The sequence below is a fragment of the Micromys minutus genome (genome assembly GCF_963924665.1).
Source record: "Micromys minutus genome assembly, chromosome: 28".
NCBI classification, from domain to species: domain Eukaryota; kingdom Metazoa; phylum Chordata; class Mammalia; order Rodentia; family Muridae; genus Micromys; species Micromys minutus.
This window is the reverse complement of record NC_137963.1, coordinates 8,241,520-8,385,698: the sequence shown is the minus strand read 5'-3', so window position 1 is coordinate 8,385,698 and position 144,179 is coordinate 8,241,520. Positions and strand designations below refer to the sequence as shown.

General features: G+C 42.3%; 1 protein-coding gene across 7 annotated transcripts; it reads right to left on the bottom strand.

Annotated features, from left to right (window-relative positions):
* Positions 1-57,653: 57,653 nt before the first annotated feature.
* LOC308438750 (transducin-like enhancer protein 1) lies at positions 57,654-143,275 on the bottom strand. Of its 7 annotated transcripts, none has more exons than XM_080940213.1 (20): positions 142,390-143,275; positions 141,692-141,792; positions 140,282-140,345; positions 140,137-140,181; positions 113,001-113,063; positions 111,491-111,595; positions 98,722-98,926; positions 97,992-98,008; positions 86,530-86,640; positions 83,324-83,377; positions 82,672-82,824; positions 81,221-81,365; positions 80,071-80,267; positions 78,629-78,705; positions 65,396-65,645; positions 64,137-64,384; positions 61,936-62,083; positions 59,804-59,954; positions 58,339-58,415; positions 57,654-58,237 (listed from the first exon to the last, which is right to left on the bottom strand). In XM_080940213.1, exons 1-20 carry the CDS (start codon positions 142,411-142,413, stop codon positions 58,130-58,132), a joined length of 2,343 nt encoding a protein of 780 aa, XP_080796339.1. In that variant the 5' UTR covers positions 142,414-143,275; the 3' UTR covers positions 57,654-58,129. The 7 variants fall into 7 exon arrangements, with proteins under 7 accessions (XP_080796339.1, XP_080796345.1, XP_080796340.1 ...); XM_080940219.1 differs by having other exon boundaries at positions 80,071-80,264; XM_080940214.1 differs by having other exon boundaries at positions 111,521-111,595.
* Positions 143,276-144,179: the final 904 nt, after the last annotated feature.

The window sequence follows — 144,179 nt, the reverse complement described above, 5'->3', positions numbered from 1 at the left end:
CAAATATAATAATAAAAAAAAAAAACAAAGAGAAGCCTGATTTTGGTCTCATGATCTGTGAGAAACCAATGTCCACTGCTGAAGCCACACATTCTGTGATAGTCACAAGTTTCGAAACTAAATAAATAGTATTCAGTCTCAGGGAAGAAAGCAGAGTCTTGGTTGAGCTATGTAATTTTTGAAAGTTCCTGTTTGACATTGGTCAAAACCAATTACATAACCAAACTATATGAATTGAAAATCAGGATAAATTCTTCTTACAGAAAACCTTTGCAAGACACATGGAAAATAGGATTGCAATTAAATATCCCCTCAACACAGATAAGCAAAATGTTAAGACAGCAATGTTATACAGTGGTCTCTTATTGTATAGAGACGATCAAGAGATAATGAGATCAACGTTACCGCATCTCTCAGATCTATGGATTGAGTGAGTTCAAGTCAGCAGACATCATTTGGAAATAGCTACAGTTAAAAAGAAGTATGTCATCCAAAGGCTCAACTGGTTGGAAACCTGAGGTTTTTCATGTTGACAAATGATGCTGGCTGTCCGTCCTGTCTCAAATGTCTCTGTATGTTCTCTATGTGTAGCTTGGGCTTCTCAATGCCCATCAGATAGATAACAACTTTAAAAACTGACCAGATGCAAAAGGAAGAACTCTACACTCCATCTCTAAGCAAGAGGAGTGCCAACAAATGTGTGGCATCTAAGTTTATCAGTGACACATTCTCCTTCCACTATGTCTCATCTGCCAGGAGCTAGACATTTGGCTCTATTCAGCTTAAAGGGAATCTGGGAGAAGAAAAGTGTGGTAAAGCAATAAATATATCCCACAGGAACAATGAGATTTTGCCAGAAGAGGTAATTGGATATTAGCATAAAGAGCTTGCAGTTTAAAACATGCATATTTTATATTGTCTAGTTTATGACCTAATTTAATTCATATTTTATTTATTTTTATTCATCTGATATGTGTTTATGATTTGTGTGTTTGTGCATATGTGATGGTTTACCTACACATAAGGACCAAAGATCAACATTGTGTATTGAAGCATCCTAAGATCAGTTTGTTGCCCACTTCCCCTAAAAAAAAAAAAAAAAAAAAAAAAAAAAAAAAAAAAAAAAAAAAGACTTTCTATCCACAGAGTAGTTTAGCTTTGGAGTTTCACTGTAGATTGATACATGATTGGACAGTGGAGAGGTAGGTCATAAAAAGGTAGGAAAACAGAAGAAAATAGAAGAGATTGTGAGAGGAAACAAGATGGAAGCCGACATGGATGTTTCTCTGAGCACATCTCTAGATTGAGAAAGTTGTTATGATTATTTCTAAGGGTTTCTATGGGTCATTTTATCTTATCTGGGTCAGCATCTTATATCTTTGTCAACTGGTTGTAAGCTTATTGAGTAGAGGGATTATGGATTGAAAATTTAATATATAAACCTTTTGGATAAGTTAATGGTTATAGAGTCATGTTTCTACCAGGCAGTGGAGGAAAGGGAGTAAAAACAACAGGCAGGGGTGGGAAAGGGAGTAAAAACAACAGGCAGGGGTGGTAGATTGAACCACACCTGAGTTCTTAGAGACAGACAGCATGGAACAGCTAAGTTAGAGATACCCCGCAGTGCCATGTGGCCCCACGGGTGCTGGCCCCAGTACAGGATAAAAGGTTTCTACTTTATAATATTTACTGTAACATTTTACTGTGACTTACTTGTAGACAAATAGCTGCCAAAGGTAGCATACCTTCAGGGAGGATTTACAGAAGGTTCTTGACAAATGGAAAACCATTTTTAGGCTTCTATTTATTTACCCAGTAACAATTTTTTCTGTTTACCTGGCGAGAGTCCTTCTATTTAGGACATTGTCTTCAGCAATGCCATTTTGGGGGACCACTTTGGACCTAACAGTGCCATGTCACTGGATAGTAGCCTTGTGATAAAAGGGTTCTCAAATTAGGTAATTAGCATATCAATACTATCTTGGGGTTAGTTAAAGAGTTAGTCAAAACATACCTAGACTTGGTTCATATCTGAGAAGCCTTGTTTGCTCTGCCATTAATTCATCAGAGTTTGCCTCTAGGACTTATCTATTATCAGAGCTGCCTAATGGCCCCTATATTACAGGTATTATATGAGTCTAAGTCATACAAGATGTTTTCATTTACTCTCCTAACAGGTTTATTTTTCAAGCACTGCCTACCTTATTGTTTGAGATGGGTTTTTCCTGAACCTTTAGCTCACCATTTGTGCTAAAGACATCGGCTTCAACGTGTGCTTGGACAGCAAGCTCCAAGAAGCCTGTTTCTACTTCTCTAATGCTAGGATTAAAGGTGAATACCTCTTTTCCTTTTACTACATGGGTGCTAGGGAATGGCCACAAGTACTCAAGAGTACTACCAATTCAGCCATTTTTTTTTCTCTCCATTTTATTTAAACCAGGGTAATGAATAAACATCTTTCAGCTGTGTAGTCCTGAAAGGCTTATAAAAATTAAGAATAATCCTTTTAACTTTCTTATAACTCTTCTTTAAATATTTCCAACAAAATTTTAATAGAACTCTACATTCTTAGGAAAGACTTCCTATGCTACCTACTCTCAAGGTACACAGGACACAAAATTAGGAAAACTCAAAGGACCCTTTCATTTCTGCCGAAGTCCTTCCAGTCCACTGGACACATCACCATTCAGTTACATATTATGCTGCTGACAAAGTAGAAACTATTACCATAACCTATCGGAATGGGTTGCCATGAAACATGCACATTAAATTACATTCCTACAATTCCACTCCAGGCAAAACAAAATGCAAAATCCTTAAGATTGTCCAGGTGCAGGAGTTCCTCCCATACTTCAGAAATAATCCTATCAAACAAGGGCTGGTTTTACTCTCATTCCCAACATCCAGCAAGGCTTGATGATAATCTTGTTCCCTCTCCTTCTTTATTGACAAGACATTGTATCTCCCTACTTGAAAGTCATGTAGAAATGTGCACCCTAGATTAAATTGGCAGATTAACCTGCTGTTGGATCACTGCCTTCTATTTCTTAAATATCCACTTAGTAGTCCTGACCAATATTCACCAAGTGTATCAAGCCTCCCATTGACTTCCCCTATCATTTTTCTGTCCATTTACCTTCGTTACCCCATTTGCCTCTGTGCTCTAGAGAGCAAACATTTCTTTACTACTTGCAGTCCGTCACACTGGCACCTTACAAATTAAGAATTTTATACATATTTCAAAGGTGCTGCCAGCAAACCCATCCTTCTGGCCCAGACTTCTCTATTGTACTATAAACACACTGGACAAATTATCCTCATATGCAATCCTCCAACAACTCTTGACCTCTCACTGTTATATGACAGATATTTCTTGGGGAGATGCAACATACATGTGGACTCACCCCAGAAAGGGAACCCACAGCAGACCAAACTTACAACTGTACCAATTTCCGATTTGGTGAACCGGTGACTGTCATTGGGGCTACATACAGGAATGTGGCTGAGAGGTTACTTACAAGAGAAGAAATAATTGAAAAATAGCTGTAGCACCCTAGGCATCATGGTTGACAGTTCACAAAATTTGGGAACCTGGAGCACACTGCAGGCAGCACCAAAGTTGGAAGTGTATAATTTTCAGGCAGCTCAGCCGACTTGAGTCTCTTCCAAATATCTCAGCTAGAATTTTAGGCAATTTGCCAGGTCTCTACTTCTTCCTGGTTGCTAGGCTTGTCTGAGACTGTCTGTCAGCCAACTTTACTGCTTATATATTCTTGCTAAGAGAGAAACTCAACGAATCTGGTCAGTTTCATGGACTTCCTGAAGCTAGTTTGTGCTAATTCATGTCTTAACAGAGCTTCCCTATAGGTTCAGTATTTCACCTTCCCCTAGATTCTAGGGACTAAAACATTCCACTGTTTCCCTTCCCTCTAAACATCTTATCCTAAAATATCTAGTTGCTTCATTTTTCATTTATGTATTAAGTCTTAACAAGTTTTAACCTTGGAGAACAACAGCCATCTATAGCAATCTGGCAGTGGGGGGTGATACAGTTGTTTGTTTAGACTTGGTTTGGGTTAATAAAATAAAATGAAACCAAAAGCTTAATGATCTCAAAAATACATCTCAGAACGTTAAGAATCATGAATATTACAAAAATCTATATAAACAGCAAGACAGAAAAAGACTAAATAAACCAAGGCAGCTTTCAGGGGAGAATTCTTTTTTTTTTTTTTTTTTACTTAATTATTTCCAACTTGCTGAGAGGGACACTTCAAGCAACAACACTCCAAATATGGCCAGGAATAGTCATCTTCACCTTTTTACTACGGCGCAAACCTAGAGACCCATAAGTCAGAGGTTTGAAACTGTAGAACAGCATTTTCCTTCTAAAATGGTGAAATCAACTTTTGTAGTTTTTCTTTCCCGGTTTATGCAAATAAGAAGGGAGGTAGGAGTGATCTAATGCTTTTGCAAACCTATTAGAACTCCCCTGGAGAAGAACATAAGTAAATTATAAAGACACAGATTTAAAGCAATCATCATTAGTAAGAATTTCATTATGGAACTAATTGATACTGCATTCTTGGGCATTTATCTAAAGCAATTTTTGTCTTCTTGCTATTTTTGCCATTCAAACAAAAGAATAATGCTCTCCTAGCTGATGAGAAAAATGATTGCACCTGTCAAGATTGATCTCCGCCTCTGCAGTATGATTTTGTTAGAGTATTTATTTCTACTCTTTCTGGGTTTTTTTCTTTTTTTGTGGGGGGTGGAGAAAGAAAGCAGATGTCTATCTCTCCTCCTGAGCTTTCTTTTTACTGATACTCGGAGCAACAACCTTTCAAAATTAGGTACCAATCAGTGCCAATTCCTATGGTAACAATTGTAATAACATTAATGTGATGAACTAATGAGATATTAATGTGGTTGTAATAGACATTTCCATAGGCATTCCATTGTAACTCAATAGGTTAATGATGGGCTTTAATCTGCACTTGGCAAGAATAACACATGTTGAGTAGGAAAGGAAGAATTTTGATGTCTTTCAGCCATCAGGTGCAATGTGTTTTTGCAAAAAAAAAAGATGCCTTTTTTTTTTTTTTAAGTAACCACAGGAGTGAACATTTGAGAAAAATAAAGCTCTCATATCATCGCCTTTATCCCTTATGACCTCAAGACATTTGGTCCAATTCAGACTTGGAGAATGGATATTAACAAATATATATATATATATATATATATATATATATATATATATATATATATATATATATATTCAACCTACTCACCCATTTATTTGACCTTTAGCCTATCAACACCTAGCAAATGATAATGATGATTGAGAGGACTATCGCTCAGTAACTCAACAGCAAGTGTCAATTTCTTCAATGGAGCGATGACACACACACGTACCTGGCGTCACAAATGTTCACACATATAAATGTCCAGAGAGGCACACAAATCACATGTACCTGTACAAGTACACAGGGCAGGCATACATGCTGAAGAATTTCCATTGCTTGAAAGAACTGATGAGAAAGAAATGAAAAGTTTGCTGGTGGTCGAAAAAAAAAAAAATGTCAAAAGTAGGACTAAGAAGCTGAGCTATCTGGACCCTGTCAATTGGAAACAAAGGGTGCCTGCACTGAACCTGTTTTGAGCTCTGTTGAAAGAAAGGAGAGAAAAGCGGGCCTTTGTGTGATCATTCAATCCAGTCAGCAGTGGTACGTGGCAACTTGGAGGCTTCCTACTAATATTCCAGGCTAATATTTGAAAGGCATTGCATCTCAAGGACAATTTATAGGTAATTCCTCTTCTCTCTGAATAAGCGAGAGGGTAAAAATGGAGGTAACCATTACCTAATGATAAAACAGAAAATACTAATGTCATTTAATATTGAACATTATTCAGAAAAAGATTTTTTTTAAATGAAAGGAAAGGTGTAATGGCAATCTTTAGTTGGCACATAAATGCTGAAGATATGAAGTGTCATTTGTTTGTTTTTTTTTAACCGAGGCTGTTTAATTAGTTATCATTATTTCAAAATATCAGCAACAGTGGGCATTGCTGCTATTTCTTCTTGTATCAACTCCTCTGAGAGAGACCCTTCCTGGGAAATCTCTTTATGCTTTTAGTTCAGAGCATAATTTTGGCAGAAGTACTTTCTTAGTATGATTGAATACCACGTCTGCCTGGAGAGCACTTTCCAAATCATATATAATTTTCCTTCTCTGAATCTGTTCTCACACAGACTGTATAATCTACAATCCTTCCCTGAAGTTGCTTTTAAAAAAAAATAATGAAATAAAGTTTGTTAACTCAGTAGTTATTCCAACCCCCTTCAGTGTTTAGGCATTGGGAATTCAGAGAGAAAAGTCAATGTTGCAAACCAAAAGGAGCTCAACTGTGGAGTGGGAAAGGGGGATTCTGGGAGAAATCACTACAGCTTATAGAAGAATTATGGGAACATAAGAAGAAGATGATCAGGTGTGATGGTGCATGCTTTTAATGCCAGGATATGGGAGGCAGAAAAAGGCATATCTCAGTGAGAACAAGGCAACCCAGTCTATATATATTGAGTTTCAGAACAGCAGAAACTACATAGTAAAGAGATGGTGTGTCAGAAAACAAACAACAACCAAAGAAGAGAAAGAAGGAGGAAGAAGAGGGGGGGAGGGGAAAGAGAGGGAAGAAGAGGTAGAGGAAGGGGAGAAGTGAGATATACCCAAGTGTCCTTGGTGGGCCAAGAAAGGTTCTTTCTCCATGGTTTACAGGTGGTAACTTTCTTGCTGTGACCTCCCATAGTCATTTTCATAGTGAAGCACCGCTGCTTTTTCATCCTTCCTCTTTTAAACAACACTAATAATGGATCGGGATATCATCATGCGTGCATGGAGAAGTCTACAGAAACCAGAAGGTGGTGCCAGGTCCCCTGGATCTGGAGTGACAAGCATTTGTGAGCCATCCAACAAAGGTGCTGGGAACTAAAGTCTGATCCTTAGAAAGAACAACAACCACTTTTAATCACTGAACCATCTCATTGGTGCCTGTTAATAAGAAATATCTTTAAGGTCTTATTTTTCGAGTAAAAAAAAATCATATTTGCAGTTAACACCATCAACATGTAAACTTGGATGGGTTACAGTTCCAACCCTAACATCTACCTTGAATTATCGTAAAAATTCACAGAGCTCTTACATTTCATGAATGTAATAATTCTGTCCTACAATGTGCACAGGCAAGGATCTATAGAATAGGAAAACCAAGGCATATATATTGTCAAGAGGATAAATAGGTAGGAAGAAAAAGAAAGATTCATTTGTATGTTGTTTTCTGTCCCTGTCTGCTATTAGCCATTCTATATGTATCAGAGATAAGTAAACAATAATCTATTCTTATCCTATTTTTAAAAAATCAACAAAAGAGACAGGTCACTGTAATCTACTTTACTTGTTTCAGCACCTTGGGGTCCCTGGGTTATTAGGCTCAAAGTCTGGAGGCACACTAGCTTTCAAGCACTTGCCTAGCATGTTCAAACCCTAAGTTCAGTTCCTAACACTGGAGAAAAAAAAAGTGAATGATCAAAGTGAACCCAAAGTTTGGCTAACATTACATTAGTCAAAGAAAAGCTGTGGTTTCTAAGTCTATCCAACAGTAGAGCCCACAGATCCATTTTTACTTCTAGCTCCCAATAGACCCATTGAAGCATTAAAAAAAGAAATAAAAAGCACCCACTACCTTCTGAACTTCTGCTGGTATTTTCGTAGGTTTCATATGACTTCTATAACTCAGAATGTGCACAGGCACCATTACTCCATGAATCATCATAGTGAAGTTATCTCCACAGGACAGGAACTGGTCTTGGCAACTGTGAAGATTAATACTAATGATCAACATGAGATGTCCAGAATCACCTAGCAGATAATCCTCCAGTTCTGCTTGTGGGAGATTATCTTGAGTGGGTTAATCTAGGTGAAGACCCACTCTAGCTGTGAGTGTCCCCGTTTCATGGACTGGGGTCACAGATGGAACAAAGAGGAGGAGAAAACAAACTACGTAAACAAGATCATCACTTTCTGCCTCCTGAAGGCAGACTTGGTGTGGCCAGCTGCTTCAAGCTCCAGATGCTGAGCCTTCCCCACCTTGATGGATGATACCCACAAGTTGTGAGCCAAATAAAACCCTTTTTCTCTTAAATCACTTTTATTGAGGTATTTTACCACAGCAAAAGGAAACTAATATGGTATCTGTACTGTGACTCACAAATAAAATAATCAGGCATATTTTGAATGGAAGAAGAGTACTAGCCAGTATTCCTAGCCAAAAAAACAAACAAAAAAAAAAAAACAAAAAACAAAAAAAAACAATAGATGGTTTTAGGTGGTTTTCAAACTAAGTTCCTATTCTTCATTCTGAAGTATAAGCAAAGGATTTTGGCCACTGAAGAGGAGAAATGTTAGAGCTAGGTAGGAGTGAAGTGACTGGAGCATTGAGGTAGAATCTCCCAGTAATTAGCTCTTATATCTGAGCTGGCAATGTCCCTGCCTTTCTAGTGAATACTAGGAATAATACAACATTCTAGCTATTGATAGGATCCTTGGGGAGTCAGCAAGACAAGACGTATTAAACAGAGATAACTACAAAGCTAAAATCTAACACTGACAGTAACTTCAAATTTATCATTTTTAATGTATGTGTGAGTTCAAGTCTGTGCATGCCTCAATGTGGTCCACACAGAGGCCAGCACACGGTTTCAGGTCACAAGGAGCTGGAAGAATAAAGAACTGTGAGCCTACCTCCTCTTCCTCTCTATCCCTAATATGTGTGCTGGGAACCAAACTTAGGTCCTCTTGGAAGAGCAGAAAACACTCTTAAACATTCGAGCCGTCATTCTAGCCCACAAAAATGACTTGTAAAAATAACGTATTATTGACTGATCCAAGCATGATTCTGTGTTATTTTAAAAGAGTGAGGGTTCTGTTTTTAAATGAAGAAACATGTCATTTTTAAATATATGGGAATTAAATTATCTAAAAATTCTTCTACTTCCTATGAAAATGCATTCATAGTAACCAGTAAATATAGTCTCCTCTGTTTAACTACGGGCCTCGGCTGGATATCAATTGGATGTGACTTGTCCATAATAACCACCATCTTTCTTTCCTCATCTCTCCATCTGAGTAAATCTGTCCTGCTTTACATTCTATGCCTAGTGCTCTAAGAATACTAGTCATTGAATTCATATTGTTGAGCAGTGTCTGAAGAGTAGTCAATACATTTCACTGAAAACCATTCTTCTTCAAGTCCTCACAAAAATTCCTCCCCCCATTTTATTTAGACATCTTCATCATACTTTTGAAATACTATGTCAGTTTTTTTTTTTTACTTTTCTAATTTAATTTATTAGGATTAGAAAATAAATCCACATATGTTATCTCCATAATCTTTAAGGAAGTAGATGCTAAACAAATCCTGCTTGGTTTTGGGGGGAAAGTTCAGGGAAAACATTCATAATGTGCCTTTTTTTCCCAAAATGTGACATTAGTTGTGTTACTGAGTGAACCATTCCTTAAAGACTTATTGACTAAATAAACGTTTACTGTCTTTGAGGAGTAGTGTGTTAAATCAATGTATCTCTATATGAAAGTAGGGAAGTTACAAGATATTGACCCTTAGCATTTATATTTCAGACTCTCACCGCTTGCTCTACATCCTGTAACTATTCTAATGAAGTGGAATAATGTTAGAGGCACCTCTAGGGAAGACGAGAAGGGCATAATTTAAGGTTTTCCAGCTTGAAAAGTCTGGGGGAAGCACTCACAAAATAAAACAAGTCAGCACTCTTAATCTACCAAGTGACATGAACTGAATCACCTTTCTGCCTGTGTGAACACTGCCCTCTTTTTCCTGGCTTGGTGCTAGGTAAGGCAGAGATATGATTTTATGATGGATTCACAAACAAAATGGTCAATGGTTCAGCGCGAACCAAACATGAGCAGACACATTTTTGAACCCAACTGTCACGCTGCTTACACAATCTGTTGATCCACTGAACAAATATATGTCGAAAGATTAAGCAGGAGTTGACTGTCATTCAGGAAGATAAATGCACAGCAGACTCATTTTCCGCCTGACTTAATGCTTAAGGATTTGTATTAGAGGAAGGTTGGGAAGGGGGATGTCTGGGGAGTGGGAGGGGAATTCCAGTCACCCAGATCTTTACAAAGAGATTATCTTTCGAAAGACCGCACACAGCGGCCTTTACCAGCCGTCCTTCACTCTCCGGGCTGGAGTTCTTTCCTGTACTCCTTTATTGTAGGAAGAAAAAAAAGACATCCAAGGACATAAAAGAGGGCTACTGGAGAAGGTGCCTCCCTATTCTGGCCTTGTTGATGGAACAATAGGAGAGAGAATGTTCAGTTTGTGTTTTCGACCGGGGGAAAAATTGTACCAGAAAGGTACATTGTTATCTAACTCTCAGAAAAGGGCTGTGAGCCACTAAGCTATAGGAAAAAAAGTGAGCTCCTAAGGCTGGAACAAAGTGTTCCTTCTGGTTCCCACTGGTAGGCGAAGGCTGTTGCGGTGGGGGGAGGGGGGAGGCCAACTTAGGCTCTTCATTACTTGTTGATCCTACTCTGAGAGTCTGAGCTTCACTAGAGAGATTTGTTCCAAGAGAAAATAAATGACAGAGGGAAGAAAGAGGCAAAGAAAGGAGAAAACAAGAGAGAGGGACGGCGGAGGAAGAAAGAAACAAGGAGAGAGAAAAATAGAGCACGAGAGAAACAAAAGCTACTTTATGAAGTAGGCGCTTGTTCCTTGATGTTCTGCCCGTAGCATAGTTGGCAATACAATGAGGAATCACACAGCTTCCCTGTTCAGCAATCTGTGAACAGTTTCTAGACACATATAACTCAGGTCTGGTTGGGAACACATTAAGAAAAAACCCAAAATTCTGCAGATAGAAGGAAAAAAGAAAAGAAAGAAGGGTGGGGGTGGGATAGAGATAGAGCCAAGAGACAGTGTGTGCCCAGCAGTGCCCAGGGAAGCAATTCATCATTTTTCCAGTGTTTACTGAGGAACGGAGATCACAGGTGCTCCCAGAAGATGTAGCTCTTGCCTATATAAAGCCCATGGCCTAAGATAATGTGCACATGTGCAGAATGTGTCTACACCTCCAGAAAAGATGTGTTTCCCCTTAGGTTGAAGAATAAGTCAGATCTTCCAAATTGGGAAGCATTTTGGGCAGGAGCTCCATTGAGGCATTGCCGTGAGGATAGGAAGGGAGCTGAAAGTGGGAAGTTTCATATACACAGGAGAAACACGAAAGCCAGGAAGAAACAGTGTCTGGAGTGAGCTATAAACATCTTGTTATGCCAAGCAAAGCAATGGATTTAGAAATGAATTATTTCTTCACACTATTTTTATCTAGTCAGATAAGCCTGTCTTTTGTCTTTATTTATGTCTAGTGCAAGCTAAAGAATTATTAAAAATATAAATTGTCGCATCTAGTTGTATAATTAAGGCTCTTCCTGAGTGCTATATGTTAGCTTTGAATTTAATTTCTTTTCATAAAATCTCTTACATATGACTCACATTCAGTAGGTGAGGGCTGAATAAGATAGCTGCATTCGTTTGTCTGTTTGTGGCAGAATCTTGCTGTGTAGACTGCTTCCAAACTCACAATCCTCATGCCACGCCCTCTCCAGTGCTAGAAACTTAGTTATGAGACCTAATACCCGGCGAGCTCACTGTTTCTCTAGTGTTGGTCTATTTTATTGGAAAAACTTGGCTGTGCTATTAAAGGACACCATGCATCAATAAGATCAGACCACTCTTTAACATAATATAGCTATCTTCCCCTTGAGGCCGCAGTCAGTGTTTATGTTTTATAATCACTTATCTTCCAAGTCAAACTGGCTATCAAACAGTGAAGAGGTTAGCACGTTTTAACTCTTGTAACTGAGAATCAGAAGCCTAACATATTCCCTCGGTTCACCTTAACCGAATATCACTGACTCTGAATCGTTTCATCTCGGGCTTCTGGTTTTTCTTCTTCTTGGATGGCTAGAATTTAGTAAGTCATAATGTGAACTCTGAACAGAAAAGACAAAATGGTTCACGATCTGAAGAATGGCTGACCTTCTGGATGAGGTACTACAGGGTTTGGAGCTAAGCTTTCCGTTGCCTTTTGGTTTTCCTCCCACCCATTCACAGTATGTTAAGCAGCACTTCCTTATTTTAGAAGCACGTTACTTCTCTGAGAGTTGACTGGGTCATTGTTAAAAGCTTATCTATCCCAATGAATAACCTTATCTATCCTTGTATACAGTGGTAACTAGAAAGCATTGGAGTAGATTCTCACTTTCCCTTGGATGCAGAGGAAACAAGAAAGCATGTTGCTTACTCACCATGTTGAAGCCCCTGGGCTCCTGGTAGGAAGTGCTGTCCTAAAATAGTGCGGAGTCCTGTCCTGGCTGGTTTTGTGTGTCAACTTGACACAAACTGGAGTTATCACCGAGAAAGGGGCCTCCCTTGAGGAAATGCCTCCATGAGATTCAGCTGTAAGGCATTTTCTCAACTAGTGATCAAAGGTAGGAGGGCTCCTGGTGGGTGGTGCCAGCCCTGGGCTGATAGTCTTGGGTTCTATAAGAAAGCAGGCTGAGCAAGCCAGAAGAAGCAAACAAACCAGAAAGTGACATCCCTCCATGGCCTCTGCATCAGCTCCTGCTTCCTCACCTGCTTGACCCAGTCCTGATTTGCTTTGGTGATGAGCAGCAATGTGGAAGTGTAAGCTGAATAAACCTTTCCTCCTCAACTTGCTTCTTGGTCACACTGTTTATGTAGGACTAGAAACCCTGACTAAGAAAAGTACCCAAAGGGCTGCCAGCAAACCATAACCTGAGAGTCCTTTCATCTACCATTAGAACAGAGTTGATCTGTGTCTGTCCTGGGATGGAGGAGAGATTGCATGTAAGAGGTTGCAATCCTTTATCAGGAGGGAATTCTGCCTTGGATGCTTCTCAATAATAGCCCAGCAAACCATGAGTTTGTCATGGGACAAGTGGAACGGTTAAGGATTATGCCACAAATTTTGATTAAGAGTAAGAACTGAGCTCTGCTTTCACCCCTTGAAGCCAGGTGAAAGTATTCCAGACTAGCAGAACTAACGGTTGTCAAAAAAAAAAAAAAAAAAAAAAAAATGTTTCAAGAGAAGCTGGAAACTATTTTTCCAAAATTAAAAGTGCAGTTAGAAAATCTGTCCAAATACAATGGTCTGCTGGATTTGAAATATTGCTCTGGAGAAGAACCTGAGTCGGCAGACCATGAGAAGACGGGCAAAGACTGTGTTTATTATGTCTTGAGATGATTCCATGGGCCACTGCCGACTTCTGTGTAGACTGTGCTGACCCTTCACACTCCACAGCCGTTTATTCAGCTGTGATCTACAGGGAAGATCTCAGGAGCAAGCCATCAAGTCACTGGTCCTGCTCGAGCCACTGAAAACACAAAGAGGCTTTGGGTACCCAGAATGCCAGTCTTGATCTATTATCTCCCCTGTTTTTGTACAAATAACAGGTGGTGTGTATTGGGGATACAGAGGAAAGCGGAATCTTAATTGGGTGGGTTTTAACAAAGTGACGATTTCTGCTTTTTGTTTCTGCTAATTGGAAAATGCATCTGTAGAAATAATTCTATTCCTATGCCATAATTTCCCTCATCCCAATTAGAATGCATTCAAATACTGACCTGCAGTAAAATTCATTTTGTACCCGACTATGCTGATTCTGTGCAAAGAGTTTGAGGTCCAAGCTGTAAGTAAAGGGACCATTCACAGTTCTTTCATCCTTTGAGCTTGGTTTCTACTTTCCGAGTTAATGAAGGTTTGCACTTGAGTTTGGACTTTCATCATGAGTTTATTCATTTATTGGAAACTAGAATAGCTAACTGCCTTGTATGGTAACACGTGGCTTCAATCCCACTGTTTGGAGAACATGGTAGAAAAAACAAGTTTCTAATGGCTTCAGAGTGGGACAGAATTGTAAACAATAGGAAGGAGGAGGAGAAGAAGGTGGAGGGTTGGAAGAGGATCCCCATTTCTCCTGGATGCAAAGGCTGAATTATACTGCACAAGAAAAGCACTGCCACCCCACCCCCTTTTTTTTCTGGGACTAAAAACAACCTCATACACAAATGTAAGCAATTATTATATAATCTTTGTCTCTGAGACAAAAGCCCAATTCCAGGGTTTGGCACCTTCAGCTTCTTCTTCTAAATGTCAGGGTTTTTTTTGGTTTTTTTTCTCTTGCAATGTCTCTTCAAGAGTAACTTCTACGCCCAGTGAGAGTGGGTAAAAAGGAAGTAAGAAAAAAAAGGCATACTCAGAGAAGGGAGAAAACAAAGAAAGATGGGAAACCCATAGCTTTGGGCAACAGGATCTGAAGGACAGAAGGATGGGAGAGAACTGAGGCTAGCAAATACAAAGTAACTGAGACACGGTTCCAAACAGAACCTCCTAGTCTCCTGGTAGAGCAATCCCTCTGGACATACATAGGATGCTGAATAAATAGTTTAAAGGTTATTTGAAGGCACAGCTTGCTTGGCATGAATGTATAAGGATATACTGGAGGGCAGAGATAAAAAGTATAAATGCAAAAAGACTAGCAAGCTGCAAAGAAGGCAGCTAAGGAAGTCAAGAGGTCGACACTTTGTTGGACTGTACCCCTAAAAACAAGAACAAGTCAGATCAGACAGCCTTGTTTTCAGATAAAGCTGGAGCCCTGAGATAGTAAAGGGAAGCAGGTACAGGGGTAGGGGACGTACTTGGCATGTATAACTCTGTTGCCTTTGGTACTGAATTTGGGTGAATCGGAAAACAGTTCTTGAATCTTGGGGAAATTCTAATAGGAAGCCTTGTTCTGTGCTTTAGTGTCAGAATTCCCTCCATCTGTATAGCGCCTTAAAAAAAAAAAGTTTTCTTAAGTGGCACAGCCCTAGTCATTAAACCATATGACAGAAATGCAAGAGAAAAAAGTGAGAAAGGCAAAACGAATCACCTCCCAGAACTCTACATACACACATCTGTGTGGGCATGAAACCTTTAGTAGATGGGAAGGCCCAGCCATGAGGAATGGGGGGTGGGGGACAGTGTTTCTTTATTTCTCATCTTAGAATTCTATTCATGTAAAAGATTTTAAAGAATAAACGTTGCAGGTATGTTGTGGTAAATATTGAAAAGTGGCTTAACCTTCTACCCTGCGCTTTTCAGGCTCCTGAGGGACCATCAGGCACTACGGAAATCTCTAACAGGTCGCTCTCTGCCTCTTCTAGGAATTAAGGCGCCGTTCACTCCACCACCCCTACTGCTTTTGTCCTGGGTGGATACGACCTCCCTGGCGTGTTCCTTTCCTCCGCTGCCTGGTACAATCATGGCTCACATCCATTCGCTTATCATGTAGGTTTATAGGTTAAAGTCTCAATCCACAAACCCTCTACACAATAAGCTTACAACCAATGGACAAAAATATAAACTGCCCATCTACATGAAATAAATAGACCCACAGAAACCCTTAGAAATAATAACAAACTTATCAAGCTAGAGACGCACGAAGAGAAACAAACACATCAGCTTCTTGGTTCTCTTCTGCCTTTCTCCGCCTCCAGCCTCCTCTTCTGCCTTCCTAGACGTTTCCCCACCTACCTCCCTACTGTCCAATCATATATTGCTTTCACATAAACCTACACAGGGAGGAGGAGGAGGAGCAGCCCTATCTGCTTCTGTAAACATGTGCTGGTTCCTAAAGAGAGAAATAAGGTAAAACGTGTCCCGTGGACATTTGTCTAGTGAACAAAGGATGAGATATTTTATATTTGGGATACCTTTGTTTTGTTTCTTCTCAATATTTCATTCAAGCGGTATTTCAAAAGTATTGAAAATTGGGACTTGGTTTCTAATCTAGTAACAAAATGAAGGGGTTGGCAAGATAGCTCAATGAGTAAATAAGGTTGCTGCCAAGCCTGCAAACACAGCCTCTGTCCCCAAGATGCACATGATAGAAGGAGAGAACTGACCCTTCCAAGTTGTCCTGTGACCTCCACAGAGATACAAAATAAATAAATAACAAAATATTTAAAAAAAATAAAAAAGAAAATGAAGACAAAAATGGCAAGGCATCCTATAAACTGCAATTACACAGGAAGCTTTACCCATCACTGTGAGAAACTAGAAGTCTCCTGAGACAGACAAGCGGAGGGGAATGGGAGTGGCCCTGATGATCCCTTTCTGACCTTTCATGTGACCACTGAATGCCCAAAGTTCCTGAAAAGCCAGGAATGGCAAAGCCATTCAGAAGAACTAGAAAAGCAAAACAGGAACCAAGTAGGTATTTGCTTTTTCATTTTATTTTTTTTGTACGAATATTGTGGTTGTTTTTTTACATTTCTGAATAATGTATAAAGAAATGTACTCTTTAATTTTTAAAGTGGCTTAAAAGGACCATGTCCTATAATAAGAACGTATTTTGAATATATAGTCCATGCTTAGACTGTTCATGCTGGAAAGAGATTGCATATTTCTCCTTATGGAATTAGCTTTACATTATTTTTACAAACCACAACATCAAATCAGAATTTCAAAACGAGGACAAACCCACTTTCCCAGAACTAATGGTGGTTCATGGTTCATGTGGTACATTCAGTGGTCTAAAAAAAAAAAAAACAAAAAACAAAAAAAAAACTTAAAGATACACTGTTGTGCAGCTAAAAAAATGACCAAAATCTGCCAAACTGGCTGGTGTGTAGGTAATCACAGCACTCTGTGGGGTGAAGACAGAGAGCCGAGTGTGAGGCTAACCTGAGTTGTATAGGAGACCCTGTCCAAAACAGTACCTGTTGAGATTGGTTCTCATGAATAAGATAAAAGAGAACTAAATTTTGGCCTAATTTGAGCATAGGTGCAAAGAGGGAACTTCGTGGATATCTAGGACTCTCTGGTGCTCTACATACACCATGCCCCAAAGCTGTAGGAAGAACAGAACCACCCAATGATTCAGCCTTTTTAACCTCAAATCCCAGACTTCAGATCATACTTTATCCCGAGGATAGACAAAAATAAGTCTACTATAATCTCATGTCAACGGGGGGGGGCGGGGGGGAGCAGACATGCAAAAAACAAACAAACAAACAAACAAACAAAAACCAAAAACCCTCTGATAGAAACTGGTAGCTGTGGAAACTCTGGTGCATACATTTGGTTATCAAAGTTGTAAGCCTTGGTGCACTGGTTAAAGGCTGCAGATGGCCTTTCTCTCCTCTCTACTTCTTAGAACACCTGGATTCGTGAGAATGAGGGATCAACATGTTGAATTTATTTAGTCTGCTTAAGTTTTGAAAAGACCTGGATTACAGAAAGTATTTTAAACATTCAGTTAAGTTGTGACTTAATGGTCTGTTTTCTTTGTTTAATTTTCAGGCAGTGTGACACAGATTCATACAAAAAGGCATAATCAAGGAGTTTCACTTCTTTCCTGTAGGAAAAAAAAGAAGTCTCCCATCCTACACCCTCTTCCCTCTGCCTCTCTTCCCCAGTCTCGATGTAATAGGATATCCTTATTCTTTTCTTTTTTCTCTTACAACTTTATTTTTAAAAAAGAGGAATACATGTACAGATTTTTAAAGGCATTTTGGCATAACACTATATGAATATAATTTTGTCAATACTTAATTCTTTTAGAGGTTTGATAGCATGGATATCCTTATTCTAAACAGAAAGAAAAGACACATAACTACGAGACAACAAGGAGGCCAACATGGGGAAAGCAGAGCTTTCCTACAAACTCCTGATAAAGTCTTTCTCCTATATTGCTCACTGGAAGTGAAAGAAATGTGTGTAGAAAGGTTGGCAGTCTTACCAGGAGCCTATCTGGGATCTCAAAACAAACAGGAAAAGAAAAAAAAATCAAGATTCTGATAGAAGGACAAGAAGGAAATACACAAGCAGTTAATGCCATCATTGTAAAGTAATTAAGTCCCTTAGAGAAAAGTATGTCATATCTGCCTAAAAATACTGACACAGCATGTGGTCATTCAAAAATTGTTTCTCAAGCTCCTGGTATGTGTCAGGTGCTATTTTGAGTCCTTGGGATCCACCCAGGTTAAAAAAAAAAAAAAATCTTGTCCACTCAGATCTTCCATTCCAGCAGAAGAAACCAGACAGTGAAGTGGAATCACAATAAATAAATATGTTCTGCATTAATTCAGAGGAGCGAAGTCCTACAGAAAAACAGTAGAAGTGTTGCTGGGTAAGGAGAATCTGGAGAAGCAGAGAGAAGTGGGCTAAAATTATACCACCAAGAATGAACAGCTACCTGCTCCTCTTTGTTCCTTGGGCCATCTCATTCTGAGGAGTATAAGAGCTTCTGTCCTGGGAAGTGAGCTTATGGTTCCCTCAATTCCCAGGTTGGAGGTACAAAGTCCACTGCTGTTATTTACACAGGAAATGTCAATGACTGTTGGGGGCAGGAGAAGAGGCCAGACACTGCTTCTGGCTGGGGAACTGTTTGCAATTTACTTAACAGTTTAATTCCATAAGGAAGAACAAAAGTTCAGAGGGGGGCGGGGGAAGCACAATCGACAAATAGAAAATATTCTTCTGATCTTGTCCCTTTTGAGTATCAGAAGCCTGGGTTTTCTGGGGGAATGTGGCTTTACAATCAGCATTGGGTTATTGCATTAATCTTTCCCTGCTTTAAGTTATAAAAATAAGAATTATACACAAGGGCGCGCGCATGCACGCGCGCGCGCGCACACACACACACACACACACACACACACACACACACCTTAGTTTTATTTAAAGTGTAAATGTGTATCGGCTTAATTACACCAGCAGCACTAGTGATATTCTCCTTAGTAGGGGTTAGAAGTCCATCTCTGTTCTCTGTCAGCTTCTTACACAGGATCATAAACCTGCAAATTACACGTACAGTTGGAAAACCAGAAAAGGGTATATCCAGCTCTGTTGTTTATTATCCAGTGAATGTGGCCTGTCTGTACACAGCAGTACTCCATCGAAATGCTCAATGCTTTATACTAAGCTGAAAAGCCTGACCTGGAGTAATGCTCGCTGGTAACAATGATACCCTATATTAGATGGTGAAGATGGAGTTACATGGAGCCTAAACAAACAGTCCTAGCATCAAAGAGCAGGAGTGACCTTACCACGATGGCATTTGCACACATAGATGGCAAACATGCCCGGTCCTGTTTCTGCCCCCAAAGGAAACCAAGCAGAGTGCTTCTCAGGAGGGAACCCAAAAGCCGAAGCTCACAAGTGTTTTAGGAGGTGGACTTAGAAAAGCCTCTGAGTATCCTTATTCCCACATGTGGCAAGTCCAGATGTGGTAAGGCTTGAAGCTTTCAGTAAATGGAAGACTTAATGACTATGTCTAAAATAAAAAGCATCGCAGTGCATTTAAAAACTCAATGGAAAAAATTATTGCCAGTCAGAGAACATTCAAAGATGCTGAACTGTAATTATCTGGTAAACTTCTATATTTCCCTTCCATCTTTTATCTCTATCTTTGATGAACCTCTTCTCAGTAACAATAGTTGGTTTGGTCTGTATCAATCATTTCAAATGAGCTTATGAAAGCCTGGAGGGCAAAACTGAAACACTAAGATGGTATCTCACTTCCTGTGATCTCACTTCCTGTGATCTCACTTCCTGTGATCTCACTTCCTGTGATCTCAAGGGCAGAGGCTCAGTAGTCTCAGAGCACATGCCACACAGGAAAGGTTGCCCAAGTGATAGAGGATGATTTCAGCAGGCAAAAAGCCAAAGTGCAGAACAGGTCATGGATAGTTTAAGATGAGCTGGGACGAGAGGCAATGTAGAGGCTGCCGCTACTGTCTGGACTCAGAAACCCCCTCTACCTCTGCTCCCCTTCTCCACACTGAGGACCTATAAGTACGTCGCCATCTTGGAAGAGACAGAGGCTTTCTTTGAAGTTGCTCTTACCCATAATTGAGCCTGCTACAATGAGATATAACCAATGCAGGAATCTATATGTATACAGAAATGTGTAACTACACAGAATGCTGAGATGTTAGCTCGAAGAAAGAGCAGTGGTGCTCTATGTGCTGTTCAGGACTCTGGAAGATACGCGGAGCCTGCTGTCAACTGGCTTTATTGATTTTCTCATACCTGTCCTTTCCCTTATCTGGTTCGCTTAGCTGACACACACCTAGCCATAACCCCTTATAACTTTCTTCAGTCTTCCAATTTACCCAAGTATTCATTTAAACACTTAACATTTGTTTTCTTCATAAAATAATGAACTACAAAGGAAATGTAATAAAAATAATAGCAAGTACTTTGTAATGGAGAAGCAAATTGTCAGAGTCTCCAGCGAATGACCTAAGGAAAGCTGGAAGAGAGTTGTCAGAAAAGCAACACTCTAAGCAGCTATGGGGAAGCTCCACCCAGAGTAGCAGCAGAAGGAAAACTGCTCTCTCGTGGACACTGTGCTGGCAACCAGGGCCTAGGCAAGATTTTCGTTTTTATTTTTACTTCAGTTACAGGATGATTTTAAATTACTTCATTGTTAAGATTAAGCATCCTCATTGACAATCCAGAAGCAATCTGGGCTGACAGTTAAGCAATTCCTTAATTTTCAGTGTCAAAAGAGAAAACACATGTTCACAAGCTATAGGCAAATTACTATCCTTTTCAAAATATCCATCAAGTGACTACCAATCATTTTCTTTTAGACAGAATCTCACTGTAGAGATCTGGTTGGCCTGGAACTTGCTATGGAGAACAGGCCACTCTTAACCTGGCCTAGATCTACCTGCCTCTGTTTTCTACCCTTATACTTAGCAAGGTATCATTGCTGCTACGGTGGCTCAGCAATATAGGCCTAACAATGAAAAATGTACTCGGGAAATTCAAACCAAATATCATGGGATTTAAATGCTGAAAATCGACACAAAGAATTTTCTGAGTCTGTAGGTGTGGTGGTTTGAATGAGAATGACTCTTGCATATTTGAATGCTTGGTCCCAAGTTAATGCAACCATTCAGAAAGGATTAAGAGGTGTGGCCTAAATGGACTGGGTGTGGTATTATTGAAGAAGGTGTGGTATTTGGATTAGGTTTTGAGGTTTCAAAGCAGACCCAGTCTCTCTATCTCCTTTTCTCTATCTCTCTGTCTGTCTCTGTCAGTCTGTGTTCGTCTGTCTGTCTGTCTGTCTGTCTCTCTCTCTCTCTCTCCCCATCTTTTTGACAACATGTGAACTCTCAGCTACTACTCCAGCGCCATGCCTGCCTGCCTGCCACCAGGTTGCCTGCTATGATGATCATGGACTCATGCTCTGAAACTGTAAGCAAGCCCCCAATTAAATGCTTCCTTCTATAGGTTGCCTTGGTCATGGTGTTTTACTATGGCAATAGAACATTAACTAAGACAGTGGAAAAGAAACTTTGAGACAGATCTGTATACCATTCAGTGAGCTTATCACAGTGGGAGGTATCTGTATTCTTAGAAGCCTTTCCATAGCAAGGCATCTTAAGCAATTTTTACTCTGAATGAATTTCACTAGGTATTGTTCATCCACACACTTTTCTTATCTATTTTCAGATTCCAAACTGGCCACCCTGAGCCAAGTAAAGGATACCAAAGAAAAAATTAAAGTGATTAAGCAATTTGTTTAAAACTTTGGCAGTTTTATAAGAACTAGGTAGCAATTTTGTAGAAACCTTGTGTCCCTGCCCTAATATTTACTAGCAACTCTGTCTCTAGTTCTTTGTCTTGATGGCTCTGTGTCCTGCTCTGTTGATGGAGGTAATACTCCAAAAGAAATAGTTGTAGTATTTTGGCATTTATCGCTTCCCTGAATCTGGAGATAGTTGTTCTGCTTGGAATTCAGAGTATACACATCCTTTAGCTCTGGTTCATTTATCTGTCTCATTAAGCTATTCCCCCAAATACCCATTGAGTTAAATCATCATTAAAAGATCATGACCAAAGTTGTGGCTAATTGAATAGGGTAGAAGTCACGGGTCCTGTTCTTAGGGATTCTGGTCTAATAGAAGAGACATAAGTGTTATTAAAACTATCCAAGGCAGACTATACAGCATCTGCGGTGGTGCCCAAATAAGCCAACAGTTAGCTTGTCTCTGGGTACTTTTCTAACCTCTGATCCTCCATGATCCTCATTTTCTTTGTCTATAAAATGCAGGTATACTCATCTCATAAGACTAAAGAAAGGATTAAAGAAGATACAGATTATGCAAATTGCCTAACATAAGGTTTTCTATAAATATGTCTCCCTGGAAGCAAACATAGTTTCATTTTTTTTAAACATCTACTTCTGTTCTATTGCTTAATAAATCTGATGAAAGTGGAATGATAACTAAAATGGTAAATGTGACTTTTTAAAAAATCAGATACGGAAGACTTTCTCAGCAAAGATCTGGCTTTACTCAAGTCTCAAAGGACATCTTCCACATGCTATAGAAAAACGAAGACTGTTTAACACAGGAACCCCATCAATAACAAGAGGTCAAAAGATGGGTCAAAATTAACTGAGACAAAAGAGGAAAAATGTCTGGTTTATGAAATGTATGAGACCAGGGCCAAATTTAGTATTAGGACAGCGGCACCATGAGACCCTAGGAGTGATCTTTCTATCTGAGCATCTACAGTTCTGCCTGGCTACTGCTTTTTTTTTTTTTTTTAACACTATTTTTATTTCTATGCAAGCTTTCCCCATTACAGGAGAAATTGTTACTGCAGCTCCTATGAGCCCTGGTCTGTAATCTACATGGAGACTCTTGGATTTGGAATATCCTGAAGACCTCATCATGGAGATAGCTGGAGGGTTGTTGTGCAAAGGTGAAAGCAGCCAGATGGGTGCAGATCACAGGAGCTGATGTTGAGAAATAGGTAGACCACTGAACAAAGTCCAGGGCATAAGAAGTGTAAAGCCAGTGTGGTATGGCCCAGAGCAATTTCAGGAATGATTACTTAGCACGGCTGTCCTGATGCTAGAGGGGACATGGGTGAGTATTTGTTGCTGCTCTCAAATAAGGAAGAAATGCTCTTAAAAGTGTCAAGAACTGTCATTTGCTCACGGAAGGCTATGGTCTCTTTTAGCTTGTAAGGCCGAAGACCTTTGAAAGACTGCACACTAGAACTGTATTTAGGGGGGAAAGTGGTGTTCATACATTTGGTGAAAACGAAAATATCTTCAAACCAGCTCAGCACTGGCTCTGAAGCTGTGGGGATGAGGGTGCTGGTTCCACAGAAAGCAGATTAAAGGTGCGGGTGGCAGGAGGTACCCTGCTTGGACACAGTCTTTGTTTATATTTTAAGCTAGTGCTTAAATCTAGTGCTTTGTATTTCTTTGCAGATCTCTTTGTTTTATTTTACTGCATCCTTGTAAAATGAATCACGTTACAGTGTGTACTTGAAGACTCTACTATTCAGAGGCATTTGTAAATTCTCAAGGTGCTCTAGTTTTCTCCAGTGGTAAAACTTTGTCATCTCTACAAAACAAAAACAGCATGCACTAGAATCATCCTACTCCTGGGCCCCTGGCAATCACAGTTCTGTTTGGGACCTGAAGGGTTTACCTATTCTGGAGACTTCCACCAAGAGTTTCTCACCACGACATTTTGTGTCTGGCTTCTTTAGGCAGAGCAAGTTTTACAGTCACCTGAGTCTCTTTTACATCTCATTCTCTCTAACCATTTAAAAGATCTGATATTTCTACCAACAAAGACACAGGAGGCAAAAACTGAGGTAAAAACCTGCTAGTGTTAGATCCTCAAAGCAAGAACCCCACGCTCAGTCCTAGGAAAGGCGAAACCCCAAATCACTCACAAGAAGCGGTCTTGATGCAAACTGCAAGAGGATTTTTGTTCCAAGTGTGCTGGGACCCACAGTCGCACACCACGCAGGGGTAGAGGAGTGCGGACCCCGAGTGCAGTATGGGGACAGCTTTTATAGGGTTCACAAGGCCCGTGAATCCCAAACCATTCATGGCAAAGCCCGCGAGTCACAAACCAATCATTTTAAATTATCTAAGCCTGCGCTTTCTAGGCCAATCATTGTAAACCATCTAAGCCCGGGGACCAATCATGTTAAACTATCTAAGCCCGCGCTCCATGGACCAATCAGTTCCCGAGTCTCGGAGGTCTGTGTTTGCTTGGTCTCCTGGGTGGGGGTGACAATGGCACTCAGAATAAGTCTCTAGGGCAGGGGGTTCCATATTCTCTTTCCTGAAGATAGGCAAATAAACACTGACCTAATGTAGTTTTACGTGCATCTTGAGATAGACCCTGTGTCACTCAATGCGTACTCACTACAAATGACTGTGTCTCTATGTGCCACATTATAAAAATGCCCCGGGTGTTTTCAGTAGCCACAGTAGTGTGATTAGTAAACAGATGCTTGCATGTTGGGTCTATATCGGCTGCAAAAAACCTTTGCCTGGGGGTGAGGGATGGGCAGCAAGTAGAATCTTTTTTTCAAGTACTGCAAGTCAGCACACAAAAAAGGCACTTTCGTGTAGTGTGGTAACACAGGATTATATTCTCAGTGCTCTTAAAGCTGATGCAGGAGAATTATGGTTTGCGGTCTGCCTACCTAGGCTACATGTGAGACTCTGTTACTACAAAGGAAAAAAAAGAGAGAGGAAGAGAAGGGGGAGGGGAAAGATTTCCATTGTGATTTAGGGTTAACAGTTCAGCCTTCAGTTGTACTGCCTGGTTCTTAATTTAACCCAAAATTTTAGACATGGAATGGTGCTTACAGAATATCATTGCTTTAAATGTAGCAAAAGGTGATAAAAACCATTTAAGAAATCACCACAGATCACAAAGATAAAGTACGAAAGCCTGTTTAAAAAAAAAAAATCAGGAGTTGTTGAGCAAAATTCCACACTCTGAAAGGACAACGTGTCTAGTATTTTTCTCTCCAGAAGCAAATGTAAGAAAACACTGGAAAAGCCGACAGAACTCAACAATGTTTGAAGCTATGCAAACACTAAATGGGGTGATATTGCGCTTCTCAAGAGAAGAAAAGCCAAATGTAGAAGCAATGTGAATCCTAGGTCCTACGCAATGGAAATGAATGGACCCCGCTCTATGTAACATATGTTGAGTGGCCGCCAACTTCTCCTTCTTTCCATGGCTTATACCTTACTGCTTTATAAAAATGACGATCCTCATCTGCCAGCTCCTGTCAGATGAGTTTCCAAGGGCACTGAAAGGAAATAATGCAATAGCTGAGACAAGTCAGGCCAGTGTTGCACAAATGGCACCAAAGGTATGGCAGCAATGGCATGGTGACCGAACCAGGCAGCAGCAGCTAAGCCAGGGTTCTGCTTGTGCGCCAAAAATGTCTTTGAAATGGGAGCTCAGATCTGGCTCAGAAGTACAAGCCTGCAAATACCCTGTCAGGGTGTTTATTTATTTATTTGTTTATTTCGTGTAACATGCCTTGGTTAGCTTTTTATTGCTCTGAACAGACACCGTGACCGCGGCACTTTTCTAAATGAAGGCATTTAATTGGGGCTGGCTTACAACTCAAGAGGTTTAGTCTATTATTATCTTAGTAGGAAGGATGGCAGGCTGCAGGCAGACATGGTCCTAGAGGAGCTAAGAGTTCTACATCTTGATCCACAGAAAGCAAAAAGAGACCATGTTTCACACTGGGCTTTTCTTAAGAACCTGAGACTTCAAAGCCTGCCTCAAGAGTGTGATACTCTTCCTCCAACAAGGCCACACCTACTCCAACAAGGCCACACCTCCTAAGAAGTGCTACCCCAGATAGGCCAAGCATTTAAACACAGGAATCTATGGGGGCTATACCTATTCAAACCACCACAGAACATAAAGGTAATGATACATAAATACAAACAATACATAACCCCGAGGAACAGTGAGTTATCTTAATGTCTGAACAACCCTGGATAAAGAAAACAGTTCAGAGGTAAAAAGAAATAAATGGAATTGTAAAACAAAAGTCAGAATAGTGGGGAGAAACAAAACAACCTGGATGGTACACAGGAAGGCAGAAAGAGAAAGAACAGGCTCAAATATGCTGGGCTCTATTCTTAAGTCACATCACTGAGACACTGACTTGCTGGACTTGTGCCTCAGAGACTCCTGAACGTTTCCTTGTTGTAATTTACTTCTTACTTTTTAACCCAGGGAAAAGGGTTCTTGCTAAAGAAAACTGGCTGGATTGTTGTCTTCCTGCAGTAGTAATCCAGAGCAAGAACTGTCCTCACTTCAAGCAAACACCCCAAAAACCCAGAACAAATGACATCAACTTCTAACTAGTACTTAAGGTCTCCAAAGCCGACAGCAATGAGTCTCACTAGGATAATCACTCGCACCCTCCTTCAGCCCCATGTAATGCGGGCTTTATTTAGCAAATAGCAAAGTCGTTTCCCAGAAAGTCAAAGGGCAGTTTCTGCTGTATTAATAGCTGCTCTGGGAGGGTCAGTGTTGTGCTAGCCTACATTTTTTCCAGGGCCTGGAGATGCAATTTCCTACAATCTGTAGGCAATTTCCTACCAATTTTCTTGGGGAGCTAATAGGCTGTGACAGGAGATGGAGCTAGCAAGCAGCAGGTAGCTTCAGAAAAGACAAATTGCATCGCTGCCACCTAACTGGGCAATCTAGATCGACAGAGTTTATGGCTTTGTAGTGTTATTGGGCCCCATGCTAACAGCAAATCATTCATGCTGCTAGCAGAATGTCATAGTCCCTTCTCTTCCTTCTGAAGTTGTTATTGCCACATAGCCCCTAGCAGCACTCTCCTGAGAAACCACAGAAAAAAGAGGACTGTGTGTGTGTGTGTGTGTGTGTGTGTGTGTGTGTGTGTATGAGAGAGAGAGAGAGAGAGAGAGAGAGAGAGAGAGAGAGAGAGAGAGAGAAAGCCTGTGTGTGACTTAAATATTTCCTAAATTGCTCACAGGAAATCATTAGGGTTTCATAATTTCTCTTTACAGTGGTGGGCCAAGCTGGTAGTCTTTAAATGGTGCAATAGAAAGATTAAAATGATTTTTACAAAAGAGGAGGAGAGGGGGGGAAAGGAGGCGCTGCAAAGGTACAGGAATTTGGAAGCAGATAGAGCATCAACTATGCACAGTAATAGGTCCAGCACTTCTGTACTACTAAATGTGCTCAAGCACATTTTAGAAAACAGTATCGACATTAGCCAAACATCTTTACCAACCTTGCCTTGATGTTACCAGAGAAAAACTAATAACTCAGTATAACAATGGAAATGTTTTCATAGAATTAAACAGAAACAGATATCACCCCCAACCCTTGCCCTGCTGACTCAGAACATGCTGGGTACTGAACTTGAGGCCTCCTTTATGCTAAGCATTTACTCTAACACTGAGCCACGTCTGGAGCCTAAATCAGTATTTCTTGTAAAATCAATAAATGTATGTCCTAAAACATTTACAAGGGATTTAGGGAGAGGATTTACTAAAGAAAAAACTAGCTCAGATAGAGTTAAACAGAGCAGGTAATGGCCAGGTGAAGGTAGTCATATGACTCCCAACACTCGGAAGACTGACGCAGACAAATCACAAGTCCAAGGTATAGCAAGATCCTGCCTTTAAAAGAGGGAAACAAAAACCAAACCAACAAAAACAAATCAACACTTCCGACCTGAGATTTAGCTAGGTTAGCTTTCCTTACCCAGCTCTAGTCTACATGACAAGACGAACAGCAGCAGCATGCAGATAGCCCCTGAGCACTCTGATTATATGCTGCTGAAAGTATGTATAGAGAAGAACTGAGCACTGGAACTAGGGTCATTTCCCACTCTTGTCCTAAGACAAAGGCTGAAATGAGCCCACGAGTTAAAGGAGCTATTAAGGAAGGTTAGGAACTCTTGTACGTTTCACCCCCAAAACATATTTATCTCAAACACAAATCTTAAAAAATTCTGGAAAAAGGTCAGGACAGCCAGGGTTACATAACAGCTAAACCACATGTCCTACTGCCCCCAAACCCCCATAAAGAAAAGAAAAAGAGAAGAAATTCAGGGAAAATAACAATCACCTTTTAGTGATTAGGCAGGTCTGAAGACATACACAACTCACTGAACACTGAGGAGTCTAGCTACTGCTAACCCAGAGTCCTCACCCCTACTGACTGGTGTTCATGGTAGAAGAAGTTACTCTGCACACACTACCAGAGGAGAAAGGTAAACAACAATCCAGTTACAGAGCTTGCACTCTACAACAGTGAGCTGCATGCTGGTGCAATCGTGGCCCAACGTTTGAGACCAATCAACCAATATCTAATTGGATTTAAGGCCCATTTCCCTGAGATGGAGCCCATATGTGACACTGCTCAAGTTGCAAATAACCTGAGACTAGATATGCCAAGGGCCTAGGGGAAAACCAAATATTATTGTTCTGCAAAGAGAACATAGCAATAAAATGACTCCTACTAATATTCGACTACGCCCATAAGAGCAGTGCTCTGTTCATCAGAGAAATTCCCTCCTGTACCAGATAAGAACTATCCCAGTCTCATAGCTAGGTTCAGCATATCAAGTATGACAATGGCAAAAGAGGAAGTCACTTCCAAGAAAGAAAGAAGCTCAGAATGACAATTTTCAAAACTTGAGTCTGGTAGTTTGATTGCAATGGAACTGCTGTCTTTTGTTCTGAAGAGTTAAGGGAGACTCAGGAACATGTCAGGAGTCCTGGAAAGGCTGTCTCTAACCCCAGCTCTTGGCACCTGCCAACCATGGGATCCCCCACCCCGTAACTCCCGATGATGGCCCATTTTGGTAGTCATAAGTTTTTCATGTCCCTTATCTGAAAGTGTGCAGAGATGGACTGCTATAATCTACCTTTCATAGTGACTGAATAAGTAACAGAGTCCCTAAACCAAAAATATCAAAACAGCCACCTTCAATATCTCCGAGGGATTAATCCTAGGCCCTCAACTCGATGGCTGGTCAAACTCATCATTTAAAATCTATAATATTTGCATGACACTTGGTATATCTCTTTCTATTAATCACAGATCATCTCTCTCTTATTTGGGATTTTTCTGTTTTTGTTTTATTTTGAGGATCTCACTATGCTTTCTTCACTGGCCTAGAAATGTATATGTAGACCAGCATTATGGTTGATTTTGATGTCAATGAACAATAGTGAAAAATCAACTAAATAGAGAGCCTCTCCAGAAGAATTGTTCTCATTGCTTTTACTGATGTAAGAAATGTGTCCCTCAACTAATGGTAGTATTCCAGATAAAGAGACCATGGCAGAAGAAAGATTATTTGTCTCTTGATCTCTAGGCCTTTGCTCTTGCCACTGGGATCATCTACTTTGTTGCTGCTGCTGATTCCTTTGAAGATATCAGAACCAGCACCTCCAAGCTTCTCGTCCCAGGCTAAGGACCAGTGAACCTCCTGGGTTTTCAATACTGATACTATTAGGATTGTCAGCCTTATAAACTGATCAACCACTGGGTGATCAGCTTGTCCAGTATTAGACACCATGGAATGATACTGACTGCTGAGGCATCAGCCTCCTCCAGCTAAAACCTACTGGGCTCTCAGCATCTTAGTTTGAGACAGTTTTAATGGAAGCTGACTTAATAAATTACACACACACACACACACACACACACACACACACACACACTGTGTGTGCACTCATTGTATTGGCTCTATTCCTCTAAAGAACCCTAACAGATACAACTAACCTGGTTTTGATCCAATTTGCTCTCTGGCCTCCCCTCATTGATGGAATTAAAGGCATGTATGACCACATCTGGTTCCAGCTTACTTGTAATAACTAATATAGCACAAATACTATATGTCATTATATTTCTTAGAAGAAGTCTTATGTACTCAATGTAGATATATGTGTGTTTTCACATACTACTTTCTCCAGATGAATGGGAGATGAGATTCTACAGAGAGTTGATCATACTCTTTGATATAAATCCCCACTTCTCGTTGACTCTCAGGGAATTTTAAACTGAATTGGTCTTTAGAAAGGCTCTCACATCTCCCTGGTCCATTTTTCCATAGATGAAATAGATTAACTCTTCTGCAGGTTAAAATACCCTGGGATATGGGATAAAGGGAGCAGGATATACACCATCTGTCCACCCACAGCGTATCTCCACTGACAGCAACAACACACCATAGAAAGTGCATGGGATGGGTCCTCAACTCTAGGCCTACTCTAAATCTTACAAGCTATAGAAATCCGGTCCCCGGTGCTGAGATTATAAGAGCAGGTCACCACACTCACCTAGTGTCATTTCTTGTATGGTGCAGTCACATCTCTGCCCATAAACAGCAGAAAATTGAATCCTGAAATTAAAATAAAAGAGAATACTACTCAAAGGGGCACCTGTATGGGGAACTATTGGCCCTCGCCATAGCCTTTGCTTGCTCTTCTGAGAGCAGATGTTTAGGGGGTCAACTAAATTCACTAAATTTTAGAGATAAAGGACACACCAATGATTTGCCTAAGGTCAGATTTGGGGCATTTCATACATTGCATAACCTTGGAATGTAAAGGGTATGCATACATTTTTGTGATTTAATGAACCTAGATATGGAGAACTTGGCTTGTCTATAAGTACCCAAACATTAGGCTTCCACCTGCACAAACTGTCCCTCCGTAGCAAATCGCATCCGTTACTTGAAGTCCCAAGCAAGACTTACGGATGAACTAGTTAAAAGTCACTAGCAACACAAAAATATCGACACATTTAATTTATGGTTAGCCTTTAATTACAGATGTGCATATATATGAATTGTAGAATCTCGATATTTAGAAAAAAAAAAGATATTGAATAAAATTAGTAAGGTTTGCTCTTTTTCAAGCTGTAAATACAAAAAATAAAATAAAATTTAAAGTATTAACACTGTTCAGAGGGGAAGAAACTTAATTTATGTTCTGTATCAGCCCTGAGGAAGTTTTCAGTGCCCACAGTAATGGAAACTATATAGAATATTGGAAAGCTCACACACTGAGATCCTTCTACATTCACTCCTCAGCCTATACCACTTGTCATCTTAATAACTAACCTCATTAGCACAATGTTTCCATGTTTGGCCTCTCAGAATAAGACAGGAGGAAATGATAACATCCAGCCACAGTTGACACCCAGGAAAGGAAAGAAATAGTAACCTTCACAGATTGTACAACTCTCTTTAATGGCAGCCAGTGTTTCTCAATCAGGAACAGTGATAAAATCATAAACTCTGTTGCTTCTTTGTTTTCAAAATTGAGTCTGACAAATGAAAAATAACTTTCAGTGCTTTTCGTGGTCTGGCCAAGGACTAAGCCAAAAAATGTTTTGTTTTTTTTTTTTTCTAAACAGGAAATGTTCCTATGAACAGATAAGCCCATAATCACAAGTTCACTTCTTTGAATTATATCTTACATACAATCCCAGTTTCTAATGAGCCATTGCTTATCCAGAAATACAACATGTATTTTAATGGGTTAGGTGACCTTAAGGGAATCAATGCATCTTAAATAAATGCCTCAGGAGATTCTGGCTTATTGCATAAAAGATAATTCTTTCCTGAAAAAAGAAGTGAAGCTTTGTTTGAAATTAAGATTTGAAGATCATAAAAAAAATTGATTGGACTAAGATGTTCTGTGTAATGTATGATCCATTGGAGGCATGTTAGCATTTGCAGGCTAGTTCCAGTGTCAGATGAAGGGCTGAACTACAGAAGCTTTGTTTATAATTCACACTACTTCAGAGCTTGTTAAAAGATGTTACGTGACAATGACTTAATGTATGAGGCAGGAGAGAAGATATCTTGACAAAACTGCAAACTGAGTTCTGCATTTATTATAAATGCTGCCAGAGCTGTGGAACAGTGTGAGACAGACAGACCAGATCTCAAACAAATTAGAACTATAACAAGGTGCACTACAAATTCAATTCCAGTCTCCATTCGGCAGGGTTAGCATCATTTTGTGATCTTGGTAGCCTGTAAGCCCACTGATCCTAGCAGAAACTTAGAAACGATGTGTCTGTATCCTTTGGTGTGTGATATAACCATTTATGCGCAAGTGCCCTTGGAACCCAAAGCCTTGAGACCCCCTGGGGTTGGAACTACAGGCACTTGTGACACATCTGATGCAGGTGCTGGGAACTGATCTCAGGTCCTCTTCAATAGCATAAAAGCAACTTCGCTCTCCTGCTCTGCTCACAGGATTGCCACAGCACAGGGTTTGGTTTCTTAATCTCAAAACTATGTTAATTCTCTTGTACTCGTTCCTGGATGCGCTTGGACACCAGAAGCAAATATCGGGGAGAGCCCATACCTTTGTAAGAAACCAGAATTCTGAGAGTATTCGAAATCCCGTTAACACCAGTGTCGCTGAGGTATGGCAGGGGCCATCTCAGTCACTTTAACTTTTCTTGAAGCACAACCTTGACCTTTACCTTTCAGCAGAGTTGAAAGCTGCTCGTGAGACTCCATAGTAGTGAAACACACCCCTTTCCATGCCTAGGTAATCTTAATCGTGTTCCCTATTAGTGCCCGATAGTGTCTCTTCGCTGTCTCAATAAAACTCCCACCTACTTAGGAGGGAAGGAATGGGTGTATAGCAATTTACACTAGGAAGGGAGTGGCAAATCCTCAGCCTGACTTTCTCCAGCCCATCTCTGCCGAGCCACTCGAGTAAGCTTTAGACACCAAATCTGACCAGGTCTGGCTTTGAAGGACACACCCTCACTCCAGCTCCATCACTGCGTTGGTCTTCCCATGGCCCCTGCCAGTACTTACACCACACATTTCAAGTATCACGGTTGTTATAAATCAGGGGCTCTGACAGCCTGCCTTTTAGAGACTCAGTGCCAGCAGCTTAGGTCATCGCCCACCATCAAGTGAGGTACATTTCCATTGTTACCACAAGTTGTGTATTTTCCAATGCCACATGCACACACCCTTTAAAAGTCCCTCTTGACATCATTTCCCTCTTTCTCTGTCTCTGTCTTCATCTGCTGTCTCTATATCTCTCCCACTGTCTCTGCCTTTCACATGTCCCCACTCTGAGTCAGCCTTTCATTCCTTGTACCCAATTAACCTCTTGCATTCCATCCTTTTCATGGTGTGATCTCTTAGGGGCACACCTTGGACAGACCCTCCCAGGTACCTTTCACCCCCAAACCTAATAACAGTCCTAGCTCCTACTACAATACTCAGACTAAAAGACTGACAGACATGCTTTAAGAGATGATTTACGGCTCTCTGCCAGAGTTCCGGAGTACCAAAGCCATTAGATCCCCGCCCCCATTCCAGCGCCTGCCTGGTGGACTGTGACATGTACAGGATCAATGCAAATGAGTCCTTGCTTATCAACATCTAGATCTGGGATAGCCCCAAAACCTCTTGGCTCTGGGAAAAACATTGGGAAGTTCTTCATAAGAGAAGCCAGTGAGTAGATGTTACAATATACACATTGCATTTCAGTTTGCTGTGCTGCCTGCAGCTTTTAAACTTAGCATGCCTCTCTCCACAAGGAAAGGGATGGCTCTACTTACCTTTGTTCAAAGGCCAGGATTGCTTGCTAAACTGCTGTTGAATGAAGAGGGAAATAGCTTTTAAAAGGAGCTAATTGCTCCCAGAATAGAGTGTGCTTGTTCGTCTGAGTAGATGACTTCAGTTGATAAAAAACGTGAAAGCCCTCAAAACCAAAAAAAAGAAAAGTAAGAAAATCTTGGGACCAGGAGGATTAAAGAATGAGGCTTTTTTTTTTTTTCCTGTGTCCTGGTATAGCAAAACAGGTTTATCAACCTCTGTCTGCACAAATACTCAAGATCAAATTTCTTGGACTGAGCATTGAAGCAGCTGATGCTACCAGATCTCTCTCAGAATCACCAAAGAAGCAGCTCCCTCACCTCAAGTTCACTTCGGAATTCCCAGCTGTTGTCCATTGCCATCAAAATTCTTGTTCCACAGTTGCGTCCCGCTTAGCAGCGTTAACGTCACCCAAGGCTAGCCTACCTTTGTGTTTCCCCGCTTTCAGAAAGTACCCAGACTTCCTGCTTCCCTCCTTTCTGCAGCTCCTCACCACTGCTACATTCGCAGTGACTCAGAAGCAAGAGCTGCCCAAACACTGGGGGAGAAATGCCATACTGGTGAGGACCTGAATGAGAGCGACTGGACGGCTTCCAGGGACAATTCATGAGGAAGACTCAGTCTGCAGCAAATTTCAATGAGGAAATATGAAATCAATGAAATCCAAGGAGGCTGACCACAGAATGGCTCACAGACACCACCTCAGAGCTCAGATATTTATAGCAAACCTTGCTTTTCCTCAGCTTGCTGAAGAAACACCTATCTTTCACTTCAGAAAGACTTTTTGTTTTAATTAGATATTTTATGTATTTACATTTCAAATGTTATCCCCTTTCTGGAATCCCCTTTCTCCCACTCCCCCCCCTTTCTCTGAGGATGCTCCCCTCCCACCCACTCCCACCTCACGGCCCTGGCATTCCCCTACATTGGGGAAAGAAACCTTCACAGGACCAAGGGCTTCTCCTCCTGTTGATGCCAGACAATGCCATCCTCAGCTACATATGCAGCTGGAGCCATGGGTCCCTCCATGTGTACTCTTTGGTTTGTGGTTTAGTCCCTGGGAGCTCTGGGCAGAGGGTCTGTTTAGTTGATACTAGTGTTCTTTCTACAGGGTTGCAAAGTCTCAGGCCATACCGCTCTGAATGCGCCCAATCTCTTCTGATCTCAGAAAGAAAGGCTTCTTAAGATCTCACAAGCTGCCCAACACACCCTGATTTCATAGATAGCAGTTGGAATTTATGAGTGTATATAAGATTCCAGGAGAAAGTGATGCCTCTGTAGGACAATGAGTGACCAGCATATAAAGCAGAGCTTCTCAGTGTGTCCCTTGATACTGACTTCAGTAGAAAACTGACTTGATTCAGAAACTCTGAGATGGCCCCTCTATAGAAATGCCCACAAGTTTCCCTGCTGGTTTTGTTGTACCCAGAGTCCTCCTTGGTTGGTCCTGAGCACCCCTCCTGCTGCTAGTTGTTATGACGGAGAATTCCTGTCCTCTTCAAGTTCACTTCCTTGTACAAGACAGACTTAGACTTATGTCTGGGCTTATCATGTGGAGAAAGAGAGAAAACAAAATCAGTAACCCACACATATTAATACACTCCAGTCTCCTTGAATGTTGAACATTCTGATTGGCTGATGATGAGGCAGTGAAGGACCCTAATCCAGTCCATACCTACACTGTGCAAATACCTATTTTAGCACCAGAGTCCTTAATTAGCATATGGCCAACAGATATGTTTCTCAGTGGAGAATAAATGCATTGAGATGTATGGCTTATTAAAACAATTGGTATGCCACAATATCCACAGAAACAGTAACAAGCACACAAGTAATTCTTCAGTTCAGTACCTTCAGAACAGCATATCAGTTACAGGCTTGATCCACTAGAGCATCTGATTTGTGCACACAAAATGCAGTTCATAATATCCAAGAGGACAGTAAATGTCGCTGCACCAAAACCGAGGGGAAAAGTTTTATGGTAATAGTATTTTTTGAGAAAGATTAAACAAACAAACCAGCTTGTGTATTTGAAAGGCTCTGAGACCAGCACCCATTTTTGCACATGTGAGTTACTTGTTGTTTCATGAAACCCCAAAACCCCATACCTCAAACCCCAAAACTTCAAACAATGTTTTACTAATTTTTATATTTTTGATGGTTGGTAATCTAAGTTCCTGAAAGCACAGATGTTTGTTGATGATTGTAGGATGGCTTGTCTATCTACATCACACTTGGCTCCTGGGACTGGCTGTCTGTGGGGACACTTCTGTAATGGTAAACACTTACTTAAGGAGAGTAGTTGAGGCTTTCCAATATAATAATGATGTCATATTTCCAAGGAGGTAACAGTGGCTTCTGAAAGACCTATTTACCATTACTCAGATACTTGCCCTTGGAGAAAGCAAGCTGAAGCCAACCCTGACTCAAGGGTACAGACACACGGCGATCAATACCATTGCCGATGTATGTCTACAGAAAACAATTGGTGGGTACCATTACTATAATGATTAATTCCTTCATTTGGTCATATCAAGACATAAAAGAAGGCAAAGAGCTCCTAACTATGTGTCATTTAAGGAAAGAATTCAATGAATGGCACTGAATGTAATAGTGACTATAAATCTCATTTTTGAGAGTCTGGTCTTGAGAACGCTGAAATTTTCTCAGAAAAATCTTCTCATTATCGTTACTGAAAATGCCCGTTAAACTCATAATTTGGCTGAAGTACAAGGTGTTCTTCATAGAAATCACCAGCATTTTTTATTGCTCATGCTTGCATCACTGAAATTATCTTCAACCTTTGTCTAGCCCATTGCCAAAGGATTGCATATTCATACAGAATTACTTGAATTTGGGATAAATGAATTCAGAAATTTGTCTTACTTCTGCATTATGTGTAACATGACAATTACACATCGCAATTTATTATTCTGAACTCTTCTGAACTCCTGGTCACTGTCCTTGTTATTCCTCCTCTTGGGAACTGGGCTTTATATGTAGCCTGTTGACAATGGAGAAGCAACGGTTGTATCACGGGCCTTATTTTATTTTAAATTATATCCTTTCTCTGTTTTTGTTCCATGTTATACTGGATCATCTTTCAACTCTATTCTTCAAAAAATTATTACAATCTTCTTAATGTAATACTCAATGTGTTACCTTATTTAATAACTAGCAGCATATGTCATAAATGGCAAACTCAGGGATAGGATAGGGCCATAGATGGAAATTTTAAAAGAATCACCAAAAACTCCATTATCAAGAGCATTACCATTTTGAAGCAATAATTCGCTTCAAAATTATTTTGACTGTGGAATGATGTTTACCTAGGAGATCTTGTTGGCCAAGAGCTGCTATCACTCTACACAGAAAGAGACAGTTGTATTGCATGTTGATTGACCAGTGCTATGGTTTGAAGTAACACTATACTCTCCATGGACTTATATGTTTGAATAATTAATTCCCAGCTGGTGGTGATGTTTAGAAAGTAGAATATATCTGGGGGAAGCAGACTGGGAATGGTCACATGTCTTGTCCAGATGAAGAATCCCAGCTGCTTATTCCAATCGTCATGGAAGTCCTTGCTGCCATACCATGTCTATGATCAACTGTGACCCTTCCAACTATGAGCCAAAGTAAATGCTGACTTTTGTCAGGGATTTGGTCACAGAAACAAGAAACTGGTTCATCCAGGAAGCAATAAGAATACAACTACAGAAATATACCTTCCATAGACTTCACTATGCATTTGTATTGCAGCAAAGCTGAACCATGGTCATGTCAACTATGGACAGATCAAGACCACATATGCCCTTTTCCTATCCCTTACCTGGTTGAAAGCCATTTACTGTCATCTAGCATATAGATTCTGTTTACTGAGGCTTGTCTACATCTCATAGTCTAACATTTTAAATGTCTTTCAGGGAACAAGTCTTTCAATGAAGGTCTTCATAGAGAAGCCTTCCAGTTTATGATGGACAAAACCCAGTTTGCTTTGCCCCTCCAGGGAGGAAATGGGATATGGATTTTCTATGAAATTCTACTGGCGATTTAATAAAAGTGGCAGACAGCATCTTTTCCATATGCATGTCCCTGTGGTTTATTACTTAAAGTTCAATTTGGTAATGACTTTTTTGATTCATTCCAATAGCTTTTCTGCTTGTTTTTTCTTTCCTGTTCAAATTAACTTTAGTTTAATTTTTAAAAGGCCTACCTTTATTTATTTATTTATTTATTTATTTATTTATTTATTCATTCTTTTCCTCAAGTTTCTCATCACTGAAATGTTTAACAGAATGACTTAAAATATATTAAAAAGTGTTAAAACAGAGTTTTAAAAAACAAATCAAAACAGCAATTAACCATAAGGGCTAAATGTAAGGTATTTTGTGAGAGCTATAAGTGTACAACCTATAATCCCAGTAACTGGGAAGTTGAGTGACGATTACCATGAATTTTAGGCAATTCCAGTCTGGGTCATGTGAGGCCCCATCTAAAACCAAATGAACTTAGGAAAGCAGAGAATGTAGATGATGTGAGAGAATGGGATGAGATGCCTCATGACAGCACAAAGACAGTGAGGGCTGAAGACACTAAGTCCTCTCATCTTTGTGTAGAGCACAATTTCCAGGACCACAAACAAAACCCAAAAATAATACATAACAACAAAATGGTGGTTTCTACTTATTATGTACAGTCAGTGTTTCCTGGTAGTCATTCTATCTCCAAGGGAATAAGCTGATGATGTGGCCAATCCAGGACATATATTTAAAAACATGCCACTACCCTAATATTTACATCCTATGGTGAAGATGGTAGAGGAAACTGATATTTTCCCAACCAGATTTACGTTGCAGAGTACTAGGTTGCCATTGTGTGGCTAAGTATGAGTATATAAATGAGGAAGGCAAATAAGACAATGGGATCTGCATATTGTCAGAGGAGATTTGGGGAAGAAAGGCAAACCACTTGGACCATGTTCTGAAACAAAAAATTTTTCGATAATACTTTAGAAAGATAGACATCTTGGCTGGGTGTATTTCATTTTATTCATTCTTCAAATAGCAGGGCCTTTCCAGCCAAATGATATGTCATATGATTGTAGAAACTGGAATTTTCAGATATTGACAAGAATGACAGCTACCTAAAGAGATGTGGATTTGGTGTTGGTTTTTGCCTAACCACAGTATTTCTCACCCTGTTTCCATGGAAACTAATTTTAGATGGGTGATGATAATAGAATTAGGGGTTTTATTTCATTATTTCAGATGAAATCTTGGACTTCTCCTTCTTCTTGGCACCCATCTTAAACTGTTCTCCCTAGCAAAAGAATTGGTAATGCTGACCTTTATGCTAGGAGTTGAGAACAAGATCTCATAATTTGTTGGTCCATAAGACAAAAACTGTAGATTTCTTATAATTCAAATGGACATAAGGAAGAACAGGAGTTATCTTCCCATTTCAAAAATTCAGATCACCAGTGATCTTCCTACTTCAAATAACAGAATTATGAAATAAAATTCCTCACAGGTGCCACTTGGGTTTTAGCTAATTCCAGATGTAGTCAAACTAAGAATATCCTTCATAAGTTCACATCTTCCACATCTTGTCCACGTGACACACAATCATATCTCCTTCTGCCATGCTTAATTTCGAAAAAAACAAAAACAATTAACCAGGTTATAAAAATGTCTAACCATAATATAACTATCCCACACAATCACAAACACATTATATATTTACACAGGTCGTCATTATTGTGCCTAACACGATATAACTATCCTTTGTATAACAAACCCTTAGAATTTGAATTGGTGACAATGCCTTGTGAGAGACATTCTTTTATTATGTCAATCATCAAGATAATAACCAGTGATAGTCTCTTAAATTTTGTTATGTTACATATTAAATGATTAAAAAGTTGAGCAAGAACACACAAATATCTTTACAAACATACTCTTAACAAAACTACAAAAAAGCTCATGCCTATTATAACCCCATTTCTGTAACCTGTCCCATCAGTCGGTGGAAAAAAGTCTCTCTGTTCTCTTTGAAGATGACTATGCTGGTTGCAAAACACTTTGTAGGCAGGACTAACTGTAGGGCAAAGGTTTGGTGAATGGGTTGATGTCCCAATCCCTCCACTTGAGTCTGGTTACAGAAGATCAGTTCAGGTTCAGTGTCCCCCATTACTAGGAGTCTTTTCTAGGGTTACTCTAATAAATTCCATGGAAATTCCAATGTACTGGGTTTCTACATTGGCCCACAAAAGTCTGCCCTACAAATTCAGCCATTTCTTCCACTGTTTTCTCCCCACTCCCACAATCCCATCTGTCCCCAGTTTACCTGTAAACTATTCTATTTACCCTTCCCAGGAAAATCCGATTTCCTCATTAATATCTCCTTGTTATTTAGCTTCTCTATGTCAGTGAGTTATAGCAAGATTTTCTTACACATTAAAGCTAATATCCTGATATAAGTGTGTATATACCATGTGTGTCTTTTTTGGGTCAGGGTTACCTCATGCAGGATAATCATTTGCCTGCAAATTTCATGTAGTCATTGTTTTGAACAGTGGAGTTATAATCAATCTTGTAGTTACCACATTTTCCTTATCCATTCTTCAGTTCAGGGACATGTAGATTGTTTCCAGGTTCTGGTTATTATAAATGAAGCTGTTATTAACATACTTGTGTTATGATGAAGTATCCTTTGGGTATATACCCAGGAGAGGTAAAGCTGGGTCCTGAGGCATATCAATTCCCAGTTTTCTGAGAAACCACCATATTGATATCCAAAGTGGCTGTACAAGTTTATATTACCACCAGCAGTAGAGAAATGCTCCCTTGCTTCACATCCTTGCCAGCAAGACCAGTCCCTTAAGTTTTTGGACTCAGCCATTCTGACAGTTTTAAGATGGAACCTCAGAGTCATTATCAGTTGCCTTTCTCTGATGAATAAGGATGTCTAACATTTCTTTTAAGTGTTTCTAGACCATGTGAGATTTCACTGTTGAGAATTATGGTTGGATATGGGCACCATTTTTAAATTGTATTATTTGGTTTATTAATATGAAGTTTCCTGAGTTCTCTATATATTTTAGATATTTGCTCTCTGATAGATGTGGAGTTGGTAAAAATTATTTTTCATTCTGTGGGCTGATGTTTTGTCCGTTTGAATATATCTTTTTTTCTTACAGCAGCTTTTCAGTTTCACAAGGTACCAATTATGATTGTTTGATCTTCATGCTTGAGCTACTGTTCTTCAGGATAGAAAGTTGTCTCCTGTGTTCAGGACTTTTCATATATTCTCCTCTGATTCACTGTATCTGTATTTATGTTGAGGTCTTTGATCCATTGGACTTGACTTTGTGCAGTTTTAAATATGAATCTATTTGCATTCTTCTACAAGATGATATCTAGTTAGACCAGCACCAATGGTTGAAGATGCTTTCTTTTTTCCCCTTGTATATTTCTTGCTTCTTTATTAAGAAATCAGGTGTCCATACATGTGCAGATTTATGTGCTGAATTTATGTCTGCATTTTTAATGTTTCCATCAATCAATCAGTTTTCCAGTGCCATGTGGTTTTTATTGCTACAGTTCCGTAGTACATCTTGAAATCAGGGATGCTGATACCTCTGAAAGTTCTTTGACTACATAGGGTTATTCTAGCTATCCATGTTTTTTTTTTTTTTTTTTTTTTTTTTTTTGCTTGTTCATATGATATTGAGTATTGTTCTTTCAGGTCTGTAGCAATTATGAGAATTTTGATGGCATTGAATCTACACATTGCTTTTAGTAGGATGAACATTTTTTCTATGTTAATCCTACTCATCAATGAGCATGGAAATTCTTCCAGTCTTCAGATAAATTCCATACTTTCTTTTCTTCAAAGACCCAAAGTTTTTATCAAACAAGTCTTCCACTTGTTTAGAGTTACACTAAGATATTTTACATTATTTGTGATTCCTGTGAAGGATTATTATTCTCATTTCTTTATCAGTCTGTCATTTGTATATAAGAGGGCTAGTGATTTTCTTTTAGTTAATCTTGTATCCAGCCACATTGCTGAAAGTATTCATTAGCTGTAAAAGTTTCCTGGCATAATTTTCGAGGTCACTTATGTATCATTTTATGTGCTAATAGCAATACATTGACTTCTTCTTAATTTGTATCCCCTTGATCTCCTTTAGTTGTCTTACCTTTAGTTGCCCTAGCTCTACTATGTTGAATAGATATGGAAAGGATTGCCTTGTCTTGTTCCTGATTTTATTGAAATTGCTTTGAGTTTCTCTTCATTTAACTTGATGATGGCTGTAGGCTTGCTTTAATTTGCCTTTATTATGAAGGAATGTCCTTTGTATACCTCATCTCTCCAAGACTTTTATCATGAAGGGATGTTGCATTTTGTCAAAGAGGTCTTCACAAGTTAATTATATGATCATGTAGTTATTTTCTTTCAATTTGTTTATATGGTGGAATACATTGACAGATTTTTCTATGTTGAACTATCCCTGCATCTCTGGGATGAAGCGTACTTGATTACCGCGGAGAAATTTTATGACATGTTCTTGGATTTGGTTTGTAAATATTTTATTTTTGCACTAATGTTTATTAGTGAAATGGGACTGTATATCTTTTTTCTTGTTGACCCTTGTGTGATTTGGGTATCAGGGTTACTGTGGTCTCATAAATGAAGTTGGAAATATTTCTATTTTGTGCAATAATTTGAGGAGTTTTAGGATTAGCTCTTCTATGAAACTTCGGTAGAATGCTGTACTAAAACCATCTTGTCCTTGGCTTCTTTTGGTTGGGAGAGTTTCAATGACTTGTACTTCCTTCTGAGTTATAGCTCTGTTTAAATTGTGTATCCAATCTTGATTTAACTTTGGTAAGTGATTTCTATCAAGAAACTTGTCTACTTTAGATTCTCCAATTTTGTGGAGTACTGATTTTTGAAGTACAACTTAATAATAGTATAGATTTCCTTGGCATCTGCTGATATGTTTCACACATTTATTTAGATATTCTCTGTCCTCTACTTAGTTTCGATAAAGGTTTGTCGATCTTGTTGATTTTCTCCAATGACCAACTTTGTGTTTCATTAATTCTTTGTATTGTTCTCTGTTTCGGTTTTTGATTGTACCTCTCGTTTTGGTTTTCTTCTTCTATCTAGTCCTTTTAGATGTGTTTGTGTCTTTTGGTATGAGGCTTTTAGGTGTGATGTTAAAGTTACTAGTAAGAGATCTCACTAATTCCTTTATGAGGGCAGTTAGTGCTATAAATGTTGCTCTTAGCACAGCTTTCATTGTGTCCTGTAGGTTTGGGTATGTTGTGCCTTCATTTTTATTGATTTTGAGAAGTTTCATTGATTTTGTTATACATACTTATTATATCATATTTGAGCCGAGATTCTTCTACTCTTATTATCCTTAGGTTTGATCTTTTGGTAGTGTTCCATATTTCTTGAATATCATGTGTTAGAAACTTTTTTTTTTGACCATGACATCAATTTCTTCTATTTTTCTACCTTTGAAATTCTCTTCCATTTGCTGTATTGTGTTGGAGATGCTTATGTCCATAGCTACTGTTCACTTATCTAGTTGTTTCACTCCCAGAAATCCCCTGGTTTCTGCTTTATTGCTTATATTTCCATTTTCAGGTCTTTAATGGTTCTCTTCATCTGGTTAGCTTCCACTGCCCCTTGGCTTTCTTACTATTTTTAAGGATTTTATTGATTTCCTCCAAGTTTTTGTTTGTCCTGTCCTCAATTTTTTTAAGGGACTCCCCCCAATCCTGAATTCATTTCGTCAAGTTGTTGTTAAGTCATGTTCTTGTACTTCAGCTATATTGGAATACCCAGGTCTTGCTGGGATAGCTGGGCTCCATTGGTATCTAGCTGTGGTTGTTTCCTTACACTGGCATTTAGGCATCTGGGTTTGGGATTATCAGCACTAAGGTGCTGATCTGAGTTTGTCTTTGTCGGGTGGGTGTTTTGTCTCTTAGTTTGCTTCCTCTTTGGTCTTCTGATCCAGTAGGTTGTCTCTGTCCAAGTTGGGGGCCAGTCTTCTGGCAGCTATCTTGGTCTTTGGCGTAGCAAGTATCTCTGCCCAGTTAGAAGATGGGTATGGCTCATGGACCACTTAACTGTGTTTCTGTAGGCCATGTGGTCTCTTGTTCAGCATTGATTCTTAGCCTGCCTTTTTTTCTGGCTTGCTTGGCCTGGACCTGCTCTTTGAACTGTTGTGGCCTCCACCAGGACAGCTGTTCTGCTGACTGGTGTGGCCCGCATCTGGACAGCAGAAGTCAGCTGAAGTTGGGGGTAAGAGCACTGCAGTGGGACAGAAGGGATGGGCACTGGAATAGGATTTGGGAATGGAATCTAGGATCTAGGACGTGGGGGGAGTTCGCAGGCAGATAGGTCACTCACCTGTTATGACTGCACCTGTCCTTGGTACATGGAACCTCTCTTAAATCAGCCTATGGCTCCAGGTTTGTGTGAGCAGTATCCCATAGACAGGTTTCCCTGACCTTTTCCAATATAACCTGTCTTATCACCAGTATGAAGAAGCAATCCAATTTTTCCTTGGTAATCTAGATCAATCACTTTTAACACTGTAATTCCTTTGTTGGCTTAATAGCATCAGAAGACCAAAGTGGACAGGGGGATGTCTGAGCTCCAGATTCAGTGGAATGTTTGCTGTGGCTCCAGGCACAAGGACTCCCAGCTCTGGAACAAAAACTTCTAGGCCAGCAAATTGCAAAGAACCAACATTTTCTTAGCGGGCAACTAGGAGAAATAGTGAGTAAAATGATTTCATTTTCAAATCCTTGGTTCCAGGACACATGGATTCTGGCTATGGAAAAAAAATCGCACCAAATAATAGAGGCTGGTTCAACCTAGCCCCAGCCATCCAAGCTTCCAGCTAATTGGCACTGTAACTGTACACAGTATCCAAAGGGCCAGCTGTTTCAGCATGGTGGGGAACATGTGAAGACCAGTGAATTCCATGATCACAGGCCCACTGTTGCACATCTATGGCTGTGAAGTGAGTTTCTCAGTCAGAAGTTGTACTGTGTGGAGGAATACCTGATAGTCCATAAGGCATTAGGTAAGCCCACAGATGGTGGTTTTGATAGAAGCATTACATTCAGGAAAGTTACATCCATAGCCAGAATAAGTATCTGATCCAGTAAAGACAAAATGTTAACTTTTTCATGAAGGAAGAGGTCCAATGTAGTCAACCTATAACTGGGTCACTGGCTGGTCACTCTGGGTATTGATGTGATATCTGGAACTCAGTGTTGATCTCTGTTGTGGGCAAATCTGGCATTAACCAGCAACTATTGCCAGGTTAGTTTGGTGTTTGGTAGCATATGCTGTTTACCCATGAAGAACACCATCTGCCACGCTGGCCACTTTGTTTATGGATCCATTGGGCCAATTCAAAGATGATTATGAAAAGAGGCTGTCCATAGCATGGGTCTTCTTATGAACTTGTCTCCTGAACTCTTCCTCAGCTGACGTCACCTTTTGATGAGCCTTTACATAGGACAAAGGTATATTAACACCCTTCATTCATCTCAAATGATCTATCCAGACACTTCTTAACCAGATGTCTTTCTCACAATTTATCCATTCATGCTCTTTCCAAGTCTCTGACCATCCAGCCAATCCATTGGCTACAGACATGGCTCAATCAACAATCCCACACCTGGCCTTTTTTCCTTCCAAACAAAATAGCCATGTATATTTCCTGAAGTTCTACCCATTGTGAAGATTTCTTTTTGCAAGTCTTTCAGGGTTGTCTCAGAGATTTGCAATTCTTCAGCTGTCCATTTCTGAGTGGTGCCTGCATAATGTAAAGAACAATCAGTAACTAGGCCTAGTCTTCCCTTCTTCAGTCAATCAATCATAGGACACACACCATGAAGCTATTGTTGGCCAAGTAATAAAAGTAAAAATCATAGGCATTTGGGTAACTTCATGTAACTTGCTTGTGCCTTCATTACCTGTTCAGGTCCAATCACGTACATACCTCTTCCACAGATAATGGATTGCTGTTGTACACATGCTACTTTTGGTGGGTTAGGTACCATCTATACCATCTAGCTTCTGATAAGATGATCAAGGGTTCATGGTAACTTTGTGACCAACTGTCAAATGTTCAGTTTTGAGTGAGGTCCAACAGTAAGCCAAGAGCTTCCTCTCCAAGGGAGAATAGCTATTAGCAGATAGAGCCTTGCTCTAAAATCGTAAGGTCTCTTCTGTGATTCCCCTATAGGGGCCTGCCAAAATCTCCAAACAATATCTACCTCTGTCACTGACACCCCAAGCACCACTGGATCTGCTGGTTCAAGTGAGTAGAGTGCACAACAGTCTAGATTTGTTGAAGAACCTTCTGTTCCAGGACCCACTCAAAGCTATGAGTTTTCCAAGTCAACTGATATATGGGCTGGGGAAACATATCCAAGTGAGGAATATGCTGTCTCTAGAATCTAGCCTCATTGTATAAACATGCTTTTTCTTGGTGGTGGGAGGGGTCAGGGGCTATAACTTCTCCTTTACCTTAGAAGGAATCTCTCTGTACATTCCTGGATTCTTAAAAAGTTCACTGAGATGGCCCTTGAATCTTGGTTGAGTTTATTTCCCAACTTCTGATGAAAATGTGTTGCCATCTAGTTGAAAGATGTCACTACCCACTGCCCATTTGATCAAATCGGCAGGATAAAATCAATATAGTGAAGCAACGTGAGATTTTGTGAAAGACACAGAGGATCAAGATCCCTTTGAACTAAGTCGTGATACCAGGCTGGGGAGTTAATACATCCTTTGAGGCACAACTGTTGGCATAGTGCTGCCCTTGCTTGCTTCTGATAGTCCTTATAGACAGGTAACAAGAAATGGGCATTTGCGACATCAACAGCTGCATGCTCTGCTCCAAGAGGTGTTAATTTGCTAATATAGAACGCTACAACTGGTACAGCAGTTGTGATTTGCCACTTTCATTCTCCACATTCAGTCTTCTGCACTGGCCAGATAGGAAAGTTAAAGATGTGCGAACCACCTCTTGTGCATCTTCCAAGTCCTTGATGGTGGCAATAATTACTCCAGGACAATGATGCTGGTCTTGATTAATTGCTTTTCTTGGCAGAAGCAGCTCTGAATACTTCCATTTAGCCTTTCCAACTATAATAACCCTCATCTTATAAGTCATAGAACTATTATGAGGAGTTTCCAAATATGTGACTATATCTACCCTAATTTTACATTCTGGAACTGGGAAAATAACTACTGGATGACTTGAGGGACCCAGAGGGCGTTGTGTGAGTTAGACTTTGGACCAAGCTCCATGGATCACCCACCTTGCCTAATCTCCTACTTTAATTGTAGGGCCAATGTTTCTTGGAGGTTTCATGGAATCGGTACAATTCAGAACCAGTATATAATAGACCCTGGAAAGTTTGATTGTTTTCTCTCTCCCAGTGTAGTTGTTACCTTTCTAAAAGGCCATAGGTCCCTCTGGGGAAGGACTGAAGAAAAGCTACAGCCTCTGGACAGGAACTTAAAAAATAGCAGGAATGTAGAGGCAGGAGCTGACACAGGCCATGGAGATATACTTCTCCCACATCAATCTGCAGGTAAAAAGCTCGACATGTTTGCCTTCAGCAGAATCTTACAGAAGAATTTTCTCAATTGGAGTTCCCTCCCCTCAGATGACTCTATTCATAGTCAATCTGACATAAAATTAGCTAGCACAAAGTATATGTACCCACCTCAATGATCCAGATTAGAAGGGGGTCTTCCCAGCCTGGTGTGGTAGCACAGACCTTTGACCCTGGCACTCAGAGGGCAGAGGCAGGTGAGTCTTTGAGCCAGAGGCCAGTATGGTATACAGGGTGAGTTCTAGAGGCATCCAGAATTACAGAGAAACCTTGGCTTGAAAAGCAAAAATAAACACTACCATCCCTCAAAACTCAAACAAAAAGAAGTAGGCCTTCCCACCTTAAATGATTTAATTAAGAAAAAGAGTCCCTCACATGTGCACCCAGATGCTTGGCTTTTAGTTCATTCCAGATGTAATCAAGTTGACACTAAAGAATAGGCATCTCAGGTTTTCAAAAAATACAACTGATTCATGGTAAATACCGAACTAGATAGTAAGGCCTGACACAGACCTTAGAAACTGTGACCTGGTGACAACTATCTCAATGTCTTACGCTCAGGCCACCATGGTTCTGACCAACCTGCTCACACACTTTTTTTTTTCTTTGTAAATTCGTCATGTCCACCGCTGTTATATGGCAAAAAGAGGAAAACTGCAAACAAGTCCCACTAGGTCACATTCTCCCATGAGTCAGTGCCTTCACACGACAGACTTGTTTTTTTTCCATAGGACTACACTTGTTTTTAAAAGTAAAAGGTTTTCATGCACACTGCATTAAACAGAGAATATAGTAGCATAAAAATGGCTGTCTGATATATATGGGGATTGAGGGTTCCTCTGAGCTAAACCACTAAGAATGGCCTCACTTCACCTCCAGAGGTGGGGTTACGTATCAAACTTTCAGTACTGCAGAGCACTGCACTTTGGAACCAGTAGAACAGTGTAAGTTGAAGAGCAAGCTCTGAAAACCACAAAAGGAATCTGCTCCCATGTGGGAAAACTCTAGGCAGTTAGCCACTTACCCACACACTCAAAGAATAAGAGCTTTGTCTTTCTCATTAATGGTCTTTTACACCGAGTAACACATGGATCATTTCACAGACTTCCAAAACTTCCTCTGAGTACACAGGCTCTGGCATTGTCCTTGCCTGAGTGCTTACAGTTCCTATATACCAAAAGATGATTTGTTTTCTTCCTTCAATTCTTCCATTCTTTGGGAAGGTGTTGCTCTTAAAGTGCTTGGTAAAAGACCTAAATGAGACACTTGTTTTCATCAGAGGGAGATGAATTTACCTAACGTTTCACTGACAGAAAGACAACCATCAAAATCAAATGTGGCTGCATGAAGACAGTTCCCTTTGCTCATGTAATCCTAGCACCCAGAAAGCTGGTGCACAGGGCTGTTGTGCCCAAAGAAGTCTGGCTCAAAGATGAAGGGGAAACAGTTTGAAGGTAAAAGGTGGGGTGAGGAGGAAGGGGTAAAAGCACTGAGAATATATTTATGCTCTATGATCGAATATTCTAAATCTTTAAACAGCTCAACGGAGAGAGGGTAGAGAAGGAAAAAAAATAAAAGGAGACAAAGGAAAAAAAAAAAAAAAAACCAGGTCCTTCATGAAGATGTTTGGTACAGCATTATTATTGGCTATATAAAGTATATCACTTTGGTAATTTAACAATGGTCTTTCATCTGCTTGAGTTAGGAATGAATATGTCAACGATCAAGACACAGAAGGAATAAGAACCCGAAGTCACCAATGAGCGGAATATAGAACGCTTACATTTATATGTACATAAAGATAAACTCAAGGGAAACACAACACAAAGTAGAAATACTAGGACGGTGGATTTTGGCTCCTGTTTAATGCTTGTAGTCCGCCATTTCCTTTAGTGACATTACAGGGGCTCTGGTTTGGGAACAGGCTGCTGAACATTTTCGTTTTCCAAACGGTTTTGGATGTTGTATGCACCTAATCACATTAGTTTCATAGCACACAGTAAAGCTGAATCATTGTGCTGGACAAATTTTACTTTTTAAATTGAGTCTATCAGGTAGGTACTTTGCTAAAGTAATAAAAAGGACACTCATACATTCAGTTACCCCACTGAGGTAATCAAGGGATCATTAATACACTTAATTTTCACAAATTACTGTTTCTTAATAATACTTAGAATACAAGTCTAACGCAAAATAAGCAGGAGAGGACAGGCAGGGAAAAGACATAAAGACCAACTAACTGACTCTAAAAGTAGTTCTGTAGGAACTAAGCCAAACAATGAGTTGACTACTTATGAATTCTTTAAAAGAATTAATGTGAAAAAATAAAAATAATTACTGTCAACTGGATATTTCTAAGTGCAAACATAAAAGAACATACAGGTAGTATCCCAGGATGGTACTGAGTGCTGTTAAAAACTCGAAGCAAACCTCCATTAAGTGCCTGATTAGGGAGTATATTAATCTGAACTTGAGAGCTTCACAAGACCACCAGTCACCCTCTTCTGCCAACAGTTCAGAGCAAAGAGTCCTGGAAAGAACATTCTTGGACCCTCTACCAAGGTAACCAGCCAGACTGCAAGAAGGGCCTGGGACAGTACAGGAGCTGACCTCAACTTAGATGACCCAACCAAAAAAAAATGGTTCTAGGACCTATCCCCACAACTCCACATGGAGGCGAAGGGAACCTAAATGGGAAGTTGCATTGCTTATGCTTCTACCCCTGAAGCAAAAGGCTGCAAACCCACAGAGGTGCAAACCCTAAGTCCAGACTAACAGGCACAGCCTAGGAGAAAGGCAGTGTGGTAAAGAAGTCTGCAATGGGGATGCTCAGCATCCTGTGCTCCGGAGGTAAGGTGCAGCCCAGGAGGTTGTGTGAGGTGATACTCAATGATGACCAGATTAAGGCAAACCCACAGGTGGGCTCTCTGCAACCAGCACCGACTGAGAAAACCATGACTGTTTTAGTCTACTGTTCATCTGGATTTATATATCTTTAAATTCTAAATTTTACTTTATATATAGAAAAACACATCATACTCATTAAAATTAACTTTTTTGGTTCTTTTCTTGTTTTAATAGCCACAATTTTGTATTTTAAATGTTCGACTGATACATTGTTATTTGTGTCTTAGAAAAAATTCCCTGTCCATCCTTGTTTCCAAACCTAACACAAAGTATTGCCTTGGCTTTCATTCTTCTAATTTACATTTTCCTCACTCATAATTTATCCCTACTCAACCCATACTCCACTCTGCATAAGAGTATTTCATTTTCCCCAACTCTAATATTCCAGTCTACAAAGTTTACAGGAGACACAGGTAAAGTGTGTAGCACATGCCATGGTAGTTAATACTATTGTAAAGCCATCATGAGTGTGGTCTTATCCACATCAAGGCAGCCAACCAAGAATCATCAAATAAAATAAACGTAAGTGTGGCTCAAAGGACACAGTGAGGCTTTATTGGGTCCACACCCTTTCTGAGTCCTGACATTAAAAGGCACAAATCACTGCATAGGTTTGGAAATAGAACCTTACTTCCACATTAGATAAGACTGTGTCTTCCAAATCAGACTCAGCAAGTCCAGGCCATGCTGGTGCACACCTTTAGTCCCAGCACTCAGGAGGCAGAGGCAGCTAGATTTCTGTGAGTTCCAGGCCAGTCCAGTCTACAGCAAGTTCCAGGCCAGCCAAAGTTATACAGAGAAACCCTGTCTCAAAGAAAACAAAAAACCCCAAATACCCAACAATAACCATCAAGAAAATTCAACAAAGAAAGCTTAGAATCAAATCATACCATCTAAACTTAGGTGGTAGGTCTACAAAATATTGCATCCAACAGGTACAGAGTACAGTCTCACCAGTGACACATTATTGTATCTGACAGGTACAGAGTACAGTCTCACCAGTGACACATTATTGCATCCAACAGGTACAGAGTACAGTCTCACCAGTGACACATTATTGCATCCAACAGATACGGATAGTCTCACCAGTGACACATGACAGGCTTCTGTAAAGTTGAGCACACAGCAGAACACAAAGCAAGCCAAACAAAAGGATGCAAGGCAGAGGAAAAGCAAAGCAAACATTCCTGCACCAGTCAGACTGTGTACAATCAAGCTAGAAATCAACAATGATAACCCCAGAAAACATACCTGGAGACCGAATCACACACTTTTAAAAGAAATACTGAATGTTACAGCAAATGCATAAAGTATCTTCAGTAAATCCATAGTAGACTGTTTCCCAAACCTAAAGTACTCAGCTAGGTACAAAAAAATGGCCTCCAGAATATCAAATAGACAAGTGTACAGAGGAAAGTAATTCATGTTTTATGGCTAAAATAGTGAGAACACTGACTAAGGAACACTGAAAGCTCTCTGAGAGATAAAGGCACTTAAATTAGAAATACTAAAATCAGAAGAGCCTGCAAAGATGTAGTCCATGTTCTGAACGATCCCATCTCTCCAAGATTTATTAGACTTACGAAAACTATCCATTAAATACAGGGGGACGGAGGCCTCGGTGCTCACAGATACGCATTAGGGGAAACTCGGAACAAGAAGCACATAAGTTTGTTCCTTCAGAGAAGGAATGCAAAGCCTATTTTCCACAGAGATTGCGCTCTCTAGCCTGGTGACCTTTGTGCAATGTGTGTAGCTCACAGGAGTTTCCATCAATCTACAAAACCATCCTTTATGGAAAGTATCATAAGTATTTTATAAAGTGTTTTGATGTAGTCACACATAATCTGTATCAAAGATCCAGGTGTGCTTTGTTGTACATGTTAATTATCATAAGAATAATTTCTCAGTAGCCTATGAAACTTTCTCCAAAATCAACTACAAAGTATGATTGTTATGATATAAAAAAAGGTCTATATATAGCAAACTTTGAATTACACTCTATTTCCTATCTTACCACAACGAAATAAAGCTAGTTATCACATAAACCACAGACAGTTCACAAGCTTGTGGACAATAAGTAAAACCCCATTGAGTGTTAATTTGATGAAGAAAAATATTCTGACTTTAAACAGTTCTTAAAATTACTGAATGGATACACAACATCCCAAAATCTATTGGACACAATAAAGACAGTCCTAAGGAAAAGTCCATAGCACTAACTGCTTACAAAAGGAAGGAAGGAAGGAAGGAAGGAAGGAAGGAAGGGAGGGAGGAAGGAGGGAGGGAGGAAGGAAATAAGGAAGGAAGGAAGGAAGGAGGGAGTGGAGAAGGAAGAAAGGAAAGAACCTCAAATCAGTCCTGATACACACAGTCCATCGATAGAGCAATAAACAACACAGAAAAAGAAGTGGATGGGAAGAGACAACCAAAATCAGCCCTGGACAACAAAACAAACACAACAAAGAATCGATTTAATAGTGTTGGTTCTTTGAAAAGAATGACAAACCTTTAGCCAAATCAATAAAAGGGATCCAAATTAATAAAAAGGAATCATTATATCAGATAAGTTATATAACAAGGAAATTTAGAAAAATCATGAAAATATTTTAAAAATATATCTATATCCAACAAATTGGAAAATCTGAAAGACATAGATAAGTTTTAGGTACATGTCACACATCAAAGCCAAATCAAGATGAAATAAATAATTTAAATAGTGCTAAGACATCCAATGAGGAAGATGCAGTGATTACAATCCTCCAACTCAAAACAGCACAGCACCAGATGGACAGAATCGGCAGGATTCATACAAATACTCCTCAAACCTTCCAACTTTCCTTGTAGCCCTCCACTAACCAGAGGTAGAGAAGAAAAGGAAGAATTATGGGGAGGGAATAGACCTGTTTAGAAACGGTTCTTTGGGACAAATCCTATCTGCTTTGTCAGGAGATCAGCAGTTCAGTTCACTTGCAAGTACTTCATGAATATACCAGCAGTCCAGTTAGTTCAATAGAGTCAGGATAGCAAACTCGAGCCAGCAGCAGTTGCATAACTTAGCAGAGACAGCCAGGCCTCAGCCTAAGGAACCAAGTCAACAGGAGGAACCAAGACCCACAGCAATGTCAGGATGAGTTCTTGGCTCTGCCTCTCTCATTGAAGATATAAAGATGAGTTGCCCAGTTAGCTCTACTATTTAGCAAGCCAAGCCCAGCCAAGCCTAGCCTGTCTTGCAGTCCCTTGAGTCCTATTTATACTCCCTTCCAATATGATGTGTCCACCAAGGGTCTTGCCTCACCACCCGTCTTGCTTGAGCATGTGAGTCAGGACTTAGCAAAACTTCATGTGAGTTTGTATCAGCTGATACCACTCTACCAAGCATAGCACACCACCAGGTTTTTGGGGGTTTTCTTTGGTGCAACACTCTCTATGGAGTCATGACAAACAGGGCTCAGCTCAGTAATGTAAGGTGGACCAATATATTCATGTCATTAGTGAAGAATCCTTCACAAGTCCTTCCACATGCTTGCTTTAGCAAAACATCCTTTAATCTGTGTCTGCTTCAGGAAAACCCTCCTTCAAGTGTTTGCCCCCAGGAAAACACCATCTGACACAACTGACTTTCCAAAGAACCTTTAAAGTTTCCACTTCAACTTAAAAACTGAACTCAAAAATATATTATAAAGAGTGCCCATTATAATCAAGTCTGCTTCATCCCAGGGATAAAGAGATGATTCAAGAGATATACATAAATAAATGTAATCTACCTCATACGTGGAAATAAATGTAATCTTCTACACAGATGGGAGTAAATAATGAAAATCTAATTGTCATCTCTTTAGGTGGAGAAAAAGCCTTTGACAAAATCTAACATACTTGCATGAAAAGAGTCCTAAAGAATCTAGGAATGCAAGGGACATAGCACAACCTAAGAAAGGTAATAAGCAGCAAGCTCACAGCCAATATCACCCTAAATGTAGAAAAAAGAAAAAGCATTTCTATGGCTACTCTCCTTCGGGGCAATAAAACAAGTGAAGGAGATAAAGGAGCTGTAAATATGAAAACAGACCAAGTATCCTTATTTGCAGATGATAGGATGCTATATAGAAAAGACCCCAAACTTCACCAGAAATTTCCTACAGCTAGCAAACATACTTGACAAAGTAAGAAGATACAAAATCAAAACAAAAAAACCCAGTGGCCTTCCTAAGTACAAATGACCAACACACCAAGAAAGAAACCAGGCAAACAATCCTATTCACAACAGCCTCAGAAACAAATAAACCTCGGGAATAAATCCAAGTGAAAGACTTACAGAATAAAACCTTTAAGACACTGAAGTAAAGATTGACGAAAATACCAAAAAATTCGAAAGACAGAAAGCCACCCTCCATTGTTTGGTAGAAAGTTGTGAAAGCAGCCAACCTACCAAAAGTAGTCTACCAATATAATGCAGTTCGCATTCCAGCTCTAATACAGGAACAGTCTTTCTGGATAGGATTCTGGTAGTAAATTAACACTAGTAAGTGGGGCCTCATGAATCTAAAAGGGGAACACAACAAAGTAAACCATCCTTTGAGGGAAGACATAGCCTAGAGAACAGGGAAAACTTTACCTCCTATACATCTGACAGAGGTTTGTATCTGGAACACACAAAGAACTCAAAACAGTAAACATCCAGAAAGCCAACGACATGTACGGCACGGTCATCAACACAATGTTCTGAAACTATGAACTGCAAATGGCTGAGAAACATTTTGGATTTTGAATGTTCAACATTCTTATCCGTCAGAGAAATCCAATTTAACACCATCTTCCAGTGGAGACAGAATGACTAAAGTGAAAAAAAAGCAAGCAACACTAAATGTTGATTTAGATGTGGAGAAAGAAGAATGCTAATTACTGCTGGTGGGCACACAGATTGGCATAACCACTAGGAAAATCTGTGTGGATAATTCTTAAAATACTAGAAATAGGTGTCCACAGGACATCGTTCCTCCACTCATGGACACAGACCCGGAAGACTCGAGCCAACTACAGAGATTCCTGCTCATCAATGGTCATAGCTGCTCCTCTCCCAATAGCCATGACATGGAAACAACCTAAATGCCCACAGTTGAATGGATACTGAAAAGGAAGCAATATTTACACACTGGAATTTTATTCAGGTGTTACAAAAATAAAATACGAACTTCTGAAATGCGTAGGTAAATTAATAATATCTAGAACAATCATGCTAAGTAAGGTAACTCCAGACTCTGAAAGACAAACACACTTTATGTTTTTCTTTATTTGTAGATGTTAACTTTGAAAGTTCAGATGTGTATATTTGGAACACCCATAGATGTTAGGAAACTAGTGTGTGTGTGTGTGTGTGTGGTGAGGGCTTTCAATGGAAACAACACAGAACATGGTTGCATAAAGGGTAGAACTGGACTAATGAAAAATTGTGGATTTGGGTTCAGAATGGGATGGCAGGGCAGAGGAAGGAAAACAGAGAAAGACTAGTAACACTAAAGATCTTTGAAACAGGCATAGAGAAACGTGCAAATGTAAAAGTTCTTATGTAGACACACATGCTTTCATGCACACGCATACATACACACACACACATACCCACACACATACCCACAGTTAGCATGGAATTATACTATAATGGGAAAGACAATGGCCCTATTCATGCTCCATTTACGAAACATGTGTCACTATATCCTGCTGAGTATCAAAATTATGGCTCACAAGAGCTTGTACCATAGGCACAATTTTTATCATTCACCTTGCACACCTGAGAAATGGTGACCTTGACAATTTCCTAAATTCATACTTCCCATTCTCAGTGCCTATAGCCCTCTCCCTTTAGGCTGAACACACCATGTTTGTTCCCCCTAATGGACTGCTGAATGGGAGGGATGTAAATGATTCTACTCACTGGCTTATTTCCCTGGACTTCCATCCTTCCGTAACTGTAGTTAGAAGTGGATTTGTAAACAGCAATACTGCTTGCTGGCCTGTGCCCGAGCCTAAGCTAGGAGAGAAAGAGCGCCCTGCATTCTTTCATTACTAAATACCCGATTGTCTCAGTGGAGGTAGAGGAGAGACCTGCCTCACAATACAAGGAAGGGAGACAGAAATGACCATCGGCCTTAAGGATCTGCTATTTGCTTAATGAAAAATATTTAATAAACTTTGAAAAAGAACTTGTGTGGGTGAAAGCTAATATTTTTAAAGATATAAACAGGTCTTGATGACAAATGAAAAACATAAAGAACAAACACCACGGAGAAACAAGGGCACAGGAAATTTCTTAGGTACTGTTAATCACTAACCATTTTTTCCAATCCATGTAGTAAACACAGATATAAAAGGCATAAGCTGTACTTCAAAAGAAAACACACATGGTGACTTAGTAAGAGCGCAGGGCTACAGATATCACCAAATCAAATTAGTAAAAATGTGTCTATAAAAATAAGGACAAGAGATTCATGCCAGACTGCGATGTCCAGAGCTGCAGGGACAGTCTTAATGAGATGGACGGGGCAAAGCTTGGGGGATTAACTGAATCAGCATAACAGATCAAGAAAGAACCAATGAGACATAACAGGCTGATTTTCCACTTCAGTCTTCCAGGGACATGAACTCCACAGCTTTTCCAACAGCACACATCATGAACCAAAACACAAACCATTAATATATATATATATATGTATATATATATACATACACACATATATATATTTCTTGAAATACAAGAGAAAGAATGTACCTAAGACTGGGCCTTCCTACAATATGGTTTTGGTTTGTCAGTATATGAGGAAAAGGCAGAACTTTTATTTGTGACCTTGAAGAAAAAGACTTAAGTGTTTTCTCTCATACACACAATCTTAGATTTAGCCACACCCACACCTCTCCCCCATCCCTCCCACATGGTCACACTTAGAAGATATAAAATCAGATGGGATTTCTGATAAGGATGAAGGGGAAGAAGGCAAGAGGGATGAATATGTGTGAAAACAGGGTCATTGTCTGATTCATTATCTAAGTTAAAATAAAGTCAGGAAGGGTGGGACACACTTGAAGTCCAGGCTGAGACAAGAGTTTTGTTGTTATTAGCTCTAGGTGAGCCTAAAATATAGTGTAAGAGGCTGTACACATAACAACATAAAAATCGCAACAGTTTTAAGTTTTAACACAAGAGTATCGAAGAATGAATATTAAAGTAATTCCAATTTCTTCTATTAAATCTGTCATTAACTGACAGTTCCAGTTCTGATCCTGAGTCTCTGTTGATCCCAAAGGACATGACAGAATCAGTCCCAATACAGCAGATGTCCATAGTCAAATATAGTTCTGCAAAAAACAAGAGTACTAAAGACTTACCTATGTGCACATAGACTTTACTCACAAAACCTATGCTTAGGAATCAAATGTATTGATTAAAAAGAGTCAAGAAGGAAGACCACTTACTGGTACTAAAGATTTTACTGTAATAAACCAAATATATTTACAATTTATACAAATGTCGAAACAACAAAAATACAAAAAGGAAAAAATAAATCACAAGATGCAGAACCAAGAAACAAGTTCATTGTAGACACCATGGCTCTACAAAGGACTCAGGTGAATTCAACTGCAGGGAACAGAATGGTAAGCTCACGGTTTGCCAAGGACTCCCAGGCAGCAGCCTGCTCCTCTGTCCCACACCTGTGGCCTCTGTGTGACTGCGGTGCCCAAAGGTAGACAGGTGACCGTCTACTGATAGACTCGGAGCCTTCTCTTTGTAGACTCAAAGCAGTTCTGTGTCAAGATCTGGAAACAGGTTTCTTCAGTATCTTTGATGTTGTTTTGTTTTTGTTTTTGTTTTTAAATTATAACTTCTATTTCTACAAATTCCAAACATTTGGCCCAATTCAACTGTAAATATGAAGCCATGGTATTCTCAGTAGATGACCTCATAAACGGTAGCCTTTTTGTCCCCTGAGCCAGTGACTATGTATTTGTCGTCCACAGAGATGTCACAGCTAAGCACCGATGAGGATTCTTTGGACTGTAAGAAAAAACAGCAGGCAGAGAATATTTAACATGTCCCGTTGGGGGGGGGGGGGACTTCACTAGTTAGTTCAAAGGCCACAGGTGGCACTTCCCTACCTGGAATATGCTGGCTCCGTATGGTGTCCGCCAGGCATTTAGGAGATTGTCTTTTCCAGTACTCACAAACCATTTGCCTAGAAGCAGCAAAGGCACACATGATTTCAGCAATATTAAATTCCCCGTTGGAACTGAGTAAACAGCACTGTTTTTAGCACGTGGTGTGTGTGTGCGTGAGTGTTGGTGCTGACGCACAGGCCAGGGGGCACGTGTGAACATGAGAGAACAGCTTTGTGAAGCTGGGGCTCTCCTTCCCCGTGCTGAGTCAGGGTCTCTATTACTTTGGGTACTGCTGCCCTATAAGCTTCCAGAGGTATTCTCCTGTCTCCGCTCTCATCACACTGTAGGAATGCTGGGTTTACAGATGTGAGCTATCTCATCTAGCTTTTCCCATGGATTTCAAAGACTGAACTCAGGTCACCGTGCTTGAGTAAAAATAAGAGCTTTTATCCGTGAAATAATCTAGCTATCCCCAAAGAGAACATTTTTAACATATTAAGTTCCATGTCCAATGGGTTGTCGATCTATGATCCAAGCAAGTTTTAAATCTAGGCTCCTTGGTGTAATCCTGTTCATAATCAAAGAAGTTTTCAGGAGGCTGGAGGTTACCGAGTGGATAAACATGTACCAGGACGTCCACACATTCAGATTTCTGCTACGTGGCTTGAGTGCTCGGAATCTAAGTCTCAGAGACAAGTGTGGGAAGGTCCAAGTACAAGCAGGCCTTGGACATTTGCTGGTCGTCTAGTGTAGCCAAAACACTAGCTTCAAGTTTAGTGAGAAATCTTGCCTCACAAACGAGAAGGTGAACGGTAGGAGGAAAAAGGATGAAGACAGCTGGCTTCAACACACACCTGAGCTTGAGTGTGTGTGTGTGTGCGTGAGTGCGCGTGTGCTAGTACTGTGAGTCATTCAGTACATGACCCGGTGTCAGAGTCATTTTTGGTTTTATAAAAACAGTTCGAGCAAAAGAATTAAATATTGAAGTGATCAGAAATGCTCATCTTATCAGAGGCATACAGAATGCCTAATTAGTGTCAGTAACCCATCGACCCTCACAGCCAGTGAATAAACGTGACCATACAAAGCGCACCAACACAGTCTCCACATGGACTTTCCCTTCTGTTCTCAGAGAAAGAATCTGAGTGCAGCCAGCATCCTTCTGACACGGGTTCCTCGTTCTATAGTCAGTGATCTTACTGCTGTCTTACTCTAAACATCACTGCCCTCCACGCTTCAGAGCACTGGCCATGACGCCCCACCTCTGCCACATATTTCAGTGCCTGCTGACTTCTCTCAAATTAACCAAGCAGGCTAAGACACACGTGACTCTGCTCTGAGCCGCAATGGAATTATTGCCTCCAGCTGCACAGAGTGCCACCGTTTCCCCAGACACCATCTCTAAGCACATTTTTTAAAAGTATTTCCCCGTTAAGGCCACTGACACTCTGGCAGCTGAACTCACCGCAGTAGGCGAACTTGAGCGACAGCACGCAACTCTCGTGCAGGTGAAGCTGGTACTTGTCGGGCTTGTTCACGTGCAGGACCTCCACGTTGCTGCTCTCCATCCCCACGGCCAGCCACTCCCCGGTGGGGCAGTGTCCCAGGGAGAAGATCTGTCAGAGGGAACACAGGGCCATGGGCGGCTTTACTCCATAAAGGAAGGGAGTGAGAGGGCAGCTATTGGGCAAGCACAGGGTTGAGAAACGGGTTTAAGATGCCAAATCCTGACCAGGGACAGGCCTGGGATGCAGCCCAGCACCCGCTACTCAACAAATGGGAGACTACAATTCCATCCTTGCTGTAAAATAAGAAATTAACGTGAAGAACAGCATTGGAAGTCATCGTTCAGAGACACTAACCGAAATGCTTATCCGAGAAATGCCATGTCTAGGATCTGTAATCCAGTGCTGGGAATGAGGATGGGGTAAGAAAACTGGCCAGGTGCTGAGAACTGCTTAGGCTAGGTGATGTGACTGTCTGTGTTTGATACAGGCTTGCTTACGTTTAACATTTATAGACATCTGAAATTTTCTTAAGTTGGTGACCAAAAATAATATCCTGCATATGCTATAGAACGGTAGAAGGGGAAAGATTAAAAAGCTAAAATCAATAGTCACCTCAAATGAGTTCATGTGACAGTGGACACAACCTAGAGTCGCCTGGGAAGAATTTCAGTGAAGAATTACTGGACTTGGTTAGCGGTAGGCACGCCTGTGAACAATTTTGTTAGTTGGGCTATTTGAGGTGGGGAGACCCACCGTGTACGTGTGAGCGCTGGACCGGATGCAAAGACAGGCATTAAACTGGCAAGCGTGCAGCGTGCCCTTGCTCTCTGCCCCGACGCTGGATGCAATGTGACCAGCTGTTTTAAGTTGCCACCACTGTGCCTTTCTGACAACAAAGGAGTGTGATCTGGAATAGTTAATTAAATAAACTCCTTCCCTTCTAGGCTGCTTTCTGTCAGGATATTTCATCAGAGCCACAGGATGAAATTAAAACAACCTATATAGCTGTTTTCGATTTTTAACCCAATTTTTAATTTTTATTACCAGTGAACAACAACAAAAAATCCACAATGAGTGAGCAAGTAAGAGAGGGAGGGGAGAGGCCAAGTAATAGAAAAAGAACAGCTCTACCACGAGGGAGACACCAGTTTTTGCCAATACGTGTCCATTCCCCCAAGAGTTGCTATGTTTTACATTACTTTCAAACTGCTCAGTCACGGTAATGTGCACCTTTAATCTGAGTGATCTGGACACTGATGGCAGACTGCCTGGCGTTAGAGTCAAGCCTCAAAACCCTTCTATAGCTCTAGTTGGTCTGACTGATTTCCTACTGAAAATCGTCTCCGTGCGATTCATGTTCCCCTCACGCATTCTCAAAGATCGTCCCCACCTCCTTACCCAGCTACCTTCATATTCTCCTGCTCCCTCACTCCCTTCTCAAGCACACCAACAAGCAAAACATCATTAAGTCAAAAAGCCCCCCAAACACACAAAAGAACATAAAACAGCCCCCCACCTCCCAATGCCCCATGGAGTTTGTGTTTGTTTGTCAGTAACTCTGAGGAATGGGGCCTGCCCAGAGTGTGGTAGATGTACCATGGCTTTCTCCAGTGGGTATCAACTGCAAATGGCTTCTTGGTTAGGAGGGAGCGCAGTGTCCACTTACCCCCTCAGTGCTGGGACTTCACCAGGGTTGTTTTTGGGGGTTAAGAAATGAGACAAATATCCATTTGTTCTTAAACCCCTTGAAACAAATTCACAGTCATTCTCATTCTGCATTTGATGGTGATAAACACACTCAACTGAAAACTTGTACATTCTCTGCTGTGCAAACTCCTTCCACCCAAACCACATGTACATAAAGCACTTTAACACAGTTTGACTTGCAGGATTTCTGCAACCATTCCCCTTTCGTCCGCAGGGGGTGGGGATGAAGGGTGGGAGGTGGGGGATGGTGAGTGAGTGAGTGAGTGAGTGAGTGAGTGTGTCTGGGGTTTTAAACTCATCTGTTTATTATGCTGGCCTGATGCTGAGGTGGGAGAGTCCACAGAACCCCTGACTACACTGTAGGCCAGAGCCGAGCGCTCACCTGGGAGGTGAAGTCATGTTGCTGCAGCTGCCGCCCTTCTCTCAGGTCCCAGGACCTCACAGTGTTGTCTAAACCGCCGGTCCAGAGCTTGGTGCCATCGTTAGAAATGTCAATACAGCTGGCTCCGTCTGTGTGGCCCTGGAATTGCCTGATAAAACAAACCAGACTGAATAATGATTTCCTGCCAGAGCTCAAGGTAAACACGGTTGCGTTGTTAGTTTTGGACTCACTGTGTGTCATATCACTGTCTGCGGATGTGCAGTATCAAAGCAACCTTCCCCTGAGGAGCACAGGAAACAGCCCCTGCAGGATCTGTTTCTTTTTTCAACATCCAAGGCCTAAAGAAATGGAATGGCTTCCAGGATGCTGCCAGAAGCCAGGTACCCTATGGCCTCTGATAAACAGACACAATGAAACTCTTCCCTGGTCTGGAAAAGAGTTTAAGTACTAAGAGACAATAAAGATAAACACACAAAGCCCAATTTCCTTAAGGAAAGATAAAGACCAGTCCTTCAGTGGCCAAGGCCTGAACCCCAGAAAGGAAAAGGCTTATCCCAAGAACACATTCATTTAGAAGATAATCTGCCAGTGGAGCCCTTCCTGCTAGCACAGCATGAACTCTGTGCACTCAGCCCTTCTGAATCAAAAAGGGCCTTGCATTAGAAAATGTGGACTCCCAGAGACCAAGGGTCAAGCAGCCTCTTGACCTCAGAGGTGTTAGGTGGAGACAAAGAAAAGTACAGAGGTGGACAGACATTTGTCCAGGGGAGGGAAGGCCTGGAAAGGCACAGGCAGCAAGTCAGACTGGCAGTGGAGAGAACAACATGTGCACAGAGGCGTCTGGGGTCGGCAGATGGGGTAAGCAGTGATTCTCATGCTGAGCATGCTTTGGCCAGAGCAGATCAGAGAGGTCAGGACCCACTTGCAGAACCAGGAAAGACCCAGAATAGAACTACTTAGGAATTTCAATGCCAAGAAGGTCCTGTCTGTCTTTAGGCGCCCAGTACCTTATGATCACAGAGCACCAAGCTTAGAATTTAAAAGTGCACGGGAAACAAACATCAGCATGCTGCCCTAAATTCTTAGCCAAGATTCGAACCAGAAATCTTTCTCTCACAAGCACGATCCCTGTCAGTTCCTGTCCCTACTAGTCCTCTTCTCCCACATTCCCAGTGCTCACCAATGCTAACTGGCCTCTCCAATAATCACCCTGGAAAGAAGGAATCTTTGTGGTCCCTTTCTTCCTTGTGTTTCTTCAAACAACTGTCACAACTTTTTTCTTCCATCCTGACTTCTGGTCACCTCATCTTCAACGAATTATCAGTCCTTCATCCCAAACATCTTTCCCTGTGTACTATCAGCACTGGAGGAGGGGCTTCTCCAGTCTCCCCATCCATGCACATTCTAGTGTGAATGCCAAGCTCTTGAATGTTGACAATATGCTGTATCATAGCGGGCTCTATCACACAGACCAGCCTCTGGCCACACATGGCCTGTCCAAGCTAAACTACATATGTAGCGACCCCCCCACTCCACACCTCCCCCACAACACACATGACTAGAGCTTACTCCAGGGAGCCAACACGCAGCAGAAAGCCAGATCTAACGACAAAACCAGAGCAAAGTAACTTCTGTGCCTGGGTCTCATCTATAAAGTAGAGGACAGAGGTACAGACAACCCTGACTTAAATTCCCGTTTCTATTTCCCAAAGACTGGGTTACTGGTTTTCACCACTACATTTGACTTAAGTGCTTACTCTTAAAAACGGTTTCTGGCATGACTCTGGTATTCGCATGAACTAGCTGCAGAGGGGAGAGAGGATATAGTAGCCAATCAGAGGCCTGTGTGCTCCCAAGTGGAATGACCCTCTTAGTTAGCTGTGGAGAAGTACAGATATTTGAAAGCTGTTTTATGATTTCAATGAAATGGAAGCTTATTTTTGATGTTCTCTGATTGTCTTGTGTCAGCAGTTTTCCATTTGCACAAACAAGACTCTGGTCAAGCTCAAGGCATTTAGACTGGAGGCCCCTGGATTGCCCTTTACTCCACGTTATGTTTTCCCTTCACAAAGCCACATCTGCCATCTCAGTGTGGACGAAAGAATGGGAACACGACGCTCTGGCATATGCCAAGTGCACTCGTCACCCAATAGACAGCAGCATCTTCACTGAGGCTTCCTCTAGGAGATCCCTGTGCTCACCTCACCAGGGTCTGGTTGTGCAGGTCCCACACCGCGATGTTGCCGTCGCTGCAGCACGAGAAGCAGACCTTGGAGTCGGGGCTGATGGCCAGAGCATAGCAGGCGGGGGCTGAGGACGTCAGCTCTGCCTTGATGCGGGGAGTGGGAGCTGCCAGGTCCCAGATGGATAGAGTACTGGCTTCCCCTCCCACTATGAGAGTACAGCCATCAGGTAGCAATTTACAGGAACGGATGTAGTTATCTCTGTTCTGTGAAACAGCAGAATGTAATCACCGTGGAGCACTGCCAACCGATAATACTGTATAGTCCTGAATGCTGTTCTGTTTTTTAACTTCAAGAAAGACATTTCGTGAACACTCTGTTCTACAGGAAAGACCAGGGTCCAACTGCCATTGTGTTCTTCCAAAGAGTAAATAAACTCACAGGGCTGCTCAGCTGTATTCCGAATTTGCAACTGCACAGACTGGCTGAAAGCATCTAGGGGGAAGGCAGGCGTGAGTGAACTTCCCTGTGGGGATATCACCCTGCACCATCATTTACGGTTGGACAGTGCAGACCCACCGAATCTGCTTTTATTTTCACTTTTCCTGACACTGCCCAATGAGCACTGAGTACTTATTTAATAATTTAATGGTTTGGCACACACACGCACACAAACACACCCAAGCACTAGGCCTTTATGTGTGATAAATGATCTGCCCTTCTTGTTTGAGAACATCATGGAGATGCATAGGCAGGGCAGCCTCGTTCAGTCTGCTGAAGACCAGTATTACAGGTCTGCCAATCATAAGGCAAATGGGTGCTTTTAGGCGCTTCCGGGAGTAGCTTAGTGGCTTGGGAAACAATTCTTTCTGTTCCAGTCTTACTGAAGCTATGGCAGAAAAGCCACCTCCTCACTTTCTCCACAATAACAAGCCAGTTTGGAAGGGTTTTCATGCTACATTAGCAAATATTACCGGTTTGGCACGTAGCTGAAGTTTACAGGGAAATGTAATGAGGAATACAGAGCTGGGATCAGAGTCTACATTAACTACCTTTTTTTTCCACTGCATCGGACACCATTTTAGAAATCATGGCTACAAGGTGAGCTCCAAACCACTGTAAAACATCTCCAAAAATAAATCTATCAACATCGGGATTTAACCAATGTAGCAGCAGGAACCAAAAGGTGCAGAAGCTTGGCCACCTAACAGGAAACAGAGGAGCTTCTATTCCCTCCTCTTGAAAGTGAACCGTGGGTGAACCTCACGCTTGCTCACCAGACAATCCAGCTGAGAGACGGGGCTCTTGTTGCCAGGGTGGCTGATGTCCCAGACCTTAACGCAGCCCTTGCCACCTGTGTACACGTGCCTTGTGGGGTTGCTGATGGTCACTGCACACACCACCTCCCCATGGTTGAGGGTGTTGATCTGCCGAGCATGTCGGGGAATTCCCGGTCCAATGAGGGCGTCAGGAGGAAAAGGGACAGGCTGCATTTGGCCATCAGCAGTAACGTGGAAAGAGTATGCTCTAAATAAAAGAAAGCCATACTTATCACGAAGGGAGAGATTTTTCGGGAGGTGGGGAAGCTGGGGATTCCTTGCTATGGTTTGTCCTTCTGAAATCAGTCTTTACATATAATGTCTATATTAAAGCTACTAATTCACAATGCTCTAATATTAAAACTCCATTTTAAATGTTTAAAAACTGTTTCCTACAAGTTCTGAGAAGTATTCCCTCAAATCCCACTATAAAAATATGCTTCTAAGCTAGTATAGCCTTCCACATACCTCATACATGATTTCTTATAATTTAACACACTTAAGATGATGTCGTTAAGAACTCTAACCATGGGGCTAGAGAGACAGTTCAGATGTTAAGAGCACTGTCAGCTCTTCCAGAGGTCCTGAGTTCAATTCCTAGGTAACCATATGGTGGCTCACAACCATCTACAATGTTCCCCGATGACTTATTCTGCCACACAGATAGAGCCCTCATATACATAAAATAAATCTTAAAAATAATGTATCTTATAATTAAAATACAAACAAGCCAACAAAAACGGCTAAAGGAGAAGAGGACCAGTGGTTCAGGGCACTGGCTGCTCTTACAGAGGACATGGCTTCTATTCCCAGCCATTACTCACAACATTGGTAACTCTACTTCTAGAGGATCTGACACCTTATTTTTTTCTTCTCCATGAACAGATAAGTTACATCAACACATGGTACATTTACATATATGCAGAAAAATGCACATAAACATACAATAACTTAATTTAAAAAAAACACTTTTAAAACACATTTATACTTTTGTCTCAAACTCCTCTTACATGGCCATCCAGAGACTGCCCCACCCGGGAATCCACCCCATATGCAGCCACAAAGCCTAGTCACTAGTGCTGATGCCAAGAAGTGCTTGCTGACAGGAGCCTGATATGGATGTCTCCTGAGAGGCTAGTCTTACTGATACAGATAAAGACGCTTGTAGCTAACCATCAGACTGAGTATGGGTACCCCAAAGGAGGAGTTAGAGAAAGGACTGAAGGAGCTGAAGAGGTTTGTAGCCTCCCAGAAAGAACAACAATATCAACCAACCAGAACCACCTCCCACCAAAGTTCCCAGGGATTAAACCACCAACTAATGAGTACACATGGGGGAAACCATGGCTCTAGCTGCATATGTAGCAGAGGATGACACTGTCTGGCATTAGTAGGAAGAGAAGCTCCTGGACTTGTGAAGGCTAGATGCCCCAGGGTACGGGAGTGCCAGGGTGTTGAGGTGGAAGTGGGTGGTTAGGAGGGGGAGCACCCACATAGAAGCAGGGGAAAGTAGGTTGGGAGGGGCGGAATCATGAAAGGGGAGATAACATTTGAAATGTAAACACATGAACATCCATTAAAAACAGAAATTCCTCTTACATAACCAAGAAAAAAATAAAAGAGATTTGATAGCAGATGACAGATTTCCTATGCAACAATTTCTCATATTTACCCCCAAATCACAATTTCATCTGATGGAGGCAGAGCAACCAGCTAAAAGAGCATCTTCCCAGTTCCACAGTACCCAGGGCATCATATGCTGTACAATGAGGCAGGCAGAACTTGCAGAGAGCACTTCCAATCTGTTCTTTACTTGAAAGGCAGGTAGGAAGGGGGAACACTTGAGAACTTTCTTCCCACTTTCTGAAACTTAACCTAAAAATTAAAGTTCCTAACATTTCCAAAAGTAAAGCAAAGGAACTGGGGACAGCTCAGGGTTGAGCCCTATGTAGGGTGTGTGCGGAACCAAGGTTCGATGCAGACAATAAATCAGAAAGAAGTGATGCTTTTCCTTCCCAATGCAAAGATGACTAGACCCAGGAAGTCCTTCAAACTGCAAGCTGACTTTGAAGATGAGAAGCTTCAGAGGATGGTAGAAGATCCTGTTGGGCTGACACCTGCCCTGGGTTGCTGACTTCATGAGAAGCACATGAAACTTTCATGTCGTCTGCCTGCTGTGCTCTGCCCAGTTCGGCACAAATGAGCCTAATCCTTGTCACGTACGTCCATCTCTGGCAACCAAATTTAAAACTTTGTTTTCTTCCGATGTATTAAATTATTACTTGACTCCCAAGAGTTAGCACATGTTGGACATCATAAAACACACAGCAAGGCCACTTAAGAGTGAAAGGTGTGCAGTGTTTCTGTGCTCATCCTGGACTGCAGAGCCCCGTTACTCTCCTCTCTCACACATCATACATCTAGGAGTTTTAGGCATAAACCAAGCCTGAAGGATTTTCCTCTTCCTGTCCCTCCTTGGGTAGGAATGAGTCCTTTCTGGAACCCGTCCTTGATGTTTTGACATAGATAAACACTATAAACACTAACGGGGTTCTTGAACTTTTTATTCTGCTAATAACTCAAACTGTACAAAATAACTTGGCACTAAACTGAAAACTGATACTCAATATCAACTCTATGAGGCTGTACTTAAAATGTACATTCATCTGCCTGGAAATAAAGGCAGGTTCTTTTTCCTCTATAGAAGCAACATATCAAAGAAATGAAGACTTCGAATTATCTGTACTTCAAACAAAGGAAGGGTCTTACATGCTCTTTATCTCTTGGAAAACTGGCTTCCATGGCCATTGGAAAGAGGCTGTTCGTCACCAGCTGGTAACAATACTGTTTCATCACGACTCCCATACTGATGGAGGCATGATAATGAATGTTAGTCTGCTGTTTTGGTTTTGTTTCTTTCCTCTTGCAGTGTAGAGGATTGAATTTAAGGCCTTAAGCATGCTAAGCAATGTCTCTGCTAAAGAACTCTAGCTCCTTCCACTCCGTTGGGGACAGAGTCCTCCTCAGTCATACAGGATGGCATTGGACTTTCCATCTTCCCGTTGAGCCTCCCCAATTAGCTAGGGTGGCAGGCATATGCCATCAGGCCTAGCGATCAGACAGTATAGCTCAGATGAAATAGTTTAGATAGAGCACGGGAGCCACAAAGAATGCTCTGAGAGATTATATATCTCATTGCCTCGGTCCTTAAGTCAATCCTCTAAATCATGCACTGATATTTTTTCAATACAGAAAGATTCTCTGTATTCTTAGCAATATAAAAATATCTATGCATAATACAGTTATTTGAATAGGGACCCACACTACTTATTATGGGATATCAGTCGTTTCAATCAAATAGTACTTTGTTGCCTTGGAGACAAAACTATCAGCGCTTAGAAAATTGAGTCTATTATTCCGGTCCTTCAAGAATTCTGGACTTCAAATAACTGGTAGGACAAAATCCACTAGCGAAGTTACGTAATGGTTTTGTTCCATTTCTGTTGCTGTGACTTAACAACAGCAAAACTTCTGACAACAAGCAACTCAGAGAAAGAAGGGTTTACCTGGTTTGCAATCTCATTATAGCCCACCACTATGGTGAAGTCAAGTGACAGACCTGAAGTATCAAATCCAGTCAGGAGCTAAGAGAATAAACACACGGATTTAACCTGACTTGCTCACTCTCACCTGGCGTTTTCCTCTTAACACCGTTGAGGATCTCCTGCCTAGGCAATGTTCCTCATAATGAGCTTGGTCTTCATATATCAAGATGGGGCCCCAACAAGGAAACAAATTTGCACCACGTGCCCTTCCAGCAATCCCAGGTTTTCAGTGGGAGGCTATTTTATCTTCAAAGAGAATCGCACTGGTTACAGAGTGCAAAGTTTCAGATTAACAGAATGTCTGTAACAAGTACAGATGGGAGGAGACCCATCTCCCAGTATCTACTACCAACAACACAGGGGAGTGTAAGCATCGTACTGAATCAATTTAAAATGGATTCACAGAGCAGCGAGAGCTTTGAACACCCATCTGTCCTGTGGTAACCCCACATGGATGATAATAAAGCAGTCCTCACGGCCCAAGAGGAAGCTATAGAGCCTCAACAAATGCTCAAACCAGAGCAAGACTCTGGCTGTGAGCTCTTCTCCAGGGACCCACAAAAAGAAAAGCAAGAGGGGAACAGAGATGGCTGGAATTAGTTATTCACCCAGAGAAATAACAGAAACTTTCTTTTTCTATTTGTTAGTTTATTTACATTTCAAATGTTATCCCCAACTCGGTGGCCTAGTGTTCTCCTATCCTGGGTCATCAAGCCTCCTTATGACCAAGGGGCTCCCCTCCCAGTGATACCAAATAAGGCCATTCTCTACCACATATGCAGCTGGAGCCATGGGTACTCCCGGGGGTCTGGTTGGTTGATATTGTTGTTCTTCCTAGAATCCCTTCAGCTCCTACAGTCCTTGCCCTAACTTCCCTATTGGGGTCCCCACGGTCAATCCAATGTTTGGCTGTGTATGTCAACATCTGTACTGGCTGAGCCTCTCAAGAGGACGGCCATACTGAGCTCCAGAACAGGAACTTTCAGTACGCCACATTATGCCCATGTCAATGGTAGAGACCTCAGAGGAAGCTATTTTCTCTACTGGCTGAAAAATTAGAAACAGCAAAACCAATCAGGATGGAGAATTTGCAAACAGACAGTCAGCACAGTCGCCTTTCCTTATTCTCATGGGATACATTACAGAGTACCAGGTGGACACCAAAAACAAAACACATTATAGGTAGCTTTCCAATGTACAATCTATGCTGAAACTTAATTTACAAATCATGAAGAATAAGATAGTAATGAAATAGAACAAGTAGCACACATTCTAATCAAATCAACACCCTTACACGTTGAGATCATTATTATTAAAGACCCAAGAACCATAATGCACAAGCTACAATACAAGCTTGACTGGGTGGCGCCATTAAGGGGGCAGAAGCAGGGCGAACCCTGAATTTGAAGCAAGGCTGAACCATAAAGTGAGATTGTGCTGACATGTGTATATATTTAGTGTATTCAGACAGAGCAAAGCTAATAGACAAGAGAGGAACTGGCTTTTCATGTGTGACAGGAAGCAAATCTACTACTCAGAATTCCAGAAACTTATTGTCATGTATGTATGTATGTATGTATGTATGTATGTATGTATGTATACCGTATGTATGTATGTATGTATGTATACTGTATGTATGTATGTATACTGTATGTATGTATGTATGTATACTGTATGTATATATGTATTTATGTATATATACTATATGTATGTATGTATACAGTATGTATGTATGTATGTATGTATGTATGTATACTATATGTATGTATGTGTGTGTATGCATGTATGTATACTGTATGTATGTATGTATGTATGGATACTGTATGTATGTATGTATACTGTATGTATGTATGTATGTATACTGTATGTATGTATACTGTATGTATGTATGTATGTATGTGTATGTATGTATGTATGTATACTGTATGTATGTATACTGTATGTATTTATGTATGTATACTGTATGCATGTATGTATGTATGTGTATGTATGTATGTATGTATGTATACTGTATGTATGTATGTATGTATGTATGTATGTGTATGTATGTATGTATACTGTATGTATGTATGTATGTATGTATACTGTAGTGTGTGGCAATGAGGGAGGAGACAGGCACACATAAATAAAATCTGTTTATTTATGGTGTTAATACTTTCGGATTGCATTTGACCTGAAGCGGTGAGGACTATTCTTTTAACCTGAATTACAGACAAGGTCAGACAAAAGAATGGCCTGATGATGGTTATACGAGCTCAGGGAAACAAGTATCGGTTTTTCTGGAGGCTGAAGTGATGAGCAGACCTTCTGAGAGAAGGGTTTGAACTGCTCCTCGATGTAAGAGCTGTTGCAAGCAGTAAAAAGCAATTAAGCAGTATACACCTGATACATGCACTGTATCCCGTCTTTGAAGTGACCCACTTACTTATTCAAGGGAAGGTAGAGGGAAGGTCTCCTAACCAACTCACCCACTATATTAAGTCCAAGGCCAGGTTGAAAAACCTAGACTTTTATGTTAAGTAGACTTGACACATGGCACTAGCTTGCTAGCTACACCAAGTGTGTAAGCTCTTACTGCCTAGCTAGTCTCCAGCCTCTGATGCATCTGTTTCCTGACCCACAGGGCACAAAAAACAAACAAACAACAACAACAAAAAAAACAACAAAACCCCAAAACCAAAATAGTAACACAATAGAAGCACATTCTGGCACTAAAAATCAGCTGTTAGAATTAAGACAGTACTGGGAACTATAGTGGGTCACCAGGAAACAAGTGTTGTTAATCCACCACGGATATAACAGGCTCTGCTGAATATCCTTCCAGTGGGGAAGTGCAAATATCAGGGGATCAGAAAAAGAGAAAATACAATGGGAACAATCAGGCAAGCCAGAGATGGCTAATGAGGTAAGGAGGTCACAGGAACAAGCATAGTGACACGTCCACAGGTAAAAATGTGAACAAATATCCATAAGGGAAGAGGATACTAGCAGCAAACTGTGAGTGAGAAACTGGAAAATCTGGGACCACTCTACTACACTAAGCCCATCTCCATCAAGAGGCCCCTGTCTCCACAGATTCCTGGCTAAGCTCCGACTGATTCATTCACTTCTGATTCAGAAATCAGGAGGAGGAACTGGAGAAGTGAAAGGAAAGCCCACTTGACTTACCAGTTGAAAAGGAAATGAAATCAGCACCTATTGAGAGCAAAGGGCTTTTCATTTATTGGGCACATGGTAGCAATGAAGGGCTAAAAAGGAAAGGGTCCTCTCCTGAGGTTCTTCCCAGTGAATTGCAAGAATGCATTCTGAGCAAGCAGACTGTCTTCTGTTAACAAAGCTATGCTGTGTTCCACAAATAAAGGAAAACGGGTGTTTAAAAGTCTGGCCGGTGCCCTGGAAACAGATCAAACCACACTGGCAGAATCCAGTAAACAGTAATGAAGCAGAGACTCTGGAGATGAAGGATAAGTCCCTGTTGCCCAAGGACATGGCACTGCTAATGCAAAGTCCTTACAGGTACACAAAGCCTGAGCAATTAAAAAGCCTTGACTAGCTCTCCAGCCTTTTTATAGCTTCTGAGGTCCTTCAAGATTCTAAAGCCAACTAACTAGTCTTGCTTCATAGGACACTAAGCTCCTTGCCACTTAGGAGCACAACCCAGTCCCCAAAACATCTGCTGCCACGTCTTCAAAGTGTCCCACATTATTTGGAACTTTTCCTTCTGACTAGAAGAGGATCACCTCTCTCCCAGGTATTAGCTGGGTCCCATCCACCACACCCTGCAAGTAGCTCTTCCTCTGAACCTTTGCTACAACATTTATCACATAGGACATGTCTGCCCTTCCTGTTCCACAGTTCTTTAAAGTCAAACAAAATGTCCTCATCGGCCCATAGAAGAACTGGTGCTTAACCACTGAGTCTGAACAAGTCATCTACTCTTGTCTGATCACTAGCAGAAAAAAAAAAATAAATCTAAGATGTTGATAAGAAGGGATATTACTCAGGCAGAGTCAACACGAGATGTCCAAGCACTAATGGGCTAAACATTTCCAGGCTTTTAAGTATGTTGGGGCAGGACAACAGAGCAAGGTTGCAACACAGTATGAGCCATGCCCTAAGGTTTCTGGAGGAAATACAGCTATGTATGCTAGCAAAAGAAACCACCTGCTATCGACAAATGAAGAAACACACAAACTCTATTTCTATCTCATAAAAGTCATTTCTGATGAGGGAAGGAGGCTCATGGAGGTACAACTGTAACCACACAAAGACAAGGCCCGCTTCAAGGTGACTGAAAAACCCAGAGACCCAGCAGTTGAAAATAAGTTAAACTAATACCCAAATAGCAAAAGCGACACTATTTTTAGCAGGCAACAGTCTTCAAAAAAAAAAAAAAAAAAAAAAAAGACAAATATCACTGTGGTGGTTAATTTTATGTGTCACTCTGCCCAGGTTAGGGAATACCCAGATGGTGAAAACATTCTAGCTGTGTCTGGGACGTGTTTCTAAAGAGCTTAGCATCTCATTGGTAGACAGAATAAAATAACCCACTCTCACCAATGTAGACAGGCAACATTGTCCAAAACAATGGCAAAAACAGCACAAACAAAAGAACAAAACAACCCAGTTAAACCAGCAAAAAGGCTGAGAAAGTTTATTGTTTACTTCACGCTCTGCTTAGCCTGGTCTGTCATTGCGACACCAGCACCCTCTCAGGCCATCAGACTTGACGCTATACTGATACTGATATACCGTTCCATCCCTCCCGTTCCTGTGCTTCAGACTCAGAAGTGCACAGTCAGATCTCCCAGGATTCCAGCTTACGGATGGTATACCACGGGATTCCGCAGTTTTCAAGATCACGTGGGTGAATTCCTCATATAACGTTCCTTTCTTCTCTATTATATATTAGTTCTGTTTCTCTGAAGAACCTGAATATATCATCTCAGTTTGAAGAGAACTAAGGTTTCCAGACCACTAAACTTTCTATCTATAGTATCCATGTTAATCAGCAGAGAAGATGGCATGGAAGACACTGGAACTGAACCCCTCTCGGTTAGAAGTTACTATAAAACAGTTTCTTCCTAAGAAGTAATCCCTCTCTAATGGCATGATTTTCTTTTCCCTGTAGGCTCTACACCCCAGAAAGAACTTTTAAAGTCTAATTTAAGTTCTAAACGAGTAGGTAGAAGAATTCAGAATTATGTGCCTGATGTTCAAGCACTGGGTAAAAAACTTGAACCTAACCTTACCCTACAATCTGAAGCCAAACTATAATTAGTTTGACATACGACTACCCCAAAGAGGAATCTCTACTCAAGGGACGAGGACATTTTGGGAACTTTAGTTCTACTAGGAGGAGGAAGGCAGAAACAGGACTTGCTCACAGGACTTTAATTCAAGGTCAATGTGTGTATGTCACAAACTTAACAAAGGGCTACCAGAATACAAATGTCTGTGCAAATATATCTGCAGTCGCTCCATGACTGCAGCCTCTGAGGGAGCACGTGATGTATGAAAACTCCTCAACAGACCTATGGTTTAGGTAAGCATCCCACAACTTCCTAATCCCAAGCATTTCCAAATTTACATCATGCTTGGGAGGTGGTCCTGGGGTGTTATCAAGCAAGCTGAACAAAAGCCTGGGGAGCAAACGATTAAACAGCATCCTTCTCCTTCTGTTGCTGCTCCAGAACCGTACCTTAACTTTCCTCAGTGATAATCTGTTTACTTGGTAGTGTAAGTTCAAGAAACACTTTCCTAGTTCCTCCCCAAGCTACCTTTCGTTGTGGTGTTGACTACAGCAATTGAAAGGAAACAAGGATATCACCTAAATTATGCTTGGCAGAAATATTAGTTTGAGAGACTTTCTGTCCCACCTCCCATTAAGCCAAGTCCTTAAACTCACCACCCTGCAGCTCATCACCAAAGTCTGGAAACTAGAGCTGAACCGGATGAACGCAACCCTTTTCTTCCCTTCGTGTCTCAGCGACTACATCACAGCGACTACAGCTCCCTGCTCTGAGCCCGACCTTTCTCTTGCCATCATCCCTTTATATCTGAGTGTTCTTGTGTGAGTTCTCTGCCTTGATTATTCTTTGCAACCTTATTATCTTGTGGAGTCTCGACAACACATTAAAACTTAATAGACTTTATGTGTATTCTGTCAGCCTGCCTTGTCAGTTTAACCCTTATGAAAAGTGGTTCTTAACATGAGGCTGGCAATGCCTTTGGGGGTTCAATGTCCCTTTCAGAGAATTAAGATAATCACAAAACACAGATATTTACACTATAATTTGTCACAACAGTAAAATTAGTTATGAAATAGGAACAAAACATAATTCTATGAGGATCTGTATTAAGCAGTTACAGCATTAGGAAAATGGAGAATGACTACCCCAAGACCATGGACAGACTCTGAAGGGGAGAAGACAAAGGCCTCTTCCCTACCACATATTTTCTGGCCTATGAGCTCCCATTCAGGTCCCTTCTAGTCAGGTAGTGGGTCCTAATGCAAGAGGCACAGGGAGGAGTGACATTGCCTGGGAATGTGATGAGCAGATATGGGGGCCTCAGACAGTGTGCTACAAAGACAGACTAAAGCAATGGGTGGAATGCTGTATTTTGCAGCCGAGCCTACGAATATCAAAAATAGTGGGGCCTCTGGGGGTAGGAATGAAGACTTTAAATGACCACTCAAGGGCCTGAAGAGTTTTGCATTTGCAAGTTTCCTGTCTGTGGGCTGATGCACATTTGCACATGAGGGCAGGCACGAGATAAGGCAAGGCCTGTGACGGGGTAGTGAAAAGGAAAGGCAGGCACAGAGTTTATGAGAGGCAGAAAAGATGGGAGAAAGAGGGAGCAGAACCAAGATGGAGAAAGAGAAGGATGACCTGGACCCGTATAGCTTTACATAGCCACAGGTAGCTATGAATATCTTATGAGGGATGGATATTTACTGATATAAATCTGATTGATAAATTACACGCCTCTAGAGATTTTGATTTTACTGGGTTGCTAGGGATGAGAGCAGAGTGGACAGCAAGAGAGCTTCAAGGTAGGTGGTCTCTGCATAGGACTGGCCTGGCGGTGACCCACCATGGGAATTGCATGGCATGGAGCCAGCCATGGAGGTGGAGAGACCTCCAGGAACAGAGAGAAGCAGGGTGTAGCATGGTACATGGTGACATTCAATTTACTTAATAATTACGACTACACCTGTCTTTGGACATATCTGTTCAGAGGTATGCTGTTACATGGGGAAGTTACCAAAACCAACTTGATACAAACATGAACATATATACCACAGATATGCATGTCCCTCCAGCCTAGCTGAACCTGGAGGTTGTTCTCTGGAGGCACTCATCCATGTGCACAAGTCCTTTCTTTACTTCTTGCCCCTTGTATGATCTCGTTGTCCCTGTTGCTGGATCCTGGTTGACCTAATGCTTCCCACTTGACCTTTAGCTTTGTGTATGCTCCTTTCTAAGGAGATTTCCCATCCCAGTTTTGTTCATGCGTGTGTTTGCCTGTCACTTACGGCTCTGCCTATCCGTAACTTAATACAAGAGGAACTGTTCTTTCTGTGGCCACACAACCAGGCCCTTAAAGTAGGAAACAGGGAGGAGCCGCTCCTGGAGAAGTTCTCAAATCCAGGATGCACTATGAAGCCGTGGCTGCCCACCTCCAGCAGGCAGGCCTACCCAAATATTCCTTCAGCTGCTATTTCTCAGACTTATTGGCACAACCACTATTCTTTGTTCCCCCATCCAAGACATGTTGACTTGTCTCTATCTGTCTTAAGTGCCTCCGATCAGTTCTACCAAAGGGTGGTCTGTAAACACTGGCCACCATCTGCCACAGACGAGCAGTCACTGAGAGCTTCACACAGCTGACAGTCACTTCAAGACCGCCAACTCTTATAGCAGATAGCATTTAGAATTTGTGTTTGTTCTCCAGATGAATTATCCTGTTCAGAAGTATCACTCTGACTAAATGTGTCACTGTAAATCTCTGAGAAGCACCGAGGAAGGAAATGGCACATATTCTTGGGTTCAGATTAACAGGTTAGCATTAGAACGAAGGCTCCACAACCGGCACATAGCAATGGACAACCTCACCGAGTCCGTACTACCGATTGATCCTCTTCCTCCCACGGTGCAGCTCATGCCATCACCGCACACATGCTGGCAGAGGCAGTTCAGACCCAGGTACCAATGGACCCCTTAAGTCTTAACAATTTGCTACTACAGCCTTTGCACTTCTATGAACATTATAACATTAAATTACAGTTGTAGGGCTTTCTGTTGGTGGTGGTCTTTACTTTGGGTATCCAGAGTTACAACCCACCTGACTCTGCCTCCTGAGTGTAGGACCTATAGTATGAATCACTAGGACTAGGGTTAGCACAGCTTCAAACAGAAATACAAGGTACTCACGAGCCAAGGAAACACTTAGCAGTGACTATCAGACTATCCCTATGTTTTGATTCGAATGCGTGTGCACGCTCAGGTGCACAAACCATCTATAACCCACACTCGCACACTCATATACACAACTATAAGAGATATGGCCCGTGTTAGCCATGTCCTGAACGCCAGGCATCTAGTCCAGTACTGTCACTCGTATCTCTTCCTACCAGACAGCTACTTGTTTTTCATATTCTGTCAGGACGAACTGATAAAAAGGTAAAGACAAGCCCTGGGGCTAAGGTAAGGGTAGGATAAAGACTAAATGGAAACTTGGCATACCTTTTAAACCTCTCACTTGGAAAACCAACAGTTCACAAAACCCCCAGTCACCACCTCCACACCACACACACACACACACACACACACACACACACACACACACACACACACACACACATTGACCTGACCTTTACATTTTAATTCTGTTTTGTATAAAGCCTGAGGAAAAAAAAAAATGCTTCTAATAACTTACACTAAAAGGGAGTGATTATTTTTAATTTATTTCTTTGGTGAGTCAGAATAAAACAATAGTGCCTCCACACTCTGGATGCCTTTGCATCCTTTAGCTCTGGTCCCTTGTTCCCCCATAAGGAAGCTGTGCTTTTTAATAAGTGTTATATGACAAAAGCAAAGTACCTGGCAAAACTGTAACATGGGTGTCCCACTAGACCAACCAACCAAATAACTTATTTCTACCAAAACAAGGAAAACGTTCCACTGTTCTGGGTCAAGGGAGAGCAGTTTAAGTCTCTATGATTTCAAGAGTCTCTAATAATTTTTTATCTGTGCACTGCATGAGCAGAAATGTGGCAGCTGTCTGCCAACCACAAATCAGGACAGCAGCTTCCTGCAAAAGAACGTCTCCAAGTCTTTCCTCCTACCTATCATCATCTTCTAGTTTCTCTTCAAAAACAACTAAATGCATGCGCTCAGGAGCTCACACACATGGGGAAGACAGAGCCATGACACCTACAGGTTACCTATTTATAGAACAGTGTTAACACTCTTCAGAAATCTCCTTGGAAACAGACCAACCCAACTTCCCTTGGGGATTCCACATTGCTGACACTCCCACCTCTGAAGCAGACCCCAAAACCAAGAACAGCGGTACTTACGGTTTCCCGCCGGGTATTCCTGCCAGGTTGGGGGGGATAGAAGGTACTCTCATGTGAGGAGGAGGATCAAAGCCAACCTGGAAATGAAAGTAAAGCAGGGCAGATTCAGTTTACGCAAGGTGGACATTCTGTGGACATTCAATTCATATAGGAAATCCATATATCCCTTAAGCCATGCTAAGTGGACACAGTCACAAGGGCTGGTGTTTTTTCCAAAGAAAAGGTACAATATGGTTAACCCAACCACACCGACAACACTATAAAACACACTTCCTTTCTGTGATGTGGGTTTGAGGTATGATCACTCTGTGTACTCCTGATACCAGCTTTCCAGGACCCACATTTTCCACAGACATCCGGGGTCCTGCCTCACCAAGCAAACACAGGGGCCGTACTAACCAGTCTAGCACTGATACCATTGGCGAATTCATTCTCTTCTTCCTTGGGGACAGGTTGGGACAGTTGGGGACAGCTTGGCATGTGGTAGTGTAACAAACTATTATCCTCAAATGAGAAGAGCTCCGCCGCCCCCGCCACAGTAACCAGGACTGCTGCATGCCACGGTCAGTATTTATAGGCTCTCTGCTATCTCTGTTTGTGCACCATAAAAACAATTAGCTACTGTCATACTAGACTACAAGGGCCAATCCACCCAAGGAGGCAAAGGAAGAAAAAAAGAAAAAAACTGTACATGATATATTTCAAATGGCTTAAGAGGAAAGATGTGCCGTGAGTTGTATTTTATGCCTTTTCCTTGTGTAATTTTACCTTTCAGAAGCAGTTCTTTATCTTTTAAGTAAAGAACTAGGCCATGTGAGTGACAAAACATAGGGCAGCATGGAAAGACTGGCCCAATGGCTTTAAAATCTGTCCAAGTCATGCAAAAACTCTCTTCTTCCACATAAGCCAGTGTATTCGCTTTAAAGAACATATAGTGATGGAAAGAAAAAGTTATGGCTTCTCTCTCTCTCTAAGATGTAGAAAAAGGAAAACAGCTCAAAAATACATGACTATAATCACTTCAGTATTTTCAGATTAGAAAAAAACTAAGTCTTGGTGAGAGAAAGCTGTATGTATCCTGGAATCATCCATCCAAGGAACCAACCTCTACACACAGCCTTTTCTATCCTGACACGGTGGAACAATGGACATGTGCCCCAGCTTAATAACCAGTGCACTGAGCGAGGCTGACAAAGGGAAGGTAAATACGTGGCTTGAACAGTGAGAATCATCGTTGGTGTCTGTTTTCAAGCATGTCGCTGGGAGTTACCTATTAAAGGCAGCGAGGGCATATATCTCACACCCAGTCACTCAGGATGCAACTTTATGCCTTTCCTCCCGCTCTGTGTGCTCAGAAGCTCACTGTTTGAGCACTACACACCTTGGGCCTTGTACCCTTTGGGGTGCCTACGGCCTGGGGCACACCCACTCACATGACTTACCATTGGGGAGCGCCCATAGGCCACCACAGCAGCGGCAGCTGCAGCAGCGGCAGCGCTCATCTGTGGAGACATGCTGTGTAGACCTGCATAGGCAGCGCCAGGGCTGGTCAGCTCTCCGTTCATGCCCGCATGGGGCACCATGCCAAAGGGGGCAGGGTACGGGCCGGGCACCGCCAGGGGCGTCCTCAGGCCAGCTGCTGCAAGGAAACATGCCATGTGTGATGAGACTGGCTACCATGCCGGACCTGAGCAGTGATTCCAGTCATTAGTTATGATGGTGGGCAGGGTTTCAGGGGATAGCAATCACGATCCCCATTCCTTCCCAGAGCTGACGTCTCCTCAAGGACAGAAAACACAACCCCCATATTTCCTCATTGGCAAAGCAGCCGCACCAGGAAGCCAGGAGGATTAATCGACATCTCTGCACCCAATTCACAAAGGGCAAGCCAAGGCACAGATTCTGCACGTTTACCTGACTTAATCTCAAGAGAAGATTTTCTGGATAAAATCCAAGATTTCTCCTTGAGTCCGAACTTTCCACTCCCTGGTACCAATTCCAAATGAAAACCAAATCCTGGATTTATGCAAACCAGAGCAAGGCTTTAGGAAGGGCGTGCTGGTGCCTAATTCCCCTGGACTCAGGCTGCCACTTTTTAGCTTGTCCAGTCGGAAGATCAAATTCAAAGTTAGAGTATTAGCTAAACCCTCCCAACTTCCTGATTCCTGAAACTGTAGCAAAACAAAACAAAACAAAACAAACAAAAAACCCCAGCCAAATACAGGCTGCAAAATGTATACTTTGGCTATAAAATCGGCCACTTTGGTTGGTTGACAAAGGGCTTAATAGTAGCAACGTCAGTGAGACATTACAATGGCGGATTTGGAAGATTATGTTTGGAATATTTATCAGAAACTTTACTGTAATCACTACGATTTGAACTATTCTGAAATAGAAAGGGAAAGCTGAATGTAAACCGTTGGAGGCTAATTGGTGCAGCTGCTGAAATCCAGGACAAATGGATTTTTCTGTGCCTTTCCAGACAGAGCAGCTCTAAGTGTTTCACATTCAGGGGCAAACGAACAGGAGATTAGCAGACAATGTGTCAGGCTGGGATAGAAGAAACAAAGCAGCAGGGGAAGGGGTGCTGACCTGCTTGGTTGACAAGGGGCTCCATGGCTGGAGGCTTGCCGAGACCTGGACGGAGGCCTGGAGTAGCGCTGGTGCCCGGGGTTGGCATATCGCTCCGAGGCGTTGGTGTGCTGGATTTCAGAACAGGCGTGTTGGCTTTTTCATGCTGGTATCATTAAACAAATTAAATGAGTATTATTTTTAATCCAAGCCATATTACACAATTTATCACAATAGCAGCTGGGGCACTGGGCACCTTCTAGTTGCTCCCTAGCCAATTTTCATAAATGCACACGATGTCGACAGCATTAACTTGTGAGTGAGAACTGTTGACCTTTCCTCTTCCTGCCAGAGGCACACCGAGCATGATTCTCCACCAATTTTATTCTAAAAGGAACTGTCCATGAAGCTTGTGAACTCTGGGTCTTTACTGTGTCAGAAAGATGACCACACCGGCTCTTTCCAAGTTACTCCGAAGGGCACACCCACCTCGAAGTCTATAAAGCGGAACCCTTCTCCCGGCCTCGCCTTTTGGAGCTTCAGACTGATCGTGTAGACAGTAGAACTATCCATTATTTTAGAAGCAAACCAGCACTTTCAGAGGAAAACTTGCAGAAGTACCCATCCCACACTGCTTATACACAGGCCCCAAAAGACATCCTTATATCTACCAGGCTAGTGAAGACCCACCAGTGTGAACAGACTTATCACCTTTATAAACACGATAAAAAGGGTATCTTCTTTATCTCTCAACTCCCCGGTCCCTACAACACTGTCCAAGAAGGACCAGGGTATAGAAAAGAGAGTGGGCAAAACCTCCAGCTCTGGCTTAGGATTTGATAGAATGTTCTCAACAAGTTACTCAGGCTTGGCTTTACTCTACTTGCATAGAACGATAACCTTGAGGCTGTCAAGGCAAAGACTAGCTTTGAGGTAGTCTCACAATATAAGATGGACCTGACCTCTAATTCAAGAGCTTCCTTCCTGCCAGATCCTCCCAAATACAGCCAAGCACTATCATCCTCTGTTATACAAGATTAGTTCGGTGGTCAAAGAACCACATGAACGAGCTATGATGCACCCACTGAGGATTCCAAGCCTCCTGTGGACATGCCAGTTCCAATGTGAAATACACAATGGTTCAGTTTACCCCATAAACAGTAGCTTAGCAAAATCAAGGTACCTTAAGACAGACATTCACTACCACCTACTACGTTTCCCAGAGCTGAGTCATGACCATATCTAAGGAGAATGATGCGCACAGAAATTCACACACCCACTCTAATCGTGGTCTGAGAGACAAGTGTGATAAAGTGAGCATGAACAGTGAGTGAGTAGAACAGCAAACATTTCAACACTTGAACACACAACCTTTTACACACCAAGATCCCCAGTTCACACACTTCAGCATTCTTTGTGTTCCACAAAGAAAACGGCAGTGTCGCCCAGAGAAAAGAGCAGCTCCTACCTACCAGGCTCACTTCTTTGGATTTCAGGGAGGAGGAACTTCCAGAAGAGGCTGTGGATGCCGGGCTACCTGAAGCATCTTTCTTCAGTAGACGGTTTTTGTCAATTCCATTTTCTCGGGGTGAGTGTGTAGGGCTTGCATGTGGAGAAGAAGGGTCCTCAACACACAATAACAAGTTCACATTTTAGCTCAGAATGAACATAGTCTTGCATACTCTCATCTAAAGAATAACACTGAAAATCGTTTTAGATCTGAGAAGCGTAATGCTCCCTAAATGAATTATAACACCCAGGACCACATCATAAGAAAACAATCACCTCTCTCCCGATACCCAGGTGCATCCTCTAGCCAGACATCCAACACAGAAATTAAAAATGACTTAGGAGACAGATTTTTCTTTCTGGTGGGCTGAGCATCAAACCCGGTTGGTGCCAATGGTAGACAAACACTCTTGAACTTAGCTACATTCCCAAACTTAGTGTTTTAAAATGGAAATTACAGTGTCCGTTAGATTATGGCTACCCCACTTACAAACATCCATTAAATTTTAGATACATGAAAGTATGAGACACAGATACTGTGACCTGACCCCATTCACTTACAACGGGACTTTTCTCAACACATTCAAGAGAATCCTTGATGAAAAACACTGTTACCTCATTGGACACATCCACAACTAGGTTGTCATCACTCTTGTCCCCATCACTGTCCTAAAAAAAATAATAATAATTTTGTTTAGTAAAGACTAAGAATAAGTTTTGAGCTGTTCAAGTTCTTTCAATAGTTCTTGGAAGCAGACAAGCTAAACATGCTTGTAGGCTCCCTTCTGGTCTACAGCATTTCTACCACCTTTCCCCCTCTCCCTATAACCTGGGCTACACTGAGCTAAACGTTGCCATAGTACAACACAGCTGCCTAGACTCAATTTGCTCATAAAACATACATTCTAAGGAAGGGCTTGGTGTCTGCAATGAGAGTATGTTTCTTAGAATCTGAATTTGTATACCTTCCTATGAGAATTCAGTTCACTCGAATTCAAAGTAAAGAACAACATACCATTGCTTTTATACTTGAAGATACGCAGCTAGTCAGTATGGGGCTCAAAGACAATTCATAACTATAAAGACAAACTTACACCACTCTCCCATGAGATCATTAATTATAACAGAAAATATAACAGGAGATCTGTCACATGTAAAGAATAAACATTTGGTGGCTGTTGATACACCTCGGTTCACAGAGTGCCTGTTATGGACAAAGCCCTGGATTTGGTGCCCAGAGCTATACAATACCAGATGTGGTGTTGCACACAGTATTCCAGTCGAGGAAGGTCAGGTCTAGGTCATCCTTGGTTACAAAGTGAGGTGAAGCCTGACTGACTCCTATATAAGATTTCTTGTCTCAAAAGATAGGGGAGCCGGTGGCTGAAGATTTAATGGCTCAAGTACTTGCTGTGCATGAGGCCTGGAGCTCCGATCCCCAGAATTCACGAGAATGTCATATAGGCTCAGAGGTTACCTGGAACTAGTACTGAGGAGACAGACAGACACAGGGGATCCCTTGGCATTCTGGGTAGACAGACTCTGGGAAATCGGCAAGACACTTGATATAAAACAAAAATTGCAGCGCTATCAGAGACATAATGCTAACTTTGTACATCAACATGGCCATTCAGGCACCGTACATATGGGAGTAAAAAAATAAATAAATAAAGGCAAGGCTCTTTAGCCTGAGGTATTGAGAGATGGAAGGAAAACAGAGGTATCTGGAGAACACTGCCATTGAGCATAAGGGGTCTTTACTGCCTTTTCACTGAACTATAAACTTGGCTGATCACAGGAAATTCCAGGGTTACACTGTATTTAGAAAAGCTGCAGTTAAAGATGAGTTTGACCCCATATCAAAGTTTGAATTCTATTTTCTTAGTGTGGTGTAAGTGATCTCCATAGGCTCAGATGTCTGCACACTTGGTCCCTAATTGGTGGCTATGTTTGGTATGTTTGGCTTTACTGGACAAAGTATGTCACTGGGGGGGGGGGTAGTTTTAGGTTTTAGATATGAACAGCACATCTAGGCAAACACAAAAGTACTGTGGAATTTACCAGCAACATAAATTGGCAGCCAGTGCTAAAGTCAGAAGCATCCGAATTAAAAAGTGATAAAAGAAAAGCACAAATGTTCTCAGCTGTCAAGAGCAGAAATGGTGAATGGCCATAAACTAAAGGGGCTTTTCTCATAGGAAGAGAATTCTTCAAGTGTCCATAGTACAGAAGGTGAAATGGATTACCTATAGCACAAATTACTGCCATTGTGCTTCCTGTAAATTTGGAAAATAAACTTTCCGTTCAGTGAAAAATAAATATGTGGTATACCTATAGACTGTTCATAAAGACCCAAGCAGGATCACCACTTTATCTCTTCTGTTTAGGACCTAGACCTCCTGCCTTACACTGTTTCATAAACATGTAACAGGTTGTGGTAAACAGAATTCATCTTACTCGGCTATAGAAGACTACCTTCGTCCCGTCTAAGAGTCCTGTGTTGTTTTCTAGATCCTCATCTCCAGCGCCCTCTAGCCACTCCCTCGGCATTCTGAGGTGAATCATTCTTATTTTTCTGACACTGAAATGCAGCCTTGTATTGGGCCTTTCTGCAAATATAAACCGGCGCAGCACAGTAAACTTCTGTCAGGGTTCCAATCTGATCTCATTATATCGCTCCAATCCCAGTTTTGTGAGAAGACAAGACCCTAGTACCAGAAAACCAGCAGGCCAAGGTACTGATTCTAGGTCCCTCACTGCTGAATTAGATACACAGCCTCGTGGAGAAACTAATAACACAGAACCGGGTATTGGCCTAGGGTATGGTCCACCTTCTGAACATCACTTTCCTTCTGATCTCCGACACTGAATGGTCCCAGATGAAAGCAGACACATGCAGCTCTGAGCAACAGGAAGTGGCAGAGGATATTTAAAGGCCTGGGTTCAACCAATGACCAATCGGTTTTTGAGATGTTTAAGAAATCATGATATAAACTGTGAGCTGATCTTGGACCTCTAGGGAAACGCCAATTCTAAAAATAAGCGCAAGGCTACAACACAGCATGGCTTTGGAATAAGGTGCTTCCCGAGTGCTACTAACCCATGACCTCTGCTGAAACACAAGCTCTGAGCAAGTTTCCTTAGCTATGAGATGAAGATGATACTCAAGTTGACAAGTGCATTTAATAAGAACGTAATGAAATAATTCGTGTCAGAGCACTGGGTTCCTGGCACTAAACCTGGCAAACAAACTGTTATTAATAGCTGTAGGCTTAGGCAAGTCAGCAAGAAAGAGAAGCCTAGGTCTAAATCTCCCTAACAGCTCCAAAGCAGATCCTTCAAGGTCAACAGGCGAGTGGCTCAAGTCGGTCTGTTATAGTTTTGTTTGTTTTTTGTCTGTTTTGTTGTGTATATGTCTTTCACCATGCTGGGAATTAAATCTAAAGCCTGGCATGTTAAAATTACTCATCCAGAGAGCTATCTCTGCAAATTTTGATTCAAGACAAGTTCTCTTTAGATAGCCCAATTTGGCCTTGTCACTGTAATCCTCCTGCTTCATCCTCTGGGTACTGGTGCTATTGCCTCTTTCCGTTAAACTAATACTCTCAAGTTCCCTTTGGGAGTAACTGAGTTAGAAAAATCTAAGCCCAAATGAAGAGTAATATACAGCCTTGAGGAGAAACAATACCCTCCAGTGTGGGAACTTACCTGCTCTACAGTATGAAGAGAGAATTGTTTCACTCTAGCATTACAGCTGGATACTGGCTCATAGAGAAAGCAGTAAGTAAATAATTATTATGGGATGTCCTTTATTCACTTACGTAGTTATCCTTATCATCCACCTTCCTTTTTTTGATGTCACTGGCAAACTCTGGACCATTTCTGCGTTTATCTGTGCCTCTTAGGCTGTCGGGGACCAAGAGGGAATTACTCTGTAAGACAAAAGAGTACTAATAAAGGTTTCTTCCAGGCCTCTGTGTGCAAGGAAAGGTAAACTGGAAGAACTTAGACTGGACACTACATCAATCTTGCATCACTGGTACGTCACAAGTCTTAAGACTCTGTGGCAAACATTTAGACAGAGCTTCAAAAGAAGCCCTGACTTCACACCTACCTGTTTAAACTCTGTTTAGTCAAACTGTGCTTCTGTTTAGTGTTGGAAAAAAAAAAATAGGTATTTGCTGATTGTAAGGAGATATGTTTTCACTCATTTTCACTGCAGCTTTTTGGTGAGAAATATGAAGAACATATTTGATTAATTCCTGATGTCACTTATTATATATTAGGCATATATTATGCCTCTTTAAAAAGGCACCAAAGATGCAGGTTCGAGTAATAATAGTTCCTAAGTGGCAAATCACATTTCCCACACAATAAAAGATTTTTAAGTTCTTTTAATTTACTGTTGAAAATTATTTGGCACTGTTAGCCGATACCACTGAAATTTAATACCCAAAGAGGAAATCTTAGCTAGCTGTGAACCTTCAACAGCAAAAGCAGCCCTTACACAAAAGCAAGAATTTGGACTAAGCTCTGCCACAAACCACACATGACACTTTAAATACATACATACATGCACCAGCACATGAGTATGAACTGTTGATGCAAAAAAAAAAAAAAACACAGGCATTTTAGATATTTGGGGTCATGTGACATGCCTGGCCCACCCTTTCAATTCCCATCTCCCCTTGGGCCACCACAGAAGGAGGTACAAAGAGCTCTTGTCAGCGCTGGATTAGCATATGCAAGGGGCCAATTTGTTCAGAGGTGAGTTACGGCCTTGAACAATACTGAATAAGCAGTGTAAAAACTGCCATTCACGGGCCCAGATAACCTCAACTTCTGCCAAGATGCTCTACAACTGAGGATGGAGATGGGGCAGAGGGTCAGCAATTAGGCTCCCTTCTCAGCCCAAAGAGGACCACGATACACTGTATGTACCAGACATAAATGCTTTTTGTAACTTTTTTTTAAGGCTGTGAATTTCCATTCCTTAACAGTTAGACACAGCCAGCCACTCTGCAAGCTGACCAGGACAAACCCTGTACCTCACTTTGACAGTTCCATCCCACACCAAAACAAACAAACAAACAAAAAAAAAAAAAAAACCCAGAAACAACAACAACAAAAACCATGGGAACTAGAAGGCAGTTTGAAACCTCTTGTTCCACTTTAGAAGTGATCCAAAAAAAGGATGAGCTTTTTAAAAAAAATATTATTATTACTCATGATTGTTCAAACAGAACAAATGGCCAGGAGGACTAAATGAAAGGTAGAATGTCGCACACAATTCAGTGTGGAGCAGATCAAAGGCCCACGGTCAGAAGGGTGAGCTGACTGGCTGTACGAACTGCTTATTTAAAATTACCTCCTTAAAACACTCAAGACTCCAACCAGGGCCTACGGCAGGCAAAGGGTGAGAATAAAACCCCTGCAAAGCAGGCACTGGTCCATCTGAGACATTCCAGCCTCTGGTTACATCTGAACAGAGCAAATGAATTGTGGGTAGGACTGTATCTCCCTCAGCTCTGATTTTGCACAAGTGCCTTGCAAAAGGCCTCAATGGGAGAGGAAGTGCCCTGCGTCTCAGACTTGAAGTGCCAGGTTGGGGGGGGGGGGGGTTCCAGGGAGTCCCACCCTCGGAGGAGGAGAAGGGAGAATGGGAGAAGGATGTGGGAGTGAGGAGTGATAGGATGTAAAGTAAGTAAAAAAAAAACAAAAGAACAAAAACAAACAAATAAAACCTCACAAAATCCAGGTCTAAAATATCAGCAGTAATCACCCACGCCACTCAGTCCAAACCCAAAGGCAGTCTACAAGAACACCAGTTTCTGCAGAGACATTTCCATGGCAGACCTGTGAGGGTGCCATGTTTTAAGGCCTCTGCTTCTGTAAAGTTCAGAACTTCCTGCCGTCATTTCCCTTTCAGCATCTCATATGAGGCCTATAACCTGAAAAGATTTTGAAAACCTCTGCAAATCCCTCCTAAATTTGATCTGGGCTAGTAATTAACATTCCTGGTTACCAGAAAATTGGCCCCACTCAAGTAGCAGACTAACAGTACAAAACAAAGCATCTCTCGATACTTTCGATGCTATCAATTTAATTCAAAAAAAGCAGCAAAGAAGGGAGGCCAGGGAGGCCTGGAGCGTCCGCCAGAGTCGGGGACCCTGCCGCACAGTACTGCGCGATGTCTAAGCTTCAAGTCCGCTCTCCGAGAAAGACACAACGCACCCGACACCTTTCCATCCATGGCCTGTTTTTCTGAGGGCAAAGCTCGAGCCTTCTACACTACTCAGGAAGCAACATGTTCCTGACTTCCCACTACTGCCCAAGATAGGTAGATTATTTGATGTCTCCTTCCTGAAACTTTCCTGAAACTCGAGGTCACTTCTAGGTAGGGCTGAGTTTCTGGTGATCCACCTATGCCCCTGTGCAGGAAGGACAGGACAGTTATCGTGATTGTCACTGTGAGTCACTGACAAACCCATGTATTAAGCACTAAATGATAAAAACTAAAATACTGATTGGATGGCCTCTTTGTTCCTTCCAAATTTATGACTCTACATAACAGGGTAACTACAAGTCTATGTTATCAAAAGAGCATTTAAAACAATGAAACTGAAATGGCCAGTGAGCTGAATCCCTAGCACTACACATGGGGAAAAGCACGAGACAGGAGATTCCTGTATGGGCAGAGGCAAAGGCAGCCTTTAAAAGACATGCCTTTGCATTTTGTATATTACCAGGGACACCACGCAATGTCCAGAGAGCACATATGACCGGTCTAAGATTCCAACCATTCCACAACTTTCAGTGGTAGAATATGTGAGTGCTTCCTCCCCAACAATGGCTCTTATGACTAGTGCTAAAATGCTCCTTCCTTACCATCAGCCGGACACACAAACTGGCCTACAGACTTTTCCACACCAAGTGTAAACATACTTGGAAAACCGAATAGTCTACTTCAAAGAACAGACTTTATTGGGAAATATGAGATTACCTGTCTCATAAAGAGGGGGTGGGGTGGGGTAACAGAAGGATCAATGCTTAAGAGCAAAGGACCTGGGTTCAGTTCTCAGTTCCCACAGTCAGGAGGTTCCCAACTTCGTGTAATTTTAGTTCCACGAAATCCAACACCCCGGGCCTCCTTGGGCACCTGCACACATGGGAACTTATAAACTCGGGCCCATGTGCACGCAGGCACGCAGGCTAAATACAAACACAACGCAGAACAGCAGCTAACAACAGAATGCTGTGTGAGCATGAAAACAGTGTGCTGACATCACAAGCACCCATGTAAAGGAGCAGGTGTGTCCTGTCACCCCAATGCTGAGGAGCAGGCGACAGAGACAAGGGCTCACTGGCCCACCAGTCTCACTGAAATGACCAGCACAAAGTTCAGTGAGAAACCCTGTCTGAAAGACTAAGGTGGTAAGTGACAGCCAAGGTTGACCCCAAGTCTCTACAGTTTGGTACCTGTAAGCACACCTCCACACAGACACTGCCAAGAAGGTAGACTTTCTGCCTTTCCATTTATAAATCCTACTAAGTCAAGACATGCACTGGCAAAGACCGCAGCAAAGCCTCAAGCAATACCCTGGATGCTGTTCTATACAGACCAGAGTTTTATGATTCTGTGTCACGGCAAAGGACTCCTTCCGAGAGCTTGCAAAGACTCTGATTTACTGCACAGAACACATCAAATAGAAGCCTGTCAAGTGAAGACTTAGGAGCATCCGAATCTTACCGACATCAGAACTGGAACCAGTGCTGGTACACTGACTGGCAAGCTCTCACCCTTGCCAAAACCCCATGCTGCCAGTTCACCTTGCTGTTGATATAATTGATCTACAGGGCTTCTCAAGCACTGTTAACACTGGGCAGAATTCTAGTACAGACACCTCGAGAACTGCGATTGTTCCGACTGCATTTTAAGTTTTTTTTTTTTTTTTTTAATTATGTGAAATGATGAAAATCATCTTATCTTCTGATTTTTGCAGCCCACAGGAATATGGCAAACACGGACAAATCCAGGTCTTGGAGCCATGTTTACTAAACAAACGTAAAATTCTGAACTAAAGCTCTATCTAAAGGCAGAGGTTTATCTGACATCTCTGAGAAAGAAAACACAGGTCAACCCCACTTGCTTAGTTTCTCCAGTTCTACAGCAGAAACTACACAGGAAATGACTGGACAAGATTAAGAGACCAGCACAAAGGGGATTCTTCCCTTAGGACACCCGGGAATTATCTCGGAGCATCTCCCCCAACAGCAAACAAATACGGATTAAGGATACAAGCATCCTAGGGTCATATCTACCCACACTACCAAGAGAGCAGCCCTGGGGGTCTTCAAGAGAAAAGCTCCAGGTACTACAACCTGGCAAGCCAGTAGAGAGGTATAAGCCTGGAATTGCAACAATCAGGAGTTCAGGCAACTGGTTCAAGGGCAGCCTAGGCTACATGGACACCTACTTCAGAAGAAGAAATTCCTAAAGAAAATCACCTGTGTGCATTCCCTTCAGGTAAGAAAGATGACACCGTTGTGAAGGATTATCCTTCATAAAATATACCAGGGCACTTGTCTGTTGAAGTAAATTCTTGCTGTCTGCTGGTCAGCTAAGACTGACCGAGACAGTCAACAAAGTAGTCATATGGTAGCCAACAGTTTCTTAAAATACCCACCATTAAATGGCCAAATGCAATTTTACAATCATACTTCTCTGTAAGACAGCACAGGATAAACACTGGCTAAACCTCAAGCAAGCTTGGTATTTCGCCTTGATCTGTCCTGGCACTCTGGGAACCCACTAAAGAAAGCAGCAAAGAGCCAGGTACTTTGATAAGGATAAAAGCAGACTTTATGATCTTGTCCCAAGAACGATATTCTTCTTTAGCAACTTATCAGCAGTGACTCCACAAATCGACTCAGAGAATCCTGCATTTAACAAGACGCCTTGTGAACGCTACAGTTCTCAAACACTCAGAAGTCTCCACACACGTGAGTAACCTTCCTTCCCTGACAACAAATCTAAACCTCGAGACCACCTATAGCAGACAAGAGAGCCGCCACTGACTCAGAGACAAACTTACAAACCTCAGAGAGGCTCTCCCCATAGCGAGAGAGAGCACGGTTCAAACGGGTTCCCCAGCTGCTATGCCGACTCCCTGGGGAACATTCTCTTCCGTCGGAGGCACAGATTGAAGCCCGAGACACCTCATTTCTCCTCGGCTGCACTAAGACGGCGGGAACCTAATTTGCTAGCACATTCCACACTGACAATTAACTTCTTGGGGAACAGTAAAACAATTAGGTAAGGATGCACCCCATCACATCTGTCTGTTGTCTCCATGGACACAGGATGGCAATTAAACCATCACCCCACACCACACTTTCCCAGCAGTACGAACCGGCCATCCACATTTTCTACTAACTACCCACTCCAAAAAGCAACAACAACAACAAACACACACACACACACACACACACACACACACACACAAAAAAACAGTACACTTACTCATAACCATAGGAATCACCCCTCATCAACAACAAAGTAGAAAATGTATCCACAGGACACACACATCTGTCTCAGTTACATGCAGAATGTGGGTAAGCCGTACCAGGACCGCAGAGACATATGCTTCCAAATGCAGGTGCGTCTCAGATGAGACCAAGCCTGTGATTTTAGACTTGAATGTCACACACTAAAACCACATGACTGTCACCACCTCACACCCCCTAAATTGCCCGTCACACTCCTTTTCTAGAAAAAGCAAAGCAAATTCACCCTGGAACAGAACAAATACCTAAAAACAAACTAAGTGGCTTTAACACAATTATGTTCTCAACTCATAACACAGAGACAGCAAAGTCCACGTGTCAAGTCTTTCTTAAAAAGGAGTGCTTTGGCATCTCTCAGTTCTCTCAGTCTGGATATGTACGGCTGAGAATCTCCAATCGGAAATGCAAAATTCCAAAGCTCCCAAACCTGAACTTCTTAAACAATAGCTTTAGACGTCAGAGCATTTTCATTTACAACCAGTATTCCCAAACCTAAAGCACTAGTCTTAAACATTCTGTAGACCCAAGCAACTGCACTTTCTAATATAAGAAATGGCCCCACGTTGACAAAACATTAGGTCAAGACAGGGGAATTTCTGACAGCATCTCTGTCTCAGCTCACCTCAAACATGCAGATGTTGGTGTGAACTTCCAGTGGGAAAACAGCAATCACCACAAGGTCAGAAGAAAAAGGAAAAAGAACCACATACCTGCTCACAAAGTTTTTGAAATTTACGATACAAACTGAAGTCTAAAACTGGCTCTGGGGGCTGGACTAGACAGATGGCTCAGTGGTTAAAAGCACTGGCTTATCTCCCAGGACTTGAGTTCATTTCCCAGCACCCACATAGCAGCTTACGATCATGCACAATACCGGACCCATTGCCATCTAGTCTGTGAGGACACTAGGCACATATACATATAGGCAAAACACCCATGCACGTAAAGATAAAATTAAAAAAAAAAAAAAAAAAAAAACTTGATGGGGTGAAAGGTGCCTGTTTTTGCAATGATCACACTGAGACAGAGCTAAATGTCTTCCCAGATGGCACGAGGTGTGGCACAGGCCTCAGCACTCATCTGAGGAAATAAATCTCACCCCCAGCATCACAGGTACACACCAATCCCAACCCCAACCAGCTAAGATCACCAGGCCTGTCTCCTTCAGGAGTTAAATCATAGCAGGGGAGTCGGGTTTCTTCCAAGCAGTGATAAATACCACCAAAACAGGAATGTGCGTGGGGGCAACTGCCTAGGAGTTCATGTTAATATTTTACAGGAGTTGTCTCGGTTTTTGCCTGAATTTCCATCCTTTCTCAAAATTTAATCTGTAAATAGTTAGGCAAAAGACTCTTCACTACCCTGACACACTGCCACCCAGGGAAATGGACCATCACATCCATAAATGCACTGTACCTGTATTTAACATTTCGAAAATACGCTTTGTTTTCTGAGTACATGTATGTACCGGAAGGGGTAGGGATATACACCTACCATAGCATGCATGTGCAGGTGAGAAGACAACTTGCAGATGCCAGTTCTCTCCTTCTACCACGTGGGCCCAAGGGACTGAGGTCACGAAGCGCCTTTCCCAGTTGAGCTATCTTGCCTGCTGTCCTGACTGCATTTTAAAGGGAAGGGGAACGCACACTTCCTGGGATCATAGGTATGTACTTACATCCGTCCTGTTCTACCATTTCTTCTTAAAGAAATGTAATTATTTACTGGTCCTCCAAAGCCAAGGATTTCAAGTAGACGTGTTTAAGTAACACTCCCTTTAGACAACATTTAATGCAAGTCAGATTTAAACCAAAAGAATATTTGTACATTATTTCTTTTATTATTAATAGCTTAGCAGTTAAGAGTTAATAGCTTAGGTCCGTTGAAACAGACATTTGTTAGGCACTCACTATATGGGCCCTAGGAACTTAACCTGACTGCAAGAGCAACAAGGGACCTACGCCTACTTCTGGCCTTGGCAAGCAAGAGGAGCACACACGGTACATGTACACACAGGCAAACACTCATTCACTGAATACGGCCTTTCTTTAGTACAATTTTTTTGTGCAACAGCCACACTTACACAGTAAGGCTTACAAGTTAAAAAGACAAACAACAGGCATGGCAGGCTCTTGCCTGCAATCTCAACACTTAGCAAATGAAGACAGGAAAATTGTCATGGGTCTGAGGTCAGCCTGGACTACAGTGCCTACTAAAAGGAAGAGGCTGGAAAGCTGGCTCAGTAGACAGATTGATAAAGACAAGAACTGACTCTAGTCCTCTGGCCTCTCCGTGTATACCACTGCATACCCTTACACAGAGACATCTGCACACCAAATAATTAAGAAAAACACAACCAACAGGCAGTCAGGGAATGGACTTTGAGAATTACTGGTCAAATTTAAAAGTAAGCAAACATGAAGGAGGGCCCAGCAAAACAAGCCCTTCATGGCGTTCTGGCTCATCCACTGGGAATATTCTGTTCTTAGTACTTTGTTTTTTCAGCTTTTACATTAAAACATACTGCTTATGTGAAGAGTCATTTGTTTTCTAACCTAAAAGCATAAAAATCAGAGTAATACTATCATTGGGAGATAAAGATAAAGCACCTACCATACAGCAGTTTTCCTCTGAACTTTTTTTGTATTTGATTTAAGCAGTGCATTTATTATAAAAGCATCAAAAAAATAGTAGTAAGGAGTCAGTGTACTCAGGGCTCGAGGTGTCAGAGTTTGAACGAAAAAACCCATCCCCCCAAAAAAGACCCAGAGACTTTCACTAATCTCTTAAGACATATTTTCTTCAGGAATGACATGAAAAGTATCACAGGCACATATGGGCTGGTCAAAACCTAGTCACGTTTCCTTTAAGCCAGCATTAGAGATACTTGAAAATATTAAAAGGCAATTCACTCATTAAAACCCTGTTTTACAGAAAACATTGCTCCTTCATTAATATTAAAATGATTAACACAACTGAATAGCTCTTAGTCTAAATGGTTTTTTAAAGTTTTATTCTAATCCTGTAAATGTCAAAGCGTATCACCAAAAGAAACAAGTCCTTAGGGTTCCTCAGGAAGTTCATTTTAAAAGGAGAAGCACTGTATCGGATTGGTTTGAAACCATCCTCTTCATCTCTCTAGTGAAGTAAGATAGCAGCAAAGAGTTCAGATTCTTAACTCTGAGTGCTTTATCAAACAGTGCTACAATATTTTAGGCACTAAAATACAGGGATTTCATTACCCAGTGATTCCCATATTCAATTTTACTCCAAATCGAGAAGCGAACTTTTATTTTAGTGCATCAAAACCTATCTTAGAGAGAACAGTTTAACTCCTCTACAAGCTACATTAATGTTTGGCCTAAGTTAATGTGCTTTTCCCTTTTTCACCACTGAAAGTGTTGCAGTCATTGGGCAGAAAAACAGAATACACACATACATATACACACTTCTAAGCTTATCAAAACGTTTACATGTTAAAGGACACAAGCCAGCATCACTTGTACTATTGGCATCCTCCATATTTCTATGGAGTTCACTGAATCTAATCCATAGCTTCCTAAAACTCAAGAACTGTTTTATACTCTTTTGAGGCTACAACTAGAGAAAGGAGGTATTTGGGAGGAGGAGATCCAGTAGAAACAAAGAAAAGTGAAGGACAAGGGTAGTTAGGATCAAGTGAATATAAGCAAGAAAATTCATGTTAGTCTGAAAAGCCATAATGAAACCTTTTACTTTACATGCAAGCTAAAAGGCTAAAGATGACTACCCAACCGAATCCCCTACACACCCTCATTTCCTCCAATTATTAAGTACTTGTAGATCATTTTAGCCAAAATTATGAGTAAGTGTCCACTGGAAAGATTACATATTTGTGGGCAAGGCATTGAGCAGCCTCAGCTTACAAACCCGTTTGTACCTGAGGCCTTTCTCAGTCCTCTGCCAGTGGGAACACTTGAGTTGTGAGGTTGAAACTGTCTTTTAGCATTTCTGTCACTTGTCCTGTCCTTGACTGACAAAACGCCTCTGCTGTGTAGCTACATACTCCTAACTGCAGCGTCTCCCATGTACGTCAAGGAATACACTCATTTAGGGCTAAAGAGCAATCAATTAGAAAAGCCCCCTCTCAAATAAAATAAATTCAGATGGAAACATGCAACACAGTTCTTCGCAACATCTTCTGCTGATTTCTCCAGGTCTAAAATGAACATGGAGGAAGATGACAGTCAACAATGGAACGAAAGAAGCACAATATAAGGGTTTCTTCATGAAGCAAGGCCAATTTAGTCACATCTAAACTGCCAGATTGGTATTTTATGTTCTAGTTAACACTTTGGTCTGTTTTCTTCCCTTTCTTCTAAAACCACCATAAAAGCCTCATACTGTGATAATTAAAAACTGAACTACTTTCCCCCTTAATAATCAATTACTCATACCCCCAAGACAAATCCCAGTATCAGAACACAGCAGTACTTATATCCAAGAGAACTTTTAAAGCAATACCTAGTCTACACAGAAAGGTGCCAGGACTTGTCAAAGTGCAATATTCTTCCTAAAGTCCTAACAAAAAAACTTTAAGATGTTAGCACATACCTGTGACCCAGCACCAGGGGTACATGGTGAGATTCATCTTATATGTAGCGGTGTGTGTGTGCATGTGTGTGTGAAGGTAAAGACACTTGCCACCGACTCTGACAACCTGAGTTCAATTCCTGAGACCTACATTATAGAAATAAAAGAATCCCTCTGTACACACACACACACACACACACACACACACACACACACACACACACACACATACATGGGGGGGGGGTGAACAGAAACAGCATTGGGAAGTAGTTCCATGGTACAGAACTTCCCTTCAAGGAAAGAGGCCCTCGGTTCAGTTCTCAGAGCAGAAAGGAAGAAGAAAGACAGGGCAGGACGATTTAAAATTCAGTGTGCTCTTTCTTTTTGAAACCACATTTTAAAGATGGTCAAAATATTACTGTGCTCAGAAAGGAGAACAAACAGAAAGACTCTGAGGGCCACTCCCATTCCAGAGCAGGTTCTCATTGTACAAGAGAACAAAGTTTAAAATGTGTGTCCCCAACATTAACTGTCACATGCAGTGGAAGCATTCAGCAGATAGAAGGGTAAGTGTGACTCACTCTTGTGAAAAGATGAACTCTAAACACACAGCCCTCGCTAGGAAGCTCCAGGTTTTAAGAATGTACCACTGGACAAAGTCTTAGGTGTAAAGGGAATGTGAGATCATGGTCACACTACAATGGAATATGTAAAGGAAACACATACGGAAAACCATCAGCTAAGACACATTCACAATGAAAACAAACCATTTAGACTGAAATAACGTAGTTGTAAAAGCAAAAGAAAAAAAAAGAGTGTTTTTTAAAACCATATGCAACCTAGACTCCACATATCTCGCCCATTCTCAAGCAGGCCTGGGCTGTGCGTTTACGTTGAGCAGTATAGGGAATTGTAGCAAACAGCCGTACTTCCAGAGTAGGCCTCTCTCCTCAAAGGCCAGGTTTATAAAGGAGAAGAGAGGGTGAGTATGCACAGAAATAAAATGATTTTTAGAAAGAAAAAAAACCCGAGAAGCCCAGGTCACTATCCTCGGGGCGTCTGTCTGCTAAGTGCTTGTGTTAGAAGGCAGCTGGGAAAAGCAAGTGGGTCTGTGTTCATATGCAACAGGCGCTGGGGTACTTACCGTGCCCGGCTCTCTGTCTGCTCCCGAGGTTACCAAGAAATGCACAGACACGCCCGTTCAGACACAGAGGCAAGAACAGAAATAAAAAAGGGGGGAATAATTAGAACACAGGCCCCAGGCAGTTTCAAAAATGGCTTTATTTATATGTCATTGAGCATTCCTAATACAGTGACTTCCTGAAGATTACAGTATTTTTGTAAACATAAGAGTTACAGTTTAACCATACACAAAGCCTAGTTTTAATTTCTTGACAGAATAAATTACTTTTCTTCAAAAATTAGTCAAGTGCAATTTGCCCGATATTTAATGCACACTAGGATTAAAGCCTACAGAACTAGTAACAGATGCAATTGTCAAGCCTTTCATTTGAACACATTCACTTTCAGATTTAACTTCTTATTTCGCCCCATTTAACAAACATCACTTTCTTTGAAAATTACCCAATTAAGCAGTTAACAGTTCTCCATAATATGGTACAGGCCACTGGCATTAAAAAGGCAGTTACTAAGATGTCGAGATGCCTGCAGGCTAGCAAGGTCGACAACCCCACAGCCGCCCAAGGCGAACCCTGCAGAGTGGCAGGGTGAACTGCGTGTCAGTGGGGAGCTTTCGACAGCTCCTGTTCTCTCACTGTTTGCTCTCTGTGTGGGGGCTGGGGCTTTCCACAGCGAGGCACACTGCAGCACTGAGTATGACAGCAAAGCCTAATCTGGCTTGCCCGGCCTCTCACCTCTGTGGCGCTCTGCGTCATGGTGCTTCTTGTCATCTTTTATTGCCAAGTGAGACTGCCCACTCAGAGCACTAGACAGCGCGAGAAGGCTGGCACTGCCCCCAAGGGGTGGGATGCCAGGAGGCTGAAGTCCTGAAGGGTGAGGCGTGAGAGGTACTGGGGGTCCGTGGCCATGGGAGAGATGCTGAGCTTGCAACTGCTGCTGCTGTTGGCAGTGGTTGGGGGAGGAGGAAGAAGAAGAGAAGGGGTGGAGAAGTAAGAGGAGGAAGAGGAGGAGAAAGAAGAGGAGGAGGTGGTGGCAGTAGAGGTGATAAGAGAAACCATCCAGGGGGAAGTAGAAGCAACAGAAGATGTAAGAAAGAACCACAAGTTGGATATAGACAAGGAAACAGAGACAGAGGCAGGAAAGAGGAAATGAGGTTAGTGCTTTCAACTCATCAAAAGCTTTTGCCCCTCAGTTTTCACCCCCCGGCCGATCCCCAAAGCTAACCTAGTTCTCACCTGCCACCTTTTGCTGGAAGCAACCTCAACAACGAAACGTCATTATTGGGCAAGTCTGGCTAAGACTCGTGTGGACCTTATCTAGATCTAAGTGCCTCTGAGGAGAAACTTCAGTGTGCCACAGACACTGAGCTGTACAGCTGTCCCGTTCTGACTGAAGTTAATCACGGTGCACGGTGGGTACAATGAAGTAACCACACTATGGGGTAAATACATTTCACCCAACATTAACGATCACAGAACTCAGAAAGCAAGAAGTTCGAGCATGTGGATGACGCCTTGCACTCGGGAGCACTGACTCCCTCATTTCTCAGAAGCAACAAAGTTCCATGGCGTTTGCTGAGGTTCACTGGGGTGAAGGAAGTCTCACTGAGCCTACAGCTGACCCCACACTACCCTGTGCAGGAGAAAGCTAGGGTAGCAGGAAGCAGGCTGGCCTCTAGAGACTTTTTAGCTATTCCTTTCACCCACACTTCATTCCTGAAAGCCAGCCCCACACACCTCATCGATGTTCCAGAACAAAGTGCGGAATGCGGGGTGGAAACCTGGAGAGAGGCTCTGTCTGCTGACTCTGCTGAATGCGGCCCAGGGGGACTCTCCCACCTAATCCATCCCAGAAGTTACAAACCTGTCCTTATGAAACCACTACTGCGATCATGTGTTACACTTAAAATAAGCAAATATGTAAGAAATGGCCCTGAACCATCTGTCTAGATGTATTTCAGCTGTCCAATACAGAGCTCATTTTTGATGAGACAGTAAAGACGGTTAAATCTCTATTTCTAAGTTGAGATGTTTGAAAATTCTCAAGATGCTATTTCGTGCTCATTTTTCAGGAGTGAACTGCATGTTTACTTATTGCCCAGTCCTGACTGGGACTCTTCACAGCTCAGTTCAGGAGCTTCTGCCCACATCACAAACACAGTTTTAATTCCAGATCACATGTGCTTCCTAGCCTCAAGAGTAAAGAAAAAAAAAAACATCTTAAGCATGAAAATCAGTGATATTTGCAGTAGATTTTCCGCTCCCAGAACCTCTGAAAAGCTTTAGTGGTCCACCTGCATGTCAAACTTCCACTCCTAAGAGAATTAGTTTAATTAGAGGGGTAAATGGAAAACAGTGAAGAGGTCCAAACAGACAGCATTAATAATGTTCTTGGAAAGTATTTATAAATTACTCATTCTCCACTTGAGATCACAATCACAGTTTCTTTTCATGTAAAATCACCTTCCTGTCATCCAAGAGACACTAATTCTTCCTCTGTCACCTTTTAAGGGCTCAGCAGCAGAGAGACACAAAGCTGAAGGAGCTGGTAGCAGCCATCTCCGTCAGCCAGGCATGCTCATTAGCACTTAATTAGGAGCGAGACACCTGCCATAAGAAAAGTGCTTGGAGGAGGATGAAGAGCAGGTCTGCCCTAGTAGCAATTACTATCATTACATCGGGAGCACGAGCCACGGCCAGCTTCGGAGACGCAGTGAAGCGGACGCAAGCCCGCCTTGGGTCATTAGGCACAGCTCTGATTAGAGAGAGAGAGGCTGCACAGGACAGACCAGAGGAGCACAGCATGACACCCCTCTTGGCCCTTCACAAACTAGCGCGCTGCAACCACTGGCTGAGACCCTCGGAGACAGGGCTTCAGTTGGCAGCCAGTCTGCCGCTAGGCAACTACATACCTACAAGGTAAAGACTTGCCACCCCCCAATTCCAAGGTAACTTAGAGAAGGAAAACAAACAAAACAAATAGAAAGCTGATCAAAATACACTTCTAAAAACAGGGCTGAGCTTACACAACCCTAAATTTTCCCACAGTTGTGAAGGAACTGTATGTATTTAAACCGAAGAGTTGGGCTAATGACTATCCGTGGGAATATTTAACACACTAACTGGTCCAGACCTTCCACTCCTACCCTGTCCTGAGCTCCAGGCCCTGTGAACACTGCCCTATGTCCTTGTCACTTAGAGGTAACTCCGCTCAAACATCGTTGGCTCAGGAAACTTAAAAGGTCTTTTTTTAAAAAACAAATATCTTTATAAATTATATAATTTTAAGAGCAAAATGGTAAAACCATAGTAAAAAGCACTAAGACTGAGGAACGAAGAGATGGGCCACAGAAACTCGAATGCGCACCTCTATTATCGCGGCTGAGGCTCGGCTAAGGTGGGGTGCATAGGCACAGGCTCGGCTAAGGTGGGGTGCATAGGCACAGGCTCGGCTAAGGTGGGGTGCATAGGTACAGACTTGGCTAAGGTGGGTGCATAGGCACAGGCTTGGCTAAGGTGGGGTGTATAGGTACAGACTTGGCTAAGGTGGGGTGCATAGGTACAGGCTTGGCTAAGGTGGGGTGTATAGGTACAGGCTTGGCTAAGGTGGGTGCATAGGTACAGGCTCGGCTAAGGTGGGGTGCATAGGTACAGGCTCGGCTAAGGTGGGGTGCATAGGCACAGGCTCGGCTAAGGTGGGGTGCATAGGTACAGACTTGGCTAAGGTGGGGTGCACAGGCACAGGCTGTCTTTTCAAAAGCTAAGAGGCAAGACACAGGACTCAGAGACTCGAGCACTAAAATCCTCTCTGCTGCCTAAAATAAAGGTCAAGTTCACATTCCTAGTACAAGGGGGGAAGAAGGCAACCTCTCCAAAGACAACTTTGCTTTTCTCCCAGGGCAGCCGGGAAGAACGTTCCTAAGATCACCCAATTCCACGCACTCAGTCACAAACCCACCTTTACCATGGAGCCTAAGGCACTGACAGATGTAAGCCTGCTCTCAGACTCCCTGAGCACAGCTTTTCTCAGTGCCACTCCTCACCGCTTGTTCCTACATCCCTGCTCTCTTTCAGGCAGGCTTGTAAAGGAGAATCAAGTTCCCAGACCCAGCACCAGCCTTTCTTCCAAAAGCAGACAATATTGGAAAAGCAGGAATCTTAAAATAAATAAGACATTTATTTTAGATAAAAGGCTCACGTCAGAATCAGTTAACTTTAGAGGGGCAGCCCACACCCCATTCCATCTGCTACTAAAAGAATGCTTTCCCTCAAAGTTTCCCGAGACATTCTGGTACATACCATCGCTTCCCAGAGCAAAAAGCATCAATGCCATTTAGAAATGTGTCTCAGGTCAAATATACAACAATGCTGGCATTGCTAGACAGCCAAACAACAGTTGTGTCAGTTAGAAAACTTATGCACCTGCCCTACACAGACCCAAATGTCAGCTGTCACTGGTTTTCAACATGACAGCAAGGACAGCTTAAATCACAGTCCTATCCAGGCATTAAAATATAATTTTTTAAAAAAAAATTAGGACTTCTCAGTTAATGCTTACAGGTTTACACTACATGGAGGCACAAGAAAACAGTATGTGGCTGTCACCTTTAAAGTAAAACTGGAAAGCCTAAGGTAGGGTCAATGACAGAGGGAAGCCTGCCCCGTTCACACCTATTTCTTCAGTCCACACCAGTGTGAACACAATACAAGATGCTTTTGACGAACCTCAGTTTCCTAACGCTCATGGCTCAGGCCATCTCTTGAGACAATGACTCTCAAACAGGGCAAGCTGACAGGGACATCTGGACAATGCTTGAATGTGAGGGAGCGTGATGTCCTTCAATACACAAGAGACCCAAACGGCCACCAGTGCTGGACAAAACTGTTCACAGCTGGTGTCCACCCACTAACTCCAAAGTGATCCTGCAAACGGTTGTTTAGAACATACTCCTTTTCAATATTCAAGCATTAACTGTCATCACCATCCAAGTCCCTTGTCACACCTTAAAAACAAAACAAAACAAAACAAAAATCTGAGAGCTATCAAGAGAGCTAAGAGGATAAAGGCATCTGTAAGCAAGCCACATGACCTGAGTTTCACTCCAAACAACCAATGTAATGGGGAAACGAAAAACCAACACACCTCTCTTCTGTCCTCCACTGGAGCATGAACTCACGGACACACGCACTCACACACAACACATTTCCAGCATTTGGCAGACCAGGGTAGGACAAAACTGATGCCAATGTGGTAGACAGACTTGCCTCAAAATACAACAAGCTATATAAACAAAGAAAGGGCTGGCGCTTAGCTTAAATGAATCCCTAACACCTCATAAAACCTGAGGCGGTAAGGCGTACTTGTCATCACAACCCTTGAGAAAATAGAATGGTCAGAGCCGTAAGTGTGTGTAGTAAACTCCGTGCCTACCTTGGTTACAAAACAATGCCAGAACTAAATAAATACATCTTCAAAGAAAACCTGCTTTCTGAAGCTGATCTTACTAACAACTTAAAAACTCAAATATGAGAAGGGAAGAAATAAAGGCCAGTTGTAGGTATTTTCCAGGGAGTGTTCTGATGCCTAAACAGAACACTCAGGAACAGGCTGAGCACGCAAAAGCGCACACCACAGCCATGCTATCAGAATCCAGTGTAATGAACCAACTGTGTTTCTGACATTTGGAACAATCGTGTAGTGCTTGTGGTCACTATCATTTTCCTTCTCAGTCACAAGTGCAACAGGCTCCAGCACTACAGAGCTCCCCAGAAAGGACGCAAGCAATGGAAAAAAAGGTGCATGGGGCTAAGAATTCTCCACGCCACCGGCCACCAAATTCCAGTTTAATCCATTTTACAAACCCAGAAAAAAAAGGTCACCAATATCACACTTAACCTAACTAGACTGAAAGCCCCTCGACCGGCATCTGCACGCCCAAGACAGGAATCGGCACTGACAATACGCATGTAAGTGTGGTTAAGGGGACAAGATGTGACAAGCGCCACTGCTGGGCTCTGCTGCATCTTCTTCCTTAGTTTCTAGTTCTCTGTTCTCTAAAACACTTAGCTCTAATCTTGGGGTCTGGAGAACAGCAATAAGAAAGTGGTTACCTCCATAACGAAGTGGGAAGCTAGTCTGGCAGCGCACCCCTGCCCCTAAGGCCACAGCTCGAAAGGAATTGTAAATTAAAACACGAGGAGCTACCTCTTTACACCCAGAGTAGCTACAAAGTAGACAAGGTATGAAAATGCATACAGAAACTGGAATCCACATATACCACTGGAGATGTAAAATGGTATAGGCACTTTGGAAAACAGAGGACGTTGAGAATTAAATGTAAAGGTACCTAATGACCTACAAATCCCATTCTTAGGTTTACTCCCAACAGAAGAAAAAAAAAAACTGCATTAAAAACTTACAAATGGGAGCAAAGATAGTCTCCTGCTGCCAAGCCTGAAGAACTGAGTGTTATCCTGGGGACACATATGGTAAAAGGACAGACATCATCTCCTGGGAATTATTCACAGCAGGATTATCTAAAACAGTCAACAAGTAGACACAACCTGATCATCTACAAACTTACAAATAAAGGGGGTAAACATATGCCGTGTTACTACTCCTTAATAAAACTGACTGAAAATACCAACTATAATTTACTCGGCAGAGCACTCCCCTATGGTACATTTAGCCCTGGAGCAGATCCTCAGTACTGCGTAAGGTCCATAGTAGAGCATGTCTGTGACCCCAGAACTCAGAAGGCCAGGATCCAAGTCTCACAAGTTCAAGGCCATTCTCACATTGTACCCAGCCAAGACCCTGTATTAAAACATAAGATATCTGAGTATCGGAGCTTCTGTCTTTAATCCCTGTACTCCAGAGGCAAATGAACAGGAAAATCCCTATGAGCTTGTAGCCAGCCTGGTCTACATAGCAATTCCCAGGCCACTTAGGGATTTTTACCTAGAAGGCAAAAAAATCTTGAAAACATTGTACTGAGTAAAATCAACCAAATATGAATGGCTCTAGATGAATTTTTCATATAGTGTTCTGAACGAGCCAGTGTTAAAGAAGAGGGGATGGGAAAGTAATCATAACAGACACGGAGTTTCTTTATGTTGTGACATAAAGCCAGTGGTAACATTTTAGAATGAGATGGTGACAGTTAAATACACTAGCTAATGAACTGTATGACATAAACTGTATCTCAATTAAAAAAAAAAAAACTCACAGACCCACACATGTTTAACCTATAAAATGCAATACCCTATATTCTAGGGAACAGTTTCTCCCTCTTAAAAACATGTATGTGTAAGTACGAAATGCTCACACCAAGGAATCAACTAAGATTCAAACAGTAGCACTTGAGAGGGAAATTAAATAAATGTACGGGGCAGTTTGTTTCTGCAGACATCCTGATATCAAGGCCAAGTTCTATATCTACAAGAGACACTAGGTAGTATTCTATTAAAAAAACTAATAAAAATCAAACCGACTTAACCAGGAGGAGTAGGATATACAGAAAAATGATTTTCTAGCTGGATGTAGTGGTGTGCACATCCATAATCACTATGAGGAAAGCTCAAAAAGGTAGATTTGGGTTGCAGGCCGGCCTGGGCTATCCAGTAAGACCTTTGTGAAAGAAGAAACGGGGGCAGAGTATGGTAGGACTGACTTACCAACTAATGGAATTTAAGGTTTAAGTCTCTGAAACAAGAAGATTCCTGTTCATTGGACCTCTGTGGTCTCACTCTTCTAGAAAGGTATGTAAGGCTGGATTAAAGACTGGCTTTCCTGGGATTAGATGCATAGTCCTAAGAATAAGCCGCTCGGCCTCTTTAAATTTCTAACACTACAATCTCATCGGGAACAGCTATAGCTAGAGAAAAATAATACAACAGTTTGCTAATCCTTGAACCAAGCATCTCATGCAACAATGTGGCACTTTTTACATCTATAATTGATTTTAGGCATATAGTCCCCTCCCTGGGCAGACACACAGGCATCCCCCCACACACACACATTCCACAGCTATCAATGTACAATAATCTAAGCTTTGTGTTTCATACCAAGTTGGTTTAAAGTATAGAGAGTCTGCCTATGGAGCAGGAATGTAGAAATCCAACCAATAACTGAACCACCCTGGTCTTCATAGAAGATATATATGCATGAAAAATAAGTTACAGTGTATCTAAATAGATTGCAAGAAATAATACTCCCCAGATGAGCCCCAAATTTCTTGAGTTCCAGAGTTCAGATACTGGTATAGAAAACTGTTCAAATTTTCTCATACAGTCTAACAATCAGGCTACTACCAGAAAAGCTAGCATTTTGTAGACAGGAAAGATAATCTCTGCTGTACCTCTTAAAATCAAAAAGGCAGAGTACTAGGGTACTCTTGTATTTATTGAGTATGAAAAGCAACACTGCTCTGTCCTAACTACACCCTCATGTGTCCTCTCTGAACGTCAGAGTACCTACACCTAAGCAGAAGGCTGGAGGGATAGCTTAGCGGGAAAATTCGCGTGTAGCACACTCAAGGTCCTAGGTTTGCAGAAACTGGCAGGGAAGAAAATGGCAGTGCTTTTCCCCTGCTGAATCGTAAGACAATGCACTCAGAAAACACAAGAAATTCACGAAAAGGCCAAGGAGGTGACACAGCAACATGCAGAAACCATACACACAAGGCCACACCTAAGAGCTTAGGCAATTACATCCGAAGAACAAGGCAGACAAAACTGCCAAGACCATACGGTTCATGGAAGCTGGATCACATGCTAGGTGAAGGCTTCCAGCTAAGGTCTTAGGCCCTCCAAAGATATGAAGCTATGTGTACCTGCAGAGACACTAAAATGTTTTATCTATCTACTTTGTACAAATACCAGATAATTACAGAACAGAGAGTCAGAAATAAAATACATAACCATGTAATCACTTTCTTTAAATTAAAAGGGAACTCAGCTCTTATTATCACATTATTTCACTCAAAACCCAATTATCTTCTTTCAGCAAGCAGGAAAATGTAGAGAACATAATGGACGACAGAGCCCACCCACCCCTTGTGAGGTACTTCCAGTATACAGGTGTTGTGAAATGAGCAAGCACAGAAGACATACAGAAGTATGCAAGAGACATGGCTCTTTGCAGCTGTGCAGCTTTATAGCACATAGGCATCCGCAATGATCTTTTGTGATATAATTTGATTGAAAATTTGGAACCCCAATCAGTAGAAATTGAGCAGGTTGAAAGGTGCTTTAGTTCAGTTCCATGTAGAACATGGACTCACCCTCAAGTTCTCTAAATCCCTGTTTCAGGTAACCATTAGCCACCCCGACAATAGACATTCACCATAGTAAGTAGATGGTTTTATATTGGTTTTTAGTAAAAATTCAACTTTAAATAAAAGTTTTAATATTGCTGTAGGCATCAATACACATTTTTATTCAAGAACAAGGCCTCAAATGAGGTTCCCTTTCCCACAGGATTGTTTTCTAACAGTGGTTTTATGTAAAATCAATTGGTCCAGTTGGAGAATCTTTGCACTAAAATGGCCTCCATTTGCTGGAGGGAAACAAAAAGTTTTTTTGATGTAGGGTAAGAGCTATTCCTTCTTAGTGACTATAAGCATATTTGAATAAATTGGGAAATTATGCTGGTTTAGAAGGTGACAGTAATAGGTTCTCCTAAGGTCCACAGATAGCTCACTGGGTTTACAGTATCCGGCATGAGTTTTCTTCTACACAGTAAGCCTGAAGTTCACTTAGGTAGCTCTTAATGGCTGCCAAGCCAGATGTGCCAGTCCTGCTCCCTTGTGCTAGCTCGAAGGGCGGTCACCACTGTTTTCATTTTACAGCTGTGTGACAAGAAGTTGCATCCATGAGTATCAACAATATGACTGCCTAAAATAAGACCTGCACAATGACAACACCAGTTGGCATCTCAACGTACGTGTGGAAATCTCACCAGGCCTCACTCACCCTTGGATGCAGAGATACAAACTGTTAATGGCACTAAAAGTGACAACTCATCTTGTCCAGGAACAAGCTCCTTAGTAGGTTATCTAATCCCAAGTGGTCATCTCTAAACACATACGAGAACCATGGAATGAACTCCATAGGGCGTGAACTGTGTGTGTGTGTGTGTGTGTGTGTGTGTGTGTACGTGCTTGCACATATGTGTGTTAGGATAGGAGATAGAAAAAGAATTAAAGAGGTAATGAATTTGAGAGAGAGAGAGTGGGGATGGAGAAAATCTGTGGAAGAGCAGGAAGGAATGATGTAATATGTGGGGGAAGCGGGGAGTCTGTACTAAAAATACTATTGGCCAGGGAAGTGGTCTAGTTGGTCCAGTGTGGCTTGGCGAGTTTGACCCCCAAACCACATGTAGACAGCAGGAGGATCAATGCACGCACGCACACACACATAAAATAAAATGAAAGCAATATTGTAGTTAATGTTCTGCCAGTCAACAAGTTGCTATCAAAGCTGCTTTTAGCAGGTCAACAAAAGGCAAGATGTACTGGACAAGTACCTTTAATCCTACTACTCAGAAAGCAGAGGCATGTGGAGGCATCTCTGTGAGTTCAACTGGTCTACACAGCCAGTTGCTAGTCAGCCAGAGCTACATTGTAAAATCCTTTCTTAAAATAAAAAAGTAACAAAAATATTTGAGTAATTTAATTTGATTTGAGTAACTTAAGTTTAAAAAAAAAAAAAAAAAAAAACCTCCCTTAAATACTAGTATGCCAGATAAAGGCTGAAGGAAATTAGAAAAAAACTAAAATTCAGAATTTCTCCTAAGTTGGAGAACAGTAACACACTGGTAAGAAATTGGCATCATTCACTCATCAAGGACAGAAAACAGTAGAACCATCCCAGTCCTCCAGTTGAAGAGCACTCAGAGGCCAAGAGCTTGCCAAGAGTTTGACAAGCTGGGGCTCCTTAGCTAAGGTATCTTTAGCTAGGTCAAGAGCCTTGGTAGAACCTTGAAGGGAAGGGAAGGGTTTTGTTCCATTTGCATTTAAAAGGGTATTCTTGGTGATCTTTCACACTTAAAATAGATGTCTAACCCTTTCCTTTTCTTAGCCAGAAAGTCAAGGAAGATGAAGAGCTTGGTCTCTCCTATTGTTCTTCACCCCGACCCATTCTAGAAGAATACTGACAGCTGCTATCAAACAGGCAGCGTTTTCTCTGCACAGCTGCTGAGTGAACAGACTCCCGGTGCTTCCTCCCCTCTGGCCAGACAGCCTGGCACACTGCATGTGCAATGAAGGGGTGTAAAGGTCCACTGAATTGTCAGCCCGATTTTATGCTACTTCGATTTTCTAGGATATGTGCAATTCTTTTCAAGCAAAAATCAAGCATATGCCATAGCAAAGTCAGGGGCTATTTCTGATCATTGCAAACTTTAAAAGAGCCTGTCATATATTAATATACAGACCCCCACCATGTGAATGATTAAAAATCGCATATGCTAAAATGCTGAGCACACCATGATATATTAGCTCTTGGCCCAATTCTCCAACTTCGGTTATTACTGTCAAGCCGATCTTACTTTATAATCTCAACATGTTTTCCTAACTAAAGCTATTAATAAGATTTGTAATTCACCAACCCACTCTGAAATAACCTATTTTTATTTTCTGATTCTATTCAAAATGAGTATTAACTATAAATATCTGTCTGGCTAATACATTTTCCTCCTTTTGCAAGGTACAAAGATTTTCAAGGTCTGGGCAGTGTCTCTGAAAACTCAAAGACCAGTATTTATTCTATTATTGAAAAATTACACATAGCTGGCCATGTGGCTCATGTGTTGGGTACTTTCTTAGTATGTGTGAGGCCACAGGTTCATTCCCCAATACTGTCAAACAAAGAACAGAAAAATTACATGTAAAAATTTAGAGCCTATCAGAAAACAAACATGTCCCACAAAGTTGAACAGGGCCCTTGAGAACTGCTTTGCATATGTTTTCTTTTAATCAAAACAGGCTTTTCTATCCTCATTCATTTGGTTAAAAAAAAATTCCTTGCTACAGCTCCAGCTCCAAGTACAATCTCGATTAGTCTCTTCTAATCAAACAGGGTATGTGCAAAAATGCCAGTGAATATTTGATTTGATCTCTGAAATAAAGCAATTCATTACACAAGGAAAGGGTAGAGGAGACAGCAGACAAATGCAGGCATAATTGTGTTCTTTGTTGAATGTGATTAGAGTCCACTAAGTAACAGTCAAAGATGTGATAGAGGAGGGGAAGACAGAGCCCAGCCCTGGGGGAAGGAGGGAGAATTGTTTATGCAGAGCTAAGCTGTCAAGTGCAATAAAGCGGCTTGAATAAAATCTAAGCTGAAAATCCACTGAAGCTCCCTGTTCACGGAGGAAAAAGCTATTAAAAGGAAATGAAGGTCACCCTCCCAGTTTATTTCACCTAATTGACTGCCAATAGCTTACCACAGGCACCCCAACTGCAGATCTGCAATTGAGAAACGGATGAAAGGAGGGTTTTCAAGCTGGGGCTCATTCTTTAATCCTCCTTGGCTCTTGTGTTTTTCCCATCTCCAGTGGGGATGTAATTTTAAACCCTGATAGATTAACTGGTTCCATTGTCTGTCACAGCACTGGACTGTGGCACTCTCAATCCCTACAGCAGCATGTCTAATTATCATTACAAAGTGTCTGAGGGAACGACAGAGACCAGCAGGGCATCTTCTCACAAGCAATTAACATAAATTGATAAATGAGTGATTTTGGATTCATTCGAGGAACTAGTGTATGAATAAAGAACCCACCTCCATTTTTAGCTCCTTCTTTCCTTTAATCTAAAAGGAGCAGAGCATGTGAGAAAGAACTACCTTGCGTCCTACAGTGGGTAGAGCTGAACTCCAGCAAGGAAGAGACAGAATGCCTGGCTCACTAGATTCCTTAATGCCGACTGACAAGAGAAACCAACTTCACCAGCAAGAAGAGATGGCTAAACTCCAGCGACATGAACCCTGAAGGGCCACAGAGCACTAGGGCAGACAATTAACACTCCTTCCCTGGGAGGGAGTGTTTCGTTGGCAGACCACTTCGAAATTCATGAAAGGGGAACAAGAAAGAGAAGAATCAAACAACCACACAGGTTTCAGTGCCTAGGAAGCAAAAGGCAAGAACTACTTGGGAACAATTCACAGCCCTGCATTGACCTCAGTGTACAGCACTGTACGGAAAAAAGCAAGGAGTGTTTAGAAAGTGATCTACAGCTTCAACCCTACTAGCAGCAGGGGTGGTTTCAAGTCTCTGGATAAGAGTTTATTTCTCCATTTAGGAGAGTTATTTGGCTTCCTCTTCTAGTGTTCCCCTCTCATCTTTCTTGCCCTACAACATCCTCCTCCCTAAACATGTCCACATAACCCGAACCCCCTTTCGCCCTCCCTTATTAATCAGATAAGTCATCTCTAAGTCACACAAGCGTAGCTGTGTGCTATGCCATCAAACCATAAAGAAACGAAAGCTGATGATACACACTGTAGGAGGTAGACCTGGTAGGCCACGTACCCCGATGATGGCATTCAACTCTGCCATGGTCACCTGTTTGGCACGTTCCACAGCCTGGGCCACCTGTTGTTGATGCTTTGAAAACAAGGAGAAAAAAGTGTTAGCAGCAGCTACGAATTTCCCTGTTCATTAGGCAGGTCAGCATGCAAGTGTTATTTGACAGAACATAAAGGACGGACAATGTGCTTCTCTTGATTTCTGAGGGTTCGGGCACCACTGAACTCATGGTGCAGTGATAAATATCAGAGTGGACATCAATAATGGTGTCCTGTCTTTAGATACTACAAAAAAAAAAAAAAAAAAAAAACACAAGACATGGAGAACTGTCCTGGCTTATAGTGATATATTTGGGCACATGACATTTATAATAATTCAAACACCTTTCTGAAAACCTAAGATGGAACCAGTAAGCCCATGATTTCTCGGATTAAAAAATCTAAACGCATCAGCAATATTCTTTTAGAAACTAGAAATTTTCCCAATATTTATCTTAGCGTTTGGTGTTACGCTCCAAGGAGAAAGTTCTGTTTTCAATTTAAAGAATGAAAACTCACCTTGTCCACTCCCCAGCTCTACACATAATTAAAGTATAGCCATAGTTAATTTGAGGGAACCAGTAGAAGCAGGGGTCACTGAGCTGGCAACAAATCAGATAGGAGCTGTCCCACGGCCAACTCCATACTCTAAGCCCCCATGAGCCGGGCCTCCCGCCTGTGAGACGGTGATCTCTACATAGTGAAAACACATTATTCCTCTATCCTCACAAGGTAACACTTTCAAAGCAAAAGTGAAATACAACTGCTCCCATGAAGGACTTCTAAACACCGTAACATAAACTCTAACCAGGAGGCTTATGTTTGTCTATTACTCTGTGAATCAACATGCTATGGATGCTCATCCTGTCCTCACGATGGCTGGCATCTATGTTCTCCACGGGATGAGTCCTGACTATGTGAAGGCCCTGCTTTCATGGAGATCAACCCCAATGCAGTTACCTTCAAGTCAGCTCAAGAAGACAGAAGCGGGTACCTGAATTAGGTCAAGCACACATTCACTACTCAGACACACGCCTAGCCAGCAGTGGGGATACTGAGAAAGGGGCAGACAGTTCCTTGTGAATTTGAGGTCAGCTTAATCTACCCAACGAGTTCTAGGCCATAGGGACACACACACACACACACACACACACACACACACACACACACACACACACACGGTGGGGGGGATTTCTTTATGCTTCTGGTCACATTTCAGTTTTTAAATAATAATAATAATAATAATTTGGGGCTGAGATACTGTCACCCCTCCAGCAGCCTGCCCTTGGATGCCTTAGACAGAATGACAGGGTTGACACACACTTGAGATATAACAGATGTTCTTCACACTTGCTCCCTGAGATAAAATTAACATCTTAAAACTGGCTAATTTGCAAACAGAGAAGCAACATAATTGCACTTTAACAGCTGAGCGTTTTACTTACTTCCTGAGACAGAAATGGGATGACTTGTGCACAAATGGTATTCAATCTCTTGGCGATTTCAGTCTACAAAGACAAAGCCACACAGGTTTAGAACACCTCCCCATCAGTTCAGAAGGTGAAACTTGACTCTTCAAATCTTACTCCCAGAGACAGAAAATTGTTCCTTAAGCCATGTCACCAATAATTACCTGGAAATAAACTGCGGATACCAGAGCTCCCTAGAGAATAGGCCTAAGTGCAAATTTTATTAGTCACTTAAAATATAATGATGGGGCTGGAGAAATGGCTGCTCTCCCTGAGAACCCCAGTTCCACTCCTAGCACCCACATAATGGATCACAAGAAGTTGTGATCATTGCTCCTATGCCCTCTTTTAGCCTCTGTGGGTACCAGGCACACATACAGTGCACAGACACACATACTGGCAAAATATCATACATAATTTTTAATTAAAAATAATAATGAGTATGTGATTCAAAAAATCTATATGGTTTAGATTATACTGTCATTTCAATCTGGAGTTTTAAAGCCCCTAGTACCCTCTCACTGATTCCCCTCAATTTTTACTACAGGACATTTATATACTTACTGCAAGTTCACTCAAAGTGTTATCAGGAACCACACCAAGGCAATCTGCCTTTCAAAGATGTAAAGGACAAAAGCGGAACGAAGGGGTATTGACACAGCCTCCCTTGTTTCTGTTCAGTACACACTGCTGGTGCAAATATGAACCAGTGAAATCACCAAAGAAGTGTGAGGAGCCCTCAAGACACTGAAAATAGACTACTGCAGGAGCCAGCTCTCACCCTTGTGTAAGCCAAGGCACCACATATAATTTCACTGTTCACAACTATGAGGAAGTAGAACCAGTCTAGGAACAGATAGAAGAAAATGTGGCCCATACACACAATTTTATGCAACCATATGATAAATGAAGATAAATGAAATCATGACATTTGCAGGAAAGCATGTGTGTGTGTGTGTGTGTGTGTGTGTGCGCGCGCGCGCGCGCACGCGAGTGCAGTGAGGGATATGGAAAACAGAAGGCTGGTAATAGAATAAGAGGGGTGAGAGAGAGAGAGAGAGAGAGAGAGAGAGAGAGAGAGAGAGAGAGAGAGAGAGAGAGAGAGAGAGGAAGAGAGAGAACACCAAAAGAATGGTGTTTAACAAAACTGCAGGAGGTATCATCTCAGATTTAAAATTATACTGCAGACCAGTCACAATAGTAAGGAAAAGAAACAAGCTGATCAATGAAATAGAATTTAACACCTCGAAATAATGCCAAGGAATACACACTGGAGATAAACGAGTATCCTGACAACTGGTGATGTTCAAATTGGGTAGGTGTGTATAGCAGAAAGACGACATCGCCAACAAGTATCATCCTGTAAAGAACCCAATTCCAAGGGAATGGACGGCCTCAGCATAACACCAGACCCTTAATCTGATAAAAAGAGAAAGCAAGAAATAGGCTTGAAATGCTGTGCGGCCATTAGAACCGATAGTTAGTAAACGGGACTTCATGAATCTGAAAGGCTTCTATACAGTAAAGAATGCCATCAACTGAATAAGGAGACACATAGCCTAAAGAATAAAATTCTTACTAGTTATACAATGGCAGAGGGGTCTGGTATCTAAAATATACAAAAAACTCAACAACGTGAATGTCAGGAAAACAACAGCTTTAAAATGGGGTCTAAAATGAAACAGTTCTCAACAGATGAAACACTAATGGCTAAAAAACATAAAACCTTCAATTTCCTTAGCCATCAGGGAAATGCAAATAGACTACTTTGAGATCCCATCGTACACCAGTCTGAATGACCAAGACTGGGGGGAAAATAAAAACAGCAAATAGTAGTGAAGGAGACGGCCACTGCTCCGCCCAGCTACTGCTCCGCCCGCTACAGAAATCAGGAAGGAGGTTCGTCAGAATGCTGAGAATACATCTGCCTCAAGGTCCACCTATCCTGCTCCAGTACCTGCTCATCCACATTCACTGCTGCTATACTCACAGAAGCCACACTGGAATGAGCCTCGATGTTTATCAAGTCATGAATGGATAATGAGAATGTGATATATTTACACAATGGAATACTATACAGCTCTTGGTAAAAGTGACATTTGTAGGTAAATGGATATTTCCGGTATAAGTTTTAGGTTTATGAATTTAATTCAGAATACTCTCAGGTTAGCTAAAATGGGATCAGGGAGAAACAGAGGAGATCTTCAAAGGAAGAGAAAATAGAATAGTGCCATAAAGGAATAATGGGGAAACTAGAATAGGATTAAATGGGAAGAGAGGTTAAGGCAGGGTAGAAGATGGGATACAGGAGGAATAATTAACACGAAAGGCCCTTTTATAAAGCCACATGGAGACCTGCTACGGTAGAAGCTTCCTAAAATATAGACAGATATAAATGGAATCTAAATGGAGTTATCATACGATAGAGGAAGATTAGCCAACTCGACATTATATGCTACCAGTAAAACTCCCAGTACCAAGAATGGGTTACATCTTTTAAAGTTGGCTACAGGGCTCCCACAGATGTCCCCAAACACTACACACTACTGCACAGGCTACTGGTTCCCTTCCACAACGTAACAGGAATACCCCATCGCTGAAGATACAACATACTTATGTAATCAAACATGGAAAAGAGAAACTGCTGCCCACATAAAAGCAGTCCTACTGAGCGGTAGTGTTCAAAGGTACTATGCACACTCTGGGGGTGAAAAGGAATTATCAATCTCAGCCAACTACAAACGTAGCAGCCTACAGTAGAAAAAGCTGCTTATAAAACAGACCCACGGATACAAGAGCGGCACAGATTTTAACAGGAACAAGTTTGTTGGATACTTTTGGGTCAACTCTGGAAGTTTGAAGTTCCAAAATTTCAAGTTTATATAGGCTTTGGAACTTTGATACTTTTACGTCAACATGCTTTGGAAGAGGAAATCTCAACTGGGAAAACTGCCCCAACCAGACTACGTATGGAAAAGCCTGTGGTGCATTTTCTTGACTTAACGGTTCCTTGTGTGCAGTGTTAACCTTGTGGGCCTTTGTTCCTGAATGCTGTAAGAAGCAGGCTGAACAAAGCCACAAGGAGCAAGCCAGTAAGCAGCATTTCTCTTTGCTGCAGTTCCTGCCCTGTTTGAGTTTCTACCCTGACTTCCCTCAGTATTGGACTACAGCATAGAGCTGTGAGCTGAAATAAACCCTGGTCACGGTGTTTTATGAACAGCAACAGAAACTGAGACTGTAACCAACCACTTTGTACTGTACTGCCTTGCACTGCCTGTTCTGTGAGATGGAACCTAAGCCTGGCACATGAAATGAACATGGAAAAACACGGCTCTTAATGACACACTGCTATATCCATACACTAGAGCGCGAGAAGCATCTTGTAGTGGATAGGAATTAACCCAGGGACCCACAACCCTACAACAATTTGCAGAGTGAGAGAGAGACCTCGGAGCACTCAGCCTCACACGGCATATCTTCATTAAACCCCTCCAGGCTCGGGGATCACTGCAGAAGAGCAGAATGGAGAGAGTCGATTAGCCGAAGTCGGCAGACCATCCCAATAACCTTCCAGACAGAGTAAGAACTCTTGACGGCATGAACGAGACCCAACAAGTTCAAGCCAAACAAGAACCCAGAACAAAGAGAAGCAGCAGTGGGCGGGAAAAAGGTCCCAACCCTGACCAAGAAGACCTTGAACTTCCCCAACTCCCTGATATACAATCACACCCAGTAATCAAACCTAGGGGTTCATGTGTTCAGGTACCACTAGTTTTCTAATAATAGTAGTAACAACAACAACATCTGCTGCTGCTGGGAGAGGAAACCCAGCTTTTCCCAATGGAATGACACGGGGTATATCAACTATACTCCAGGGTGGCCCCATATTCAGATGCAGCCGTTTAACACCAAATGACATCTTGGACTGGTCTTTGTGCTTATTTTGCTGTTACTTTGTCTTTGGAAGAGAGAACGTGGAGTTGGACCGGTAGGAAAACAAGGAAGATTTGAGAGAAGCTGGGCCGGGAAAAAAAAAAAAAAAAAAAAAAAAAAAAAACCAAAATAATCTGTTTGAATTGTTAAGTAAATAAAAATTATAGATTAGAAACTGCTTGGGAAGTTCATTATGCTTATACCAGTTATAATGAGCTAAAATATTTTTCCTGTTAAGTACAGTCTTTACAGAGAATCAACGTTTAAAACAAAACGGTTAAGACTTTAGCATTTATTATCTCAAAAAAATATTAGTAATAACAGAACTCAGTCTAGAGTGTGACGAGTCATGACATGTTGAGGAAAATAAAGCAGAGAAAGTTCATGCTTAGCTAAAACAAACAAACAAAACCTGGAAAGAACAAAGAAAGAGAGCAGAGCAAAAAAGAGTGGGAGAAAGGCAGATTAAGAGAGAAGAGGGAAATAGAATCCTCATCTGTAAAGAAGCCTTTACTATGTTATCATTTTCTATCTGTGCTTAAAGCTGCCATCGATACTAGATCAGGCAACAGAAAGGATCTGGAGGGCGAGACATGTACCTAAATTGACAGGATGCACACATGACGGAGTATGGGAGTTGGAAAAGTTCAAGGTCTTCTACCACATAGTGATTTTAAGGCCAATCCAAGGAATTTAACACTAAGAAGAATGAAGCTAGAAGTAGGGGAAAAGGTCAAGGGAAGAAAGCTACAAAGTGAACAGGCCACACCCGTGAGAATGCAAGAACGCCAAGAACTTTAAGGTACATGTAAGAGTTGTCTTTTGTCTTCCAACTTGCTTCTAGTTTCCTGAGCAGACTAGCTCTTTGGTTTCATGGGATTTGATTTTATACCAACCCAATTCTCCTGCTAACCAATGGAATGGCATTCCAGAGCACATTATAGAAGGAATGCACAGAGAGGGGATTTGTGTAGGGAACAAACCCCATGACCTTGTTTTAGTCAGGGGGGCAAAACCAGAACAGCTGTGCCAGATGCAAAACAGAACTCAGGGAGGCCTGCAGAATTCACTTCTCACTATCACAGTCAAGACTCCCCCACAGAGCACACACACTCCCCCTCACTTGCTTGCCTCTTCGAACTAGCACATGCACACAGCAGAGAAACGCCCAGTGCTAGTACTCACTACTCACCTTCACACATTCTAGCACCATTCTTTCTGTTCATTCTCTTCAAACGCACTTAAAGTTTCCAACTGTAGAAGTGATACACATGGGACTAAAGAGATGTTTCCCTAGTTGAAAACAATGGTTTCTCTGAAGTCTGGGCTTCAGTTTCTAGCACCTAGGTGGTGCCTCACAACTACTTCTATCTGCTGTTCCACAGGACCCTACGCCCTCTTCTGGTCTCTGTGAACACTAGACATGAATGTGTTATAAATTCACAAATGTCAGCAAAACAATCGAACACATAAAGTCATATTTTAAGTAAATATGCACGACTGGAGATAACGCTCTGCAGTGAGGTACTTACTTGCCTGATACACATACAAGCACCTGAGTATGGTAAAACATAAAAGGAGTATCCATAACTCATTTGGAATATGTAACACATGCACCCAGGGAGGGATACATAGATAGACATGCATGACAAAAGGCTAAAATGACATGAAACAGTCACAGGCATGTTTAGCGGCCTTGGGCTACCATCATTCCAGCTACTCCCTTCACCTACAGAAGCAGTTCAGTAGTAGTAAGAGAACATAGTCTAATATTAATAAGTCCCATTTGCCAAGTCCCCAATGTGACCTTAATCCACCTGATCAGGAAACCAGAACTCAATGCAAGTCTTTGCCTCTTCTACCTACAGGTTGCTGAGCTGCAAAGCTCCGTCCCCATGTATGACATCAACAAGTAGTTGGGGGTGAGGAATAGATGAAAGGAACAATGGTGATTCTTAGTCTTCTGCCTAAATGCCAAGGGCTCTGACGAAACCCTTACTGTTGCATGAATTGCCAACAGCACTGTTTTGTGTCCATGTTTCTCTTTTGGTTTAAATGCTGGCAAGGAGGTTACAGCAGGACCTACCTTTGTTAGTATTAAGAGTTTCCCAAACTAGAGGATGAAGAGGTAGTTTGATGACTAAGGATCATCTGCTGCTCTAGGAGACGACATAGGTTTGGTCCCCAGAACACACAGTAGCTCATAACCTACAACTACCATTCCAGAAGACCCTTATCAGCTGCCTCCAGGAATATGTGTGGTATGCATACATAAATGTACGCAGAACTCTTGTCTGATAAAATAAATCTTCAAAAAACATACTTTAAATGTTCCGCCTGCAAAGGGTTTTACTCTCAAAGCTAAAGATGTTTTTGGTACTGTTAGGTTACAGCAGACACCTTAAGGCAGAAACAAATCAGCATCTGGAGGCCATTACCAACTCAAACAACTCTCGACACAGAACTGCGTGCGTTTTATGAGTGTGTGTTATAGGGACATAAAAAGTGAGGGCAGGTATATTCCGGCCGAGGTGAGTGCAGGAAGGGTGTATCCTTAATGTTCCTTATCAGAAGTGAGCTTCGGTGACCAGGTAGGCAGCTAGCATTGCCGCAGTGATCATCCTGCCTCCACCCTCACGGCATGAGACTGCATGGCTGCCGGGATCAAACCTAGTTCCTCGGGTTATACTGCACGTAGCCTTATGACTGACCCATTGGCCTACTCTACTCAAGTCAAAGTTCCCGGAATAAGCAAGCCTCACTCTTTGGAATACCTGCACCCTCCAATATAACAGGAGGCAGGAGTATAATTTACCTTCCAGCACAATCATCCGTGTTCCTTATACATGTTTACTCCCCTTATGGGTTTAATCTTATAAAGTCTCGTAACTAAAAAGTTTAGATTCATACTCAGCAAACCAGTAGCAGACATCCTGAAGATCCAACTGCCAGAGCATAAGTGTCCTGTCTGAGTAAAAGCAATAGGACTGCTCTATTTCAGGGCTCCAACAAAGTACAGTGAACTAACTCGTATGTTACAGGTATTCTATTCCAAAGTGCTGTACCAACCCAAGATGGCTTCTAACACCCCTAGAGTCTACTCAGAAGGTAACTGTGGTAGTTTGAATATGTATGGCCGCTACAGATTCATATGTCTGAATACTTGTGCATGAAGAACGGCATTTTGGGGGGGGTAGCCTTATTGGAAGAGGTGTGACCTTGTCAGAAAAAGAGTGTCACTGTGGAGGCAGGGCTTGCAGGTGCGAAATGCTGGAACACAACTAGGGTCTTCCTGGCTGCCTTCAGATCAAGATGGTAGAACTCTTAGCTACACTTTCCACATCATATCTGCCACATTCCTTTATAAGGGATGCCATCGTCACGGAGTCTCCTCACGGCAATAAAACCCTAACAGTGCCTTTGCTTACAACAAGCTAAGCACACTCTGCTCTTCCCAATTCTCACTCTCAGTGTCAGCGGATCAAATATACTTGCTGAACAACCATGTATTACAGAACTCTGCCATACCCTTTCCAATGTCACACGACGGAGCTATGAGGACTCACACATGCTCACCCTCCCAGACGCTCACTCAACCTGCCATCAGAGTATGACTCAAGTACAAGCTGGTTCTCCTGTATTCCTAAATTTAGTGTCCAAGATACACTAGATAAGCCATTGTGATAAAGGGGGGATGGGATGAGGAACAGTCGCAGAATGAACCCAGGAGGGGATAATGTCTGGACTGTAAAAAAAAAGATTAAATAACAACAACAACAATGATAATAATATAAAAGCAAACACAGTCTCCATGCACAAAGCCCTAGGTCTGATCCCTAAGGTTACTAAAACAGTGATGCAGAGGTACAGGCACTCTCTCAAGGAGCTAAAGCCACGAGATACCTCAAAACCCAGGGCTGGAGGAAAACTAGTAACGTTCTTGTGTCCGTGGGGAATCAGCGTGACAATTTCAGGACTCTGTTCCAAACAGCCCAGCATCCTCTTCTCATACTCCTCATACTTTGTTCATTTTCCACAACTGAAGAACCCACCCCCCAGGGCTTATCCATTCCCCTCTACACCCAGAGTTAACGCATGAGTGCCATTTAAAACTCAAAGCAGGGGTGAGGGCTGCAAGAGCAATTGCCCGGGGTCTCTAGACAATCCTGTGGCACCCTGCCCAAAGTCAGTTTAGGGAGGTGAGACTCCACCAGGATCAAACTACCAGGTGAAGGATCCTAAACAGTCGAGCTTATACTAACGGCTGACAATGATATTGCATGGTTTTCCTCCCTCACTTGTTTTCATTTGGTTTCCCTGAGCCAATCTTGAGGCCTAGAGAAAAACAGTAAATGAAGTGTTTGTAAGATTTTATGTTAAGGTTGGCCATTTGGAACTTGTTATTATAACTTAAAATTATATACACACATATATACACATACATACATGTACACACACACACACACACACACACACTGTAATCCACAGCATCTCATAAAACTGAGTGCTATGGCAGATAACTATAAACCCCAGCACGGGAGAGGAGGCAAGAGGATGAGGAATTCAAAGTCATCTCCAGCTAGAGAGCAAAGCTGAGGTGAACCTGGGCTGCATGAGCTTCTGAAAAAACAAACATTGTATTAAAATCTAATTTGTATATTCAGAAAAACTGCACTAAATGCATGTCACTGAGGCCAGTAAACTAATAGTCATTTTTGGTTTAGTTTTGAACATTAATAGGAACTGACATTAGGGTCTCACACATGATAGACAAGTGATCTACCACTCAGCTACACCCCAAGGTTCCCAGTACACTTGGGACTTCGAAAGAGATGGGCAGTGCTTCAAAACCAGAAAATTATCCCAAACCTAGAATGGCCCCCACAGCTAAAAATTTATCCTAAGGAAATAGCTCAAATCGCAAAGTATTTCATAGACACACACACACACACACACACACACACACACTTCACTGCAGAGCTGGTTTCAAAGCAAGGGGGGAGGATATGGTAGTAGTTCAACACATACAACCATGCCACACTTCCAAAAACCTGACATTCACATCCTGGTAAATCAACTGTCTGATATTAAAGAGATGGTCAAATAAATGCCAGCTCTCAGACATGGAAAGGAACCATTAAATATGTATTTATGAAGATTCTAAAATGGCCAAAACATTCACAGACGAAGTGAGGGAAACAGAAAACCTGTAGTAGTGTGCATGTCTCTGTGCATATGTGTAGCTAGGCACTGCAGCTAATGTGATGTAAGTATCTGTGGCTCCCTCTACCTCAGTGTTTCTTAACCCAGCTCTTGATTTGCTTCAGTTGTTCATTTGTTAAGCTGTCAGCCCCACAGCCCAGAGAGCAGTTGTGTTAGCAGTCCCTGACTTTATTTACACGCCTGCCTCTCTGCCCATCCTCAAAGCACTACAAATATAGATATCAACACTTAAAGAAAATGATTTACAAACACAGTAAAGGCAGATTAGAAGCTCCACACCCAAAGCTGATAAACCGTCTCATTTGGAAAGCAATGCAATTAGGTAGACATACAATCGAAACAAACCTTGTCACCCCTCAGCTAATAATGGCATTACAAGTAGGTCCTGTGCCCTGTAAAGACAGGGTCACTGTACTCTTGCTGCTCTGACAAAAAGCCTCTGCATGCCAGAACTCCACCTCTGCATTTTATAAGCAACTCCAACTATGAATTATGAATTGCAACTACAACTTGTAAAGCCTTAAGCAAGCAAACTACGGCAGTATCTTCACCACAAAGAACACTACACTAATATCTGTCACCCTTCCCGACCTGGGGAGCACAACCCAAAAATGCACATCTAGCTGCTGGAGCTCTGACATGTCTAAAGTTAGGTCAGGCTATACATGAATACAAACTGCCCCCGCAGTGCTATGTCCACTGCTCTGCAAATCTCACCCAGTGGTCTTGTCCCCTTTGCAGGAAAGAGCAACCTTTACGGTATTTCCCACTCTGTGGCTCCACATTGTAACCCCTGGTGTTAGCAGCATGCTCATTAACTGATTATGTTATCCAAAATCCAAATAAGTAGATTTCTGCTTAAAATAGACTTAATGTCAATAAAATAAATATCATGTTGGAAAAAAACTAAATCAAAAGGATGAAGAATTGATTTGCCTTGATTCCCGGAATGGATTACAGGCCTGGCACAGGACTCACCCCTAGGCAACAGCCCTACCAATGGGTTATCCACACACAGAGGTGAACAGTGGTGTCTAATAGGGATCTCCAGAGCAGTTCTCTTAGCTCAGGGCTTCTGCCAGAGATCTGGGCCCAGAAACTTGCAATTCTTTCTCACTCGCGGTTCCTAGGTGCTCCTAAAGTTGTGAGAACTCAGAGTCACTGTGGGATCTACCGCCATCAGCTACCGCTCAGTGGCACCAGCTGCTCAGCTCCAGCTTGGCCCTGTGACATCTCTCTAAATTTCAAATCCATTCCTCTTGGAAATGAACTCAAAGGTTAAAATAACTAACCTAATCAGAACAACCTGGTAGCATATCCAGAATTCTCTCCAAAGCCTTCTTACGACACATGAGCAGTTACTAACAGTTCCATTAAAGCAAGGCCAAGACAAGAACACAAACCCAGGGCCCAGAATCACCATCTGCCTCTTGTAAAATCTCAGGTACTATTCAGATACTGCCCCCAACTTCTGTGGCAGTATAAAGGTCCCATCTTAAAACTTTTAACTAGAACAAAACCGAGAGCACCCACGGATAGAAAGCGTCGGTGGTACAGCCAAGCAGAACTTACCACAGTTACTGAAGATAATACCATGGTCTCTCTCCCTGTCTCCTGGCCGCCTCTGCACTTGCTAAACCTGAGCCTTTCTCACTGCTCATCTTTCTACTCAGCCTCTCTGAAACCAAGGAGGGGTTCAGAGAAGGGGGGGGAGAGAAAGTGCCCTAGGCTGCCTGGGTGGTGACAGCAACACTAATTGCTCCCATTCTCTGGCTCTGGAGGCAGAAGGCAGAAAACTCTGCCATCTCTCAGGAGCTCTCAGCAGACCTGCTCAAGTGCCCGTAATTGTTTATGTTCTTAGTGCAGAGCCTCTTGAATGCATTCATTTTTAATAGCAGGCTTGAGTGTGGGGCTCATCAAAGAATGACAAAGCAACTCTATTCACTAGGTCTCCTTCCCGCAATGATGGTCTTTTGATTTATTTGCAAATGACAAGCTTGTCAGGCCCCACTTGAGGGCTGCCCTAATTTCCCCCCCAAAGAATTCAGTTGCATTTTCTAAGATGAGGTCTGAGCCTGTGATGTATTTGTGTAGGTTGCTCCCCACCCCCATTCAGTTCCTTCTAATTAATGATTTAAATGTTTTGACCCAACTGTTGCCAAGCAGAACATTTGGGCTTTAATTTGTCACTTTGGTAAAGCTGCATCTTTGACAAAGGCGTCACAGCTGTTTAGGCTTGTAACTGGATCCGTTCTATTATTCAGAAACCCTTGTTACAGAGTTCACAAAGGGCCTTTTCACATGAAATCATGTTGACTTGTTACAGAATGGAAAAACAGACTGCTTCCATATTAAAGCAAAATACCTACAGCAAGATCAGTAGGAGGAAAAGCCAATGACATCACCATCATCATCATTATCATCATCATCATCATCACCACCACCACCACCACCATCATCATCACCATCACCATCATCACCATCCTCATCATCATCATCACCACCATCATCATCATCCTCAACCTCATTATCCCCAGAAGATTAGAATCTCAACTGCAAAACCAAAACATGACCTGCGTGAGCCAACTGAGATCCCACACCAGGACAAGAAGTCAAACACTGGCGGAATACACTGCAAAGACACACACAACATTCCCTTTACTACAGCTATTATTACTGAGATCCAAGTCACGGGCCTCCAGACAACTGTGACCTCTGTTTTGTACTGTCCACTGTCCACTGTGTACTGACACAGTAACCGGCTCCTTACCCCTGTGGTTTACATCTTGGCCATCGGTGGAGAAACAGTTTTGTATGTGCGCTTCCTTAACAGACTGAAATCGTGGAAGGTGGATGCGACTGTGGGCCAGCAGTTTCCTAACTTTATAAACATACTGTCAATATCTGTACATCTATATCTATATATAGCTAAATAACCTGTACACACACATGGTAGCAGCTGCTCTTCCCAAGAGGCATCTCAGGAGAAGCTGCTACTCCGATGGCAACACAAGACCCAGATCAAGGACAGCCATGGCCTAGCAGAGCGGCTAGGCATGTGACATGTGCTATTAATTCTAGTTGGAAAAGCCTATCCCCTGAGCTATCTTTCCATTTCCCGGGCTATCAGACAGGAAGAGTCCCTGAGGAAGTCAGAGGAAGTCAGTGGTCCCGGTTCCCCATGTAGGCACACTTAAATCTCTTTTCAATCAACATCAGAAAACAGGCAAAGCTCCAAAGTATCCAGAAGAGAGAGTTGTAGGGAGGAAGCAGGGGAGTTACTTCCATGCTAGAACCAGGACTAGTACAAACTGCACTCAGCCAGTAAAGGGATGCAAGTTAGAAACCACTTTGACAAACAACTATATAAAAAATAAATTTTCAAAACCATTTTACAAGAAGTTTTAAACACTGAAACTTTTCAAAGCATAACACCGAGAAAAGCTTCACTATTTAGAAGCCAGTCTGCACAATGACTTGGGTGTATACAGACCTACTGGGTTATTGATGGAACTGTTCTTGAGGCAAGCAATCAAGAATTATACTTTAACTACAAATCAAATCACTGCTTTATGCAAGCGAGCGTTACAACACTGACACATATAGAGAAATCCAATCTTAAAAAACTATCAGTCTTCTGAAGTAACAACTCTACCTGCATACTGAAGACACACTGGAGGCTGCACAATATTTGGCTACACAGAATACCCAAAATACACATAAGAATAATTATGCCAAAGAAAATAGACCGTCCCCAAATGCACAGTCATGCCCGTTTGTAATTATGAAATATGCTTTTATATTGTCATCCTAGGGTTCGCAGAAGTACAACAGGAATGGACAGCAACCCAGGTGACAGAAATGAGAGAAATTTACATCCAGACCCAAGTCACGAGTTACTTTAAAAGCAGACAAATCAATGCATGTGGATGTTTTCAGAAAACATCCCAGATACTCTCTTCCTAACCATGTGGGTTCCAGGACACGCCAGCTCTCATTTCCCAGAGCATCAGAAACCAAATTTAACCCGTGTATTCTGTTACACGGGTCTGCACTTGCGTGGTTCCCACAGGGCTAGGCTGACTCAATAATGCTGCACTCATTCTGCAGAACTGAATAGACTTCCTGTCATTTGGACTGTGAAACACAGTATTCCACCAGGGAATAAAGGTCAATATTGCACTTTAGTCATTACTGAATCATTTGAGATGATCTGTGGTTAGGATGAGAGGAAAATCGAAGGAAGGCTATGAGAATGTGGCAAATGGCTCAACCTCAGGCCAGTTTTCATCTCCATCTACCTAACAGGCATGTGGGTAGAAGGTCTGCCCTCCACCATGCTTCTGGGCATTGGGCTGGTTTCAAATTCAGGGCTCAAGCCAGGAACCAGTTAAACAATGTAGTAATAAGGGGAGTAACTTCCAGACCTCAAGGCCAGTGCTTACTCTGGTTTTAGGTCACCAGCTGAAGTTTGGGCAATTCTCTAGTCTGCAAGTGACACCAGAAAGTGGGAAACGTAGTAAATACAAAGATGTGTCTTCAGGGCAGCGTATACCAAAATCTCAGCTGTGCATACAGAGATGCGCACGCTCACACCTCCATCCCACTGAGAGGGAACCCCGAATTTCTACGGCATTTGCATGCACACAGGAGCAGATCAGCCCTGCCAACACATGTGGCTGCTAAATCAATCTTTTCTTAAAATGTCCAGTTAAAGCCACTTCATCTTTAAGCCATTTAAATCCTTAGATAAAAGACATCTCAGGATCCTAAGCCACAGAATGAATGTTCATAGCCCTTGATTTTATATCAGTATTTTCCTTCGCTGGTTTAGCTGGCTATTTTTTTTAAAGATGACGTATCATATATAAGTTTAGGCCCCCACAGTATATCGGTGTCAAACAACATCGTGTCAAGCTAAGATTCAATTCAGGTAATTGCTACTGCCAAATTTTCTTGTTCCCAGACGGGCTTTAAGATTATTTTATTGCTTAAAATTTAATTTGTTCCAACTCATGTCTCCATGACAACGTTGGCTAGCCCTGCAAATCATTTGAGTAATTGGATATCTTATCTTTCTATTGCTCTCAAATCGAATGATTCTGCTAGAATTGTAACAGCCAATCAAATTTACAGTCCTCCTGAGTAATAGACTTGGAAAAGGAGCCACATTCGTCTTCCCTGTGCAGCCATATTAACTAGTATGGGATGAACAGCAGAATGTGGTCTTCCGACTTCACTCCAGATTATAAGCAGTGTCAACACTAATATTCTCACAATGCAAAGTCTTCTCAGAAAGCTCTTCACTGACTCTGTCTGAGTCACTCATTCCATAAAAACCAATGAGCAATGACAACCTCAGTGAAGAAAACTGACAAGAGCAATCCCAGAAGGTGATGACAAAAACTTATTTTAAATCACTTTTTATATATTGAATCCATGCTACATGTGACCAACACAATAGCTAAAAGTATTGTTTAAAACACAGCCTGTGAACCCGGGGCTTTTAAGAGAACTGAGTCAAGTGCTTTGTAAATCCATCAAGAAATAGAAATGGACCCAGCTATACCACTCCTGGGTATATACCCAAATGAAGCTCCAACATCTAACAAAGATAGATGTTCCACCACGTTCATAGCAGCCTTATTTATAATAGCTTCAAGATACATTCATTTGCCTAGTAATTTCACGAAGTCATAGTTTTTAATAGCTCAGTAGTACTCCATTTTGTAAATGTACCACAATCTCTGTATCCAATCCTCTGTTGAAGGACGTCTGGATTCTTTCCAGCTTCTGGCTATCATCCTGAGTGAGGTAACCCAGTCACAAAAGAACTCTCATGGTATGTACTCCCTGATAAGCAGATATTAGCCCAAAAGCTCAGAATACCCAAGAAACAATTCACAGAAATTACGAAGCTCAAAGAGAAGGAAGGCCAGAAGGTGGATGCCTTAGTCCTTCTTAGAAGGGAGAACAAAACACTCATGGGAGGAAATACAGGGACAAATACAGGGATTGGAGAAAAGATCATCCAAACACTGCCTCCCCCGGAGATCCACTCCATATGCAGCTATACTGATACAGAGGAGGAGGCTTGCAGCTAACCATCAGACTGAGCACGGTGACCCCAATGAAGGAGCTAAAGAAAGAGCTGAAGGAGCTAAAAGGTTCTGCAACCTCATGAGAAGAAGAAAATTATCAACTACCAAATCCACCACAGCTCCCAGAGACTGAAACACCACCCAGTGAATTCTTATGGAGAGACCCCATGGCTCCAGTTGCATATGCAGCAGAGGATGGCATTCTCTGGCATCAATGAGAGGAGAGGAATTTGATCTAGAGGAGGCTTGTTTTCCCAGTGTAGGGGAATGCCAATGTGCTGAGGTGGAGAGGGAGGTTGGGAGAGGGAGCACCTTCATGGAGGCAATGGGCCAGGGTGCAGAATGGGAGTGGGAGAAAGTGGATAACAGCTGAAATGTAAAATACAGAGAATATTCAATTAAAAAAAAAAAGAGGAAAAAAAGAAATAGAAATGAATACAAACGTAACAACCTGCAGAAAAACTCTAGGTGCTCTTAGAGAAAGCAATCATCAAAATATCCTTCATTGACTTCAACAGTATCCCAACATCCAAGGTTGTCTGTCAAGCAGAATTGAATTTAGCAGTTTGAGTTTGGCCTTTGGTCAGCTAAAAAGTATGGTAGGTAGATAAACTTCAGCGAGCAATTCCAGTCTCTCTATGGTTATGTAGACACTGGCTCCAAGGAAGCTCATGGCCCCAAAACATAAGACAGCCTGTTTACAAATGGGGAGGCTTTGAAACCCCTGCCGACTGGCAGGTCAAAGCAGCTATCAGCAAGCAATGTTTCCTACACAGGCAGCTGGGCTACTTCCTGCTCAACCCGAGACCAAGGCTGACAGCAGTGTACCCTTCTTCATCCCAAGTACTGATCACAGACATGAGACTTTCTCCTGCATCCTAAGAGCTTCAACTTTCAGTATGTCATCAAGAGGCAGTGGCCCATGTCTGGAGTTCCAGCTACTTGGTGAACTGAGACAGGAGACTCATGAACCTTCATGACTAATCTGGGCAATTAACAGAGCAAGACCCCATCCCAAAATAAAGACAATAAATATCTGCAGCCACTCTCAAAGGCAACGCTTTCTCTGCCCTCGGGGTTTTGTTGTTCTTGTTTTTACTTCTACTAATATTAACGTTTAGGCAACAGCTGTCAAGGAAACCGACAGCTCAAGACCAGTGACAGATAGAGTAAAGTTACTATACAAGTCCCCCACACAGCACTTTACAAATTCTATAGCAAAAGCAAAACCACATGCAGACAGTACCCCCTACACAAGCACACATGTACATATACATACACATCCGTTTCAAGGCTTGAAACTTTCCCTAACCATACAAGATAATCTAGTTACTGGGAACAAACCTCTTTATCTTCAGAAGGACATTTTCTTTTCTTTTCAACGTCAGAGTTAGTTTTGTTGCATTAAAATGAAAAGAATATAAATTATCTATCATCCTGTTGAAACTCGCTTCTGTAAAAATGAACCAAGTCTTATTTATCGTTCATCCATCTTCATAAATGAAAAGCAAAAGAAAAGAAAACCCAACCTACTTTATTTTCCCTGGTAGATATATTACATACTTGAGAGGCACACTGCTGGCCAGCCTGTGTTTGTCATTTTAAGGATTTTATATTTCTTAAAGAGTGGAGGTGGCCAACAAAAGGGCTGCATTTTGGTTTTTAAATTCTCCTTTTGACCCTACAGACGAATGCTTATGATCTAAAGAGGAAATCATTAAAATAAGACTTTACAATCCAGTAAGAACAACGAAGTGGATGCAGACTGAGAAAAAGAACCCTGGGATTGAAAATCAGAAACAAGATGAAAACATAAATGGAGCAAGATGTGAAAGGCCAAGAGCGTGAATGTCATTTCGAGGAACTCTAGCAAATTTGGTGACAGCTCTCTCACTCCCCTCCTCCGGCAAATAACTACCTGTAGGGAGCTGCTCTGGTCACCACTGACTATATCACTGCAACAGATGCAATTAATACCCACCCACAGAGAGGGAACTGATAAGAGTTTCTGCAGAGTAATTCCCAAGAAGCTCCATGGCTGAAGGACTCAACAGTCACCCTAATGCTAATAAAGCCTACTCCACAGCAAAACAACAAGAACCTTTGGTCACCAAAATACTAAGAACAACAACTATCTGAACTGGGCATGGTGGCTTACTACACTCAGCTATGCCTGGGTAGGACAAAGCAATCTCAAAGTTAAGGTTAACTCAGCTACAATAGTACAGCTCATCTTAGAAAAATCATTGACAAAGAAAGGAGGGACACAGGTTAGTTGTGAATGATGCCAATGTCTATTATCCCAATCCTTGTAAGGTGGAAATAGGGGAAAAGCAGTTCACCTCCAGCCTTCATAGTCAAATAGGGGCTACTAGGGCTCCATGTGCAAAACAAACAGCAAACAAACACACACACACACACACACACACACACACACACACACACACACACCATACAAAAACACATGAACCTAAGTGGAGCAAGCACCTTTAACTGTAGGCTGCATGTGGACAGGATGCCTTTTCTCCATCCCTTTCCAGTCTGGACTAAGATGCCTATTAGTGTTAAGACACCCTTTCCTAAATCCTAAGCAACCTTTTTATTATCACTCGAGAATCTATAGAAGCCTTTCAAATGGCATAAAGGCAGCTGCATTTTGTTCTCCAAATCAATTTCCTCCCCAGACATCAAGTAGATGTTCCTGCAGAGAAAGAACAGCCCTTTCCTTCTAATTCAAAATCCATATTGCCACTGCCCTCGCAAACTGCTAAACAAGCAGTATCGGCAAGTCACTTGCGTGCTGTAATATATTTACTGAAAATCCCGATGGTTTACCTCCCTGATGCAGCCCCTTCTGTATCTGAGCACGTCAATACACCACTGGATACCACACTTCTGTGTAGCTCTGACTCGATATTTGCTTAAAGCGTAAGAGGCTGCTGGGAAGAAACAAAAGCTTTGGCTGTTGAAGAGCCAACCTGCTACCTGGGAACCTAGTCTTAGGGAGACCACTGCACTCCCCCACTCAGGGAGCCTTAGGGAGACCACTGCACTCCCCCACACAGGTAAATTTTGTTTCTTAGCACTTCATACTCCTTTCACCCTCTAGAACTGAAGTCTAGAACCAGATTAGCTCCACTTTGCAAACGTATGACAAAACATACTTTTACTGACTATTAATAATAAAACAATGTCTCCCTAGCAAACACTGTGGGCAGACTTCCCAGGTTCTTTAAAGATTCATTAAGGGGCCCCAAAGCAAGGTGGCTAGAGGCCTGGTGAGGCAGTCTGGCATTTGCCTGGCTTGGAGGTGGGGGTGAAGAAGGTGCCCGTGTGCATGTGAATAGGGGGACCAGGCTGATGCTGGGTATTCTCATCAGTCATTCTCCATTTCTTAGATAAACTCTCTTCACACTGAACCTACTAATTGCACTGACTGGGCTAAAGAAGAATGCTTACTCCATCTCTCCACCCCACACCCTACTAATCATCTCCACCTTCCTCCCCCCAACCCCCGCACACGCTAGGGTTACAGAAGCACAGCACAGCACAGTGGTTACTGCTGGAGACCCAAAGTCAGGTTTCTCATGCTCACACAGCAAGTGCTTCACTGTGCCATCTCCCAATCTAGGTTTGGGGGCAGAGCTGAAGAAAAAGCACCTTAACACTATCTAAGTCTGTAATTTGAACAGGCTGAAGTACAAGAATAGTTTAGTTGAAAAGGGGGAAGAATCCATTAAGATACAACTCCTAATATAAACATAAAGGCCCCTTCCTCACATCCAATCTGACTAACACTGGCTGAAAAAGAAAGTCCCTGTCATCTACCAAGCCCACACCTATTCTCTAGATGCACTCTTTCTTCAAAAGGGTAATCCAAGCTCTTAGGAGATGAGGCAAGTGGGTCGGGAGTTCAAAGACATCCTTGGCAAATTAGCCTTAGGGCCAGACTAGGCTAGGCAAGACCGTTCCACCCCTAACCTCTTTATACACACCAAAACCAAAACCAGGCAAGTAGCATAAAAATGTTTTAATTTACAGACTTCAGACACCATATAGGTGAGTAAGTGTTAAAGAGTTTTCACTGTGGGCTTGTCTCCTTTTCTCTTCATGGTTGTGAACCTGGCCTTTAACTGCTAAGTCATCACTTTCTGAATATTTAGTTTAACATAATAAAAATGTGCAAGAATGTAAAAACTTGGAAGTTAAAAAAAAAATAACAACAGTGGCTATAATCATAAAGCTTGTGACTGACCTTAATCCCCAATTCGCCTAGCAGCTTGCCTGTCCATAAGCGATAATGGCTCCCTGGGTTCGCTCTCAATTCCAGGCTTCAACAACAGCAAGCTATTTTGTCCTTTTAAAAGTCAAAATCTAAATATATAGGCATGATAAACCTCCTCACTAAAAAACCTCAGTGGAAAACCAGGAATGATAGCATACACCTATAAATAATTCCAGCCATCAAGGTGGAGGCAGGCACTTGGTGACTCTGCCTCCAGCATAGGATCCATGAGACCCTGGGTAAAGAACACAGGGTAGGAGTTAGGGGTGAAGAGATACTCAGCAGCTCAAAGTTCTTGAAAGGACCCGAGCTCATCAACAATACAAACGTAAATACAAATAAAAACAAAACAAAATTTTTAAAAAGGGCTCCACATTCTAGTTTAGACAGCTGTGTGCTCCTGATGCCTGGAAGCCTTGGGAAGTTTTGAACTCAAAATTATTTCTGAGAAGAGATGGAGCCAGGCATAACAACATATCTTTACTCAAGAGGCAGAGGATGGAAGATCTGAGTTTGAAGCCAGCCTGGTCTGTACAGCAAGTTCTAAGTCAGACTGAGCTACATAATAAAACCTGTCTCAAACAAGTTAAAAAAAATAAATAAACATGGTCGTCATAAGTGTTCAACTGAACAGCTTTCATTTTAAATTTTAACTGGAGGACCATTGTTGCTACTCTTGATTCAAGATTCAACCTGGGTTCCCTGGACTTCTTGATGGATCTGAATTGTATCTGTACATTAAGATGGGCATCTTTTGTTGTTTCTGGCAAAGGACGTCTCACCAAATCTCAGAGAATGGGGATCCAAAAACAGTTGTAACCAGCACAGAATATGGAAGTATACCAACCACATCACGTTTGCGACGTATATCAACTACTGAGACTGTAGATGAATGAGCTACCTACCAGCAGACTGTAGATGAGCTGGATAAACAGGGCATAAGACAAAGCTCAGATTTCAAATGGGCTAGCTCTCAGAAAGCCCTGAGGTAAAAAGAATGGGGAAAGTGCTCAGAGGCAGACATTAAGGAAATGACTGACAGGCACAAGGGCAGTGAAAACTTTAAGGAGATCACCCTCTCCAAGGCCCACGCTCCTGAAACACTCACTGTATGAAAGGCACTACATTTCCAAGTATAGGAGCAGGCCTGAAAAGGAGTTCTCAGAGCTAGGGTTTGCTTAACCAGGGCTATGCTGGGGAAGCCAACAAGACATACTGATGCATTAGCACGTATAGTCTCATCCCTACATGTAAAATGTTCAAGTCACTCAAGATATATCCAATACATTAACACGGCAGCATAATACACGGATTATTACAAGTAGGTAGAAAACGATCTAGTGATTTGTGCTCAAACTTCCTAGTGAGCAGGATACACAAGACATCTGAATCTGTGTGCTGCTAAAGCAGATCCAGTCAAACACTGCATGCACGCCAGCGGGTTAACAGAACAGCATGCCTGTGCTCCACATTAGCACGAGCTCACCTCACCTCCTCTAAAGGATGATCAAAACACAGCGGCGGCTGTTAACTTACAGCGCTGCTTGGTGGGGCTGTTTCCACAGTTTTTAAGAAAGTTTCACTGATTAAAAAATTCAGAGTTTTTTTCTCTTTCTCTATTTTTTTCCCCTCTACCAAAAATGATCAGTATCTTATCTTTGTCAAAAATGGAAAAGTACCATCAACCCTAAGCTTAAGGAAACTATTAAGAAAGTTTGAATGGGAAGGAAGTCCATGCTCTGTTCTCATAATGATTCTGTGGTTGCTTCAAAGTAGGTCAAAAGAATAGAACAATTCATATTTTAAATGCTAAAAGCTGACATAACTGTGCTAGACCACAAGTTACTAGATAAACTGTAGTAACATTTTAAAAAGGCATTGTAAATGGGTAATAAGCTGAGAAATTATGAAACTGTAACTCTTTACAACATGGTACTACATACAAAATACAATGAAAAGTGTTGTAAACAGCATGTGAATATCATATCAAGCCATGCCCCAGAAGAAAGTAGAAACTCTCTCTCCTACTTCTACACTGGCTTGCCTGCCCTTAGCCTCCTGACACACATACCACAGTACTCTTTCAAATACCAACTTGGGCCGGGTATGTAAAGTGCTTGCCTATGAATGTGCGAGGCCTTCAGTTCCACCCCAAGTACTACAAAGTTTCAAGTCATGGGTGTGGGGTGTCTGGGAGTGCTTTTCCACCTTAAGTACTGTACTATACACTAGTAGAGAATTCTTTGACGCCACTATTAGGGCTACTCTGAAGGCATAAACATTCAACTTTGCTAAAGTTCAGGGCCAGCAACAGCGGCAGCACCCTCTCAAGCAATATCGGTAAGCAATGGACATGAACAGGTTGACTGAGTCCAAGTCTCCTGGACTGGTTCCTCCTATTTAGTCCACATCCAGAAAGTACAGGAGGAAAAGAACAAAGACTCAGCTGTACAGAAATGGAAAATGGTTCATGAGCCAGTAACTAACTCTCTCTTTCAGAAAGTTTCTTTTTTTTTTTTTTGGTTTGTTTGTGGTTCTTAATAAACACTATTTGGTAGAACACCCGAAGTGCTCTGGTGAAGAGCTCCCCCCAGTCTGTCCACAGAGCGCTGGATTTGTAAACATGTTCTGGGTCTGGCTCATCCATTAACGTGAATTAACAGCCTTTAATTCATTCTCATTTTCAAGTCTTAAAGACATAAGCTAAGGGCCTGGGACTTGTTCATGAGATGCCCAGTCCCTAAGTATGTGACTTTGAAGTGTCGGAAGCAAACTGAGAAATCTCAGGGTCTGTCCCAGGCAGAATAGTCAGGAAGGAGAGGTGACTATGGCCCTGAGAGTTTCACAGGTCCAATTCTTTGAGGCCATCTTGGCTATGCAGAGATGCTGTCTCAAGAACAGACGCAGCATACAATGCTCTTGCAGAAGACGATTCCCAGTTCTCAGCTCACACTTACCTGCAGCTCTACCTTGAGGGATTCCAAGTCCTTTGTCTGACATCCTCGTGAACCTGGACTACTCTACATACTTGCTGTACTGTAGAAACCCCAACACACACATAACTGAATATAAATCTTTGCTTTTTAAGCAACTATGATAACTTGTTTTCGGAGTCCTTCTTAATTTTCTAGCCTGATTCTGCACATCCCTGGCCCAAGTATAGGCCATGGACAGAAACTAGACAAGGGCTGAGAGAACAAAAAAAAAAAAAATCCTGCAAGCTAATCTTACACTCCAGACTCCAGGCTTTAAATACACCAGCTTTATCTCCCTGAACTTACGCTTGTAAAGGACAAGCCTGGCTCATGAAAACCAAGTTAGGAGACACTCCAATCTTGATGACAGCTACCCTCTTTGTACTGAAGGTGATTAAAACCTGGTAGAGCTTAAACCTAAGTGCTGCCCTCTGGCTAGTCATCCCTGCGCCTGTCATTGGGGTGAGGGGGTGTCTCTCAGGGTTGTAGGGTTATAGCAGCTCGATAATAGATCAGATATCTGGCATGTGTGGTGGTCTTGGGTTTCATCCTTAAAAACATCTTGGAGCCAATTAAGATGCAAATACACACGGAGTGCACACACATGCAGGCACACCCAACATACACAAACACACACATACACACACAACACACACACACACACACATGCATGCAGGCAAGATAAATGTGGTCTTTTAAAATTTTCAAAAGAAGCTGAAAACAACCAACACACACAGCTGAGAAAAAGCACCTGAAAGGCATTGGGAAGCAGGGGATCAGAAGGAATCATAGCCATCCCTCAGCAACACAGTGAAAGGAGAACAAGGGTGAATTCTATAGGCGCGCAGGAACCGCCTCACCTAAGGAATGAATCCCTACTGGTTCCGCCGACATCATTCACAAGCATGCACACACCAAGAATAAACCTGTTTTCTGGGAAAGGCTAAAAGCACATATCTAAATTGTGAATGGTACCTTCGCTCCAAAATTCATTCAACGTAAGATAGTGTGTTTGTGCTGAAATACCATTCGACATCTCCCAAAGTCAGACCCCCCCCCCCAAATGACCATGTTTCCTTCCAGTGTCTGGTAGAAGTCGCAGAGCTCATCCTGCCTACTCTAACGGAAACCAGTTACAGACCTGACTGCTCAGCTCAGACTCCAGCAAGATTCCAGCCATGTTTCTCTCGTTCTCGAACACAATCTAAGGTGACAGCAGTACTGCTCAATGGGACACAGCTTTCTACCTTCCGGTGACTAAGATCCCCACACACCGCAAATGGCTGAAAACCAGCATTGGTGACTCTCCTAACTTAACACAACATTCATCTGCCCACTTGCTTTTAATTATACATTGTAACGCTGACCAACAGAGTGAGTGACCCGGAAAGACTGGACACAGGTCCAAAAGTGACTCTGAAGCTGGCTTCATATTCCCAAGGCAGCCTGAAGGAGAAAGGAAGCAGCTCTGGTAAAGCTCTTGAGTCAAGCCATCCCAGCTAAAGTTCCCATGATGGGAGCTCTGTCAAGGCAGAACAAGGTACCTGCCACCCGGTTACTTCTCGCTGTGTTGGAAAGAAGGTGGACAACCACTGAAAATGACACAGCAAAAATGAGCGACCTCACAGCCACACCCACCTTTTCTCTGAGGGGTGGTCTCAACCCTGGCTGATCTGATTCAAAATGCCCCTGCTTTACTGCCAAGATGGTATAGGTATTTGCCACCACACCAGCCTTATATCCTTGGCAGAAAAGGCACAGAGGTGGTCACATACATCTTGTTTCCCAAACTGTTAAGGGGCACATGACACAACCAAAAAACTTGGGACATATACACTGGGATCATCTCTTGAACCCAGACTCACACTAGCCTGGTATTTTCAATGTCATTTTCAATACTTCAGTGTTCTCAGAATTGCCTGCTGATCAGGAAGAAAATTTACCACCCACACGGGAAAGAGAAAGACATCAGCAACCTATTAAAATCACTAAGGGGGAGAAAAAAAATGTCTCAATAAGTGGCCTATTCTGTAACCAGCCACAGAATGGAGGAAAAAAAAGTCATGGGAAGATTGTATCAGGAAGTGTTGACACAGCATACACACGGACTGTGGGCACCACACCAAGTAAGGAAACCACAATTATACCACTCTTGATTTGGACGGACTTCCACTTTAAAACTCCCAGACAGAAAAGTCAGTGGTGAGATCTTGACAATGCTGTTGAAAGCCAGGAAGGGAAAGCAGGAGCGGTACTAGAGACTAATCTTAACAGCATTCAAGGGCTCTCCCTGCAAAATTTCCCCAGTGCTACCCTTTCTTCAGTAACAAAGATGTTGTCAGAAATGACAATTTTTTTGTGTCCCCTGATGATGCCTTGCTAGCATTTGGTTATAAGCCATAAAGCAGGAATAATTTCAGCCTGTCAGGAGTCTTGCTAATGCCCAGTTTCCCCCTAGAGAGAATTCCTGTCAAATCTAATGAGAGCTCCAAAGGCCCTCTCTACAATATAATGAGCACTTAGACCATGCTGGTGATCAGGCGGCAAAAAGCATCAATTTGAGCCTGGCTACACCCTGGGGGCCAGGCGTCACTGGTTTTAATAAGAATTATGATCACCAACAGCACCAAATGCCTCCTCTAAACTTACTATTAACATGTGACATTCAGAGGGATGCTTTTAAACTAAATTACAACATGACTTTGCACACCATTCTAGTGAAGGGTCTGTCAGCATCTACAACAGAAACTAAGTTTCAGGGGCTAAATACTCTTACTATGAAGAATATGATGTCTCTTAGCTTCCCACTTGTTTCAAATTACTGGCCAAATTACACACAGTCTATTATTATTAATGTATATTGCCATACAAAAATATAGTATGTACTCACATAAGCCCAAAACAAACAGTACAGAAGCCAAGAGAAAACTTTGTTCACCCCTGGGTACAACTTACTCTCCTGGCTCCTTACTCCTTTTCTCTACATAGTAAATAAAAGGCCACCAGAACCCAGAACTACACATCTTTCTGCTTCCCCAATAAGACCAATGAATATCACAGGACCTAGGATTGCAGTTCCCTTGTACAGGAGTCATTACATCCTTGTGGTTTATGTGCTCAGAAAAGAAAAAGCTAAGTGCTCAGAACACTTAGCAGAAGAAAGTGTAACAGAAAAGAGAAAGTTACAGAGTAACTTAGAAGATACAAATTAGAACAGCAACACCAAGTTTATTTGCACACTTAATTTAAATGCCCATAGACCAAACATATTTCAGCTAGATATCACTGACTTAAACCCTCAACATGGCACTAGCCATAGAAACAGAGGGAACTAATCCCACATAGAGAATCTGCAGATCAGTAAAACAAACATCTTGCAGAAGGGATCCTTACTAAAGAAAGGCTCTGAACTTGGTACTCTGAAAGCCATGTATCTGAGCACAGATCTTAATGTACAAGATTAGGAAATCTACGATGAATTAAAAATCAAAGAGTACAGAGTTACAAAAGCAGAATTCAACTCTGAAACAAACTTGCTTAATGAAAATCTTTGAATATAAGGAAGATCTGAAGGCTGAACTAATCAATTTCCCCACCATGCCCCAGCCGGTCAGCCATGCTCTTTAATTTAATGAAACAAGGGTCTGAGATGAAATAGCACATATACATCAAGTAAGTAATGTATTGTTGCACTTTGAAACGTGTCCAACTGTGCAACTTCATCTGATGATAATTTTTTAAGAGTCAATCGATTTCTAAAAGACTTATTGTACCAGCATTTTGATAAAGTAAATGTCAGCATATCTCCAGAAAACTTACACCCTGCCATTAATGCTTTCTTTGGCAGACAATGACTACTCAATTGAGGGTCCTTTGGGCTGAGCAATCATTTAGCTTTTCTTCTCTTATGAGGTCCTTAGTGTCTTGTTCCAGCTCAATACTCTTTTTATACACCATTATAGTAGCCGTAAGTGTGAATTTTATGGGAACTTGCAAACGCAAGTCATTGCTAAAGCTTCCCAGTCACTAATCTTTTCATGCTCTTAAAACCTCTAAGGCTGAAGCACCTTCCAGCATGTTCATTGGCCGTAAAAGGACATTTGTTTCCCCATCTCCAAGTCTGCACCAACTGAGAAAACTTTCAAAAACATGTTTGCTAATAAGCCACTGATCCTGAGTGTCACTTTATGGAACCCCAATGCCTAAGAGCACTCTAAAGTCAGATGCTTTATTTAGACCCAATTAAAGAAACTCCCAAGCACCCCTCACTTTCCACATTATATAAGCAAACATGAAAATATTAACTGTTCTAGACTCCTGTGACCACAAGATATCTGATCTTTGAATCCATCCTTGTGGAAAAGTAAACTGAGCTCAGTTCCTGTCTACTCAGTTTTCCAAAGCATCTCACCCACCTAGTCTTGTAACCATGAGGAAGCCATCCTTACTGCAGAGAACTACCACCAGCTCAAAGAGGGGCGGAAAACCAGCCCACAAACGCCCACCCCCTTAACATGCAGTGACAGAGGACAAAGCCGGTACAGTAAAATCCTACAAACTGATTTCACAGATTAAGACTTAGGTAAAAAGCTTACCTGTTTATGCATTTCAATGTTTAATCCATATGACATTTCATAATACTGTGAAGAGAAGAACCAACCAGGTCGTTAACTCACATTCGTGGCAAGGACACACGCTACTACATAAAGAGAAAAGGTCCTCCTCACTTTTGATACCTACCATCACGTAGTGCCTCTGCATTTCTGTCTTTTCACTGGCCAATTTCTCACACTCCAATTTAAGACTACGAAAACAAAACAGGCAGCTTCAGGTAAACATTAAGTCATTTGTTTCAACATCTGCACCAAGTATTTGCACTTCAAGCAAAAACAGTTTAGCAAAGCTGTAAGCTGGGCAGGGATCCTAAATGCTGCCTTTGTAGTCCAGGCTGGAGAAGAAGGTGAACAATGGGGGAATATCCACCAGCTACTGCCCTTTTTGTTCCAGGGGGCACATGTCTGGTAGAGAGGCCAGGGACGGAAAAGCCTATGGTAACATTCTTCTGCTGTCCTCTCTTGACCGAACCAAAGTCTGTCCTTTGCACAGTCCCGTCCTCCAGCACAGGCAGTCCTCAGCATTGAAAACTTTACTGGTAAAGTTACTCCTTGCAGTGACTAGTGCCTTTCAAAACCTTTCTGAGTCCCTGCCAAGATATGACAAGCTGCTACAGCAGCGGAGTGGGTTGAAGTTCCTCTGTCCCTGTTCAGTAAACAGTGTGCGCAAGTTTGCCTCAAGTTCTGGAGATACGGTTTAAAAGTAGATAAGAGGTCAAAAAAACAAGAGAGCCCCTGACAAACTTTAGAAAACTCACACCCAAGCCACCAAGCTTCTTCCTTGATCCTTTTTTCCTCAAGCACCGGCAAAAGTTAAAAAAACAAATAAATCGCCTTCGAAGTTACCCGCTTAGCTCCAATGAGTCAAAACCTCACAGCAGAAAAATAAGTAGCTTTTCTGGAATAGTCACTATAGATGGGGGCTTTAGCTAGAATTTCCACTAACCAATCCATAGAAGGTACCACTGCATAAAGAACCAGGAACGGAGGTGAATGTGACTCTAGTCCCCTGGTCTATCCAAACACCCCAGAGTGTGGGCCACCCATCATCTTACCACCTAATCACCTCTGATGGGCACAGCTAAAAGCATCTAGCCTTCCTTAATGGACTTTGTCTCAGACAACCCAATTTTCTAGTATGGCAAACAGCGATTGCAACAGGGCTCTGCTTTCCTGAGCACACACTCCAGGACTGGGCCATTGATTGAGCCCATGTTTCAGTTCAGCCTGTTGCAAAATAAATACACGAAGCGCAAATATTGACGGTTCTCATGCAACTCCAAAATACACGAAAAGGGACTCCCTGGAACAGCCACAAATGCGCAAAGGGGAAACAATGGGAGGAGGAGGAGACAACAGAAGGGACAGCCCAGGAAGAGCGACGGAAGGGGGGTAACTTGAATGACAGGACTTAACTGTGACTCCACACGCCACCGCCTGGACACAAGCCCTAAGTACAGCAGCCCTAACAGCCTGGCCCTGTGTTAAGGGACCCCCCTCCCCCAAGTGACCACCACCCCAGCAGGTCGACACGCACCTGTGATACTGCGCCTGCAGGAACTGGAATTCCTCTTTAATCCGGTCCAGGGACTCCGGGATAGTGAACTTAAAGGGCTGGCCTGCAGCCTGGTGCGGCGTCTGCAGGTGACCAGCAAAGGAGACCAAGGGAGGAGATTTGAGGATGAAGGCATAAAGCAGAAAAGTCAGAAGAGGAAGAAGCAGACGGGACATAAACAAAAAATAAAAATAAAGTTAGAAGTGGTTGGAAAAACGGAGGCCCGAACTCGAGCCCTCGGTTCACTTTAGTGAGGGAGAAAGCAGATCTTCCTGCGGCCCTGATTTCACAGGAGGCTCAGAAATAAGTCTGCCTCCCGTGTGGACAGTGCGTGCCCGGCGCTCTGTGGTCACCAGGCCCGGAGGGGGCAGAGAAGGCCCAAGGCTCCGCTTTCCAGGTCGCCCTTCCCCAACCGGTACTAGAAAGACCCTGGATCTGGAGATGAAATGCCAGCTCCCTCTGGGCCCCCAGTCCCGGCGTGACCGGGCCGCACTGACTACATGTAAACAGGCAAGACGCGGGCAAAGCAGGGATCACTCCGGCCTCGGGATAAACGGGCCGTGACTGCGCGACGCCCGTCCGCCCGTCTAGACATCCAGTAGGAGGGGGCCGGGCAAGGGGGGAATGGGGCTTCCTGGGCTCCCGCGTGGGGCAAGGTCCCACCCGCGCCGGCGACTCACTGGGTGCCGGCTCTGAGGGAACATCGCTCTGGCGGCAGCCGCGGCTCTGTTCCGGGACAGCTCGATCCTCCGCGCCACTTCCAACTTGAATTCCGCCGAGGACCGCGAAGCAGCGCAGCAGGCCGGCGCGCTGGGCACCCGGGATGCAAGGCCAGGGCGCGACGGGTGCGGCCCCCGCCCTCAGGGCCACATCGCCCGCGGCTCGGCCCGGCGCTTGGGAGTCTGCGCAGCGGGGGCGCCCGGACCCGCGGCGGCCCTCCACCCGGTGCCCCCGGTGCGCTCCCTTCGGCGGCTCACGGGTGCAGGAGGGCTGCTGCGTCTCCTCCCTGCGTCGGCGGCCGTGCAGGTGGTGCCTTGGCTAAAACCCACGTAGACAGCCGGGGGCGAGCGCCGCTTCTCGGGTCCGGGAGGTCACCCGCTCCCACGACGGTGTGCTCGTCACCCGCGGCTCGTAGCAGGGTCTCCGGCGCGGCGTGGAGCTGCGGAGCCCGAGCCGGGTCCTGGCGGGGTCACGGCAGTATGCGCCCTCCCCTCCAGTCCGTGGCTAGTGCTCCCGGTGCAGCTCTTTGGCCGCCCGCCGCGCCTCTGCCCCGGGCATCAGGCCGCCGGGCGCTCTCCGCGGCTCCAGCCCTCCCAGCGTCTGCCTTCCCCCTCCTCGGCTCCCAGCAAAGGGCTTGACCAGCTCCGGCCGCCGCAAAGTTCTCTCCCGACCCGGAGGCAAACGTCCGCGCGACGGAGAGCGCGCTGCCGCTCGGCCTCTCTCTCCACGGCGGGCCACGTCGAAGGCGAATCCCGGCTCCTGCCCCGGGACGCGGGGTCCCCGCCGCTGCTCCTGCCGCCGCCCGCGCCTCTTGCGCCGCTTACATTAACACGCGGTTTCACACTCGCCAGCAAACCAGCACCCCGCCCGAGCCGTGTGGCGGGGGCCGCGAGCACCCAGGCGGCCACGGACAGGGGCGGAGCCACAGCGACTCAGCCAACCGCGTACGCCGCACCAACGTGGGGTAGTGACGCAGGCCGGATCCAGCCAATCTTCGCCTTCGCTCCGCCCACCTCGCGCGGCCTCTGTGCCTTGTCGCCCCGCCCACTCGCCTGGGCCCCTCCTCCGCCAGCGCGTCCTGTGCGCTCTGAGTGCCTCTGTGCCCGAGGAGCTGCGGGGCACCCACGCCAGCCAATAGGGAGCGGCTAGACGCCGAGATTGGCAAGCCGCTTCGGAAGGTCGGTGGGAAGGAGAGCGGCAGGCCGGGCTGTCAATCAAAGTAACGTGGGGCGAGGTAGGGAGCGCGCGAGTGCGCGCGAGCCCGAGCGGACCTGCGCGCGGCAGGCCAGAAAAAGCGGGGGGCTGAAGTTTGCAGAAGCCTGCGGCTCGCTCTGCTTTTCCTTGGAGGAACACCTCCGTGAAAGTACCAGAGACGAACCGCGGGGGTTTCTTCTTGGTGGTGGGGGAGGGATGTGTCTTGGTAACCAGCACAGAATGCGCTCTTTCCGTGTTGGTTCCCTTTGTGCTACTCTGAAGGTGAGATTCCATTCACAACTTTGTCGGAGGCTTGCTTTTTTTTTTTTTTCTCCCCCCCGCGAGCTGCCTTTCCACGGACGCACGAGAAGTGAACAGTGCCTTCGATGGGAAGTGCGTGAGGATCGCAGCAGCTGGCATGCGCACACCAGCGTGGGAAGACCGGACCGCTGCACGGGCTCGGAAGGATTTTGCACCACTTCTGGAAGAGGTCGACCTGTCTCCATCTTGCAGGGAAGATCCCTAAAGGTGGCGGCAGTATCTGACACCACGTGTC

Coding starts and splice junctions, on each gene's coding strand:
- LOC308438750 (XM_080940213.1), bottom strand. CDS start 142,413: ATGTTCCCTCAGAGCCGGCACCCA. Junction 59,955..61,935: donor AACATGACTTCACCTCCCAG/GTGAGCGCTCGG, acceptor TCCCTCTGACAG/ATCTTCTCCCTGGGACACTG. Junction 58,416..59,803: donor GCTCAAGTTCGCCTACTGCG/GTGAGTTCAGCT, acceptor TGCTGCTTCTAG/GCAAATGGTTTGTGAGTACT.